Source organism: Erithacus rubecula, assembly GCF_903797595.1.
Source record: "Erithacus rubecula genome assembly, chromosome: 11".
NCBI lineage: Eukaryota > Metazoa > Chordata > Aves > Passeriformes > Muscicapidae > Erithacus > Erithacus rubecula.
Genome location: NC_136663.1, coordinates 15021393 through 15136270, shown reverse-complemented (window position 1 = coordinate 15136270; position 114878 = coordinate 15021393). Strand labels below are relative to the sequence as shown.

The 114878-nt window shown below is 41.1% G+C and overlaps 6 protein-coding genes across 24 annotated transcripts; 4 read left to right on the top strand and 2 right to left on the bottom strand.

Annotated features, from left to right (window-relative positions):
* The first annotated feature begins 1156 nt into the window (after positions 1-1156).
* Positions 1157-23143, top strand: MFF (mitochondrial fission factor). 10 transcript variants are annotated; one of them, XM_079315618.1, is made up of 10 exons: positions 1226-1384; positions 5320-5537; positions 6394-6566; positions 7454-7542; positions 10945-11019; positions 14141-14299; positions 16694-16711; positions 19887-19949; positions 22043-22130; positions 22477-23143. In XM_079315618.1, the coding sequence occupies exons 2-10, from the start codon at positions 5321-5323 to the stop codon at positions 22606-22608; spliced, it is 1014 nt and encodes a 337-aa protein (XP_079171744.1). In that variant the 5' UTR covers positions 1226-1384; position 5320; the 3' UTR covers positions 22609-23143. The 10 variants fall into 10 exon arrangements, with proteins under 10 accessions (XP_079171753.1, XP_079171745.1, XP_079171744.1 ...); XM_079315621.1 differs by lacking the exon at positions 10945-11019; XM_079315620.1 differs by lacking the exon at positions 16694-16711.
* Positions 23144-24959: 1816 nt separating this feature from the next.
* MRPL44 (mitochondrial ribosomal protein L44) lies at positions 24960-28502 on the top strand. The gene is made up of 4 exons (XM_079315628.1): positions 24960-25177; positions 25482-25950; positions 26782-26960; positions 28169-28502. Exons 1-4 carry the CDS (start codon positions 25002-25004, stop codon positions 28338-28340), a joined length of 996 nt encoding a protein of 331 aa, XP_079171754.1. The 5' UTR covers positions 24960-25001; the 3' UTR covers positions 28341-28502.
* Positions 28503-41479: 12977 nt separating this feature from the next.
* On the top strand, positions 41480-76288 carry AGFG1 (ArfGAP with FG repeats 1). 10 transcript variants are annotated; one of them, XM_079315605.1, is made up of 15 exons: positions 41483-41976; positions 50644-50737; positions 60384-60499; positions 60985-61147; positions 62151-62307; positions 67389-67508; positions 68133-68204; positions 69171-69380; positions 70219-70399; positions 71067-71146; positions 71440-71532; positions 72868-72915; positions 74289-74447; positions 75063-75154; positions 75528-76288. In XM_079315605.1, exons 1-15 carry the CDS (start codon positions 41810-41812, stop codon positions 75585-75587), a joined length of 1812 nt encoding a protein of 603 aa, XP_079171731.1. In that variant the 5' UTR covers positions 41483-41809; the 3' UTR covers positions 75588-76288. The 10 variants fall into 10 exon arrangements, with proteins under 10 accessions (XP_079171737.1, XP_079171731.1, XP_079171738.1 ...); XM_079315613.1 differs by having other exon boundaries at positions 41842-41980; XM_079315611.1 differs by lacking the exon at positions 67389-67508 and having other exon boundaries at positions 41480-41976.
* An 880-nt stretch (positions 76289-77168) lies between these two features.
* LOC306806320 (thiamine transporter 2-like) lies at positions 77169-87198 on the bottom strand. The gene is given in 10 exon segments (XM_079314930.1): positions 77169-78962; positions 79721-79862; positions 80364-80556; positions 81649-81667; positions 81669-81716; positions 81718-81848; positions 81851-81961; positions 81964-82441; positions 84325-84481; positions 86188-87198. Coding segments are annotated over 9 exon segments (1395 nt in total). The 5' UTR covers positions 84475-84481; positions 86188-87198; the 3' UTR covers positions 77169-78839.
* On the bottom strand, positions 87198-98505 carry LOC306806319 (thiamine transporter 2-like). Its single transcript, XM_079314929.1, has 6 exons — positions 98169-98505; positions 95464-95629; positions 94350-95142; positions 92711-92903; positions 91018-91159; positions 87198-89838 (listed from the first exon to the last, which is right to left on the bottom strand). The coding sequence occupies exons 2-6, from the start codon at positions 95611-95613 to the stop codon at positions 89662-89664; spliced, it is 1455 nt and encodes a 484-aa protein (XP_079171055.1). The 5' UTR covers positions 95614-95629; positions 98169-98505; the 3' UTR covers positions 87198-89661.
* A 12271-nt stretch (positions 98506-110776) lies between these two features.
* Positions 110777-112666, top strand: CCL20 (C-C motif chemokine ligand 20; the record flags this gene model as incomplete). The annotated part of the gene is given in 6 exon segments (XM_079315302.1): positions 110777-110938; positions 110941-110992; positions 110995-111114; positions 111318-111432; positions 112151-112228; positions 112501-112666. Coding segments are annotated over 6 exon segments (555 nt in total), but the record flags the coding sequence as incomplete, so codon positions are not given.
* Between the last annotated feature and the right edge of the window lie 2212 nt (positions 112667-114878).

Sequence of the window (114878 nt, the reverse complement as noted above, 5' to 3'; positions counted from 1 at the left end):
CTGGAGCTTTTCTGGAGGATTTCCCATTACTCAGAACAACTCAACTTGCCTATGACCACTGAATTTATTAACAACAGTCATGCTCAATGGAACACAAACAGTCATAAAACTGATCTCAACATAAAATTATATATGGGGAATCACAGTAGAGGAACTATATTTCTAGTGTGCTTGAAGAACCAGTTTTTAGACCACAATTGCTTTGAGGTTTTCTTGTTTGTTTTTATTTTAAAGACAAAATCCTTTTGATAATTTATAAAATGTTAAAGAAGAGGTAAAATTGAGGACTCCACATAGAGAACTATGAGTATTGCCTGGTAAGAATGCTTGGAGCACAGCTCGTGTTACAAGGCAGCCAAATATAAAAATCAAATGTAAGATCTTAAGGCAACTCCTGTATCATTCTCAATGTTGAACAACTTTCATTTAGTAGGAGATCATATTTCTGACCACTTGCCTCTGTAAAACAGTGCTGTTGATGTTTGTGAGAGAGCTGAATCAGGAAATTGCAAGCCCTTGATCAATACATGCTTCTCTGGTGGAACAGTTACACCCTCTGACCTCCAAAACATTGTAACCATAAATCCAAAGATAGGGAAAGCTCGGAGCCTGCTTTCTTATCTTTAAAAAAAAAAAAAAAATACCTCATATATATAATAGCATCTTCCATTGTATTTTCCTGTATGGAGTTGGAAAATGGAGTTACACCATGCAGCAGCAGCTGCTCTTCGGTTCTCTGAGGATCAGCCCCAGGAAGGGTCAGTTAAAGATGCCCTTGGAAGCGTTCCAGCTGCGCCGGGAGCGGGGCAGAGCTGGGTGTGCGGGGCAGGAGAGGGACGCGTGACCCGTTTGGTGACAATGTGCGCCGGTGACGGGCGGCGATGGGCTGAGCCAGCGGGGCTGCCCCGGAGCAGCGGCTCAGGGCACAGCGGGCTGCGGCCGCCAGACGCGAACCGCAGTGCCCCGGCTCCCGGCCGTGCCAGAGCTCAGAACACACACACGAGCACGCTCTCCACGCCCGGCGCACTCGCCACCCCTCCGTGTGCCGGCACAAAGCGCGGCCCCGGGCAGGGCAGGGCTGCCCCATCCCGCTCCGCAGCGCCCGCCGGGGCCGCGCCGCGGTCACCTTGCCGAGCACCCCAATGCGCCTGCGCGGCGTGCGCCTGCCCTCAGTAAAGATGGCTGCCCCCGGCTCCTCCACACTCAGGCACCGGCGAGAGCCGCTTCCGCCCGCCTGCACTCACGTGACGCGCGGCCCTTACGGAAGCCCGATGGGGACGCGCAGGCTGCGTTTGGCGGCTGACCCGCGGAGCGCGGCGCGGTGCCGCGGTGCCTGACGCGCTCCGGGCTGGCAGCGCTCCCCGGCTTCCTCTCGCCGCACCGGGTGAGTACGGACCGCCGAGGTCTGGCGGCAGCGGCCCCGGTTGCGCTCGGAGCGCTTGGCCTGCCCGCGGGGCCGCAGCCGGCCCTTGGCCGCGCTCGCAGCCGGAGCCCTTTCGGCTCGTGTGTCCCCCGCGGGCGCGTGTCCGCTCAGCCCCGGCCCGCCCCGGCTCCCGCTGCCAGCGCCGCCCCCGCCCGGCCCGGGCCCCTCGGGCTGTGCCCGCCGCCGGGTCGCTGCCGTGGGGCGTTGGGCAGCGGGACAGGGGCCGGTGCCGGGGCTGCGCCCGCCGGGGCCGGCGGGGCCCGAAGCGCCGAGGCCGCGAGCTGCCCAGTTCAGTCGGGCGCTATCGGCTGGGCCGCCGTGCCCACCCCCATAAAGGGAAGGAACACCTCCACCCCCTCTGTTCCCGAATGCTTTGAATGCCGCCACAGCGCAGCGAATAGTTGGGTGTTCCAGAAAAATGGTTGTCAGAGTGATGTTTTTCTTCTAACGTTCTCCGGTATTTTTTTCTTATTTAAAAAAAAAAAAAAATGTTAGAAGTATTTTGTCTCAAAGCATTCTGGTGGAGTAAAACAAACCTGAAAGAATGCAGCCTTTTTTGTGATCATATGGCCTTGCTCGTGTGTAATAGGTACATGTTGTTGGTGTCACGCCAGTGCTAAGGAGAGGCACCAGGGTATTGTATAAGTTCAGCACCATAACTGTACTTGGCAGAACAGCTTTCCACGTTCAGCCTACACCTGGTGCTCCTCTCCCTCAGATTGTTCACAGCCTCTCTGATCTGTATTCAGTTATAGGGTCCTTAATTCATAACCTTAGCTTCACTCTGAGTCTTCCTCTTCCCCTTTTTACTTGTCTAAGGGTATCTGGACGCTTGCCAAGGGAACACTTTGTAGCTTATGTGCACATGAACAGAGATCCGTGAAACAGCCACATCAGGAACAAACAGTAATGGAGCTGGAGCAGCTACAGTTTGGTGTGGCTTGTAAAACCTCCTCTGAGCTCTGTGCTGACAGAGCTATAATGTTACCAGAACTCATCTTCTTGTATCTCGGGCTCCACGCTGTGCAGAACATTCCAGGTTGCAGCACAGATATGGCCAATGTCTGATTATGGCCAAAATGCTGCCAAACAGTCATCCCTCACATTTGTATGTGTTGCTTCATCCTCACGTCTTCTGTTCTTGTTTAGGAAAGGGAGGTGTTCCTGTGTCGTTCTAAACATGTAACTCATTTTCTGTAACTTTTTTTTTTCTCTCTCTTCCCTTATCTTCCTCTGGATTTCCTCCTTGCTTCCTTTCTTTCATTAGATACTCATTTGCATGTCAGCTGTTCTCTGTCTATTTGTCCTGTAATTGTGATTGGATCTTTATTGTCTTCTAATTCCCAGACTTCTATTATCATGCCTCTTTAAGAGGTACTTAGTTCTGTAAATACAAATTTTAAAATGCTCATATTCCTGATATATTATTAATGCTTTCTGTAAAATGGTTTGTGTAACAAGGACATTGCAGAACACCTAACTTTGGTTTGTTCAGAAGCTTCGTTAAAATGTTTTATCTGTAGCTGAGGTCTCACTGTTTCTTGTTGTTCTCTTGTGTATCTCTTGAAAATACTTTGACAGCAAATCCAGTTCATAGTGACACAAAGAATAGGATGATATTGAGGTGTTACATCTGTAGGCCCTTGGCAAGTGCTGCTAAACCCACACAGTGCTGTTTAGTTCTTAAATACTTTCTACCTAATACTATATACTGGTATAAATACTTTCTGTCTGGTTTTGTGTAGATTTTGCCTTGCAGGTGGAAAGCAGTTATTGTACAAGCAGATTTGTGTCCAAAAGCCACACCAGGCTGTGGGGAAGCTGTGGTGCAAACACTGCTGCAGGGCAGAGATGCTTGATCCCTGAAATTGGAGCCAGCCAGGTGTTTCCAAATGGGAGTGAGCAAGCAGGGAAACACCTTTTTGTCACATGTGAGCAGTAAGTGTGCTTGAGGGTGTTGCCAGTCAATACTCTGGGTACTGTAAGCTCTTAAAATTTGGACTCTTTCTTGACATTATGATTTTTATGAGATTGGGAAATGCTTAAGTGATCACAGACAGTGTTTGAAATGAAAAGCACCTTTAAGGTTACACAGTGACTTTTTTGCCTGCTCCTTGATCACCTGTTCTCTAGTGTGCTACAGTGACACTTGGAGATTATTGAGATACTTTGTTTGATGTGTGGTGGTAGGAAGGCTTGTCTGTAACACTGAGGCTGGGAGGATGGGCTGCCAGGTGGTCCCATCTTGGGTACACTCGTGTGTGCATTCGTGTGTTACAGGATCCAGATCCTTTTCTGTGCCTCTGCCCATCATCTGAAGGTTATTCGAGGTTTTATTGATAAGCGTGGCAGTATTATTTATGTGAGATGGTGGGAAGCAGGGCTCCTGGGCTGCCTCACCTGCCTTGTGGCTGCTCTTTACTGAGGCCTTTTGCTCTCTGAGTTCTGCACGTTCAGCTCAGCAAAGTGCACGTGCAGCAACAGACCTTCCTGCTAAAAATAGCAAAGGAATGTAGTTGCAATTTTAGTGGCAAACCCTGCCTTTTTGCCAGGATGGGTTACTTCATTTAGGGACCTACTTAAGTAACACCACTCAACGATTTTGTGCTAGAGTAAGCCATGCTTCACATAGGCAGGTTTGCCAGGAAAGCTGTATTTACATCTATGTATGTATATATATGTGTGGAAACTTTATTTTCTTATTCTAACCCTAGAAAAACCCATCATCTCAGTGTGAGCTGTTGACAAGCCCCCCCAGCCATTTCCTGGATGAAAATTTTCCCACAACCAGTCCTTGCAGCTCAGTGTTTCCTCTGGGATCCCTTTCCAGCCCCTCTCCAAATGCAGCTCCGGGGTGTCCCTTAACCCAGCCCATTACCATTATCTGGTTCTGAGCCATCAGCAAGGCCCACTGGCCACTGCCAGGTGACCAGCTTCTCCCAGCTGTCTGAGGCCCCTTTCTAGCCACCCCCAGGCACAGCTCTAGGATTTCTTTTTCTCTTGACCCAAATCTAACTTCAAACTCCCAGCTACCTTGGTCTTTGACACAAGTCCCAGCTACTACATTAATAAGTTTCTCACAGCCCAGTTTCTAGGAAACTCCTCCACTGCTTCATTTGAAATCCCACTCCTTTTCTTGGAAAACGTACATATAAAGTATTAGCAAACCCTTTTAAGTTTAAATAAAATCTAGTTCTCTTTCCTCCTCATTTTGTATCACTTCTGCAAAAGCAGGATGTTAATTTACAGAAAAATATAGAAGTGAGAAGTTTAAAGAATTGCTGCACTTGGGAAAGGTTATGAATATTCCCAGTTTTCAAGCTGATTTGACAGGCTGTTGATAAGGAACTTTGTCCTTGTAAGATGGGGTAAGATCTGGGTGACTGACAGTGAGCAGGAGGCTGCTGCCCAGGCTGAGTCTTTTCTGTCATATCTCTGCCTCAATGTGCAGTTTTGTGAGACTTCAGCCATTTTCCCCACCACCAGTATACTGGATTTATGTAAATGCAAATCAATAATTTCGATTTCTCACCAATCCTGAATAGATTGCCTATCAATCCTCCCAATTCTTTGATGTGTTTGTTTGTTTATGTTTCTATTTCTGCCAGCCAGTGCAGGAATAGTACCTTTCCTGCAGAATTTCTAGGTCAGTTTGTTTTGTTTTATTTTGTCACGGCTCAATATGAGGATCCTCAATTTGAGCACTGTCTGCAGCATCACTTCATTCTTCTTTCATTGCCTCCACCTCTCAGCACTTTGTGACTACACTTCCTATGAATTTGTTCCTTTAAATAAGGCTCTTCAGCTAGGATCTCCCATTCCCAGGCAATCTGAACAAAGATCTCCTCTCCCTGTCCCGCGGGGTGCAGGGCTGTGAGCCGTGGGTTCCCTTGCAGGATGAGCGGGGCCGCGTTCCCGTCGCCCGCCGCCGAGATGGCAGAGATGAGCCGACTGCAGTACGAGATGGAATACACCGAGGGCATCAGCCAGCGCATGAGGGTCCCCGAGAAACTCAAAGTGGCTCCTCAGAACTCAGAGCTGGACAAGGGCGGCCAGGAAGGATTCCCAGCTGCCAGTGTAACTATGCAGGTTCCAGAGAGGATTGTAGTGGCAGGTACGTCTGTGTCACAGAGCAGGTGAAAGCTTCAATTAGTGCCCCAGATTGCTGGGTGGGAAAATATATATATTGAAGTGTCATTTTTAAAAGAAAAACCTGTAAAATGCTTTCTGGTGTTTAAACAGTTAAAGAACTTTAACTTGGGAAGTATTTTAATGTGAAACTGTTTCATGAATAGTTTTGGTCTAGCTTATAATGGAGATAGCTGATGAATTAATTATGAGCAGAAGGCTTAATTGCTGATGTTTCATCTTACTATGTTATTTTTGGAGAAAAAATACTGTTTATTGATTTACACCTGATTTTTAGTAATTAACTGTAAGCTAAAGTAACTATAGCAAATTTTGGGGGTGGACTTTATATTTGTCATGCAAAATGTGTTTGATTTTAATCAGAATGCTAATTTTGTTAATCTCTCTGTTGTGAGTGGAGTCTATCAATATTACTTTAGTATTTGAGATTATGGGTTTTACACTGACAGGTCCAGAAATGGTGAATGTCTAACAGTTTGCAAAATGTGTGACATGCATATATTTTATGTTTTGATATCCCCACTCAAAGACACCACTGATAGGACTGTGTCTTGAGTGCTCTCACTTGCATAACAGTTTGATGTGGTTCAGGGTTACTCAGGATCGTTGTCCTCAGAGAAACTGCTCAAATAAATGTCAGTGTGGTCTTTATGAGCACTTTAACTGTAGTTTTTAACATACAAGACCTGTTAAAAAAGGTTGTACTTCATTATTTGGCATAGGCAGGAGAAGTTATTGCTGTGATGCCCTTTTGAACATTAAGCACTGGCCTTCGGGCCTCAGAACATTTTGCTTTCTATTGACAACTGATGTTCTTGCAGGTAATAGTGAAGACATTCCATTTTCCAGACCAGCAGACCTTGACATTCTTCAGTCTACTCCATTCAAACCACTGGCATTGAAAACTCCTCCCCGTGTTATTTCTCTTAGTGATCGACCGCTAGATTTTTTGGACCTAGAAAAACCTCCACAGCAGACACCTCAAAGTGAAGAGGCCAGTACTTATTTTGCTTTTTCCTTAGATGAGAAGCATTCCACTAAAGGAAGTGAAATGACCAGTGATTTCTCCACTGTGGTGCACATCAGCTTGGTGCTGACATATGTTGGGAAAATATAAAAATATTTTTATTAGCACTATAGTAGTTCTGTTTAGACTTTGAAGTGGCAGATGGCCTGGGGTTGCCATGCTCAGCAAGCTTACTCACTACTTACAAAAATAATGTCATAATTAGAACCAATCAAAATACTTCTAAGAAAAAAATCCTTGTGATGAAGAGAAAGCTGCAAGGGTGGTTTTTTTTTTTTTTAATGTATGGAATATCACAAAAATGTAAGATTCTTGTAATGTGTGTAGTTCTACATTATAATGTGTGTGGCTAACTTCTGGACTTCATAGCCAGATGATATAACACCACACAGAATCTATGAGTTTTGTTAAAATTCTGAAGGAACCAGCTTCAAAGAATGGTGTAACATTGGCATCCAGGTGAATAATGGCAACTGACACTTTTAAAATGGAAAATTATTTATGAAGCTGCATATTCTATAGACTTAAAAATACAATAGAAATATATTTATCTCTGGTGATAAGAAGTAATCCCAGAATGGGTAATGCTGGAAGGGGCAACTGGAGTTAATCTAGTTCCATCCGTGTTACTCAGGATTGTGTCCAGAGGGCTTTGAGTACCTCCAGAGAACATTCAAAATTCTGTTGGTTCATGGTTTTGGCACCAGCTCACACCGATAGGTAACAGCAGGATTGCAGTAAGCTGGGAGTTTGATTTTACATGTAGCATTTGAGGTGAGCGTGGAAGGTGGTGCTGTGAGAGGGCGCGGTGCCGTCCCGCGCTCTGGCTGTGATGTGTCTCTGCCGTGCCGCAGGTGCGCTCGCTGGGAAGGCTGAAGAGAGAGCGCTCCATGAGCGAGAACGCCCCGCGCCACAACGGGCAGCTGGCCCGCAACGACTCCATGTGAGTGCGGCTCGGGGACACCCGCGCTTCCCCGCCTCCCCCTCCTTGCCTTCGCCCTACTAATGTTCTGTGCCTTGTGGCAAGAGTTCATTTGAACTATTGTAACACTGCCCTTTTGCTTCTTTTCTATGGGCTTTGTTTAGAGAGGTGACTTCTTGCAGTGGATGGGTGGAAGAGTTTGGGGCTGACATTCAATTTCACCAGTTACCAGGAATTGTTATTTCAGAAGATGTTTCAGTTTCTGAGTTTGATATAATATTTTTTCTCCCTGAATTTTCAGGAAATGAAGTTCTTTGTGCATCAAAATGTTCCCAATCCTCTCACTGTTAATATTACAATGATTTTCATTAATAGGAGAAGAAATACTTTTATTTCCTCATAAATATTAGAATAAGTAATTTTTCTATGGTGTCCTGTGCTTCGTGTATTGGAATCTGTGAGTATCTTAATCTTTTTCAACTAAAACAGCAAGAAGCATTTAGAATTGGAAACATCATCTATTGTTACCATACAAGGTGTAGCAGTTCTTAGGGTGCCTTCTGAAGACATACACATCTGTAAATTTTTATTAGATATGATAGTCTTGGATTAATCATGGCTTATTCTGTGTAACAGCATCTTACCACCTGGAAGTAACTGGGTTTGCAATATAACACATAGAAATCTTTTATATCTGAGTTTTAATACAGCTGCCATAAGGAATACTTGCCTTAGGAAGAGCTTTAGATTTAACATTTGAGAGATGGGATTCATCTGTCCCAATGCAGACTGTATAACACTATTGCTAAATCACCATCAAACTAAATTTTAGAGGGAAACAAGTCCATAACCTATTTAGAGTCTACCTATTTTTAATCTTAAGTAGATGAAGTGAATTATGCCCTAGAAATGCCTGATTCTTCTATTTACATCAGGGGCACTAGGAAGTACTATGTGTACTACCTGTTAATTTGGCCAAGATGAAACATACTCTGATGCATATTCCAGACATGTTATGCTTCTCCTTCTTTTCCAGATATTTAGGGAAATATTGTTTCATATCTTCCCCTTCTTATTTGATCAGACTTCTGGTTCGTACAGGTTTATGGATTGCACATGTCTAGGTGCTCAGGTCTGCAGAGTCACACACATTTACTGAGCTGGCAAAACTTAAGATTCCCATCTTTAAGCTCCTGATCAGCTCAGTCTCGGTGTTCTATCAGTCCAAGTTCCCTGTGGTGTCACAGCACTGGATACTGTGGTATCCAGTAATGTCCCATTGGACTGGACACACAATAAAGTCACTTCAGAATGGCTTTCTCCTGCCCATCTGGTAGTTTGGGCATAGTACTTGGTGGAGTAACATGGTCTTAATGTGATGGAAGCTTTCTGTGCAAGTATTTCTCCCTTTGATGCTGGCAGCTCTGCTTTTCCAATCTTTGATGTATTGCACTTAAATAAAAATGCAGTACATCACTTTTTTTAAAAAAGGAAAAAACAGATGGTAAAGAAATTCTTGCAATTTCTTGAGATTGCTTTACGCTTGATCCTTAATGTTAGTTTAATCTTCCAAATGTCATGGGCCATGCCAGCCATCTGAGAAAATAGTAAGATCAGCTCTGCCTGTAGTTGCTGTCAGATTTCTCACCCTTCTGGACTTCTTGAATCTGAAAACCCTAAATCTGTAAAATTCACCCCTATACTTTGCTGTCACTCAATACTTATATATAGTATCCTGGGTTTACATGGTCTGACTGTTATTTGCTGTCACAGTATTTTAATCTACTATCAATCCTTCAGAGGCTTAACAATACAACAAGCACCTGGAATCCTGTAAATTTAAAAAGGCTGTGATCAAGGAACATATAACTGTCAGCTGGCATGACTCAGATTATCATTTACAAAAGCCAGGAAATTATGACACACCTGGAAATTAGTTTTCCTCACTTGATGCCCATGCTAGTGCTTGATAAGGTCTGTCAAATAAATCACAATTCCAATGCCAAGCACCTTCTATTGTATCTTTTTGATTGATCCAGGATCTCTTCTCCTGCAAGATAAATAACAGCTAAATGATATTGAGCCTTCTGATCTGTATTCTCTAGTGCCTTTGTGGAAGATACCCTTCTTCATTGTGTATTCTATACACTTCTTCAAGTGTATTCTACACTTCTGACCTGCAGATAATGTATTTTAGTAGAACTTCATTTTTCTCTTGTCCTCCAAGGTGCTTGTTTTCTTATGACAGAAGTTATGCTGTGTCTAGAATTAGATCATGTGCTTTGAAATCAAAGAGGTTCCTAGAAATGGGTTCTTTCTCTGTCATAATTGCTTCTTCTGATTCAATATGATCCAAAGAAAGAAATCTTTGAATGTTGTGGCACTCTGATGCTGAGTCTGACATTTCTTCCTTATCTGGGTTTTGTCACTTTCCAAGTAGATAATGTGTCTTTGTACCTGGCTAACTCTCAGGAGAATGTTCTAGCAATTCAGATTGTGAAAACAACAGTCACAGTGGAACCTGTGTGGCTCCCACAAATGCAGGAAGGCCAGGCCTTCTGTACTTGGTGAAAAGTAAACTCTTGGTTCTTGTTTCCTTACAGTTTAAGCTCTCAGGACATATAGTGTAAACTGCAAAAAAATGGCAAGTTTCATGTAAATCTATTCTTTGAACTACAGAAAATTTAATTGTGCAGCTGTTGCCTCACATCGCCTTGAAATTCCTTTACCATGTGGAAATACTAATTTTCCAGTTAATTACAAAAAATACAAGAAACGAGCTGCTCCTAAAGTTCTTATATCCAATGTTGTTGGCTGAAAAAATAGTTTACTTCAGCACTAACAAGTGCTGTGATGCTCTACCTTGACAAAAATCAGTTCTTTGTTCTTGTGCTTTGGTTTGGTTCACATCTTCAAATAGAAAAGGAAGTCCACGTAGGCTGGCTGTGGTGAAGATTGAAGAGGTGCTTGGAGCACTGCCTTTGAAAACATTTGTTTTCAAAATATGGCTAAACTTCTCAAGTTTTAGTCTAGGACACTGTTGTCCTTCTTGAACAAAATATTCAGATGTACTGTGTGAAATTCCAGTGCTTGACTTGGAAAGTGACAAAATTAAACATTCTGGAATAGATTGTGCAAGTGAGAGTTGGCTGGGCTCCCTGTCACGGTGTCCTTGATATGTACAAGTAGTGGTTTCCCATCCATTGTCTTTCTCTTGTCATCCAGTTGCATGCAGAGAGAGTTCTGAGGGGTTTTTTGGCAGATGTCTAAAGTCAGTAATTCTCTAATGCTTTTAGAAATCCTGGGACTAACAAGTACCTGCTGGTACAATAACTGTCTGTATTGCAATAATGACAACTCTCTAAATTACAATCCCTCTATTTCTATGGATGCTTACTGAAGAGATTACAATTATTATTCAAGGTGGCACAGATCAGATACTGTCCCAAGAAATAAAATGCCACGGTTCCAGTCACCTCTTTCGACTAAGGATTGCACGTAAGCCTGAATGTTACCTGAATATATGAAAAGCAAGAGTGTGTCTAATTCTGTAGCTCTCTGCACTACTAATATTCTGACTAAGTACCTGTAGTTTAGAATATAAAATTTGAAACAGCTACACTGAATGTGTGGCTTCTAATTTTGCTCCAGAGTTTCTCAAACTTGGCCAAATTGTTTCCCTCTGTAAAGAGCATAGGGAAAAACACCTGACAAAGAAAGGGACAATTACATTTCAGAATAACTTTAATTTGTGTGGTGCTTTGCTCTTTGGCTGGTTTTGAATAGCTGGAGACACAAAGCTTTTTGTTGGTTATTGCCAGCCAACGCTGAATGCAAGGATTCCATCTGTACTGGAAATCACCAAACCACCAAGTCTGCATGGAAAAGTGAGCATCACTTAATTTTCTTTTTGCTCCAGCCTCTTCTATAGAATAACACATCTTTCTAGAGAGTTCAATTTCACAGTTTGAGAAATTCTGTTCTTCTTGCAAGTCATGGAGTAAAAGGTGATGATGTGCACGTCTGTCTATGTGCTTGAATTTAAAGTAACCTTAATTAGTTAAATCTGTTTACCTCTCATTTGATGCTACCAGAGCTGCAAGTCAGAGAAATACCTTAAATAAAGCCTGTGTACACCACAAATGCCTTGAGAAGGTTTAGGGGAATTACTGCTAAGCTGAAAACTGCATATAGCAAAATGCTACAGTGCTTTTTCATAGTAATGTCTGTCATTTCATCTTGTTTGTTTTGGTTCCAAGCTCTGAAATTGACTGGTGTCTGTAGCCAGGGAGGAATAAAATAAGTAGAGCTGTATATAAGAATTCTTTTCAGAGATGAGAAACAAATTATACCTACAACTAAGACTATTCCACTAGGAATGGAGGAGGGAAGGAGGGATAGCCACAATGTCTAATAAGTGCTCATTCTACATATTAGAAAATTTCCTTATGACAGATTTATTTTTCTTGTGTTATCTGGACTGATTTGTGTATCAGGTAATTGCTTCATAATATTTCTTCTCCATGATCTCTGACATAGTCCAAATAGGATTGCCAGATGTTTACAGGACAGCAATTTCAAATCCTGAGCAAGGAAAACAGAAGAAAAATTTTGCTTCTCTATCCACATTCTGTTGTGGCCTTTATGCCCTTCATAGAATTATTCTCTTTTTTTTAATTTTTCCTTATTATATAACTTTTAATTTAATCACACATATAACTTAATTCTAAAGAATTCTGTACAGTTTTAGTTAAAGGGTTTTTGTTTTGCTTTTTAATTTTTCAGAATTTTTTTAGTATGTACAGAAATCATTGTATGCAAATATCATTTGTAGTATTTATAGTAATACCATTCTGGACAACAGGAATTCCACAATGTTTTCTGTGTTGCAGTATGTTAGAATATTATTTGCTACCTTTTTTTTAAAGTTACCTTTCACACTATTCTGTACATCTCTGAAGTGATGTTCAGGAAAAATTAGCTTTAATGTAAAACATACTTTGAGTTCAAGCATTAACTCTTCCTTTGTTTGCCTCAATCCAACAAAACCACGAGGACTAAAAATTCTGATAAATTCGTTTTAGTTGTAATATTTTGAACTTGCCCTTGCTGCTTGATATTTTTCTGCTGAATATTGGCATTTCTATTGCAATTCTGTAGTAAAATGTGTAGTTGTGACCACTCCTATTGATTACAAAGTAGAAGTCATCATAAATATAGAAGACAGATAGATTCTACAAGTGTGGGAGAACAGTAAAAGCTGTAAGCAAGCAACCAGATGTTTATTGAAATGTAGTCTATGGCAGGCTGAAAAGATACCTGCCCTTGAGGTAGGTACCAAACAATGACCAGTACTAGTCAAGCCCCAGCTGCTGCTGTCTGTGAATGTCCCTTGAAGCCCAGGATGGCTGAGCTCAGCTGTGGGTGAGGTGACATTTGTGTAACATTCTTTGATTCAGTCTGTTCAATGCAACTTTGTCCCACTCAGTTTTGTGATCTTGCTGCCAGCCATGTGCAGAGCAGCTCTGCTCAAAGTAAGAGTAGCCACAGAATTTTGACCCAGCTAGAGATTATCCAAATATCAAACCAACTTCCAAGTACTCAGCATTAATGTTTTATTAAAATGACAAGGTCAAAAAGATTGACATTTTAAATCCAAAGCTGTTGTAGCAAAGCACAAGTGGCAAGGAAATGCATTGAATTATGAGTGCTAATCTAGGGATGAAAACTAACCCAAGATTTAAAGGGTACAGTGGCTTGCACTTGGCTTGCATGTGTGTTGCTATTTACAATTAAGTTAACACTAATTAATTCCTATTTAAAAAGCATCTCACCTCTAATAAAATTTCCAGATTAAAAAAAGTAAAAATAAAAGATCTTTCTGTGTGCAGGAAAAATGATTAGTCACTTTGAATGTAAGGAAACATAAGCAAATCATAGGCAGTTTATTTTCTATTTTCTCTCTGACAAACAAGTTTGGTATAATCCAAATGTCATGTTTGAAGTACAGTACTGCATATTTTAAATAATATTTTTTCATCATAGTCAACAAGTTGTATCATGTAATTTGTTGTCACTGGGATGTGAATTTTGTACTGTTTTTGGAATTTGTTGCAATTTGCCTTTAAACTTGTTCATGTGCAAATCAAAATAGTGTCTTGATCACAGCTTCCAAAACATTTTGTTGAAGAGATTCTGTGTGATATTCTCCTTACTGAAAAAGGCTTGTGTTTTGAAAAGAGATTGTGTAGGATTTTCTTAAAATGCCAGTGCTTGTAAAAACACTCCATTAATTGATGTCAGTGGGAACTTGAACACTGACTTCAGCAGGTACAGATTTAGCTGTACAAGCACTTTCTAGGACTAACCTGTATAACAGAGCAAAAGTGTGTCCTTGTTACTACCTGTGTTTGTTTCTGATGAACATATGTGAATGCAGCTCATAATCCCCACACAACTCGAATTTGGGAATGTCACCTTACGGTGGTGGGAGAAGGGTAAACCAAAAGCAAGCAATAAGCATTTTGGAATGGTGTCTATCTGAAAAGCTTTTTTTTTTTTTTCATTTCAAATCTGACTCTAGTATTTCTCTCTTCATTAACTGTGCTTGTACGAACAGTGTGACCCCATCACTGCAACAGGCTCGTGTCTGTCCTCCCAATATGTTACCTGAAGATGGAATTAATCTTTACTCTGCTCGTGGCATTTTGTCGTTTATCCAGTCTTCCACTCGTAGGGCTTACCAGCAGGTCTTGGATGTGCTGGATGAAAACCGCAGGTGATTGGTTGTCACTGGTTCTGCCAGCTTCTGCTGCTTTGTTTTTCTTTTCTCCTTTTTAGTGGAGTTTGGTTTTATGTTCACACAATGATGAGATGAAATTATTTGCTTTTGCTTTCCTTTGCTTTCACTATTCATAAGCAATTTAAATGTCCAAAATTCACATTTCAAAATGCTTCTGTTTCAAATATAGGTTTGTTTTGGTTTCCTTCCAAATAAAAATCTTAATAGGAAGGGTTAGCCTGTGGCTGCAAGGGGTTGTGCTGTTCTGAGATTATCAGTGTATTCTGCAATTAATACTCGACCCTGAGCCTGCAAATTTACAAGCCTTGTCTTCTGCTTTTCTGCTGGTGAGCAGTGGTGCAAATCAATAAGATTGGGTTGATGATGTCATAAAGCATTTAAAAATTGTGTAGAAACAGGGTAGAATATTACAAGGCATTGTAGACTACTTTGATGATGTGTCAAGACTTGAAACTGTAATGGTTTATATTTATATATATGTTATACATATGTTATTATGGTTTATGGAATAATTCTCTCTGGTGGCCACATCACTGATGGTGGCCACCCTGTATGCTGAGAACAAAAAAGGGCAGGGGACACTTACGAGTTGGTGCTCCTCTGATTGTTGCTGTCTCTGATTTTATGGATTGCTTTCCAAGTGTCAGGTTATGAGCCAGAGCAAGCCTCATGACAATCCCTGTATAGTTATTTCCATTCTCTTCAGTGGAATCTTGCTCACTTGGTGTTTCCTTGGACTGTCTGAATTTGGGATTTGGCAGCATTCCAAGACTGGCATGTTTAACACTATAGAAACATTCCTAAAGATTAATAATGGCAATATTCTTTTACCAAAAGCAATTTCCAGATTAGTTGTATGCCAGCACAGAAGTTCAGGTAACAATTGCACAGTCTCTAGTGTAGGGCTGGCTCAGACCTCTAGGAGGTCAGGAGGTTGAATTAGTGGAAATAATTGGTAAGAGCACTGGGAGGAACTGCTCATTTCTCCTGCATCCCTTCAGCATGGCCTGTGCCTGCAAGTTCTTTGAAATTTCCCATCTGCCTTTGCTAATATCTTAGCAACACACTTGCTATGTGTAGTGTGAAGTTTAAATAATTTGCTTTCTAGTTGTTTTGGTAATGAAATGTGACTATCAAGCCAATCTTACTGTGAATGTCTGTGTTTGCAGTCACTTTCCAAACTGGCACCTCCTGTAGCTCACCATGGTTGCTGACCTGACAATATATAAATGCCCATATTAACATTCCTGAATTGTAAAGAACTCCAGTCTTACTGGCCTTTGTGTTCTTGAACTGGGACTCAAAAAAACAAACAAAATTGGCTGCATAGAGTCCCTTGAAATACTGCGCGCTGGGTGCTGAACTAATGAATTATTTAATCCTGTGAAATGCTAGGCTGTAGCTGTTAAAATTTTGATGCCTATCTATCAACAGTTGGGCATCAATGCTTTTTTTTTTTTCCTTATCAATAATAAAATTATATAATTATAAGTTTCTTTTGCCAAATTAAAGCTCCCAGATAAGAAGAAATTTTCTTGTCTATGAATAGTAGCACTTAGGGATCTTGTGCCAGGAGTCCTTCTTAAAGTATAGATTTGAAGCTGTAACCCTTTTCCCAGCCTTCAGTGCAGCTAACAGGTTTTATTCCTGGCTTCTCTTATGCATGTTCTTGCCCATGTTTTCTTGGATTCTGGAAAACAAATCCATATACATACATACACTTTCAACTTAGTGCAATTATCAGAAAAAAATCTAGGATTCTGAATGCTTCAAAAGCTGCATTTATTCATCCTGGTTTGAGTTAATTTTTGAGGTGTTCTTACTAAGCTTCCTGGAAGGAATGGGAAACCTGTTTCTAGTCACCTATTAATAAATAGGTGCTAAAATAATGAACTTTTCAATAAGGTGAAAGTGTATTCTTTGTGGCTGGGTGTTTAGACACCCACCATTACAGCTGGCGTGGGAATGTGAAATTTGGATGATCCACTTGCATGATTGCAAAATACTGTTCATTTTAAATTGCTCCAAACCTGCACTCTGTTCTTTTGCTCTGTGTAATGTGCTTTCTTTCTCAAAGCCTTACCTATTTTAACATTTTATGCTTAATACTTGAAGAGAACTTTTAAAGCTAACAAGATCTGGCTGTGTGTTACTCACTGGAAATATTTTTAACTTGTTTTATAGCTTGTCTTTTTTTTTTTTTTTTTTTTCTCAAACATTTTCCAATCTACTAAAACTGCTAACGGTAGGTGCTGATGGTATTGCTGCAGATAATGAGTTATGCCTAGCTCAGCCAGTGCTGCTCACATAAAGGGTTATTTAAATGAGCAACAATTTAATGATCACTGTTTACTCTTGCATTTCCTTCAGCTTGGACAAGGACAATAGGTCAGTTTTGGTTTTTAGTTCTAACCATTTTTCTGTTTCAATTTCTGTGGAATGACTGTAGGGCCCACCCCTAGTGTCCTTTAAAGACTGATCTTTTATGCTCTAGGCAGCAGAAGAAAATATGAAAACAAACCAGCCAAACAAACAAGCTCCCAGAAAACTCAATGCATTTAAGGAGATTTTAGTGATGTCTTAAATGCAGGAAAAAGAGACAATTTCATATCTGTACAGACTTGTTTTGAAATCTGTACTTTATCTAAACTGTTCTTCATCTCTTGAGTCAGTACATTTTAATTAGGAGGAAAGAATAGGGCAATTTGTAATTTCCTTTCTTTAGGATAGCCCTTTCTAAAAAGACACTGTCCTTCTTAAATGCTAAACTTCACCCACATAATTATATCCTGAGGTTTTATGAGATCATTTTTTATATTGAACAAGTTAATGATATTTTTCATTGCAGAAATAAAATGAGAAGTGAGTTAAGACCATCAAAGAGGGCTACATTTGACTCTGGCCTGGGGTAATAGTAGTTCAGAAGGAAATAAGATGAGAGCAGGTGTGAAGGAGGCTGGTAGGGCAGCAGCTTTGCTGTGCTGGAGTAACTGCTGGCAGCACTGGGACAGGCAAGGGGAGCACTTTGAGCCAGCCTGTCCTGTTGGTACTTCAGGACTCACCCAGCTCATGGCCAGAGCACATCCCTTTATCCTTCTGCCCATTTTCTGGCCTTGCTGACACTTGCAGAGGTGTTTTAAAGTTCAGCCAGAGCTGAACACAGCTGCTGCCCCTGCAGAGCAGAAAGTGTGTGCTGGCCCCAGTCCTCCATTCACAGGCACAGCAATGAGGGAAGCTGGACCCAGGTTCTTGAATTATTCACCCTTTGTTTTCCTCCCAGATCATGTGTTTAGGGTTGCATCCTCACTGTGGAAGCAGTAGAAGACAGATTCACATAGTTGCTCCTTGCCTTACTGTTTTAATACCTGTTTTCCCACTGGTCTTAAATTGTATTCCTGAGCATTCCCTTCAAGTCTGAGGCTGCTGCTGTATTTGCAGGGAGTACACATGACCTTGGCATTATGGCTTCTTCTGGTCATGCACTCATGTTTAAGACAGAATTGACGGAAGTAGCCAAAAAATTCAAAGTTCTAATGAACACTTATTTTTTTAAAGAAGGCCATGCATTTAATGCCTTGCCTATATTATACTAGTACATTCTGTATTTACCAAAAACCTTGCTGCTGATTTTGGGGAAAGGTTCTCAGTTATGAGGTCATTGTGATCTATGTAATTAGTTCTCTGTTGACATAAAAAAAAAACCCAAGCAATTAGGAGAGGTGGGGCAATATTGTGGTATTCCTTTTGGGTCCACCTGTAATGAAGTAAAATGGGAACTATAAAGCAAAAGAAGATATTACCTGCAGCTTCTTAAGAGTCTGGCTGTGTTGGGAAGTGGGATAAGACTTTAGTTTAAGTTCCTGACTTGTGCAGGCCCCAGAGTGCTCTGGATTTGTGCCTTGCTGTAGCCCTCAGCTGTCTCCAAGCCTGTGGCTTTCCTTGGGTAATTGTGAATCAGGATTGATTAATTCTACAACAGCTGTAAAACTTTGCCAAAAGGTAGCAGAGAGGCTGGATTTAGAGAGCACTTGAGACTATTGTTCTCATTACACAGTATCCAAATGTTGTCCTGTGTCAGATGGTGTGGGAAGTGCCTGCTGGGTACTGGCACTGGCACTCACAGATCTGCCAGTCAGTTACAGGTGACCTAAGTTCTCAGAGAAATTCTGTGACCTTCTTCATAGCTACTGTTTGCTTGATTTCTGACACTGTCTCAAGGTCTTTAGTTGTAACATCTCTCAGAGAAGATTTTAGACAGGTGAATTATTTCTCTGGCTAGGAATAGTGCTTTTTTGATAACTTTCTGTGAGACCATGTACTTTTAGGTAAGAACATCCTTACATTGCATGTATCAGAATTGGGCTTTCTGTTTTGTAAAACACATCATGCTGGCCTAAGTGCTAGAGGGGAGAACATTGTGGTGTGCACTTGTAGTGCTAGCTAGACTAGGACCTGGTCCCAGTAAATAGTTAGCAAGTAGCTGAGTTTGCCAAGGCTCCTGGATCCTGATCTTTTGAAGTGAAGCTGGTGGCTGTGATATTTTTGCATGGTTCTGGCTGGTTTCAGGCCACAGTGTTCTCCCAGCCACCTTGGCACCAAAGCTCTGCCTCTTACACAGACCTGCTGGAAAGATTTTCACACAGAGATTCTGTTTGTCTTCAGTTTTGTAGCCTGCAGTATGTATGGGTTAAATGCATGTTGCAAGTATCTCCAGTTGGCATTCAGAAAATGGGAGAGATTGAAAAGAGATTTAGGCTCCTGCAGAGTTTGTTGCACAGCTGTGATGTGGAACCCTAATGCCTCATTACCAGAGGCACTGGAAACAGTTTGTCAGAGGCTACTGCTGCTGCTCACATCTGCTGTAAACTGCAGTACAGGAACTCCTCATTGCAAATTTAATGTATATTAGAAAGTTGCAGAAGTTAAAAAGCTCTACCTTTTCTTCCTCCCCGCCCAGAAAATAAAGGGAAAAGAGCAATACTTGTAAGGATGTTCAAGACATCTGCTTGAAGCCTGTAGTCACTTCTCACTGGAGAGATCTACCTCTCTTCAGACTATACCTGGCCCTTAGGATTTCTGAATTACATTTAGCATAAATGAATACAGGAAAGGCAAATCTCCTCTTTCCCTGCAGGAAGCAGAAGATGATTTAAAAGGGCTTTTATAAGTATGTGTAGTACATTTTTTGATTTCCTGTTATTGGTGGGTGAGGTTTTAGATTTGGAGGGTATTTTTTTTTTAAACCTGAAGCTTCCCATGTTTATAAGGCTGGTAGTATTCACTTTAGTTTCTATTCCAATAGCTTGTCTTCTGTAAATGAAGCTGCTTCATCAAAAATTTGCTTCCATGTCTTAGCTGCAAAAACATTCAGTGTTGATTAAATTTGAAGGAGAGAAATATGAAAGTGCAATTTACAGCATAATAAATTTTAGAAGTTATATTAAAACAGAGTATATCTGGAAATATTTTGATGTTCCTTTGTTCTTTGTGTTTCACCTCTTATCTCTTGTTTGTCATTTCCTGTTTCTGTCTTGTGCTTTCAATCTACAAAATCCTGCTGTAGGCCAATGTTACGTGGTGGGTCAGCTGCTACCACTTCCTCTAACCCTCACCATGACAACACCAGGTAAAGAGCATTTTTTTGTTAGTCATGATCCACTAATTCTGAAATTCAGATTCCTATTTCCTTCTTTCCAGTGATGTTATTTTAGAGCACTATGCTCATTTTTATGCTGCCTCTCAACTCTTGAGACATTTCAGGCCTTTATTCCTTCCTCATCCAAGTCACTTGCCCAGATCTCAGTTAGCTGGTCAATACAATGTGCTGCAGAACTCTGGCTCAGATTAATGCCTGAGGTGAGGCTCTTGCATGGCATGAGCTGTATAGTTCAAGTATTTGCTATTTAATAGGGAGCTTGCTAGAGAACTTGGCCTTGCCTCCCAGAATTTGGAGGTGCTCTCAGCTTTGTTTGTTGTAGCTGGAGGCCTTTTTATTGCCCTTGTCTTGGCAGATTGACATCATTTCAGTAGAACTGGGTAAAAGATGGACACATAATCCCATGGTCAGGATCATGGGGGAGAAAATAGACCTTTCAAATCCATTTTTCCCATTTTCCATTTAGACTTCAGTGTTTTCATGGAAATGGAGGTTAGATTTGTGTTTAAGTAGAAACTGGATTCTTCTCTAACTCAGGAATTCAGTTTCTGAAATGGTCCAACAGATACCTCAAAGGTTTTTTTTGCTGGCACCCTCTTGATGTAATACTTGAAATGGTTTGAAAATTGTGGAGCAGCAGTGATCCACTGTTACATGAGCTGGGAGGGAGGCGTGTGCATCTCACTGAAATGCTGACCCTCTCTGCCTTTCCCAGGAGGGGCTGAGGGACAGCTGTGCTGTAGATCTGGTGGAATTTTCTAATTTTTTTTTTTTAACCATGTACTACTAACAAAAAAAAACAAAAACAAAAAAACAAAAAAAAACACCAAAAAAGAAAAAAGAAAGCTACATGAAGACCCTAGTCATAAATCTCTTCAGTATTCAGAGGACCTGTAGAGTAAGGAAAACAGTCCAGACTAGGGCAACTCTCATGTAAAAATAGCTGTTCTTATTTAGAAACAAAGTATTGATGGCAGTGATACCTGCAAACACAACAATTTGTTGGGGGAGGAGAGTCTGCTTGAGCTGTGGGCATTCTAGAGAAGTTTCAGGGAAGTGATGGAAGAACCTACATTGCAAAAGTAGTTTCTGCACTTAAGAGCATTCTGCAAGCTCCAGGAATTCTACTCATGTTCTTGTTAGTTCAGGTTGATTGATTAACTGTCATTAATTGCTTAACATTCTTTTAGGTGTTTTTGCTCCATTTCAGCTGTTTGCAGCAGTTGTTCATGGGTCCTCATGAGAAAGGAAATCAAGGGGGCCTGATATTGGAAACTTTTTTTCTTTTTTGAAGGCAAAAAGTGAGAAGCTCAGGAGTAGGTGGAGGATCAGGAACTGCTTTACCTGTTAGTTGCTGGAAATTAATATGGTTAAGATTTAGCACTTGGATGATTGAAGTACAAACCTATATAGACTCTCTGCCTCTTTCAAACTGATAATAAATGTTCTGCATTTATTTAACTTGTCCTGGAGTTGGAATAATGCTCTTTCTGAATTGCTGCATCCAGAAAACTGACAATGCCCTGGGAACAAACTTTCTAATGCACACGAAGTTCAGCAAGCAGTGAGCAACTCTGCACTGGGCTTTGTTTTCCAGATTTTCTGCCTAAAATACAGATTGATGTGACTGAGGTTCATATTTTCAGTAAGTGTCCCCTTGGGATATTGCAGTAGGTACTGAGCATAAGACACTTTGCAAGTCTCTGGTTATTTCTGCTCTTGCCAGGTCTCTTGCAACTTTGGCACTTTAGCTCAGGCAGTGTTCAGGTTTCATGAATCAGTAAATTGGAAACAGTCTTTTGAGGAACTGTGTGTCAGCAGGAAGTTTGTCTGTGGGGAGAGCAATCAACCGGAATTTAGTCAAGCACTTACCCACTTCATATGTGTTTGTGCTTTACTCAGTTAGGGTCATATTCAAATGCAGCTCCTGTAACAGCTGCAAAAAAAAAATTATAATTCTTGTCTCCATCATCACCAAAATCTAATCTACTAGAATGTTGATAAAATCTGGTACTTGGTGATCTGCATGGCTGAGAAGCTGAGCCCTCTCCTTCATTTGATAGATATGGTCTCTCCAACTTGGATACGACGACACTCGAGGGAACACCAGATGACATGACAGTTGTAGATGCAGCCTCCTTAAGAAGACAGGTATGTAAAACAGTAAAAAACATTAGGACAAAGCTGTAGTGGTAAAAGAGGGAGGGGGTTTTCTCTGACTACCCTCAAGAGGCAAAGCAAAGGCTCCTCTCTGTGCCCCTGCAGAACTGCCCTCACATATCATGTATTGTTCTGGGATTCTGGAGAATCTCACTCACTTTCTGTTCCTAAATAATAGGGACTGCAGGATCTGATCACTACTGATTGAAGACAGAAAGTCAAATTATCAACTATAACATCCATCTGTTTGAGATACTAATTTTACATGGTTATTCGAAGCTTCTAGAAAGCCTAGCAACTTTTTAATGAAATATTAAAAGCCTTTATTTGTTTTTAGATAATCAAACTTAATCGCCGTCTCCAGCTCCTGGAAGAAGAGAACAAAGAGCGTGCTAAGAGGGAAATGATCATGTATTCCATTACTGTAGCTTTCTGGCTACTCAATAGCTGGCTTTGGTTTCGGCGCTAGACACAGCTCTCAGAAAGATTTACTAGTTGAAAACATAAACAATTTGCAAAATTCCTTGTTTCTGTTTCTGATTGTATGCTGTTTTTTAATGAATACACTGGAAACTTCCACCACAGATAAAGGCTCTAGAATTGCAGTGTTAAAGGGACACCTTGTTCAGTTATAATGTATTTAATAGATTTGCATTGCAAATGCTGCAGTATCCTCCTTTGCATGCTTCTGTGTAAACATGGACCAGCCCATGGGGAGCCTGCTTCATGCAGTGTGAATGGTCTCCAGGACTGACTGGGGGTTTTGTTGTGGAATGAAGAGAACAAATGGAATGGGTTTGGAAAAAAAACAAACAAAAAAACAAAGGAATAAAAAGTCATTTTTATTGTTCTGTTGTTAGATGCAATTAAACAATTGCACTAGTTTTCCTTTAGTCCAAGTAGTTTTGAGGTGTGCCATAATCAAGGAGTGTGTCCTGTTTCATGAGTATGTTCCTTGTTTGTGTTCAGGTTCAATAATAAAAGGAATTCTTTGCTAACATGCAGATTGTCCAGAGGTGTGTAATATGTATTTTTTTAGGTTAATTTTGAAGATGTTTTTCTATGAATTCCATTTTTAAGCAAGTTAGTCTGTGAGTGATCAAAATACTATGGAGTACAAGATTTTGGTGTAGTATCTTTAATAAAACTCTCAAAAAAATCCCAACCCCAAACCATTGCTTAATATAATTTTAAGAGAATTTATTTGAGATTTTATGTAAACTATTAGTCTTTGAAGCAAGTAGTAGCAGTGGCCTGAACAGCTCCAAAGCAGCAGGTGGGCATCTGCCAGCCCTGCAGGGTGTGGTGCTGGTCTCAGGCTGTGTGATGGAGATGGGAACCAGCCTGGGCTGCCCTGATCCCGGGCTCAGTTCAGACATCCCCTGCTCAGCCTCCTGCTCCACCTGTTTGCTCGATCTGGTCCCGGGGGTGCTGAGCGAGCTCCCTGCGGGCTGGCGGCTCCATGGCCCGGCACGGCTGCAGCAGCCGAGCTCCTGAGCCCCGGAGCGAGAACGGGAGCGACACGGCAGCGCTGCTCACGGAGCCTCCTGAGCACAGCGGGACCCGGGCCCGTGCGGGACCCTCTGAGGCTGTGGCGGGGCACGGCGGGTGCAGAGATGGAGAAGGAGCCGGGGGCTGTTTGAGCGCTGTGCTCGCTCCCCCCGCAGCACAGAGGCGCCAGGGCCGGGGCTGGGCTGCACACGGGGCACGGGCAGTGTCCTGGGAAGGACGGGGCATCCCGGGAGCAGCAGCATGAGAACGTCTGAGCATTTGGATACTAGTGCTGCAGGAATGCTGCTCTCATCCATGTCCTGCGCTGCCGGTCAGAGGGGCTCAGTGTGCGGCTGCTGCGCTGCTGAACAGGCTGCCTCACCTGCTTCCTTGGCTTCTCCCACGCGGCTGTGGCAGATGCGGCATATGTTCTTTCTGAGCTTTGTTTACTGTGTTCTGTGACTACATCGGGGCGTTTGCTGTGCATGTTTTCTTACCTTGAATGTTGAAGCGTGTGCCTTTGTCTTTTACTAAAGACGATAAAAAGGGCCAGGCCTGCTTTGCACATTTTCTGCATTTTCATGAGTTTTGTACCATGACCTTGGCACTGAAGGTGTACTGTATGAACTCAGATGGTGCAAATGAGGGCTGAGATGTAACTGTATAGGCGATAGTCAAAAATAAAGCTTTTAAGTGCACAAAACCGGACTTTGTCTTGCATGTCGGAATAGAACTCAAAAAAGGATTCTAGAACGCCACTACCTGAGGGGCCGCCCGTGGGGCACGTTCGGCGAGCGCCGCTGCCCCGGGACCCGCTGCGGGCTGCCCGGTCACACCGCGGGGCTGTCCCGGGACCCCTGAGAGCTCCCCGGTCACACCGCGGGGCTGTCCCGGGACCCGCTGACAGCTCCCCGGTCACACCGCGGGGCTGTACCCGGGACCCGCTGACAGCTCCCCGGTCATACCGCGGGGCTGTCCCGGGACCCGCTGACAGCTCCCCGGTCACACCGCGGGGCTGTCCCGGGACCCGCTGCGGGCTGCCCGGTCACACCGCGGGGCTGTCCCGGGACCCCTGAGAGCTCCCCGGTCACACCGCGGGGCTGTCCCGGGACCCCTGAGAGCTCCCCGGTCACACTGTGGGGCTGCCGCGGCCGGAGGGTGTCACCCGAAGCGCCCCGAGGGCCCAAGCCGGAGCCCGGCGCTTCAGCTGCCCGGCCCCTGCCCTATCCCTGTCCCCATCCCTGTCCCCATCCCTGTCCCCGGGGCCGGGATGCCGGCGGCGGCCGCAGAGCCCGGGCCCGGTTCCGCCGCCCGGCCGGCAGCGCTTCCGCCCGGAAGGCGCGGGGCGGAGCCGGCGCTGCCCGCACCGCCATGGCCGCGCGGCTGCTCCTGCGGGCGGCGCGGCCGCTCCTGGCCGGGGCCGGCCGGGCCACCGGGCTCGACACCGGGCTCCGCACCGCGCTCAGCACCGCGCCGCCCCCCGAGAAGAAGCGGTGGCTCCGGGCGTACCTGGAGCTGCAGCGGCTGCAGGCGCCTCCGCAGCGGCGGTGAGCGGCAGGAAGGGCGGGAGGGGCTCGTAGAAAGGGTGCGACGGGTCCCAGAAAGGGGGAAATCAGAACGGTTAGGCCCCGTGTGGTCGTGCTTTGGTGCAGAGGGGGTTGAGCTCCGCAGGTTGGCATAGCCCGGGTTGAGTGGGGCAGGCAGACGGGGATGCGGAACCGACACCGTCTGACCCCCGGAATTTAAATGCTGGGTTTGGTATTCAAGCTGTTTCATTTCTCGCGCCCTTTCGAAAGGCGCGGGGCAGGTAGCGCGCTCTGTTCCTGAGCTGGTTCCCTTTCGCGCCCGCAGGTCCGAGCAGCCCAACTGGGATTACCACGCGGAGATCCAGGCCTTCAGCCACCGTGTGCAGGAAAACTTCTCCCTGGACCTTCTAAAGACTGCGTTTGTTAACCCCTGCTACATCGAAAGCGAGGAGGCGAGGCGCCGGCAGCTGGGGCTGGACAAGGACGCGGTCGCCCTTCAGCTCCAGGACAACACGGCTCTGGCGGAGCGAGGGCTGCGCTTCGCCCGCGCTTACCTGGCGCAGTGCTTTGAAGGCGCCTACCCAGAGTTACCTGCAAAGGGCGTAGAAGCACTGGTCAGTTTTCTTACCAGTCAGGAACTTGTCTCTTATGTGGCTCAAAACCTGTCCATACAGGACCTGACGCTTTGCAGGGATTTTCCTGCCCCACCAGACGTGCTGCAGAGGACGTTCCTCGCCGTGATAGGAGCCCTGCTGGAAAGCAGCGGGCCCGAGAGAGCCGGCATCTTTGTCAGGGTAGGTTCATTAAATGATGGTTTGTCCCTGGATGGGGAGAGATCCAGGGACAATACCTGTAACAGGACAGTTTAACATTGAGATCTGTCAGTGATGGTGGGGTCAGGTGGGGTTTTGGTGGGATTTTTTTCATTAAGAATGCTGATCAAGTACATAAAATCATACACTTCGGTTTGTGATGGTGATATTAATATTTGCTGAAAGTTGCTAAGGGAAAGCATTGTGTTCCATGCACTATACCGTCAGATTAATGAAATTATTCCATCTGAGATTTCATATATCTACAATTTTAAAAAACTTCATTTTATATAAACAGGGATGAGTTCAGAGGTTTTGCATGTAGGAGTGCAAACCCCTGAAGATTGGAATTCAGTGTGACAAAGTGGTTTTAGCAGCTGTTGTTGTTTCAGTCATCCTTTTTACTTACTTTTCGTTTTGCAATGGAGAAGTGTTTGTTAAAATGTTCTTCCTGATACAAGACCATTGAGAGGTGTCTGTAAGAGCAGAGAGCTGTTTACAGAAAGAAGAGTGATCCAAACAGGTGAACAGCCCGTGGGTTTGCACATTCCCTTGCATTGTCACAGCTCCTCTGCTGTCACAGTTCAGGCTGGAGCTGTCCCTTCTCTGGGTCTGGGGCTGACTGCCTCGGGCACAAATCTGTCAGTGGCTAAACCACAGCCAGAGACTCTGAGCACTGGGATGGGGCACTGAGGCAGCTTTATCATTCATTTCAGCAATTCATCTTCAGTTATTTTCTCTTCATATTGTATTTTCATTAGGAACATCACAATTTCAAGGCATTAACTGTAACTTCTAAATATTCTTGTTTAGGACTTTTTTATTCCCCAGCTGATTGGAAAAGACCTGTTTGAGATCTGGAAAGTTGTAAATCCTATGGGCTTACTGCTGGAAGAACTGACAAAGAAGAATATCTCTGCTCCAGAACCAAGAATTACCAGGCAGCTGGGAGTCAACACAGTTCTGCCAGTCTACTTTGTTGGATTGTACTGGTTAGTGCAATATTGATTTGAAGTTAAATGGGTTTAATTGGAGGAGTGGGAAGGAGGGAAGATGGTCTTTTACTTTTCTACTCGTGCTTTTTGGTCAAGTTGTTCCAGAAAAGAAACCTGATAGTAACTTCCATATAAAATGAGCCATTTAAGCATTGGCCATAGCTTACTGTGGTGATACATAAATGGTCTCTGACTCAGGACTCCAAAGGCTAAATGGGGTGCACCAAAGAGCCTGGGTGTGTTGTGAGTGACCTGACACAGGAACTTTGGGAACAGCATAACTGCATGGCTTTGGATGGACCACAGCTGTATTCAGGGCTTAGGCAAGCATAAAGAGACATCAAAGGAGGTGGGATGAGAGAGACTCATTTTAAGTTCCAGAGAAGCTTTGAAGTTTTAAAATCAGCAGCACTGTAAAGTGTGCCATAGCAGTGTCTGTGTCCAGGCACAACTTGGGAAGTGCCAGTTGTCCCTGGTGCATCTGTGTCTGGTGTGGTCAGTGCTTGTCTCAGTCCCGTGCCCAGGAGTGGCATCATTGCTGTGGGGCAGGGCAGCATCCACATCACTGCTGCTTTCCTCAAGGAGCTGCAGATGAACACATGGGAAAGCTGTCTTAGCTTGCTCTGCTTTACCCTGCTTTGGACTCTGTACCTTCTGAGATGTAGCTTGTAAAAAAGAAAAGAATTTTGATTGTTTTTCTTCTGGAATCCCCGGTATCCCTTCATGAACTGCTCCTATTTAGTGCCCATAGGTGTTTGTTAAACAGACACGAGCACATAATTCATAACAGAGAGCTTTTCTGTCAGTCCTTTTGAAGCAGTTTGAAATGCTTCCTTACCAGGGAGGAGAAAAGACAAAAGCACTTCAGTTCCTGTTTAAGCTAACCAGAGTAACAAATTTGTGTATTTTTATAAGGGCTAACAAATTGAACGCTGTAAAGGATCAGTGCTGTGTTAGGAACCTAAATGAACAGAGTGATGTTCTTCCAGGAAATGGACACATTTCTGATCTGAGTTTCCATTACTGAGTATACAGTTACTTACCTTTGCAGGAAAGATCAACAGAAATGCTTCTATTGTGTGTATAAAGAAATCAGTGTTCACAGACATTGGAGAAAAACCATCTGTTTTATTCACAGAGCAGTACACATCAGTGCTTGGGGTTTCATGCTGGAAATGGTTGTAACTTTGGTTTTTTTCCCCAAGTGATAAGAAGATTTTAGCTGAAGGCCCTGGTGAAACACTGCTGGCTGCAGAGGAGGAGGCTGCACGTGTGGCACTTCGGAAGCTCTATGGATACACAGAGAACAGGAGACCTTGGGATTACTCGAAACCCAAAGAAGGATTGGCAGCTGAAAAGGCAATCAGCAGTAACTAGATGCTAAAAGACATTTCTGGTGTATCTATCTTAAAAATCAATGGCTTCCATGCTCAACATAGGTGTATTTGGAAAAGCAAAATAGTTTGTTTTTCTGGTGTTCAGTGCTTGAAGCTTCTGAATCATATATGGTGTTAAATAAAGTCTTTTCCTTTTGCACAATGTTTAATGTTTGATCATTTTCCTAAATATAACAGAAGTGCCCTTAATCTGAATTTTTGCCTTTTGGCTGAGAAGTTTTTCTGTACATCACAGGAGACCATTCTTAGTGATGTTTAATAACGTGTGACAGTCTCACTGTAAGAAACAGCTTCCTTGGAGATTGTTTGGAGAGGATTGTTAATAAGCTGAGTTGAATTAACATATGTAACATCAGTCTTTGGATTGCATCTGAATTGATATGTCCTTCACCTTGTGAAAACATCAGGTGTGATGATGATCCTGACACTGTTGGGGATTCAAACTTCAGAGGTCTCACTGCTTTCATCCAGATTTTATTTGCTACGCACATTGGTTTTCATTGTTGGAGTGCACTCTGAAAGATTTTTAAAATTTGTAAAAATACCTGTATTGCAAAATGAGAAATAAGTGAAAATAAGGATCATGAGGGCCCGACCCTAAAGAAATTGGAGAATATGATTTCGTAATAGGTGTAAGATAAGCTTTTTTTTCCTCTTTTCTCTCTTGGGTACTTTCCCTGTTTAGTCCATGTACTTTCATTTAATCTGTCCCATGACTGAAGTATTGGACGTGCTTGTTTTGTTTGCAGCATCTGTAGCTGTTTTAGTAGCTGTTTTCCATTCCAAATGAGTAGAAAGACACTTAATGGATAACTCGGGTACCTGCATGATATTTCTGTTAAATGTCATAGAAACTCAGCATATCTACCAGAGGGCAACAGATGTGTGAGAACTGTGGCTCTTTTGAAATATTTTTTTTAAAAAATGAGTGAGAGTCTATTCCAAACTTGTCTGAGCCCTGCAAGGAGGAAGCTGGATGTAGGACAGTTATTCAGGAAGTGTTTCCTGCTTTATCCCATTGTGAGCACTGATTGTAAAGGAAGATACCAGGTAAATGAATGTGCCTTCACTAATAGGAGGGGGAGAATCAGGCTGGTGGCCATTCTTCCCAGTTTGATTGTGCTGACATTGCAACACATCCTTTGCCTTTGGCCCACAAGATGGATTTAGGGAAGGACACTTGGTAAGCAAAGGTCCTGGCTGCAGCTGCTGGGCAGGTCTGTGCTGTGACAGTGAGTGCTGGCTCTGTCAACCCAGTGGAAACAGATTTATTGGTGTTCTCAGGCAGGAGGAGCCTGTGTCACCCTGAGTGTCTCCAGCATCTCACCCAGTGCCCAATGCTGATGTGGCTGGGGAGCAGTGAGCCCTTCCTGTTGCCTCTGGCTGAGAGAGCTCACCAGTGAGAGCTGGAATACAAAAAGGAGGGCAGGAAGATCAGCCCAGCATAAAACAGACATAAAATTGCTTGTATTAAATGAAAAATTCCAGCTAGGCAATCTATTACCTCTTACATAAGCAAAGCCAATAAGGTCACTGTATTCCAGGGGAATAAAAGCAAAATGTGAAAAGATGATAAAATTACACGTGCTAATTTTAGTTTCCAGATGAGGTTATTGCTCTTTACCTATTTTAAAAGGACAATAGTGAAGGTGGGTTTTTTACAGGCGAAGTTACCTACTGCTGTTATATACATATTTTGAGGTGGAGAAGCAAATTTCAGTTTACATTTAAAAACAATTAAGATCTGCTTCCTTTGTCTTTATAGTTTGGAATGTGGGCATAAGTCATAGGAGAAGTGGATTACTGAATTTTGTGCTGGTAAAACCCTGAACAAAAAAAAAAATGTCCAGGAATAACTATGGTGTTAATTGTTGCTGTGATTTAAAGGCAGGAGATGAAAACACAATAATTTCACAGTTATCTCTGTGTTAATTCAGAATTTGAAATTGCTGGTGAAAAGTCAAAGTTTCTACTGATTTATGACATTTATTTTTTATTTCTTATAACAATCTCTTGGGTTTTATGATAAATCAAAAATGTAAATGAGGTACTCTGCTGTTATGCTGCTATACAAAGCCATGAAGAATTCAAAACATCAAAAGATGTGTTGTTTTTTGCAGGGCAGAGGGAGGGGATGATGCAGTACAGGAACATAAGAGCCCTACTTTTCCTTGTCCTTAACTTTACTGAGTGCTGTGGTAACTTTAAAGAGGCTCTGAACTATTTGGGTTCTCTTACATCACTGCTTTGAAGTTTAATATTGAGAGATGCATTTAATGTTGAGAAGCAAACACTACTCAACAAGGACAGATGGGTTTTATCTTTCCAAATCAATTCCCCAGATGTAATGACACTAGTTTTGTATTTTTCCCATTTCAGCTTGCCTAAGAAACTAAAGATGCAGTGCTCACCAGTTGGTCAGTAAATAGCCCCTATCAGAGTTTGAGGCTGCAGAGTGGAAACAGCTGCTCCTTGTGACAGAATCAGAGCATTATTGAAGGCTCTTGGTGATTCCTAAATCACAGGCACACTGCAATGCAGCTCTTTGTGGTGCACATAAAAACTGGGCTGCTCTTCTTTGGGAAAAGGGTAGCTCTAGGGAGAAGGTAAACATCATCATCCCTTTCTATTTCTGTGCAATAAGTGTAATGTTTCTGCCAGTCTGTGGCAGCTGTGCTGGGGAGTGTGCTCTAGAACTTACAGGTTTATATCAAACATTTTAATTTTGGATACCTTGAATCTTTTACTACTGTTGCTCCATCTGGGGACAATTACAGAACCTCACTTTTCTAGTTTGGAAATTAAAATTTATTCTTTACCTCTGCAACTGCTCATTGCCAGTTGTGCTTGCTTATTCTTATACCAATGTTCTTTGTCAAAAGAAATCTTGAGTTTATTGATGTTGGAGGCATTTTGCATTTAATTCCAATGAGATTAAAATTTCATTGAGCTTTGAACGTGCTTGAGAACTCCCCTTTAAGGGGCATATCAGTAGCTGGGCAGCCCTGTGTTTTCCCTTAATTAGTTTGGGATGCTTATATAAATCAGAGCAACATTTGTTTTTCTAACTTTAGTAACATTTTTAGATTAGTTGTTACCTGACCTTTTTAGTTTCTACTCTTTGTCCTGAAGGCACCATTTTGGTTTAAAGCACCTAATTTTGTTACTTTATATAGGAAACCAAAATTAAAACCATCATAAGGTGGGTGTTTCTATTAAAAATGTTTTTTTCAATAGTAATTTAAATTACCTGGCGATTGTTTATGTAGCATTTCTGAATACTAAAATATGCAACTTGCAAAAAAAAGTTCTGAAACAATGTTTTGATATCTGCCTTCAAAGAAATTTAATACTGTTTAATGCAAGTTGTTTCAGTATTCAGTGGTGAGCTGTGGTCCTTTGCTCCTGGCAAGACGTTCCAGTTTCATGATTCCCACGTATTTAGCTAAATACTGAATCAAATCTTAAGTTTGTCAATGCCAGTGTACATGAGGCTTTTTGTAGGCTGTACCATGAACTTGGGTAGGGAGGAAAAGTGTCCCTGGCAAATTTTCAACCTTAGAGAATGGAAAAATTAAATGCTTGTGACTGGTACAGGAGATCAGTTTCTGAGGTTATGAAGTTTGGAAGTCTTAAAATGTTCTGCTCTGGCTTATTTGACCATTCCTAGAGAATGATGCTACATTGCAGGTGAGGACAGACCCACTGCCATGTTGAGGCAGCAAATGTGGGAGCACATCCAGATTTGGGATGAATATCTCTGAGGTAATGCAGGTGATATTGCCAGGTCGAACAATGAAGCCAAGTGGAATGAAAAAATCTGTGTTCTTTCCTCAAGGCTGAAGGAAACATGGGTGGAGCACCACTGCCTATATTAGACCTAAACCTATGAGAGAAAATTCAGAGTAATTGGAATTCAAAGCTAGCATTCTGGAACCTGTTTTCCACAGAGGCAGTTCTGCAAAATTAAGAAAATACTGTTGAAGCTGAGGACGTGTCACAGCGTTAGTGTCATAGGAGGATTAACCAGGGGAAGCATTCCCACCACCAGAGGGCAAGGATTTGTCTAAAAGTTCTGGTGGTTAAATAAAGGAATCCAGTTACTTTAGTCATTATTTCAGTAGCTCTAGGAGGTACAGCTTTATCCTCTAAGTTACTGGCAAAAATACCAGTGTTTAGGATGACAACAGAACCAAACCATTTGTGAAAATCAGTCCAACATTAGAGAATGTTTAAGAAAGAAAAGAGTTCAGAGAGAAAATGTCCTCATTACTTGAGCTAGTTGAATGTTAATGGAAATTATTCTCTTTCATTTCAAATGATGGGAACAGGAAATGTTTATAATTTTTTTTTATAGTCTATTGGGAAAAACACAGTTGCCTAATCTAAAAGCATGTCTGAAGGTTTCCTATTCCATTATCAGACCTTCTGATCCAACAGTGAATGTGGCAATGAGCTTGGGACAGCTACTTTTATAATTTGATAAGGTTTTCATTAATCATGGGTTTAGATTTGAATGATTCTGGTCATTTTCTGTTTATAATATCAGTGCACAGTTCAGTTTTCTTACATGTTTCTTTTGCAATTAAAGAATATGTTAAATATTTAATTTCCATCTCATGTGATGCTACTTCAGCATGTTTTCAGTCAGGCAGCAACCTGTGACCATCAGGCAGTGAGACAATTGTAGAAGGAAAAAAAGCATGACATTCATTTTGACACTTACCAGATTCCCCCATGGCAATTCCTTATTGCTTCTACTGCCGCTCTGATTACTTTAGAAGGAACTCAGATACCCACACCCACCCAGTTTCACTTCAAGACCCACAGCATTGCACTTTTCTTTCCCAGCTGCTGGGAAGGTGCTCTGACAGTGTCCTGTGACTGCAAGCATGATGTCCAAGTGAGGTTTGTGAAGATTTCCTTGATTTAGGCTCTGTGCTGTGTGACCAGCAGGCAGACTGCTGAAGTTTATGGAAAGTTAGACCAGTAGCAAACTCTTGATTATTCCCAGGTTTTAGAATTAGGTCATTTATTTCATAGTTTATTTCTTTGAAAGTTTCTTTTCAAACCAATTAGTTCCTAATTGATTATTTCAGCTGCCCCCGGCAAACTCAACTGTAAGGTCAAGTGTTTAGGAGATGATCATGGATCAGGTTGAATTTAGTTGATCTCATATATAAAAATAGGCTATTAAAATTATTTTGAACATTTTTAATTCTTGATTGGAGTATTATACTCATCATTTACTAGTAGCCAAAAACATCAGAGATTAAATGGTAACAATAAAAATAAAAAAGTTTCATAAAATTTGGAATAAGCTTCAAAATGTTCCTTTAGAGAAAAATTCCCCCTGTTGCAGAAAGGATTTCTTGCTAATGACAGTACACACTGCTGAGTTATCTGAGTTTCACTAGCTAATATTTGAAACCTGCAAGGAATAATTTTATGCCTAAAGATATTTTAGGCAGTTCTGAAGCATAACAATACATCATTTAACATGAAGATGTTATTCCAAAGAGCTGTGACAAATGGTTATTTGGATTTCATTCCACAAGGGGATGACACTGGCTGTCTAGAGGACTGAGGGCAATTGTGGGCATTGCCTGGCAATGCTGAGAGGCTGCAGCAAAGAAACAAAACACAGAGTGCTTCAGAGCAAGGCTGAGACTGCAGAGAGTACTCTGAACATTCACTGACTGTTTATAATGAGAAAATATAGAAGGAGCTAAACCTTTAGGCAGGTGGGTTTGGATAGTGATCTCTGCCCAGGAGAGTGAAATGCGTTTACCCTGGCAAATGCCTAGGTCAGCACTTTTGGAAACTACCACTTTTTGGAAACTTTTCAGTAATTACTATGAAACCTTTCTCTGTTAATTGTTCCTTTGCTTAAATTGGTTTAGTTTTGAGTGTTTACACTTCTAATCAGCAAAGCTGTAGTGTGCAGCAATGCACAAAGCTCCTCCATCTCCTCTATCTCCTGGCTGCATGTGTCCCCATGGCAGCTGGGCAGATATCTGTGGGCACAGAGGGACTTGCAGGGGGGACAAGGACCTGAAGGTTTCAGAGAAGTATTTATAAACTGGCTATGAATACATCAAAGTGAAACAATTGGACAGCTGGACCTTCATTAGTAAAGCACTGGGGTCTGAAACAACCACATTCAAAGAGGAGCAGGATGTAAAACCTCTGTGTATTCATAAAGTAGATCTTAAAAATTTAGGGAAGTCAGGGTAAACTGAGAAGAAAGACTAAAACAGTTATGCTAACAGGGTTACAAACTCTAACATTTACAAGAGAATATTAAAATCCCTACTTTGTAAGAAACACTATGCTTCTCTAACAGCTTCTGTAATCATTTTTGTTTCTGTATTTGTGATGATTTATTAATGGTCAGGTTCCTTCTCCCCACCAATTTTCCTCATCCATGGTAGCCTAGAGGACTTTGCTGGTGGATTTTTTTTTTTTTTTTTTTCATTTGTATAAAATCTCTTGGGCATCAGGGGTGTATTTCTCAAATTCTTCTGTTTATGTCAGTTAGGTACTGCTATTTCTTCTGCTGTTATCACAAAGTTTTCATTCACTGTGCTGTTTCAGAGTATTTATTCTCTTCCTTGTCCACAAACCAAACTAAGGTTTTGTTCTATTCAAGCTGTCATAATGTTCTGAACACTTATTCTTTTCCCATTTCCAAAACACAGTACATGGAATGTTACTATGCACAATATGCCATTGATTATTCATTTGTTTCTGGTGGTTGTTTAGTTGTTGGGGTTTTGTTGTGTTGTTTTTTGATTTTTAAAAATTTATTTAAACACATAACTAATAAATATTAAATATTCCTGTCATGTAATGAAAAACGCTTCTTTTTCATGTCATGACATTTTGCTTAAGTCACATGAAGATAAGCACTTCTCTTTTTTATTCCCTGGTTTAAAAAGAATTTTTCTAACTGACAAATGCTTCCAAAATCAACCTTCTCAGCTGAAATTCTCACACATTGTTTCCAAGAGACATGTCTGTCATTGCCACTTCACCAGAGAAGGCATTCTTGAAGGAAAGCTTAACTTTTTTACAGCTGTTTGTAACTACAAGTGTGGATTGCAGTGTTAAACACAGTTCAAGGCAAGACACTGCAGGTGCTCTTGCTGTACAGGAGAAGGTACAAGAGGCCTGAGCATCAGGGGATTATTTTCTCTCGTTAATCCAGTTATTCTAAACAACAATTTGAAGGTTTGTTTTTGTACTTCTGAAGAAAATGACATGGAGGAAAGTGCTAAACCATTTCTAGGTTTAGTATTATTTTTCCCATGTATGGATTGAGATTGGGCTTCTCCTGCAGAAAACCTTCCTAAGAGTGTTTGCAGCTACCAAGGATTATCCATATCCTCCATATCCACTCACTGCATGAGACTGTTCTACATTCTCTGTGGCATCTTTTTACCTGTTGTGCATCTTGTTAGTGCTTTTACTTTTATCTGGTTTTGCTACCAGTCCTAAAGCCCTTCTCTCTGCAATTCGAATGAGACAAATTCTCAAAGATTAATGGGAAACAATCTTGGTGACAGCATCTCAGATTTTAAAATTACAGTAGTGAGAAACACTACACTAAAATTCATAGAATTGGTTTTCTTTTTGTAGTTGTCCTCCAAGATATTTTCTTTCAGAAATGAGGGGACTGAAAAACTTAATTTTCCCATATTCAGATGGCATAGATTATTTTCTGTATTCTTCTAGTTGAATGTCTGACATCTAAAAGCTGTATTTCCTATATTTCCCTCTTTTGTTATGTCCATCTCCATTTTTTACTCAAAGATACTGTTCTTTTTCATCCCATTTCAAGTCCAAATGGATGTTTCCGTAATGTTCAGCTTTTCTGCCACTTGTTATATTGATTGATTTGTGCAGTGAAGTGTAAAAAACTTTGTTTATCAGGCAAGACTCAAACATTTCTATATTGGAGTCACTGATGTACAATCTCAGTGTTTCAGATCATGCAGTGCCTGACAGGTATTTTGTGACTTGTCTTGGGAACTGTGACTCTACACCTTTTTTCTTTGTTTTTGTCCTTTTTCATTCTTTATATAATCAGGTTCCTTAGAGAATTAGAAAGTTATGGACCTGTTTTCTAGATTCCAATTGTAGACACTGCTTCAGGGTCACTAAGAGCACTGAAAGATGTCTGCTCAGAACAGTTAGTTCTACTCTAGTGTTCTTTAAATCAGCCTCAAAGTAATGTTTATTAAAATAAATAAATTCTAGGGAAGTATGAAAGAGAACATGTGAGTTTTGTAAATTGTGGGCAAATAAAAGAACACTGGCTGGATATGCTGTTTCTCCTATCTATTTTAATATTCTTTCACTCACTGAAGATCTTGGTGAAATTACCTGTATTTCTTTTTGCCCAATCTAAGGCACTTCTAAGACAGCAATAACCAATAGCAGTTTCCACAAATTAGACTGACTAATCAATAATTTAGATTCATTAGTGGGAAGCAATAGTCCTCTCTTCACTCCCATGGGAGTTTTACAGAAAACAGCTAGGAAATGCTCATCAAGTGGAAAAGGTACTGAAGAACTGAACTTCAAAATACATTGGGCTTTAAATACAAATCTCATTTATAGGTCAAGAAATAACTTAAGTCTTTAAACTTTAATGTGAAAATTAAGCTGTTCCTGCTCAGAGAATTGGGAGAGCATTTCCTGGTTCTGTACTTTATGCACGCAAATACTACAGAAGCTGTTGGGGTTTAGATGTCTGTTTAAATTCAGTCTCTCCCTCTTCTAATTTAGAACCAAAAGAGTTGAAGAGTTGAACTATCTTATCACCATCAAGTTCTGCCTTTCCCACTGGTCTCCTAAAACTTTTTGTTTGGTTGGTTTGGTTTGTTTTTTGTTTGTTTGTTTTTTACAACCTTGTCATTTTATCCATATCAGGTTCACAACTTGTTTCTTCTACCCATAGACTCTGGGCTTCCTTGTGTATTGCCAACATTCCTGTGGGAAGTTCCAGCAAATGTATAATATTATATGACTTACCATTATATTTCTATTGCTGCTGCAGGATCAAATATGAATATACTCTGTGGGTTCCACTCTCCTCTGGCATGTTCCTCTGAAAGGATGCATGAAACAATAATTTTCCCAAAACCTCTGTGACAGCCTATAAAGCATCTTTCAACCACAGGGTTTCATAGATTAATGATAAACCAATACAAACAAAAACAGTAATAGAAACATTGGCACACACTCTAAAAATAAATGTACTGTAAAGATGAACTTAAAAATTAAATGCATTTGCCTTGCATATGAGATATTCCATGACAGATATTTTGCCTTCAGTGCAACTGTATATAGGCATGTTCTTTCCACTGCCTAGTCTGTGATTACAAACTGGAATATGATCTTGTGCACTTAAGGCACGATGGAAATTCAAGAACTGTGTCAAATAAAGGTGCAAGGTTGAAATATTGATAACCTTTCAACATCACTGGCCAGTCTAGAAAGCAGGGAGAATAATATGGTGACCGAATACCGTTTCCTACACCATATTACTCCAAATGAATTAGGTGTATGTCACACAAATAAAAGATGACATTAAAAAATACAGACCACTAACTTGTTCATTACAACAATCCCAAGGTGATGTAACTGTGCCTTTCTCTTTATTGTGATGCCAGTTTCTTATTCACAGCTGTTAAGGGTAAAGACAGAGCTTTCCATCATTTACCTTTTTATAGTATGTTAATATCATAGCAGTGGGTGGGAAATGTCCAAGGCAAATGGCATTGCAAGTAAAGATAATGCTGTAATTCAATCATATTTGTCTGTCCATTTTCTTGCAATTGTCCAGATTTAAATAACTGTCAACAGGCAGTATGATTTATATAACCATTACTATGACTTTCTCTTGTTCTGATCTCTTACCAAAATGTATCCATTAATAAAAAGCTACTGCTTGAATAAGGCCAGGCACAGACACACTAATTTATGCTCAGTAGACTGAACCTTGAATAGAGCATATGAGTGAACATTCTGGCTGTATTCTTTCCTAGCATTTTCAGAAAACCCTTCATATACAAATATTGAGGTAGCAGTTTACCACCGATCCGATATACCTAATCCCAGGATTAATTCTGTATGCCCATCAGTGGTGAAGCAAGATGGATTTAATAGCCCATTAGCCTTTCAGCATGATAATTTTCACGTCACTTATCCTGCTGGGTTAATTGCTTTAAAGTGGATATTATTGACCTCAATCCTAGTGGCAAACAGAGAACGTCTTATTCATCTCCCAAATGTACGTTCTGAGACTCTTGTTTCTTTTGGTCCTGACAATAAATCCCCTAGATTATGTGTTTGTATATTATAATTTATACCCTATTGGCCCATATTTAAGAGCTTACCGAAGGAACATCTTTCAGATATCATTACCCATGACTGGAATATTAAATTCTGTTTCTTATGTAAAGAGAAATGTTGCAAGCATAAAAAATAATTGTTTTACCTCTGGTTAAGAAATTAATTTTAATGCTAAAAGCTGTAGTGGGTGCAGCAGGGATTAAGCACTTTTGGAATAAACAGCTGGCCAGTATATTTCCAACTGCAGAAATCTGGTCATTAGAAGGAGAGAATGAAGAACAAATTTTGACAGAGAAGCTGCAGGAAAGGAAATTCGGGTTCTAGCATAGAGAAACAGAAAAATATGTAATGAAAAGGAAAATCAAGAAGTAGAATGGAAGAGTAGCATTTTTATTTGTGTGTATTATTTGTGGATATTTTCCTTTAGCGATTTAGAGAAAACACAGGCCAGCTGCTTTGAGGGAATTAATGCTAGCTAAAAGAAATAGAAAAAACAGGAGCAGAAGATGAGCATAATTTATGTTATTGCTTGTGGGCAGGTGAAACAGGGCTGGAAGTTACCACAGCCAGTTTTTAGATCCCTATGTGTCAACAGTATTATACACACAGTTATACATAGGGCCTTGTATTCCTTAGGCACGAGTTCCTATGGGAAACAGGAGGGTAAGGTTTAGGTACCTGATTGTAGGAACCCATGGTGTGCCCACAAGAACCTGAATCCCACATATCTCATTTGTAACAAGGTCTGTCCTCACACACCCCTAAAGTCTCATTCTGTAGTTTCCTGGGGTAAATTTGCTCCATAAGATACAGAATGGAGAGCTTTATATTTACAAAAAATGATTTCTAAACCACATTAATGTTAACGTAGGTTAATGCCAGAATGGCACCAGAATAACGGCAGAACTGTTTCTTCACAAAGCAAATTGGAGCCAGAAGATTCCTACTGAGCTATCTGATTGACTTAAACAGTGCTGGGATTTTCCCTGGGAGCTCAGTTGCACATTTTACTGACAATGTCAATGACAGGGATGTTGTTTTTATTAGCAGCTGTTCCTGTGTGACATCCGCGTGAGAACAGTCGTGACTCGAGCAGTCCAAGCTGCATGTTCCTGCTTCAGTTACAAACCACCTTTGACTCTGGTTGAAACAAAACCTGACTGCATGTAGCAACTCTCTGCTGCAGCAGGTGGGTGGCCAATCACTGCTCTCCAAAGGATTTTCCAGGAACAAAAAAACAACCTGTTTTTTAACCTTCAATTTTTTTTTTTTTTTTCTAAATTTAGGCCATCTGCTTTAGGTCATTGAGGTAACTGGCAAAGGTACAATGTTAGCATGTTTTGTAAAAGGCAAAATAAATGAAACCTTCTGAATAACAAGAATATTAGCATTTCATAGAGATGTGAAAAATTAGAGGAAGCAGTGAGAATTTGGTCCTTATAAAACTGGAAATATTTCCTGTTTACTCTTAAGAATGCTATTTAAGCATCGGACATTATTTAGGGTTTATTTTTCACTTTGAACAGCTCCTGCTATCCATACTAGGAGAAGAATTAGAGCATTGCCTTCTGTGTTTCAAACTTAGAACTTGTTGATCAGCTCATGCAAATTAGCACATCCAGAGGAATCAGAAGAGGAAGGACAGATTATTGATGCTGAACACCTAGTCCTAGATTTCTTAACTAAAACTATGAGGAAAATACAGTGGATCAGATCTTGCTCCTAGGTGTATTGACGTCAGGGACACAAAACTTGACCCTAAATACATTGTCTGGGAATCATTAAACCTTAAAAGATTTTAATCATACATAGTGTTGCTGGGGTATTTTGTAAATGAAATCACTGAAATATAAACATAATTTTTTTAATTTTTTTTTTTTTTTTTTTTTTTTTTTTTTTTTTTTTTTTTTTTTTTTTTTTTTTTACGTTGATTTCACACACTGTTGAAAAGTACTCCTTTAGGCACCTTTGTGTGGAACAAACACATTTTTGTGGATCAGGGGCTGACTGGGGTTTCCTCTCGGGTACCAGATGTACGTGACTGCCGGCTCTGCTCTGTCCTCTGATGAGGAACAGCCACCAGGGCACCAAACTCCCAAAGGCAAACTGTGCATTTCTCACCTCTGTCCCAAAAAAGCCAGACCCGCGGGGGTGTTCTCCCCACAAATCCGCTGCCTGCTGCAATCCGCACCGACGATCCGCACGAACTGCGCCACCGGCCCGGCCCGCGGGGCGCCCCCGCCGCCAGGAGCCCGGAGCGGGGCTGGGACCGGGAGCGCCTCCGCTCTCGCCACGCTCCTGACTGGATTTCCACACTTTTGGGACACTCAGAGGGGCAGCGGCAGGGCTGGGTGGGGACGAGCAGGTGGTCACTGTTTCGCCTCCCGCTCTCCCCAGCCGGTCTGAGCGCGCTGCCCACCAGGAGCTGTGGGCGGCGGGGACTGCCTGGCGCTCACCGCGTGCTATGAGGGGAACAGCCCACCGCGAGCACCCCGCTCAGCGAGGAGACGGTCCTCTCCTCCCCGAGAGGTCTAACCGCACTCACTTTTTATTGATGTTTTTCCATCGGGATTCCCCACAGCACTGACCCCCGCCCCGCCGGGTCACGCGGGGTGACTCGGCCTCGCGGGAGGCGCCGCCCCGGGCCGGGGTCGCGGCGCGAGGGGAGGGAGGGGATGCAGTGCGTCCTCCCCCGCGATAGGGGGCGCTGCAGCGGGCGGGCGCGCGGGGCTCCGCCGCCGCCGCCATCTCCTCGCTGAGCTCATAAAGGTGTCGCGCAGGTTCCGCCCGGGCTCGTCATTCCGCCGCCCCGGGCCCGGTGCCGCCGCCGCCGCTGCTTCCCCCGAGCCGCGGCCTCCGTCCGCTCTCTCCTTTTTGGGGCCGCCGCTCCGCGTCAGGGGCCACCGCGCTCCCGCACCGGCCCGCCGGCAGGCGCCGGTTGTGCCCTCCCCGCCCCTTCCTCCCGTCTTCCCCTCACCCCCCCGCCCGCCCGGCCCCACTCCCGCCGGCCGAGCCCCGGAGCGCCGCCGCCGCCGGGGTGTGAGCGGGGCCCGGCGCCGTGCCGGGCCGTCCCTCGCCGGCGGGGCCATGGCCGCGAGCGCCAAGCGGAAGCAGGAGGAGAAGCACCTGAAGCTGCTGCGGGAGATGAGCAGCCTCCCGCCCAACCGCAAGTGCTTCGATTGCGACCAGCGGGGCCCCACCTACACCGACATGACCGTGGGCAGCTTCGTGTGCACCTCCTGCTCCGGCATCCTGTGAGTGAGTGCGGGCGGGGACCGCCGGCTTCATCCCCCCGGCAGCGGTGACCTCCGCCCCCGGCCGCCGGGGGACGCGTCCGCAGGGCGGCGGCGGCCGGGCGGTGCAGCTCCGCCGCGGGTCTCGCCGCGCCGCCGCTCCCCGGCGCTCGCCCTTCCTGCTGCCGGCTGGGCCACGTCGGAGGGCAGCGGGCGGGGGGCTCGCCCGGGGAGGGAAGGGGAGGAGGCCACGGGAGGCTTTCCCGGCCGCGTTCGCTGGAAATCCCCGTCGGAGCCCCCGGTGCGGAGGTGGCGGCCGCCGGCGGGTGTGCGGGGCCGGGGCGATCCTGGGGAGGTTTCTCCGGCACGTAGGGGGAGCGCGCTCGGAGCGCCACCGCCCCACGGACGTGTCGGAGGGGTGGTTAATTAAACAAGTGTGCGACAATACTTGAGGAAAGGGAAGGGGCACGTGGGTGAGCAGTTCACTGTCATGACAGCCTTAAAGATGTGAGGATACTGACTCTGTCGTGAATACGTTTACAGATATTACTTTAAGTTAAACCACCAGCATAGCTTTATGTGCGTCGGGTTCTGCTTGGTGTAGTTTGTAAGATTAGTCCTTAAGCTCTGTCTCAGTCGATAAACTACAGCCCCAATGGTTTAAGAGACTTGATGAGAAAAGTAGAAGGTGGTTGGGTTTTTTTTTTTTCTTCTTACATCGACTGTTTCCTTCAAACTATATGTATAAACCTTGGAAAGGGATTGGCTCTGATAAAGTGATTGCATTTTTCCTGTTCCTCATTCCTGTATGGACCTCCCCACTACTCCTCCCTTTTCCACCCCAGAGATAGTGTGTATGAAACTATGAGTTGTGGTCAGTCAGTTGTGAATTTCAGTCACATATCCATAATTTGGGGGAAGAGACCCCGCTGTCTCCTTAGCTGTATCTGTTTGCTTTTATATGATTCTGTAGCTAATTGTGCTAATGGAATGGAACAGAATCAAAGAGTAACCAAAGAAGTAATAAATATATGTCAAAGGATACAGATTGGTGTTTCTTAGGGTTTGAGTTCATTAAAGGAGTTCAGGAGTCTGAACTAATTTCTGTCCCCTTACTACCTCAAACAACCCTTCCAGGTGAGGTTTGGTGTTGTAGAACAAAGTTGGTAATTATGTTGAAATGCAAAATAAAGCAAATATGTTAGTGCTTTGCTGAATTTCCATGGAACAAACTGCTTTTTATATTAAGAGACAACTAATTAGACTTGGGGTTCGTCCACTTTATGTAGGCTTCTGAACAGACTTGCAAGTACAGAAAATACATATAGGTTGTGAAATTGAAAAGAGTCTCTAGTTTTTCACACATACATGCCATTCAGTCAGCCATCTCTGGCTATTGTTTGTTCTCTTAGCAAACTTATTTGTGCCGGCATGTGAAACTATTTTAAGCTACTGCATTGAGCTTATTTAATGGTTGCACATGTTCTTACTGGGTTAAACTGACAGCATGATAAAGCTGTACCATGAGAGTGTTTGTCTTTATTTTTCAGGCTTCTTAGCCTTAAATAGACAACAAATATATTGTGAATGTTGCTGAGATGCTTAGTGTGGGTTCAGTATCTATCTGTTGGATGGGAGGTATGGACTACTAAAGTGCATAGTCCAATTTATAGCAACCAAAAGGATGTACAGCCAGCTCATAAGCAGGGGACAGCTGCCACTTGGTGTTAAGTTGACTATCATTTGTTAGTTACCATGCTTAAAGGAGGGCGGCTAGCTGCAAAAACATGGTTAATGTATTGGTATTCCAATAAAATGCAATTTTCATTCTAAATATGCGGTGTTTTTGTCTTGCTGTACAAAAGCAACCTCAAACATGTTTGGTTGTTACAGTTAGTAACACCTACACTTACAGCTGGAGTAAACGACTGGTAAGAGGGCTTAAAGCTTCCCTCTAAAATAAATTTAGATTTGCTCCTTTGTGTCAATTTGAAACAACTTCCATAAACTATGTGTGCAGGATCATATGCATTGTTTAACACCTAGCCAGTAGGATGCTTATTTTTAACACTTCTGTCAGAACAGTTCTTCAAACAACTTATTTCCAAATGCTTTTCACTGTAGAATTCCACAGTGTAGGGAAATTACTTGTGAACAAACCACATAATGGCAAATAGAGAAGTACTACTGCTTCTGTAGTTCTTAATGGCTGTTTGTGTTCTGCCTCACAGTACTTGCTTTACTGTAAGGCTTTAATAATCTTAGTACTTTATCTTGTTTATATGCTATGTGAAGGACTTGCATTGCTTCTTGTTTTAATTATTTTTTTTCTAATCTAGTACAGGAAGTATTCTTGGAGTCAGGTAGATTAGTTTTTTCAAGTATGAAGTGCCCAATGCTAGATTAAAATACTAGTAGATTAAAGTCTCTTTCTGAAAGGTTTCTCAATTAATTAAAAATGATTGCTAACATCAGTATCATCTTAAATAGGCATGTTATTCTGGATACAGTGAACTCTAAACTCCTCTTTGAAGTTTAAAACTGTAGGATAACTTTTTTTACTAGTTTTCTGAAGTGTTTATTAATTCTCCTGGCAAGGGCTGTCTATTCACATCCAAAATTTTAATCCTGGATCCATCCTAAATTTCCCTTAAGTATTTCGTGTGCATCAAAAGAGTGATGCTATGTATTACTAGATTTTGCTTTAAAAACCTACTATTCCATCTACTAGCTTGTTCATATGCTGCTTAGAACAATGACAGAACTAGTGTTTTGCTAAAAAAATCTGTTTCTGACTTAAATGTTAAAGGTGCCAAGTCAGAAGTGTGAATGACAGGAGGTTTTTTCCATAGTACCTGGGGTTTAAGTGGCCAGAAGTGATCAGGTTTACCGGAGCACAAGTTTTGCTGTGCAGAATAGTGCATGCAGGAGAAAGTTCATGCCCAGTGGTGTGAATTTGGTTCCTGTTAAATACTTCCCCGTGTTTAAATTCTTTGTGTAGGCAAAAGAAGTGTGCTGGCATCGCACAAGGTAATACAACTTTTTGGTATTGTACAAGAATATAGGCTATATGGAACTATCCACACAATCATTTCAGGTTGTTCTGGAGGAGCAGTGTTCTCAGGTCAAGGATTACAGTCATACACCACAGGAAGATTTCTCTTTATTACAGCGAACTCGCATCTTGGGAAATGTTGGCAGGGAGATTATTTTGGTTTAACAGAACTCCTTTGATTCAAAGGATTATGTTGGTAGCTATGACTATTGTTTTCCTGGATGCTCCCATGTGGCCTGCTGACAGTGACATCCTTCCCTTTGTCTTATCAAATGCCTCTCTGCCTTGTATCTCAGCTGTCTGTGCATCTCTGCTTTCAAGTACTTCTGTAGCACTTGCAGTCAGCTCGCTCCCAACTTTGATAAAATGAACATGTTTTTCAGTTCTCCAATGGAAAATATCCCTGTTTGAATTCACTTGCACATGTTTTGTATTATATTATTATTTTTTATTTAATCTTGACTCTTTTTTGTATCTGCTGATGTGATAATTAAGGCTTTCTCTCACTACTCTTAACTCCTTCCCAACTTACTTAGGAAGTCTCTTGTTCAGCAACAAGGAATGTCTAGAACATAATAGGTACTTTGAGAAATGCTAAAGCCCTTTTATGCTTTTTTTTTTTTATTTTTACAACTGTTGGCCTTCTTCTGGCTCCGTGTGATGCTCTTAGTTGAAATTTTAAATTTAAAATTTTCATGGGTAGGGGATTTCTATATCAGCCAGATAGAAGTATTTGATGGCAGATAGATTAGTAACAAACTATAACGTCTCTCTGCAGTGGTGATGAGTTATTGTTCTTTCTTTAGAGGAAGTTTAGCAGAAATTAAAATAGTGTAAATAAACAATGCTACAGTGAAGGTGATTGTGTTAGCATGACTTTTCAGTCCTTTCTTTTGGAGCGTGTTTGGAAAAGGACTCCATGTGTTCTGTGTCTCTGTGTGTGTGTGTATATATATAAAGGATATTTTCTGTGTTACTATATTTCTTGTTTTCAGTTGCAGGGCAGGAGAGAAAGGAAATATCTCTGTACCACAATGAACACTGTACAGTTCAGAAAGAATGTTTGGGTATTTTTAAAGAAAAAACCTAAATTAACCTTAACTCTGCTTCAAAATGTGTGTATGAGTCGTCTGCTATTAAAAATAAATGAGCTTGTGAGATGGCGGCGGGTCTCCAGGGAGGTCTACAAGTATCAGGAATGGCCAGTGCTGTTTATATTCTTTTTTGCTAATTGCAGTAGCACAGAAATAATAAAAAATGCTGTGACATTGGGGTTTTTTGACACCTGGGGGTGTGGGGTGCTGTATAATGGCTCAGTATTTGACTTGCCTGGTAAACTTCCTGCTTTTTAGGGGGTCAGATTTTGCTGACTTAAACTCGAGATGGTGTTAAAATCTGATCCAGGGGACATTGGCAGTGTTGGGCAGCCGTCTGCCCACCATTCCTCCCACGAAAAGGACCCTCTCTTCTGCCAGGCTTTTTCCTCCGTTCCCAGCCCTGGCCTTTGCAGACAGCTGCTCTGCCAACAATCACAAGTTCAACTATAATTTGCCACTAAATATGTTAGTAACAAATATCCACTGCTTGTTGACTGTGTTTTGAATGTTTAATATTTCAGTTGCCAGACTGCAGAATCCTGTGTCAGTGGCCTTAAAGCTTCCTTTGTTTGTGAGGGCACCAGTTGAACAATGCCCTCTGGAGAACAGAGGTCTCATGTTCTCTGAAGCTCCGTGAGGGTCAGTGGAGGAGAATCTCTGGGCTGGAAGCTCTGGTCACAGTGCTCTTCCACAGCAATGATCGCTGCTGAGCCTGAAGTTGGCAGTGATGAGTGGGATTTCTGTGTGGGATGTTCTAGCTGTGGTGTGCTGGATAAGTGCAGATGGCAGAATTGTCTTAGTCTGTCGTCTTTCCCCAGGGCCTCTTGGGAGGAGAGAGCTGCAGTTTGGTTGAAGTGCTGAGGTAGTGTTTGGTTCTGCCTTCCCCGGGAGCTCTGTTGTAGGGAAGGGAGTAACTGGTGCCTCTGCACAGGGGCAGCTTCTAAATACTTGTTCAGGGTCAATTTAAATTTAGGCATGGATAACTTGCACTAAGGGACTGTAATCCACTCTGTGCCCTGTTAAATAGGGAGTACTGTAAAGCATTAGAACTGGTGAAACACTTGTCAAATACAAGGAAAGAAGCATTTTTCCTATGAAAAAGGAGGTTTATTAGTTCCTCATAAGGGATAATTGCGCTTGGCTATCTACCAATAAGCTTCCCCCATATGTAGATGAGCTGTTTGTGAATCATTTGGGTCATTAAATAATATCTGTAAGTTAGGAAGGGTTGATCCTTGAATCCTATTTCAAAAATCTCATAACTGCTCTCTTTTAGGGAAATTCCAGGCAATTCAGTTAGTTAGAAATTTAGTTATAAATCATAAAAAAAAAGAAAAAATAGAGAGTTTGCTGTTCTAATGGTAGAATGAAAGTAATTTGTTTAAGGAACATAATGCATATGTTTGGGCTGTGTTGGTGTGCAGCTTATTGTCCCGAATTCCTTGTTCCGGGCTGATTTCTGAGGCTGCTTTAGTATAAGAGAAAGCTTTACATAGATTCCCTGCATCCTTTGCCGTATTCAGTGGACATAAATACTTGAATGTACATTATTGCAGCTTTATAATTTTCTTTAGATTATGGCTTTTAAAGTTTTGTTCAGAATTTCCAGTCCTCCAGGACCACTGACGTGGTGCTATGCTCTCTTTCATCCTGCCAGACATCTGACGATCTGATCTTTAAGGGGGGATGTCTTCCTTCTTTTAGCAGGATGGCACAAGACAAATGTGAATTCATCTTATCCCATGTGGATATAATGTGTATATCAGGGAACCTTTTAAAACCTTATGAAGTCTTATATATCTGAAGTCTTCACTGGAGAGAGGGGCATGGAGGAAGTCTCTGAGATTTAACAAAATCTTATCTAGGCTTCAACCACATTTAATATTTTTGCTTAATAGAGCTGAAGATATCAGTATTTGCTGATGTAAATGCTCTGAAGAGCTCTGGAAGATCAGTGTAGAATAGGTGCATCTTAAAGAACTCGTGCAGTGCCCTGAAATTGCAAACATGGGTACAACAGAGCACTGAAACTGTACTTACTGCAAAAGGGAATTTCCAGCAGGAGCTAGTGGGGAAGTTGAGATATACAGCCTGTGCTGGGAAACATGTGAATGTGTTACTGAATAGCTCTGGCTTTTAAATAGTCATTAAATAGTTTACAACTGCGTAACTGTGCTGCTATTGTAATTACTGGGAGGAGAGTAAATTGAACAGGCTAAGGCAGACAAAACTGCTTTTATACTTGCTGTAAAAGCAAGGGGCAGTAATTGTCATCTAACATTTGATGGAGCCAGATCCGTGTGAAATGTCAGGTGGATGTCAACTTTGTTTCTATGCTGTCACTCAATATGTGATGCTACAAGTGCCATTTAATGAAAGTAATTACTTGCAGGCACAGACCAAGAAGGTGTTTCTCTTAAAACCCAAAAATAAGTAAAACCTAATCCTAGCACCAGGTCTGAGACAATGAATGTCAACTGCATAGAACTCCTACAGATTTGCTTTAAATTGCATCATTTTAAAATACGTACTTAGTTCAAAAAATCTTAGATAATATTATAGTATTTTAATAAATGTGATTTGTGATGTAGATAATAATTTGTGATGTAGATAATACAGCTAGATGAAAGATGTTAAATTGGTAACTTTAATTAACCAAGAAATTTAAATATTTTGAGAGAAGATAGTTTAATCAACTATCTTAAAACCTCTTTCAGTGAAACTTCTTACCTTGTCAAGAACTGTGGAGTCCAATGTCCGCTGCTCCAAATTCAAAAATTTACTGAATCAAATAGTATTCTGTAAAACTCATTTTTATATTCCTGTAGGTTTGTAAATGACTTCTGCTTTTAATGTACTCAAAATCACTGCATTTCTTAGCAAAATACAATTAATGTTTATTCAAGTGTTAATCCAAGAGTGATTATCTTAAGTTTGTTTTCTCATGAAACTTAGGCTAAAATGTTACTGCTTAGTGTTTTAACCTGTATTCAACTTCTGATTAAAAATGTGGAAATCTTTTAACACAGGATCAGAATTGTCTTACAAGTACACTTGAATTTAGGTGTGAAGGTGAATTTGCAAGCTAAATGCACAGCATTTTTGTGCATTTAGTATTTTTCTAATTAGACTTACTTGGAAAACTTGAAGTGCTAAAATTTTTCTGTCAAAGTTGAATATAATGTTAATATTTGGAATATCAGATTTTTATCATGGGCTATTCTGATGGATAACAGTTTAATTTATAGTTAACGTTCTTCGGATAATCATGGAGTTTAAAGAAAACAACTGTTTGTCCTAAATTAGATGTCAGTGTTGTTTTGGTTTTTTTTTATTCTTGAAAGTAATCTAAACGAAATTTAGGATTCTAAGTGTAGGGATAAATACAAGCAATACAGCTATCAGTTGCTTTTCTTAGTGATTTGTTAGGCCCATATTACATCCATGGAATGCTTTTTGTGTGCTTTGATATCTCATGGTTAATGTGTATTGTTTTTTTGAGATTGTATTTCAGAAATCCAGGCCTGATTAACCTCTGTGTTAAACTGGCCCCATGGTATTACCTGAGTGTCTCCACTTTGCACATGTGGTATGGAATGTTCTTGCATCCATTGGGCAAAGCACAGCTTGGGTTTGATTGGCAGTTTTTGTGGGCAAAAGCAGTAGTTAGCATGTATTTAAGAAGGAGTTTGAGAAGAAAGCAAGCTTTTTGTTACCCTGGTGCTGATGCTCAGCAGGTTTTCTCTGTGCTTGCAGGTTGTGACTGTACTGGGTTTGGCAGTGTCAGACTGGCAGCACAGGTGCCTGGAGTTCTGCTGGCCCTGCTGCAGCAGCTTGGCGTGGATGTGAGTGAGAGTGGTGCCAGTCTGGGCTAAGGGCAGAGCTGCTCACGTTTGGAGCTGTGACATTAGCAATGGTATCTCTCGTTTGGGAGCATGCTAAAATCAGTGTATTTCTGCTTTTGTTGTGGTTACTTCTGTAGTGTTCAGGAAGAGGAGTAAGCCTCTGTGAGTGCTGGAACAAAAAGTAAACTAGAAAAAGATGCTGTAAGGAAACAGGAAATGTAGGTTAAAGCAAGAGAAAAAGACTGAGCTGGGCAGTTTAGCTTGAAGAAATCTACTTACTGTGTAGAAGTTGTAATAAGAGATCAAAATGAGGAAGGAGTTAGAGGGAAAGGAAACTACAATGAAGGAAGCCAAGAGTGAGATACAAAAGGTAGAGGCAAGAGTGAAGCAGATTAGGATTTAAGAAAGAAAGTCTAATTTTGTTTTCTTTAATTTGCATAGAAAGTGCTGGAGTGACTTTGAGTGATTGTGAATATTGGTCTCCCCTGAAGTTCTGCTATTCTGCTTTGTGTATTGAGTTACTTGGAGAAAAGCTTGCACAGCCTGAAGGTGTATGGCAGTACCAAGAATGAGTGTGCTTTACAGAGATGGCTCCTGATTTTAAAAACTGACTTGATTTCTAGTTGTAGCATTAAATGTGCTTGTAGGATGACAGATTTCCCAAATGCTGAATACTTCTTGCTTCTTTCAGGCGGGGCTTGAATCCACCCCACAGAGTGAAGTCGATTTCAATGACTACATTCACACAACAGGAAATAGAATTTCTGCAGAAACATGGAAATGAAGTAAGTATTATTTGGAGAATAAACTGAATTTGGCACTTCAGTATTAAAGTTGAAAATACTACTTTAAGATTTTTTTTTGGGGTGGTTTTTTTGTATTTTTTTTTCCAAAAGCTAGACAGAAGTGTTTTGAAGCCAGCATCATTTGAAATGAGGCTTCTGAAAAGCTTGTTTCATTGGGTAGCAGATCATCATAGTGTTATTGCCCAACCCAGACAGTCCACATTCACATGATCATTATTTCTGAATTGGGTTTTCTTTTGATTTTGCATAAGGCAATATGCAGCCGTCTTTTTTTCTTTCCTGTAAGCTCAGAACTGAAACTGACTGCATCAGTGTTTCCTGAAAGAATGTACTGTGACAAAAATAAATACAAAAATACAGCTTGTAGCTGTGTTTGTTCACACTTGGTGTCAGAAAGTCTTCTAGTAGTTTTAATAGCCTCTCTACTTAATAAAAGTATATCCATATTGAATGTTATTGAGAGAGGAAGGAAAGGGAGAAATTATTATCTAGTGAGTGGTTTGTGGCAGTTTTGAAGAGGAGAAGTTCTAGCATACTGACTTTTTGTTCTTTTTAATAGAAACAAAAATATGAGTTAACTGTTGGATTGGCTCTGTGGGAATACACAGAGCAATTAATAAGCCCTGGATGTGGCTATTGCTGACTTCAGTTTGAGGGTGAAGTTTGTGTTTAATACCATGCTATAGCCTTGAAGATTTTAGAGGCAGATTTTGCCTCTGTTAGAACTAGATAAGGTGCTGCTTCACAATGATTGTATCTGTATCTTGTTTAGTGGAACTATTGATTGTAGGCTAGGAGTGTTTTATTAGTGTGCTTTTGTGAAGCTTTGTGGGGATAAATCCCATCATTCAGTAAAATGCTGAACTTGTTTAAAGTTGGTCCATTCATAACTGTCAGGTTGAAGAATGAAAACAGGAGTAGTAATTTCTTTTTCTACCCTGCTAAATGTGCATTATTTGTTGAAATGACTGTTGGTGGATGATTCCTAGACAGAGCTAGAACAAGGCCTGAACTCTCCCAGACTTCATAAAATACTGTTGATGGCTTAGATTGATTGGGTTTTTAAAACTGTAGAGCATTGCATATGTGTGTGTATATGTATAGTGCATATTGCTGCCTTTTCGCATAGGGAAATTTAATAAATAGTCTTCTGTGGATTCACATAGAGTGTGTTGGAGGCTCTTTCCATAAGATTAGATTGTAAAGTCCAGCTTTGCTTTAAGCTTCACAAAGTGTGAAGGAAAATGTGTGTTTGTAGCTCTCTCCTGGCATTTGTTTTAATTTCATTTTTTGCTGAACTTGCAGAGTCTAGAGAGTGCTATGAGTTTGTTTTCAGTGATCTGGAACCTTAAGTGATCTCTTCTCAACTGATTAATGTGGTTGTCCTTCTCATTATAGCCATGACTAGTCTGCTAATCATAATGATTTAATTGATATGTAATTTATTATAGGCATAAAAAAATTGGCAGACCTCTGCAGTGCTGTTCTGTTTCAAAAGTGAAGGTCTTTGCACTTGTAATTCTCTAAGTAGAGAATTGTAATGATTTAAATGAACTGCCTCATAAATGAAGATGTCCTTCTGAATTTAGTTTTAGGTTGTTGATTATTGCTTTAATTCTTAAGTAGAACTGATTAGATACTTGTAAGTATTTGTGGTGGATTTAAGGAGTTCTCAGATACTGAACATCAGTGATTATTGCTTTAAACACTGTTGGAAGTTTAAAACTTAGTTAAATATGTTTTCACAGTGTTGTATTTTATATTGCATAGTTAAATAGGCATTTTGCTTTCTCTGGTTGGTATTGGACTTTGGAATACTTATCTGCAGATAAGATAATGTATTGGACAGAGGAAATTCATCTGACCTCACAAAAAATGTTTTTTTGCTTAGCTTGCTGTTCAGCATGGGAGGCTCTTTTGTGTGTAGGAAGAAAGAAAATTTCCTAAAATAAGACCTTTCAAACGTGGAATTGTCCAACGTTGTAATATCAACAGTTAAAACAATTGTACAGTGATACAGATTAAAAGAAGCTCAACTTTTTTGGTAATCTACCATGTTTAGCTTCCAGTTTTTTGTAACTTTTTAAATACTTTCATTCCAACTTTTTTGTTCTAGTCTTTCTCCGAGATGAACAAGGCCTCAATAACCTTTTTTGCTTCCAGATGAGTAGATCATGGTTGTACAATAGGGATCTTGTTCTGAATACAAAGTAAAATATCAAGAAAACTTCCATGAGATAAAGTAGTTGAGGTGCTGAGTTGTTCTTAGAGGAAGTAATTTTCCACTCTCCTTCAAAGGATATTTATAAGGTCGGTGTCTTGTGTGAGGTTCAAGTCCTTTAACAATACCAGAAAAGAACCCCAACCACTCAACCAAAGAAAGAAAAATACCCAAAACACTCCCTAATATTTAAAATGCCAACTTTTTCCCAGTTGTTGTAAATGACCCTCTTTGTGACACACATAGATAAAATACTCAGTTACTGAAAGGTTTCTGCAAAGTAACTGTTTCAGGGGGAGATTGTTCAGAGCAGCTCTTCCTTGGGTGGGGCACCATCTTCTCCATATATACAGATTCTAAGAAATGTGAATAGCATTTCTGGCACAGGTAGCTTGACCGTTACTTTAAATGAGTTTTTACTGCTTTAAACAGAGCTTTAAATCCTTATACAGATTAGAAGACACCTATATTTTGTCATCTGGAGGTATGAAAGCTGAACTCCTGTTCTGCTAATGCTAGGATTAGGTCACTGCAGCAAGAATGTAAGCATCTTCCAGCTGACATTCCTCAAGTGCCTTCTGAAGTCCTTTTGAAGGATCAAGACAGTTCTGACTGGGTAGTGTTGTTCATCTCCTTGCTCTCCTCATGAAGAGCAGTGTGAGGTGTTTTCACATTTTCTTGTTAGGAATAATGAGGAGAGCACTATGGAGGTGTGTCTGTCTGAATACTCATCCTCAAATGATGGTAGTGCTGGTTCTGCCCCTGATTCAGTTGTGCAGTGGTAGTAGGAAGTGAACTCGCTGTTTGAAGAAACTGGAGGTGGTGCTAAATCTCCTGTTGCCTTTATAGCTGTGAATATTTATTCAGAAACTTTTTCCCTAAGATAAAAAATAGTATTATGAACTGGTTAAGGGTTAGTTTTTCTTCTGCCCTTTTGAAAAATGACAGGTATTTTATAGGCTTTCCATATAACCTGTTCTAATATGCATGTGGTTGAAGAAAAAGATTTTGATGATCTTGTGTTTAGAAAATCTCTGTTACTCTGGGGCAAAGACCATGTTTACCTGAGCTAATGAGTAGAAGGTATGCTCAGCTGCTCTGACTTATTTTAATAGTGCTGAATTTTGGTTTGGTGCCAATTTTTCTGACTCTCAATAGCACCTGTGCAAGTCTCTGTTTCCTGTACTCTTGCAGGACTGGCAGCAGTCTGAGTCTGGTTCAGAGCTGGTGTTAGGCCAAACCAGAATGCTTCCCTAGAATCTCCTTCAGTGTGGAATGTGGCCTAGAAACCCTGGAGTGGAAGGAGCAGTCCTAAGCTGGAGCTGATGAGTGCTGACAGCATGAGCTGTGCAGTCAGGTGTCCTTGGAGTACATTGCTGGTTCTGCTAATACGATACAGAGATACATGAGCTGATTGTGTGTAGAACAATGTCTTTGTTAGCAGGATTTACTGGCTTGACTGTGCTTATGAAACCATTATAACTTCTGGACCCAAACTGCCTGTGAAATCAGTACTCCGGCGGTATAAAATTCTTTTAACCTACAGAGATTAATGAATAATATTGGCATCAGAAGTGCAGAATTGCTAAACAAAGCTATAACTTGCTTACACAAAGAAGTTGTTTCCAAATCTTTCTTTTTGTAGGGTGTTATGTTTTGGAACATAGTTTTGTTATGTGGTAATGTACAGTTCTTTGCACTGTCAGCATTATATTTGGTGCATAACTGGGGATATTGTATTGGTAGGGAAGGGGAGAACAAGAAATCTAATTTGGCATTTTCCTGCCTCCTGAAAGGTATTATCTTGTTAGAGCTTTTTAAACTAGACTGACACATGTAATCTTCCTATGCAGTGGTTTGTCTGGGTCTCAAGAAGTCTTGTAGGTCAGGTAGTGTGCTTTTTGCTAGTTGAAGTGCAGCTTCTGTCACCAGGAGGATGTCTCCTGTGAGAGCTTCTTCTTGCCTTGCTGCCTTCACCACATACTAGAGCAGGAGTTCTTAATGAGAAAGAACTTAACTCTGCTGGCCTGACTGAATTTTTATTCTTCCTAATTATGCTAACAGGAGTTTCTAAAGTGTGGTGGCTCAATGTGTTGTGTAAGCAGAAGGCCTTTGTCTCTCCTATATCCGCCTTCCCACACACACTGGCGATCTCTATCAGTGAAATAGTTATGACATGGCAAAGCTTTATTTGGTAGTTGAAATACATAGCTCTTGAATGGAAATAACTAAAATCTCAGATTCGCAGTGTTTCTGCAAAATTTGATGGATAATGCTGATTCTTTTCTTAATTAGCTGTTTTTTAGTGGGCCTATTCTTCCCCACTTGCCCAACTCTGTAAAAACACACGGGGGGAAAAAACCCCAAAACACATCAACAAACCTAAAAAGCAAAACACAAGTTTAATTTTTGTGGGAAACAGGTAAATGGATTTTTCTTTTAGTCTTTGAGCCCTGCTTGGAACTCCTGAAAGCATGAAATCCTACTGGAGGCTGGGTTTTAAACCAGAAACCTTTCTGATTAACTTTGTGTTGTGCCAGATGTGCACTGAATGGGATGTATTCTTTGTTGCTTTCTGCCAAAGCTGAAAACAAAGGTAATTTCTTGAAGTGTCAGACTACAAATGTAAATAGTGTATGGAAAACCTAATTTATGGTAAATATCATTACTTTGGGAAGAACAGTTCTCCCTTAGATGGAATGCTGGAAGTGCAGATTCAGGGAAACCAATGGTAGGAAGCGAAATATAGGTAAAGGCTTTATTATAACACACAATATGCACTTGGCCCATTTTCTCCTTTCAATGATATATTTAAATTACAGCAACTCACAGTTTCTGTCTTGCTACCTCCTGGGTTTTTTATCTAGGTCAGGGTGAGTAGGTTGGTGCTGGTTGTGATTCTCTTTCCCTCTTTACTTCGTGCTGTACTTGCTGATCTAATTCTGAACGTCCCAGTATCTGGTTGCCAAGTGTCTAATGACATCCCTTGCAGGACTGGAGCTTGTTGGCAGAGGACAGGTACTATCCTTCCCAAAGCAGTTGTAAAGGAATTCTTAGGAACTTTTAAATTCCATAAAGACAGCTGCTGAATCTTGCTATCTACTTATTGTTACCTGACAAGATAAAACTTTGCTTTGTCTTGATTTTTGCAGCCCCCAGAGTGTAGTAGGGGCAAAACTTCAAAGTATTGCTTCTGTCAACCCTTCAACAAAAGTAGACTTTGAAATGCTGCATACGCTTAGTCATTCTGACTTCAATGCTCTCCTTTTTTTCCCCCCTGCTCCGTTGGTGAACCAGTGGGACATGGACTAATTATACTTTTCAGGGACAGTGGACAATGATTATGGATTGTTGGATATGTTCCACTGTTTCTAGGGGCTTCCACATAACTCGAATGTTTACTCTTGGCTCCAGCTTGTCAGGCTCTTCTCTAAGCAGAGCATTTTGTTTGATAGAGCTGTGGTTATCAAAAGGAGGAGTATAGCAAAGCTTTTGGTGAATAAACAGAGCTTTTGAGCAAAGGCTTATTTGTGCTGCTGTTGCAGAAAGAACAGTATTAATATTAAATGGCTGAACCAGAGTATTCCCAAGGAGGTGGTGCAATGTAAAAGGATTTCAGAAAGCCACAGAATTTTTAGCCCAATACCTTAATAGTAGTGTTGTGTAATTGTGTGGTGAGTTGGGATGATGCTTCATATATTATCTGTAAAAGCAAAAGAATGAGTAATTCTGTTAAAATGGGGCTGAAGATGTGTCATGCAACTTGAGCAGTAGCATTTTCTGAATGAGGTCTGCAAGTGTGATTTATATATGGAGTATTTAGAGGGGTGGTTTCAAATACATGCTCCTTGGGGTATCAAATTCAAATTTCTCAAAACATGCATTTTCAAAATAACTGAAAATTGAGAATAGTTACTTCCTTGGATTCTTTTTCAAATAGTGGATTTGTGTTAAATAAGAAGAAAACTATGTTTAGTAGAGCAGCTGCTTGCTTAAGGCTTAGATTTGTGCAGGTTTACATTTCCTTTAATGCCTTTTTGCAGTTCCTCCCTGCTCCTGTGTCCTGCAAGTAATGCCCTGCAATAGTCAGCACATACTGTGGATATCTGTGCTGAATAACTGTGGGAGTAACTGTGCTGTTCAGGTGTCCTGCCTGGGCAGCTGTCGGGCCAGACAGAACATAGACTGAAGCTTAGGAGGAAGTGTTGGCAACTGAAGATGCCAGTCTGATCTTTGTATGGCATAAGTTGCCCTGATATTTATCACAACAGTAACTTTTGAATCGCTCTGAAACAAAAAAATGTGATGGCCTGATCAATAAAAATAAAGCAACAATTAAAATTTCTCACAGCAAACTTCTTTCTGTGCGTGAGATTCGGGACTGTTGGTGACTTCAAGAAAACACAATTACATGATGTGAGTTCTATCTCTGACAACAATATTTTTGAAATTTTATTTTTCATTTTTTATCCTGTGATATTGCATAGCTCTCTGTCGTTTGTGGTTTTTTTGGATGGCTGAAAATTGTATTTTGTGGCTCACTTGAAGCATAATCAATGCAGTGTTGTGGATCCCTGTCAAGTCAGATGATAGTAGCAGAAGTATAGCTAGACAGAGCACACAGGTCACCAGCAAACAAGGGAAGACAACGGGCCTTTTATTGGGCTTTGAATGCCTGCTTGGAACGACTGCTGATGTTGAAAGCATTGTGTGCTGCTTCAGACAGAAATATGTGCCTTTTCATGGTTTCTGGTGTGGTTCTAAAGCTTTATAAAATATGTCTTTCTAAAGGACTTAAGCAGAATTGTGTAGGTTGGAGAAAACCTTTAAGATCATCAAGCCCAGCTGTAGTAGGAAGACAAAACAGCCTTTTTTGGCATAAGCATGGTCTGAAATGCCCTTATAAGAATGTGATTTACCCTTCATATTCCAGTCATATTGTACACCCACGTAGTCTTACGGTTCCTTTCCATCATTCCTGCTATCCAAATCCAAACTACTCTTATCTATTGTGGATGTCTGGTTTTAGTTTAAGATTTCTTCATATTTAAGAACTTTTAAGAAATTGTACTTTCTCTGATAACTGTTCAGCTAAAGAAACTTGGGTGAAATTTGATTTGCATCCTGGTGTGGTAAATGTTTTATACTGCATTTGTACAACTCCTGCAGTCAGACTATGATACAATGAGAATGTCTTGCTGAAGTGTGTGTAATTAAGTAGGTTCTTTGACTTAGTGGTTGTCCATTAGTAGAACTGGTAGTAAAATTGGTTGCCCATTTAGTAAAACTGTTCTCTGTGCTACCAGCAGCAGAAGAACACAGAGTGCCTGGCAGTTTGTTTAAATTAATTACAGTAGTGACTTAAGGCATATTTCACTAGTTACTTCCTTTTGTGGTTAGGTATTTAGAAGGAATTAGTTGCTCCAGGAAACACTTTTGGAAGCCTGCTTTCTGAAGGTTTGCAAAAATTGCAATGCAATGGCAAGAGCTGATGCCTTTAAGAAGCTTACATCATTTTAAACTAACAGGTGTCTGTTCAGCACAGTCCTCCTCCATTCCTGTTTGCATATTCATAGAACTGTATCTACTATAGCTCTGTAGCTGGTAATGATCTAAAGTCACACAGCACCTTGTTTTCTGAGTCTTCACAGAAATCACCTGTAGTGGTCACAATGGAGCACTGGTGGGCTTTTTTGATTTGGATTGCTTGTTGTTGGAGGGTTTTATTTTGTTGTTTTTTTTTTTTTTTTTTTTTCTTTCCCTGTCACTCCAAATGCTTAGGCACTTCAGGGTGAAAATGAAGCAGAAAACTGGGAGGGAGAAATGTGAAAAACTGGGTTGTAGTTTCTTGCTTTGAGTTGATCTCCTCCAGGTTTCAATGGTACCAATGACATGGTAATTGTGATGAGTTTCTTTGATCTAACTTGTTTTGGGTGGCAGGAGAAGGAGGAGTAATTGGATGGTCTGATATGGGTGGGGAAGTGGCCCTCCTATGTCATTTGCACATCTCAGGCTGGATGCAAACTTACTATCGTGGTAGAGCTCCAAGTGTTACAGTGCTGGGTGCAGAATTGAGTAGGGGCTGTTGTAACATTTGCCTTTCTACTTGTCTGAAATTAAGCACAATTTTTCTTTTCTTCAGTATTTCCTGGTCTTTCCAATATTGAAGTTGGGGGTTGGGAGGGGACTGTGTGGATTTGAACACCACCAACTCCTGCTGCTAGAGATTCTGTAAATAGCCACAAGCAGGACTTCTCTTCCTCCTAGCAATCATATGATTGCTGCTTGTATAGTTATACTCACAAATCTAAGTATGGAAATACTACTGCTGGCTCATCTCAGGCTATTCAGTGCAAGTTTAAAGCTACACACATAAATTTTCTGATTTTATACTTTTTGCCACCAGAAAGTGGTGAAAACTTGGTACTGTTAAGACAGTGATTCTTGATATTAGCCTTTACTTTAAAACAGGCTTGTGACTTTTTTGTCTAAGTTTGTATAAAGAAGTAGTAAACACATCTATTAAGCTTCATTTTATCTATTACTATACTAAGTGACTTTAATTGTGGGAACTCAAATCACAGCGTTGAACTTCACCCTTTTGTGGAGTAAAATTGCGGAATGAATGCAGAATTGCTGAGTTTGAGTTAGAAATTACTGATGTTAGCTCTAAATTAGCTGTATAAATACTAATTTAAAAGTATCTTTTGATCATTAGATCTATTTCCTGTTATTGACTCTATCCAGTAGATAATAACAATGTTGGTAATAAGGACTATTAGGTGTTGAATATGCAATTGGCTATTTAGAACTGAAACATCAAGTATGAAATACATAGTTAGGATATCTGCCTGATCTTTCCAATACTGAGCAATCTTTGAAATGACCTATAAGATTTATCATGTTTGCCAGCTAGTTTGGGGAAGATGCTGAAGTGAGAGTATCACAGCTTCTACCTCAATTTGCCAGCTTTAAGAGCAGTCAGTTTTGCAGCTCTTAGTTGTTGGAGCCTGTTCATCTCCTGAAGGTCATTGGGGAGGCACAGTGTTGAAAATCTGAAGTCCAGTAAGGGAATGTTTAGAATTAGGTGAAGGAGAAGAATTTTAAAGATTATGAGTAGAAATCAGGTGCTTTGCATTTCATGAGTACATTCTACAAATGTTTTGTAAAAAGAGTGCTGGATTGTGAAATTGGATGCTGAGATCTGCTTGCCCGGCTCTGACAGGCAACTTTAAGTATTTAGATGAGTACATGGTGCACCAGTCAGTTGTTACAGCAGCTCAGTCTGGAATGTAAATTATACAGGCACACATTTTAATGGTTTAATGTATTAACAATAGTAAACTTAAATAGGTTTTAAGTTAAGGTATTTTCTCTGATCAGTCTGTCTTGTTTTTTATTCAGGTGTGCAAACAGATTTGGCTAGGCCTATTTGATGATAGATCATCAGCAATTCCAGACTTCAGGGATCCACAGAAAGTAAAGGAATTTCTACAAGAAAAATATGAAAAGAAAAGATGGTAAGATACCTTTACTGTTATAAAGATTGTCTATGATGGGAAGTGAAGATTTTGAATGTGCTCTTCAGACTAGATTACACAGCTCTGTGAAGTGAAATGATTTCTAAATTTTACGTAGAGCTCCTGTAGGAAGCAGAAGAACTAAACAATTTTCTCAGTGTTCATATTGGTGGAACAGAAATGGCTTAAGAGGATGTCAACAACTGTGTAAAGTAACAGTTTTGCACATTATTATTTCCGATCCTGTTTATTAGTATGGGAAAGACATGTTTTGTATTGAATAAGTGCTAAAAATATTGCTGACTTTAAATTATAGTCCATTTAAAAAAAAAGGACATGTTTAAAGAATGGGTACTTTACAAACTACTGATAGAATCTATTGCTGGATTGGGATTTCTGTAGCAAAGCTGGGATTTGCCAGTTTTCAACTTCAGACTTGCTTCTCACGTGAAAGTTGTAAAAACCATTGCTCTTTTTGAATGTAGGTATGTTCCTCCAGAGCAAGCAAAGGTGGTGGCATCAGTGCATGCATCCATATCGGGGTCTTCTGCCAGTAGTACAAGCAGCACACCTGAGGTGAAGCCACTCAAATCTCTCTTGGGAGAGGCTGCACCTGCACTGCACTTAAACAAGGGCACACCTAGCCAAGTGAGTAATGACTGCTGAGGTGCACAGAACTGTTCTGCAGTCTTTGTTTCTCTTTCAGTAGCACAAAAATTCTTGCAATAACAACTGCTGTGATCTATAGGAACTAATGTGGTCACTGTATTTTGTGTATTTTACTGAAGTACATACGTATTTGCAGATCTGGTGCTAAATGAAGTCTGTTTCTATTGACCAAATTGATTTTTCAGTGGTTATTTTCAGTACGCAGAGTTTTCCAGTGTGATAGGATTAATTGATTGTCTTTTGCATAAATACCACTACAGTTTGGACCTGATGTGTTGTATTTTCATTTTTTCTTTTTTTCGTTTTGAAAATAAGAAAATGACTGATGCTGTTAAACCACGAGATTAGCAGTGAATATGTGAATGAAAGCATGTCATATTTATTATTGCTTCCTTTGCATTCTCAAACTGTCTTAAGTGGCTTTCAAGGGGAGTCTCTATGCTGTAACGTCAACCAACACTGTGTACTCAGATTTTTGAAGGGAAGACTGTATGAAAACTGCCATCAGGATACAGGCAACTCTTGAATGGACCTCTTTCAACTCAAACAGTAGAAAATTGCAACTTCAATCCTTGCTATGAAATTATTAAATTTTTCTCTCCTTATACTGAATTCCAAAGATTTTTTCAGAATGTAGTGAATAACTGTTTTCCATCTTGTAAAATTAAGTTATATTGATTGTATTTGTACAGTATTTGCAATTTGAAATACAAAATCTGAAGTTTCTTATGATATATTGCTACTTTATTCTGGGTGCTATTAAACTCTGCAAATCTGCTGCAGAGTTCCTTTAAAAGCCAAAGTAATAGTATAAGTTGTCTTCCTCATACTATAGCAGGAAGGTGTGTGCTACATACAGCATCTTAAACTTCAGGAATAAATGCCTTGTTGAAGAAATAAGTCTTGCCTTCTTATGTTTTGTAAATGTCAGTTTGGTAAAACATCACCTTTTTGTACTAGCTAATTGAAATCTTGTTTGTAGTCTCCTGTTGTAGTTCGATCTCAAGGACAGCAGCAACAAGAAAAGAAACAATTTGACCTCCTCAGTGACCTTGGCTCAGATATCTTTGCTGCTGCTCCTCCTCAGTCCAATGCTACAGCGAATTTTGCTAATTTTGCACACTTCAACAGTCATACAGGTAGGTATTTGGACCACTCTATCTCTTTTAAATGTGCAAACTATAGTTTTAATTTTGATGGCTTTTGACTAAACTTCATGAGGTGTATGTAATCTCTGTGCCTTAGGAATGTTGTATTGCTCAAGATTTTTGAGGTCTTTATAAAGAAAGATTGAAGACATAAAGATTGACAATTCCACTTTTGGAAGTGGGAGTTGTTATAGCTATTCTCTAGGATATGTATGATTACACTGTTTCTGCCTACTACTAAGCTTCAGGTGTGTTTGAGGGAGAGAATGAGAGGATGAGTAATAAAATATTGGGAAAAGCTGATATTAGACCTTCAAGCTTCTTTCTGAAAATTATTAGGAAGAGCATTCATGAAGAGCAAGCAGATACAGAGACTTTAAAGGAGTTAAAATGTATTGATAATAGCTGCCAATTTCTCAAAAGAAAAACCAAGGCTTGCAGAGTTTAAAGAGTGATCTCTTTTGTGTGAGTGTCTGTTTGAAAGCTGAGTACTGCCCATGTGGGCAGTATTCTGTAGTTTCAGGAAGAATAAACAAGCCTTGAGCATATGTAGTGACTGAGGAAAGGGGATAGGCCTTGAATTCTTTGAGGATGACTTCAGTAAAGTATACTGAACCCTCAAGTTTTGTTTTTTTACAGCCAAAGACCAAGAGCCATAGAAGTGAATCCTAAAGACAAAGTCAGTTCTGTGGTCACTGAAGTTTGTTGTTGCTAGCTTGCCTTGTAGCTGTGGGAAAGTACCTTTGCCTGCCTGGTCTGAATGGGCTTTTCAGCTAGTTGTTCTGAGAGAAACTGTGATGCTGCTAAGCCACTCAGAATAAGAGATTTCTTGCAAATCAGTCCTGAAACTGTTAACAGCCAAGATAAAGTGTCATGGACAGGACTTAAGGTTCACACCTGAGGAACTGAGCAAAATACCAAGAATTTATCCAAATTAATGTTGTGAAGTAAATGGCTGAATTCAGTAACTTTTTTGCTGTAGTAAAATCCACGTTAAGCTTGTCTTGTGTGCAGTAAGTACCCGGTAGTGTTAGTAAAATGAATAACAAAATGTTGCAGACTCTTCCTTTGCAACACCAGGAGGGTTGATCAGTCTGCCAGCTTTGGCAAAAATGAGTTTGAAATGCTCATTAAGGAGCTGTATAAACATGTAATTTTTGTTAGCAATTACACACTGCAGTGGAGGATGGGGGAATTTGTGCTTTAGCCAGCACTACTTTCTCAAAGTTTATGGTCTGGTATTCTTGTTTTAGGGCTTGGGTTTAGCTGTGTGTATAAGGGATGGACTTTTTCCCTTTCCTGTACACGATACTAACTAAAGCAATCACTGAAGAGATCAGCAAACTTATGATCCTCCAGTATAACTTACTGAATGCAGCAGCTGCAACTTGTGCTGTAATCTGTGAAGTGTAGGTGTAGATCTTGAAAATTGTGCAGGAACTGTAATTTGTGATATATTTCTGCTTTCCAAGTTCTTTAATGCACTAAGCTGGTTCAGGATGTTGTTGCTTATTGAAGGGGAAACATAATGACCTTATGTTTACTGTCAGTATTTAATTTGCAAAGTTTTTTAATTTCTGCAAGGTCAAGATTTTGAAGATCTGATTTCAGATCAGATGACTGATCTGCCTGTAGCAATGACTGATTTGCCTGTAGTTTAGAGGTTGGTTATAGCAATAAGGATCCAACTTTTTGGCACATAGATTTCTTACAAACTAATGGAATAGATGATCTGCACAAAAGATTTTACAAAGGTGCAGTGACACAGCACAGCTCTATCACAGGTAACATGGAAGAAGAAGCTTTATCTGGAAAAAGCAAAATAGTATGAGAGTTATTTTATGGGGGGTTTTTTGTTGCTTTTTTTTTATTTTTACTTTGGATATATGTGGATTTTATTTTAGTTTTTTTCTGTTTTGCAGTGTTTCATGCCTTTATTGCATACCAGGTAGTGCAAACCTCACAGAAGAAACTGCAGATTGTAGGAGCAGCTGGCATTGCCATGACTGGTGTTGTCATCCCTGGCTGTAGCCAGCTGGCTTTTGTACTGCCTTGCTGGTCTGCAGTGTAAGGGCAGCTGTAAATCCATGGCAGTCTGCAAAGCCCTGCAGTTCCTAAACTTACTTTGGATTGTTCTTTTGGTTTTTTGTGTGGAGAACTGAATTGTGGAATTGGCAATCTATCTGTTGTCCTGATTCAGGAGAGTACAAGTCTTACCTGGTTTTTAACTTTGTGCCACATTTACAAAAGTTGAAACTTTACTGCATAAAATAAAACAAGGTTAATATCGGAATGCCCTGCTGAAGAGGCTTTGTAGCAATACTGTTTGAACATGGGCTTACTTGAAAGTCATCCTTTGTGTGTTAGCTGATGCTGTAAAATGAAGTGTTTTGTAAAGTAATACACTCCAGTTTTTAGTTTGGACCCAGAAGATATTTTATCTAAGATTCTTGACATAGTTTTCTGTTTGTGTGAGTGGTTAAAATGAATAATCTTGCCCTTATTCTAGGAGTGACATGTATATACTTAATCCTCTTTGGTCAACTAAACATCAGTCTCTTGTCTGTCCAATTGATGCATTAGGATCAATGTCTCCTAATTCTATCACTTCCATTTTAAGAGTAAATTTTTGATCTATTCCTATTGAAAAGCCACTGGTTTAAAAACCAAAACTACTGATTAGGGATTTGGAGTCTGTAAAATGCTATTTGAAGCAATACAGAGGATGCAATAGAAGTAATTTTTTCTCTTTGTCCACATTTTTTGCACATTTCAGAGGTGAAAGTTCTTTCTTTCACTTTGATTTTTTGATTTTTTTTTTTTTTTCCTCCTTGCTGACTCTCCTTCTGTGGTGGGTTGGCTTTGCCTGGTTCCAGGTGCCTACAGGGCTGTTTTCACTCTCCCATCAGCAGGGTTGGGGGAGAAGACAAAAAAGCTGATGAGTCAAGAGAAAGTAACTGGGCAAACCAGACTTGACTTAGTTTGACACTTAATAATAGAGTAGGATAGTATGAAAATAAAACCAGACACATCTTCATCCCTTCTTGTGAAGTGTAATTTCACTCCTGACCATTTTAGCTGCTCCTCATGAGGGGGCTGGGGAATGGGCCTTGAAGTTAAGTCGTAAGATTCCGTCTCTGTTGCTACTTCCTCCTGCTGTTCTCCTGCTCCATTGTGGGATCTCTCCCTTTTTCAAACTTCTCGGAGCATGTGAGCCCTTTCCATGGGTGTCAGTTCTTTGAGAACTGCTCCAGCATGGGCCCTGTCCATGGGGTGCTGTCCTTCAGGCAGGGTCATGACTCCTGTCAGAAAACCTGCTCCAGTGGGGCCTCGTCTCCAATAGCCACAGCTCCTGCCAGGAGCCTGCTCCAGCAGCAGCTTTCCATGAGCTCAAGCTTCCTCATGCCCTCCCTACCTGCTCTGGCATAGCTCTTCCACAGGCTGCAGTGTGAATGTGTTCCACCATGATCCTTCATGGGCTGCAGTGGGACAGCCTTCCTTACCATAGTCTTCTCCATGGGCTGGAGCATGTCCCTCCCTCCTTCTTAGCTGAACATGGTGTCTGCAGTGTTTTTTCTTGCATTTTCCTCACTCCTCTCTGCCACAGCTGCTGCACACTGGTTTTTAAACATCACAGTGCCCCAGCCAGCACTGCTGGTGGGCTTAGCTTTGGGCAGTGGTGGAGCAGTCTTGGTGCTGCAGCAGCTGTGCAGCCATGAGGGCAGTTTCTGTTCTCTCCTCACAGGGAGCACCATGGCTGCTCCCTGCTGCCAAAACCATGCTCTTTAGCCTGATGCTTATGCACACAGTTTATTAAATGTGGTATCGAGTCCAGCCAAACCTTGCCTCTCTCCCTGTGTAATGGACAGACATTTTCCTGCTAATTTAGGTTAGCAGCATTGTGGAGTACAGTAGTTTGTATTAAAATGTCCTTTTAGTTTGTAAATCTGTAGTGCAGATTCTCTTGAATAGAAATTAAGCAATAATAGAAATAATACAACTTTTAATTATCACTATCGGACTATTAAGTTACAGTACTTCAGGAATCAGCATAATTTACACTCTTGGTATATACTTAATCTGTAAAATCTCTCCAGAATAAACAAATTCTAACCTAAATATATAATGTATTGCCATCTGTTATTCCAGAAGGTGTTTTGTGAGCTTTCTTTAGATAGTAACTGAAGTTATCTTTATAAAAAGGTTTGGTTTGCATTTGATTAAAAACATTTTTTTCTTTCTTGCTTGTAATAGAGTTTAAGGGCTTTTGTGGATCTTACCAGTTAGGCATGCAATTCCTGTTGAATCTGTAGATGCTTGAATGTCCAGCTGGTCAAAATTAAATTAGAGTTAACTTCTATTTTCTCCTATATATGGCACGAATGGAGTGTGAAAAATGAAATTCTGTTAGAAATTTCCTTGTTTTTTATTTTGTAGATACACTCTATGAATGCTGTCTTCTTGCCATTAGTATTCATTTTCTGTATTTCTCTACTCTGATATAGTTGGTTTTTTTTTTAGAATTTTCCAATTAAATGAAATTTTTAAACCTAGCCAAAAGTATTCAAGTTTTGCCAACCAAAATTCACCTGAGGAAGAAGTACTTGGTATATGAGGAATTGGAATTTGCCAGTGTGTTACAAGAATACCTTCTAATTTTTATTCACAAATAAAAATTTCACAAAGAAATGTTTCATTAACCCACAAGTTCTAGTTTTGGAAACTAGGTATTTTCTACTTTATGGCTGTTTTTTCCTGAGCAGCCAGCACAGCAAACAATTAGGGTTAAGCTGAAGTGGATTCCACTGGGTTATGCAGTTGTGAGTAGGAGCTTGTGTGAGAAGGACAGTAGTAGCATGAACTGTGAACAGCTCTGTGAAGGTAATTTATGAAAGCTTGTTCAAAGACAACTTTCACTTGTAGAGTAATGTGTAATTTTCTTCATGTCAAAAGCAGCACATGGTAGGACATAACCCTTGGAGGCTGTCATGACCATGAATTCAGTTAATACGTCTGTTTTTGTGTTTATTTCCCATATCCATTAACATGTTTTGTTCCTTTGCGATTTACAGCGCAGAACTCTGCCAATGCAGGTTTTGCAAACTTTGATGCATTTGGACAGTCTAGTGGCTCGAGTAATTTTGGAGGTTTCCCCACAGCAAGTCAGTCTCCTTTTCAGCCCCAAAATACAGGTAGAACTCCTAGCACTTTTGATAAATACTTAATTGAAATAATCCTTACCTTTATGTTGGAAGGTACTGAAGTTGAGTTTTTCTTGCATCTGCCTGCTTTAATGCGATCAAGCCATCTGAAGCTCTGGGGAAACTCAAAATGAATTCCTTGTGTTTGGTGTTGATTTTTTTTTTTCCCCCCTAATGCTACTCAGAAGTCTGATTTATGGCACTGTGTTTGTTAGCTCTACACTTGAAATATGAAAATAATAAACTCTACTGCTTTTAATAAGTATTTAATTGACTCTGCCTTCTAAGAGAAGCACTTCAGTAGATCCAAAAGGATGTCACAGTACCAAACAAGTGTGTGTCTATGCAGATGTATAGCATATGCACACACTTCAGAATGTTTGACTTCATGTGTAGAGCCTATTGCTAAGATTTATTTTGCTTTCCTTTAATTTGATCATGCTTTAGAACTTCTGCTTGAGTTTACACTTGCTGTTTGTCTAGATCTTTGGCTGACTGACTTTCTTTTCCTTTTTTTTTTCTTTTGAGTGTGGTGTTGTTTTAAACTTTTTTTTCAAATTTTCTTTCTCCCTTCTTATGTTAACTTTAACCCACACACAATTTCTGGCTGTCCAGCGTTCAGAACGCTTTCATCTAGCTGCAGTTTTGGTGAATTTACTTCAGCTTTTCCTCTTCAGGCTGTACACAGTAAGTTCCACGCAGTGGAAAACTCAGCTTGCTTCATTTTATGCCATTGTAGTATAGCATTTCCATTCCTACTGTTGCATATGTTTCAACTTGTTGCTTATGCTTTTAGAAAATTGTGTTTCTGTTTTAGAAAGTTCTGTAGTATGAGTGGAATCATCAGCCAACTGTTATAAAATGTGATACACTTAATGAAACAACTCATTTAGATTTAAGTATGTGCCTAGATTAAATTTTCTGGACAATGAAGAGATGGAAGTTTATGGTGTCATACTTGATCTGAAGTTCAGTTGTGTGGACCCATATCAGATTTCTAAAATTTATTTACGTATCACTGATGTCAGTAGAGATTTGTTATAGAAGAGATGTGTTATGTCTTCCCCCAGCCTCTTTCCTGATTGGATGCAGTCTAAAACTCTTGAGAACAGAGAACCAAACTCTCTAAACTGGGCATGAAGTCATACAACTTTTGGACTTCCAGGCACCTTTTTTTTTGCTTAGGATGATGGCTGACATCTGAAATGACTAAACATTGAACCACTAAATAAGTGCAAATAGTAGCTGTTTGTTAGCCACATGTGGGAGGGAAATGAAGCTTCTGTATTTTGAATATTAAAGATTAAGACAAATACATTTTTTTCTAGGAAGCTTTTATTATTGAAATTACTCTTAACAGCTAAAAATAGCATATAGTTTTCAGGATCAGATTATAACAGTGATTTAAAGTGTATAAAGTTTGAAGTTTGGGGTGTTTATGCCTGATATGCAGTCCAAATAATATATTATACTTTTTTTTCTGATGGCCCACTGAACTTTAAGGAAATGGGAAAGAGCCTTAAATGTGTAGGATGGGCAGGCAGACACGTTGCCTCACACAACCACAAAGGGAGGGTTATTGTGCCATCAGTTACAGTTGGAGAGACTTTCTAACTTTAGAGGATTGATCATGTTTAACTTAATTTGTTACAGGTGGAAGTGCTGGATCAGTGAATGCTAATTTTGCTCACTTTGATAACTTCCCCAAATCCTCCAGTGCTGATTTTGGATCCTTCAATGCTTCTCAGAGCAACGCCACAGCAACTGCAGCCAGTAAAGCTGCAGTGAATAAACTGAATCTTCAGTCAGCTGACAAATATGCAGCTCTTGCTAATTTAGATAATATCTTCAGTGCAGGGCAAGGTATTAAACTTTATTGTTTACCATGGTTATTCTATATGTGTATAGTTACCATAAGGATGACTGTGATTGTCAAAGTACTGTAACTGTACTTCAAAATTTCTCTAAGTGATGAGTAGAATTTTTTATCTATGTACCCTTAATGTGCAAGATGTAAGTTTTAAAATGTTGTTCCAAAAGGATGCCATTAGAAGACTGCTTGTAGGGAACCCATTTCCCATCGAGATGACTAATTCTAAATTAAAATATCTAAATAATGATTACTTCAATAATGAAAACATATAAAAATACAACTATATATTTTATATTTTACTAAAACCTATAGCGGATGCTCTGGAATGGAGTGCTGCAGCTGTTGCAAAGGGCTGCCAGAGCAGCTTTCTTATCTCTCTGCCACAAAATCATTTGGCTTTAGTTTTCCATAAAATAGTAGCAGTGATATTTGGATTTAGTTGATAGTAAATCAGGGAGAAAAAGATAGTTATTCTGTTACTCAAATGTGGTTCTTCTTGAATGATGTGTTAAAACCTTCATTCGTTTGTACTGCAGAGGTTTGTTCTGAAATGGATTTTTTGAGGTTAGGTGTTCTGTTCATTTTCTAGTTGAGGATGAATGGATTATTTTTCTAGGAAAACAAAAGCTTTTTGGGCCTGCAGAGTACCTATAGAGGTAGGATGTTTTTCTAATAGCTAATGGCTTGTTAAACACTTTTTCCTCTTTGCCCTAGTGCATATATAATTTTTAAGTCTGCAACCATCTGTGAATTTTCATTCAGTTCTCAATATCAGCAGGACAGAAAGTGAAACCATCTTCAGTATGTTTAATCTTTCTTTCTTTCTAGGTGGGAGTGAGCAGGGAAGTGGCTTCAGCACAGCAGTGTCCTCAGCAGGCCCTGCACTGTCAGCCCCCAACCAGTCAAGTGCATCTTCAGACAAGTACGCGGCGCTGGCAGAGCTGGACAGCGTGTTCAGCTCCACAGCCACCTCCAGCAGCGCCTACACTGCCACCAGTAACGTCAGCAGGTACTGCCCAGGGCCACGCAGGGCCACTGCCTGCAGCACAGCACACAAGAGCTTCAGGTTGTTTCTCAGTTCTGGTTGTTCTTATGTAAGCAGGGAAGCATTGAATGAGGTTAGAGGTACTACTGGAACTGCATCTCTTGATTTAAATAATGGCAGTACTGAGGGGTAGCATGCTCTAGGAATATTGACAGTGGGCTGTTCTCTGTACCTTTCTAGTCATGACATGCTAAACCTGCTAGATGGTAGCATTTTGCTCTGCAGAGTACTTGCATATATACTCAAAATCACAGGATCATGCCTGAAAAAAGAAATCAGATATTTTTAATGTAAATGGTGCCACCCATTTATTTTCTAGATCACTGAAGTAATAAATACCAAACACCTGTTAGGGGCTTGGTATTGCAAGTGCTCTTAAGGCTTCTGCTTTGCAACCTTTATGCTGTTGGCCTTAGTTCAATATTCCTTTTCCTGCTGTTGGTGGAGACGACTGTCCATTGCTCAGCACTAGTGAGAGTGTCTGGCCCTGGCATCAGAGAGGTACATTGCAGTCTGCAAACTGCACAGAAGTGTTCATCCTCTTTCTTTTACATGCCAGCAGTAACTGTAAATTGTGTTTAATAATTAAACAATTCTGACTTCACTGAATGAATTGTATAATTTTTTCCAGCAATGCTTTTGGAACAGTACCTGTGGCTGCTACTGCTCAGACACAGCCTGCATCTTCAAGCGTGCCTGCTCCATTTGGAGGTATGGAAATGTTACTAACACCCTTTGGGGACTGTAAGCAAGCAATCTACTAATTTTTACTAGATAATGCTCTACTTTGGTACCACTAATACTGAAGCTAATGAAGGTACTGTTAAAGAGAAAGTACTCCTGTCAAAAAACCTGTATTTTTAATGTATCTTCTTATAAATTCCTAATTTTTCATCTAATTTTAGGTATTTATGTGTCTTTGTATAAAAGCTGCATAAACTTCCTGTGAATCAGGCTGGCTGTTAGAGAAACACTTACTTAATAGAATGTCTTTTGTCTTTCAGCAACACCTTCCACAAATCCATTTGTAGCTGCCCCTGTTGCCCCAGTGGCACCTTCAACAAATCCATTCCAGACCAATAGCCGAGGAGCAACAGGTTAGGAAAAAATACATTGAGTGTTTGAGAAACTTTCTTTAAAAAATTGCAGTGATTATTTTTTTTTTTTTCCCATAAACATATAATTTCTTTCTTAAAGATTTTCTGTATTACCTGTCCCTAGTCTATTTGACGTGTTTTGTGTTTGCTCAGTGTTGAGGTGCAATTCTAGGATTTCAAATGGTAGCCATGAAAAATCTGTTGGAGTCTACCTGTTTGTAGTCAATGTATCGCCAGCTGGATTCCTTCCAAGACTATAACCTTGGCTTTAGAGCATGCTTTATAGCAGGTAGCCCTGAAATCGGGGATCTTGAAAGTGCTTCTTTTTATTTTCTTTCTTTATTTCGAAGTATGGAAAGCTCTCAAAACCAAAGAGCTGGAGCCAGAGCCAGTGAAACCAAGGTTCTTGGGATTTTAGCTCCTCACCAGTCCAGTTATTCAGTACATTGGTGTCTCTTTTTAAAGCATATGTTTAATTTTTGCATTAATTTTTTATATTAATTTTCTGTGGGATGATTCTATAGAATCATAATTCCATGGGAAAAACTTAATCACTTTTTAAGAAAGCAAACTTGTACTCCTTTGAAACTATGAACTTGGATTTAGATGGCTGCTAGGTTATGCTGATTTTCCTCTCCAGAGCAACTGCTAAATTTTGACACTTTTATCTGTTAAGCTGGACTTCAGCAAGTTAAAATCTGTTGATGTGTGCATTTTGACATTGAGTTGTGGTTTGCTCAATGACTTAGGTAGGCTGAGTTAAAAACTGATTTGATAAATTTGTGTCCTCTGCTGAAATTAATTGTTTTCAGTCCTTTTTGAGATATTATGCAGCTAAAATTGTTCAGATATTTAATGCCCAATTTTATTTTGATCCCATTTCTAGATGGGCTGTTTTGGATCATTGTTAAGAATTTGTAGTCTCTTTAGATAAATTTCTTTGAATATGGCACCTCTATCCTTCTATTCAGCTGTCCCAGCTTGCTGAGGTTCCAAGCCTTTGGCAGCATCCTGATGTTCCATACTAGGTGACAGAGATAATGTCTATAAGTAAAGATAATCTTCAACCCTTTTCAGTGTAAGGTGTAAACTAAGGGCTTGTCCTTTTATGTATTCTTCCTGCATGAACTTTGCTATTTCGTACATTGGGGATCTGTTTTGTAGAGCTTATTTCTGATGGTTTTCTAATACTAATCTATTGCTGGTCATGCTATTGATGAACTGTTTGGTATACATATGTGTATCTATTTCTCTCTATATATATAACTAAGAAATGACTGTTCAAGAGTGTATAAATGATTTGACATTGTCTGGTCTCTTTGTGGCTTCCATAAGGCCTCTCAGGAGCAATGCACTCTCACATATTTCCTCAGGCTCATTTTGGTAGGTGGCCACATTTGGTATCAAGTTTCTTGTGGCTAATTGTTCTTGCTTGTAAAAGCTTATTGACAGCTATCTGGTTCTCTGCACAAAGAATTGTAGAAGACTTCTTAAAAATGGAGTGGGTGTGTATATTTGGCAACTGGGAGGGAGAGAAGAGTATACATAGATAACCTGTTGAGCAACCAAAACAAAACCATTATCAATACCCTCCATGGTCACCATATAGTGCTATTGAGTGATTGTTGAAGTTTCTGCCAACAGTAGTTTGATTCCTTTTGGGATATCCCGAGTCCCCTGCTGATTTGTTGTGCTTCTGTTTGCAGTTTTAGCCAAGTTTGCTAGAGTAGCTGCTCTGCTCACTGTAACTTGAAAACAGTGTTGGTACGTTAGTTTTGCGTGCACTTGTCAACAGTTTGTTTGTGTGATGTCTTGCCCTTGAATACTTTTGGAGTAAATATTTCAACTGATAATTAAGCTATATTCATTAAATTAATTTTAATAGCTTTTTTAAACAGTTGAGCTTGCATAAAATGTAGCTTGTAGTATTTCAAAAGAAAAGTCCTGTTTAACTAGCATAGAATACCTGGTGTCTGTATTTGTACCAAAAATCTTGCTGTACACTTATCTTTTCAAGAATAACTCCCAAAAGACTGAATAATGGTTTTGTTATTACAGTTTTGCACCTAATGTGCTCCTTTTTATTTGCTGAAGGCATGGGAAAATGCTTATGAGCTATGTGTTCTTTACTTGAAATGTTCAGCAGAGAATCAGATGAAAAGTTTTGGGCTCTTTTTGTTTTAAGTTCTACCTCAACAGTATGAGAGTTTGCAACAGGAACTTTGTGTGCAAATAATGTGCATGGTGAGAATTTCCTTAAAGACATTAAAGATGGGATGAAAAAAGGGGATGCATGTATCCCTTTGATTTGGCTGGTTGTTTTTTGTTTATAACCTCCTGTAGTGCAGCTTGAAGTAGGAAAATCCTTTCATGCTTTTCTCAGAAGGAGAAAACAGAGGGGCTTAGGCTGCCTGAATCTGCTTGCTTCTTACATGTATGGACTTCTCCCAGAAAAACTGTGGGGGAAATATATGGTAACACTAAGAACAAAAAATAATTTCCTCTTTAGAAAGTGTATCTGAATGTACTCGATCTACTAAATTTTAAATAATGCCATTCATAAATGTAAAAGCAAATTATGCACGCAGTTGGTGGTGATTGAAGGGAACAATCTGTTCAGTGGGTGTAGAACTTGACCAAATTTTTGTCCAGTCACAGAGAGCATTAGAAGATTTTTAACATGGCCTTATAGTGATTTGTTTCATAAAAAAAGGTGAATTCTTGCAAATAATTGTGTGTTATTTTTTGCCTACCAGCAGCAACATTTGGTACTGCATCCATGAGCATGCCGGCAGGATTTGGAACTCCTGCCTCCTACAGTCTTCCTACTAGTTATAGTGGCAACTTCCAGCAGCCCACGTTCCCAACCCAGGCAGCTTTCCCTCAACAGACTGCTTTTGCTCAGCAGCCAAATGGTAGGTCTGCATGTTTTAGATAACCTTGTCTAAATCAGAAACGTGGCGAAAATGGTCTGTCTATAAGTTGGCAATAATGGGTGGATATTTATTTCTACACGAACTTGATAGTAATGTTGATGAGGAGTTCCCACACTATTTTGGCTCTGTAATTGAGTCTTCTGACTTGGCTGTTTGCAGTTGTGCAATGATCAAACTGAAATTTTACCAAAATCTCATACTAAAATAGTAAGTATTTCAAGGCTTAAAGGGGTTTTAGGCAAAAAGGGCTGTTTTGGCATGTCTGCAACACATTATTACTCTTTCTCTAATTTCATAGAACATAGGCAAGAAAAAATTGGGAAGCATTTTCTCCCTGAATTTATATGATATCATGAGATTGAAAAACTTGCTTGTGTAGAAATTGGCAATTGATGAGTTATGAACAAATTGAAAATGAAGAAAAAGCTCAGGCACAGTGTTTTACACTTACATATCTGATCATGTTTTTAAGTAGGATGTGTCCTGCTGATTCTGCAGTTCAAACTTACACTTGATTTTGGCTGGGAGCAGCAACAAGGAACTGCTTGAACATTGTTTACTAGCATTAATTTATTTTTTACTTTTCTTTCCAAGGAGCAGGTTTTGCTACATTTGGGCAAGCAAAGCCTGTAGTAACTCCTTTTGGACAAGTTGCAGCTGTTGGAGTATCTAGTAATCCTTTTATGGTGAGTTGTTGCACGTCAATGACATCTGTATGTCCAAGGAAGAATAGTCTGTAACACTTGATTTAGAGATACACAAAGATTTGGGGGTTTTCTTGCCTTTTAATAAGGGAAGGCAGCATGTGACTCTCTGAACTACAGCTCACTATTCTGATGATATGCAGTTTGTAAGAATGTTCAGATCAAAACAGAGGTACTTTCATGTACATTCTCACAGTTGTGTAATTCCAGAGAAGCAGCAAAAAGCAGATTGCAATATAAAACAGAAGTATTCCCCAGCAGGTTATTTTTTTTAATATGTTCTGCATTTATGATTTACAATATGGGCAAAAATCTTAAATACTTGCCTTATTTTTCTTTGTTCCTTTTCCCCCAGGCTGGTGCACCAACAGGACAATTTCCAACAGGAAGCTCATCAACCAATCCTTTCTTATAGCCTTATAGACACTTTACCCAAAAGAACTCTTATGTGGTCACATAACATCTCTGCGCCTCTTGCACTGTTGTCTTGTTTCACTGATATTAGCTTTAAACACAAAAGAAGTCTTTAAGAAGTAAAAATAAAAGCCTGCATTGTGTACCTTTAAAAAATTTCAAAAAGACAAAAAAACACCCGACACAAAAAACAAGAAAACCAACCCCCCCACCAGGTAATAACGTGCAAAACAGAGGGCTGTGGTAACATCCTTGGACCTGTGAAGTGGCAGGTAAAAAGTAGCGGTATCATGTGTATTAAAATTGGCTAATAAGTTATTGCAGATACCACACTCATTATGCTGCAGTACTGTACATATTTTTCTTAGAAAATAGCTATTTGTGCATATCAGTATTTGTAACTTTAACACATTGTTATGTGAAAAATGTTACTGGGGAATAGATCAGCCACTTTAAGGTGCTGTTGTATCTCTTGGAATGAATGAGCTGCATCATTTTAACCATTGGTATTGGAAGTCACGAAGTTAAATTGAAGGTTTGTTCATTTCTCAAAATGTTTTCCTTTCCTAAGAGCTCTTCTATTTATACATGCCTAAATCTCTAATGTTAGAGGGATACCTGTCTGCATAATAAAGCTGATCATGTTTTGCTACAGTTTGCAGGTGAAAAAATAAATATTAGAAAAAAAACTGTGTAGCATTATTTCTGTGCAGTAACATTTACTGGATGAAAATGTACACACTGTCTTGTACACAGGTGAGGTGTCCAAAGCAATGTGTTTAAAGGTGAGTTAAGCTTAAAATTTTCACATTCCTCACTTGGATATGTTTGTGTCCTTATGATGAAGGTTGCTGTTCTAGTTCAAATGAAGTTCCATGGGAGAGTGTTGGGTGAGGTTTGGATTGTTTGCATAGGGTATCTGTCATGAAGCACACTGGAAGCACTGTGAAGGGTAGTTGTGGAGAGAAGATTTGCAGCAACAGACACCTTATTCTGGGTAACTAATGACAGCTCTGAACAAGCCGTAGTTGTGGTCTGAACAGAGTGCATAACAGCAGGGCAAGGGACCACAGATGTAATAGCTCTCTCTTTATTGAAAACTGATGCATATCAGTTAGAGCTCCTGTGGAATATTAAATTTGTCTTTTTTTTTTTTTTAATTTACAGAAATATTTCCTGCCATACTAGAGTGAAATTTGTAGCGGGAAAAATGTCTGGCTTGTCTTCCTCTGTAACAATGGGAAAGTTCAAGAAAAATATAACTGCATCAAAGTAGTTAGTGTTTTAAACAGAGATAATTTAGCTAAAGTTCAAGTGTAATACTGGAACTAAGCAAATAATGTAAGTATATTGTGAATACATAAACTGCAAGCTTAAAGGTTTCTGACCAGCTGGAGAATAAAATTTTAACTTTCAGGATAACAGAAATAAATAAGGTGAGATTGACTTTTTAAAAAGGATGTGCAAGTCAATTTGAGAGCAATATAAAAATTCTTCAAGGTAAGACATTTCACTTGTAATATACTCCCTGAATGTCAGATATGTTTTTTTTTTTTTAGGATATCTGGACTCATAATGCTTGTAAAAGCATTTATGCTAATGCTTTTGGCTTCTGTTGCCTTCTTAATGGGGGGGTTGTAATTACTTCTTGTTTGCTTTGTTTTTTAAACTTTGGAGATACCAAGCAGGAGACAGCTCATAAAACATGCTGCCTGTAAGTTTTTCATACTTAAATGTCTGGTTTTGTCCTGTTTGCTTATTTAAAATGGGCTTGAAGACTGTTTCTGATGGAGACTGCTGGACAGTGTGGTGTACAGTTCAGTTCTCAACATTATCTGGGGACTTCACTGAACAAATCCCATCAACTGAAGGTTTGCAGGGTATTAGTGACACCATTACTCTCACCACTGTATTTTGGCACAGTGTAAATAGTTGTAACTCTTCCCTATTCACCAGCCTTGACTGTTGTGGATAGTATGAGGTAAATGCATTAGAGAGTGGGGAGCTGCAAGGGTTCAGCAGGGCTTGTAGAATACTTAAAAATGTTTAGTGCAGAGAACTGGACTAAATCAAAAAGTTGTCTTTTCAATGAGATGAAAAGTGTTATGAAAAAGCAACAATTCTGTGCCCTCTTTGCTTAGAGTGTTGACAATTAGACTTTGGGCAAGGGCTAATGGGATCAGCAACTAGAGATTGTTCTAATCCAAATATTACTGCTGAGATACTGAAACTGATTGAAGTATGCAAGGCATGTAGTTTGGAATATGCTGTAGAAGTAATGGAATACCTTAGTTTTCATAACTTGAGTTAACTGCAGATGAAAGGTTTGCAACTTTTAACTATACACAACAAGCACTCCTCTTTAGTCTGTATTCACTGATTTTAGGTTTGTGAGATTCCAGATAAACTGAAGATCTTGTATTGTTTTGAGTCGTCCATATATTGAGCATAAACTGATACCATAGGTGTTTTGTTGATTAGATTTTAAAAATAGCTTTATTTTAAAAATTAATTCTTCACCTTGATTTTAAATGTTTTTGCCATGGAAATCTCTGCATTTGTTCCCACAATTGTTCATACAAATAGCATGGTTGCCTGAAAGCTGTGGTTTTGTGCTTTAGCATCAAAGCATTTCACTTGATAAATTTAGGCCCCTTATACAGAAATTAATATGGAGACCTACTACAGTCCTAAAATCAGCTGTTACAAGTGTAAGAAGATGCTACAATTGCAGGACCATCCTGAGTTCTGAAAGGCAGACACGATGTCCAGTTGAAATGTGTTAAGTTTTCCAAAGGCCCCTGTGAGAAATTTTCTGATATGTCATTGTCTTGTACAACTGCTTTAGATTCCCTGGTCGTATCTGATGGTCTTCTGTCAGTAATTAAATTGCCTTATACAAAAATACTCTGTAGGAGGGAAAGTCCCAAGGTTGTTCTTTGAGCTCCTCTGGTGTGAGGTTTAGGCATCTGTATGTGCTTTTGCTCACTGGGTCTTAATACAAGTTTGTATGTTGGATCACTGAACTTGAATTAGAAGACTGTTTGAGGAATATTTGTATTAAACTCCTGGTGAAGAAAATGGACCAAATGCATCATCCTGTTGACAAAGCTCTCTGTGCAATAGGCTCATAAACAGGCTTCTTCAATGTGGACCAGTTTTGCTTGATTGATCGTTCTATTTCTCCTGATTTGTTGTCCAGATGATGGAGCCTTCTGCATTGTTGCTTGTAACCATTGCTTTGTCTTGGTTGTTAAGGGGCAGTGCTTTCAGCGGCCACACTTGTATTTCTACATTTGATGGAAATTATGGTGTACATGCTTCTGATCAGGAAAATTCCAGTTATGACTGTGAAGTAGCTGCCGTAAATGAGAAACTGGGAAGTGGAGGTGAGGAAGGAGAAGAGTTATTATCTAACAGCAAAAAGGTTTTACTCTTAAGGGGTGTCCCTCCATTGCTGCCTTCCCTTCCCTTCCCTTCCTTGTCACCTGTGCCCAGAATGACCCCATCTTGAGAGGATTCAAATCTGGATTGATTGACATGACACTAGAAATTCTGTGATTGTAAAAGGGGGACAGAATGTTCTGTTATGTACTTCCCACCTCAGTAAGGGAGGACAGCTGTCCTTCGTCTCTTATCTAGAAATGTGAAAACTAGACTTGAACCCATTCAGTGTCTAAGTTTCAACTAATTTTAGATATTTAACGGGAATTGCAATGACTTGGTTTTCAGAATTACAGTAACTTTAAAGGTGTGTCAAATGGAACTATATAACTTAGAATTCCCCTAGTAAATAGTAATTGTCTTTCAGCTGGCTTCCTGCCTCTGGTTAGGGTATTTTGACTATAAACTTGTGTATAGTAAGCTTTTAATTTAAAGAATATGCAGAGTAATAGGTGGTCACCTTCTCCCTCTGTTCTGTGAACATTGAATATTTTCCAGTCATCTCAGTATTGGGAGGCCTAGAGGACAAGCTGGTTGTAGTAGTTCAAGCCAGTTCACTTTAAATGAACCTTTTTCCAGGTGAGTAACTGTGCTGAGCTTTCTCCTGAGCTTGCACATTACCACATCTTGGAGTAGAACTGCTTTTAAAAGGAGAGTAGGGGAACTAAGAAGTGGGACTCTGTGACTTACCTGAGTGCTGATATCCAGTCCCAGACCTTTTGAATCTACTACAACAACAGTTAAAATCGTCTGAATCACCAGTGCAACAAAGTTGTTGAAGCCAAACATCAAAGCATAACGCTCCATGCTGAGGTTGACAGCAATCTGAAACCTGACAGTGAATGCAGATTCACAAAACTGGAGAGCAAGGATGGGTGGATGCACTTTACTTATGGGAACAGTTTCATGTGGGCAGCACACTTTTCAAAGTACAAGGTCACTTCAGTCTTGGCTATTAAGCTTTATCAGCTTCATTTTGACAGAAATATCTTGGGTTTTTTCTGGCTTTGTGACTTTTGTGCATATTTTTTACCCTTGAGTGAATATTTTTGCTGAACACCTGTGTATGTTCATTGGATCACTTTGCAAATACTCATACATTGGTCAATGAACAGCCAAGTGCAGAAGCTTCCTTGTTCTGACTTGAAGTGTACTGTGGTAATGGTTAGGTCATATAATTTTACCTTTTTATACAGGCTAGAAGCAATATATACTGCTGTGATAACCTATCTAAATTTATATCTAGGGAAATTTCCAGTAAAATTTTGATAAATATAAAAATTTGATGCAGATTTAAATCAGTTTAGTTAGAACAGTTGTGTGTTGTACTTACGTTGCTATTGTTATAAGGAGCATATAGCAGGCTTTAAATACAAGGTAACCAGCATAACATGCCCAGATGTTGTCAGTGAAGTGCATAAGAAGCAGGGAACCAGCATCCAGTGCAGAGAAAATTCCCAAAGCCAGTTCTCCAGAGAAATCCCAGTTTACTTTAACATATCCAACTGCCATGGATGTTGCTGAACCTAAAAATTGAAAAAGTAATTAAAACTTCGAAATGTTGTCATTGAGAGCTGTTGTGTAATGGTCATTGCATCATGCCAGGAGCTCTTCAGTCTTGGTTACAGTGGGCTTTGGTAATGGTGTGGTTTATATTTCCTGTTAGGGGTGTGGGAGTCTTCCATCAGTTTAAATGTTTTCCTCCTTGCTTGGGCCCTTCATGGACTGAAGTGCTCTGGGAAAGTGCCTCATGCCTAAGGCTGGAGGCAGCAGTCCACAATCTACTGTTGTTCCTCCAGTTTTACACAACTATGAACAAGAGAAGAACAAGCACACAAAGTATTTTCTGCCAAAATAGGTGCAATGAGTTTAGTTACTTCATGTAAAGTTCTTTATGGAAAGAAAATATGTAGCGCCTCATGCTTGCTTTTTTTTAAAAATGGAAGTGCATTTTCAGTGTCTGGTGAAAAGCCTTATGCACTGCATTTGTTAATGCCTTTTTGGCCATCACAGGTAGCAGAACCCTTACTGGAGTCTATTACAGTGCAGCAATCCCCATGTTCTCAGGTGGGCTAACACAAAAACTGGACTTAGTTTGCTGGTTGTATGTGCTCTTCATCACAATTCAAAAATGGGAGCAAACCAATCCCTTTGGTACATCCCTGCCATGAGCACTTGTTCTCAGTGCTGTGATTGCCTTCTGTATTCTGAAATTTTGTCAGGTGCCAGAGAGTGTAAGTGCAAGAAAACCTTTGGGAACACTACGCAAAGCAGTAGTCAGAAGAAGAACCAGCCAGCTTAAAGTGTATTTGAGGGAGGAGTATGCAAGATATGTGATGTATTTACTTGGGCTTAAATACGTAGTATGAATAGCTGTAAACTTAAAGCTCTTAAAACATTTTGGCAGAATGAGCCTCCTCTAAGAAGGAAAAGCTTATTTGTATATGTTTTTAAGACTATTTTTAAGAGCCCACTGTAAAAGTTTATAGTAAAATCGTACTTTACACACTGTTTATTTCTGTTTACTTTAGTCCTTAAGGAGATGGAAAGACACCAATACATTGCTGAAGATCCCTCAGCCAAGGATGGGTTACAAGTACCTGCTAATAACTGCTTACCCAAAAAAGTTGCTATTGCTTTCGACAGCTCCGTTGTACACCGCAGAGCTGTGGGAGGGGGCTTCGCCAGTCCCACAGCACCTGGACATAATTCACCACCTGGTTAAAGCCGGCCGTGGCCAGATCCCACCACAGGGACCAGTAGAGGAGTTTGCGGGAGCCGTAGCAATCCCTCAGGTCCCTGGCCAGCTGCAGCAGCCGCTGAGCGTGTGTCCCTGGGGCCTGGCAGCGCCGGCCTGGGGCTGGGGGCTGGGGCCCCTGGCAGCAGCGCCGGGGCTCCTTTCCTGCGGGCAGCTCGAGGGCCCCTTGTCAGGCCTGGCACGGGCCCGGGGGCAGCTTTCCTGTGGAAGAACATGCTCCTCTGGGGCATGGGCAGGAAGAAGGCGCACAGGAACGCCAGGGACACGGAAGCCAAGGTCATGGCGTTGAGGTAGAAGTAGGAGACGTGCGCTAAGGACACCAGCAGCTGTCCCAGCACGGCGGCCACGGTGGCTGCCACCAGAGTGACGCTCCTGCAGTAGCTGGTGACCCTCTGGTAGTGCTGGGTGCTGACCACGCTGTAGATGTAGGCGTAATAGGCCACCTCGGTGGCTGTGACCATGCCGTAGAAGAATTCCACCACCTGCATGGCCAGCACTCCGTGTGCAAAGAGCAGCAGGAGCCAGGTGACGATGAGGCTGGTGCCCTGCAGGAGCAGCACGGGCTTGTAGCGCACGTAGTCCGTGAGCAGGAACACTGGGAAGAGGAGAGCGAGGTAGGAGTATGTCCAGACTGGCAGAATCTGGTTGGTAACCTAGAACAGGTTAAAAGAGGAAATGTTAAAAGAATTCAACAAAAAAGCTCCAAACCCCTTAACCATTTAAAATACCCTTTCAGATGGTTTTTGATGGTGTTAATGCTGAAGTGACATAGTTGTGATGATAGGGGACAGTGAATTTTGTGAACAGGGCAGGCTTAAACCTGGCTTTAAGTGACAAGACTGCTTTCACTGTGTAAGAACCAAAGACAGTGATGCTATGCTCTACTAAAGAAACAGATTGACTTAAAAATCAATTGCAGTAGAGGCCTATGAGGAGGGTGGATTTTGATGTGCAGCTCTTTAAAGCAATTGTAACTTTGTGTTGGAGGTAAATCTGTCTAGTTTCAAATCCTATTCCCTATAGTAGCTGAAAATGAAGGCCTGTTTTAGCTCTTTACGTGAGTCATTGTATATCCTTGGTCACCTCTTCCCCTTGGTAGGTATAGAAAAAGCATGTGCCTCTAAAAATGTGGAACTGGGACTGCACATAGCGTGTAACTGCTATTAGGGTACTGCACCTTCTATGTTTTTTCTGATTTAACGTGTAAGAAGTGAGGAAGTATTTCAGTAAGTTTAAATTGGACTTCAATACATTGATGCCCTGTGAAAAAATTCTTTCTCTTTTTTCTAAAACTGCTCTGAATTTAGGTTGGAAGGTGGTGTTTGTGGTTGCCACTAAAGCTCAGTGCTTGCCTGGGCAATTTGGGAACACCTGGAACAGGTATCCCTCTTAGATGGACATCACAAAGTGACCTTTTTCTCTGACTCTTAAGTTGCCTGTTTTAGGGAAGTCTTGATCCCCAAAATTGTGGGGCTTGCTGAGATATCCATTCCTGGTCTCTTATTTTCTGTTTAAGCAATTAGTCTGGAAAGGAACTGTATAAAATGCTGGAGGAATGCTTTTTACTTCTGAGCAGGTACTGTAGTGAGTTGCATGGTGAGCAGCAGGCTTACTGTGTCTTCTTTTGGTTTTCTGAACTTAGAGTTACCTCATGAAATTAACTCACTGGAGATGAGTTTGGCTGAAAGAGACAGTATCTGAACTATTCTTGTTTTTGAGTTAAGGAATCTTGCTGAAATCAGAATAAAGGCATTCTATGATGCTGTGTTGTTTATATAAGAAAAAATGCTTTCTTTTGTGGTTAAAAAAATAATAAAAATGGGGGAGAGAAAAAAATCTCCCTGACAACCTAAACCACAAATACCTTTTTTCAGCAGAAACATTGAGTTCACAGTGTGCTTGTAGATTCTGCCTTAACATTTGCTTCTGCACATCAGGAGTGACTGTTCTTCATATTAGCTGTATGTGGGTGTAGCAAGCCTCTGTTTTCTAATTATACTGTTAGCTCCATGACTCAACCACGTGTTAACCCTGTCCCCCTGTGATGGGAGGTGTACTCCTCAAGCAGCCCGTCCTGAGCACAGGAATGTAGCAAGGAAATCTGGAGTGCATGCTTTAGTCAAAACCCTATTGCTCTTAGTGTGAACCTAACCTCCACAGGTTAATGAATGCATGAAATATAGGGAATGTAGGAAATAAATTTGCAGCTCATAGGGTGAAGGCTGCTTAGCTTTCTTATGTTTTGAAATCAATGTTGTAATCAGTGTAATCAATTCCATGAAAAGTATAAATAAGTGTCTCCTCTTGGGTGGAGAGAGGAACTAGCCAACCTGATTTTGCAAAAAAAGTATCAACCACCAAAGGGGTTTCAAAGTCCTAGGAATGTAGGGACCTCCTGCCAAAGAGGTGACTCCTTACTCTTTTCCAGAAGCATCTTAAAAAGGGGTTCTAGATAAAATACACTTCATCTTCAGTTACTGCTGTAAGGCCTAATGCTTTAAGCATTTAGCTACTGCTTAAGAGAATAGTTACATACCTCTTCTATCGTGAGGTTTTTGTCTGGTCCTGTTAGATAGGGGGTGAGAAAAGATTCTGATGGCCTCATTGTGGTGAAAAATCCATTTGCACAGATGATCACCGTGGGATAAATCCAGCTGTGGCTTATGGGTCCCTTCCAGCAATCCATAGTCTACCTAAAAAAAAAAAGTGACAAAGGAGGAATAGATGTATAGATGTTCTTCACAGCTGGTAAAAATTAATTTTCAAGTTTGCTTGACTAAACCTACACTCACTTCTTGAAGCCATAACGACCAGTGAGGACTGTGGTGGTGGCATCCAGTGTAACTCAGATGTCTGGCAGGTGTGCCAGGTGTAACCAAACCACTGATCTCAAGCTCTCCTACACTGACCTGCACGCCTGGATCTCCTCTTAGGCAGGAACACCTCTTGCAGTTACTCCTGAGGCTGAGATTCTTTGCTGCAGCATATTCTTGGTGCTCAGTCTTGAAACCTTGACTAAGTCATATAAAGAACTTATAGCACATATTGCATAATCCTTTAGAAGGAAGCAGTTTTCTAAATCTGAGACTTGCAGTAGGTCTAAGCTGCACCCAGCCTTCTCTCTGAGAGGAGTTTGGAACCTAGTGACTTACCTGGGGGGGTCCCTCTGACAGTTTTACCTGGTCCTGTTGTCTCTGCAGTAACTCAAGCACACCTTCCTGTTGAGTCTTGTTAAACCACTGTCATATTTACCACTGGACTTTGCTATATTGATAAAGGGCATTGTCATTTGCCTTGTGTGTGAAGTGCATGGCTCCAGCTGTCCATGTACCTAAGCCAGCGTTCCCCTCACTGAACATGCATGGAATCACAGCTGCAGCTTGTAAATGAGCAACTGGGATCAAGGTGCATCAGCCCTGCTAAACTCTGTATTGTCTGTCAAAGGTTGTTCATAGTGATGTGCTCAGGACTGAGTGGCTGTGCTGTAGCAGAAGAATAAAGTTCCATTACAGTCTCATTTCTGAAAAAAAAAAAAAAATGAGTGGGTGAAGTGTGAGATTAAAGCTCACTCTGTGTGCTCAAGGAGGTTTTTTCTGTTTTGCAGCTTGAATACCCAGGACAAAATGACCATGCAAGCAGTCTTGATGGCAATAAAAGCCATCAGGCAGTTCAACCCGTTGCAACCTCAGTTTCTTCAAAATGCTTTAACACTCCCTGTGTTTATTGCACTCCAGTCACTGGAGAAGGTAAAGAAAGATGCAGAAACTATCTGCTCATGGTACCTGCTCAAACTTAGAATAGAGAACTGTTGACTTTCACTTTTGAAAGTGACAACCAAAAGGAAGGAAAGGCTTGTTTCTTCAGTGTAGTTGGCAGCAAGTTTATTTTACTTGTTTTCTGTTAAAAAATCAATTTCACTGATCCTGAAAGCAAGTGAAAGTATTTTCAATCACAAACAAATGAAAGTAAAGCACTAGCTGATATTTAATCATGCTGCTACAAGCTGTGTATCTTACTGTTGATTTCTACTCTATAGTAGGAACTTTTGAAAAAGTGCCTCTACTTGCACTGTGAGATAGTATTCATTAAAACTTAGTATGAATTGTATGTTATAAAGACAATATTTCTGTGACCTCAGAGGTACATTAGAAAAAGCAGCCATAACCTGGTAACTTGATTTTTAAAAATTGCCTCTGTCATCTTTCTCTTAAAAAATAATTGTAAATAAAATATAGTCTTTAATATTTTTATCTCAAGACCTTATTTGCAATGTGATAAAAATATAAAAATTAAGCCCTGGGCTGATCAGTATCATCTGCATAAATCTTGCATCACCTCCAAATGCACTGAGCAAGTAAGTAGGCAGCACACTCCCAAATAATTCCTGATGATGAATTACCTGTCAAGGCTCTGGCTGTGGTGTATTTGCTATGGATTCAGATGCAGTTCTTCCTAGGATGACTTTGTCTTCCAGAGAGGTCAGAAACCACCCTTTAAAGCTGTTGGTAGTCAGAAATTTCTGAAACTTTTTTTTTCTGAAAAGTTCTTTCAAAACTTGATAATATTTAAATAATAATAATAACGTGTCATAGCTGTTCTTTCTTGTAGAACTTGTCCATGACAATTGCAGGGAAAGCATTCTTTACGGGTTTTGTCTGCAAACTGAGTTCAATTTTTAAGATAAAACTTTAAGACTCAAAGTAGCTAATGATTAATAAAACCTGTTGTGACAAGAAAGCAATGATTGCATTCTTTCTGTTAATAAATACCTTTTAAAACTCTGGTCTCTGATTCATGGAAAGACAGAGCACCAGCTTTACAGTTGGGTCTAACAGTGTCCCTGTCGCATGCATAGCACAGAGACCTCTGGGCTTGTGGGGTCTGCTCTGACTGTCCTGGCTTTGCTGGGGCTTTGGGAGGTAGGACATCAAATGCTTCCTACTATTAGTTGGCCAGGAATTACTTCTGTGTAGGAGCAATGTGTCATTTAAGGACAAATGGATGAAATAAAACTGGTAAATCTAGGTTCTAAGGTAAAAAATTAACAGGCTTGCTTCAGAGAAATGCTGCTGCTTTGCTTTCCTTTATCCCCCCCCCTCTTTTTTTTTTTAAGACTGCACTGCTTATATCTTATGAGGCTCATCAGAGGCTGGAGTTCAACCTGAAGCCTGTTGGTAGGACATATATTGACCCTGGAAGCAGATGCCGAGACCCTGGCAGGAGGGGCCCTTTGTGAGCTTAACAGAGCCTGCCCTGGTCCTGCAGGCATGGAAGGTTCCCTCAGTGCTAAAGAGTGTGCTATAAGCAGGCAGGCAAGTGCTTGGGGGTGCTGGGCCTTCCTCTGCTCTTCATCCTCTTCCCTGGCCAAGGGCTTCTGAGGCAGGGAAAGAACCTTGGGAAGGGAAGGTGCTGCTGGCTCATGTTCCTCTGGTAGCCTACACAGTGCTTGGGCAATACCTGCATGCTTTGAATACAAACACACTATTTATTCCTTCCTTGTTTGCTCAAACTGGCCTTTATCAGCTTGCTGGACTGTATCTTCATGGAAGATTTGTGCCCAAACCCACTAATGTTTCAAAGGTAATTAGGTGTGTGTTTAGAGGGGGTTGCAGCTATGGGGAGGAAATGTGCCCAGCTCTGGAGTTCCATGTTTGCATGGAAACCTTTAACATACTGGAAGAAAGGCAAACAATATTAAAAGCTGCTAGGAGAAGTGGATGTGATGAGAATTTCCTTCTCCCACAGAACTAGACAGCCTGTGGTTCCAGTCTCCTTGTAACCTGTCAAGTCTCAACTATTTTCCTCTCTAGATTGGTTGTGTGTATGCAGGTACACAAACAGGTACACGTGTACATCTTACTCTTTTAGAAATCTCTGATTGCTGGGTGAGTTCTGATTTGAAGCTGGAAATCCAAGATAACACAAGGCCTTGTCTTTTTTCTCTTACACTCCTAAGAGCTGCCTTGTTCCTCCCCTATTTTCCCCATAATGCTTCCTGACAACTTCCAACCTTAGAATAATTATTTTGGAGATTAGAGAGAATAGGAATGGATTCTTTTTTTCTTTAAAGTTTTATCTGTTTCCTGAAGATGTTTTTTTCTAAAGCTGCAAGCCAAATACATAGTGTCTGCTTGTTCTTTGCTTTTCAGTGGCATCCTACAGACAGAGCAGTCAGCTCTAGCCAGAACATAAGAAATGGAGCTGAAAATATGAATCTTTTAATTAAAACACAAACTCTTCCTAACTTCTAGTGGGGGACTGACATCTAGTTCTAAACTGAGTGCCTCAAAGGAAGAGTGCTACTCACAAGGAAGAATGAAAAAAAAAATAGTCCTTGCTGTCCTGGATTCTATCCCTGTTTGTTCAGGCAGGAGCATCATGCCCTTAGTTCTGCACTAAGAATGTCACTGGAGACTAAGTACATCTCTCACTTTTATGACTGCATTGGTTAAACTGTTCTGCTTAGAGCCAGTTTACAACAATGTCCTCACATTGCACAGCAGCACAAATGTACAAAAAGCCAAAAAAATTAGCCAGGTTCATTTTGTCAGATCCTTCTACTTCTTCTTGTGACTTGAAAAAAATTGCTTCTGTCCTGCCTGCCCTTGCCTCTGGGCACTTTATCTAGTTGCAGTGTGTGACAATGGTATGAAGAGCTGGTATGTCTGTACAAATGATAGCTTGTGTCTTTACAGGAAAAATACAATTCTGTAAATGCTAACTGTTTTTTATTAGTTAGATGTAGATATTGGAAGCTAGAAGCAAACAGCAGTACAGAAATAACTTCAGCATATGGATATAGTTCATATTAAATTAGACATTTACTATGCAAACTCATTTCTAGTCTCTTTTTTCTTTTCCTGGACTGTCTTTTGGACTAAATTAGCTGTAGGATTTGAAGCTTCTTGACAAACTCTGAGATGCTGATCCTGTCAAATTCTTGGCCAAGATCAGAGGCACTCAAAAGTACACATGATGCTCACTGTTTGTTTCAGTTATAAATCTTCTTGGATATTTCTGTTATTCTGGAATTCTCCTGTGTGGAATCAGCTAAATTTCTCCACAATGTCCTTCTCTGGTTTTAGTCTGTGCTACATAATCCCCTTCACATTATTTCTTTTCCTGCTGAGAGGAAGATAGTCAGTCCTGAATTTAATTTTACTGGAAGCACAAGCAAAGGAGTTGTGCTCTTGCATTTTGCTTGGACTCTGAAATTATTTCTCAGCAGAGGTTGCTGTGAAGTCAGCACAGGGTTTGTAGCTCTCAAATGTGGGCCAAGCAACAACTGTGATGTAGCAGTGCTGCAGTGCAGCTCCTGGGATGGGTTGTGCAAGCCCTGCTTTTTGCAGCCTGTGTGGGATGAGACAGGAGGAGCTGGTTCCCCATCTGCCTGTACTGGGTGTGAAAGAATAGAAGGATGCACACATGATCTTTTCTTCCTTGGTTCAGAACAAAGGTTGTGCAAAGGGGAGTCAGATCTTCAGCCACTACATCAGCAAATGTGAGAAGCAGCTTTGGCAGCACCATATTGAGGAGCTACAATGAGCAATGCAGGGTGAACTCTGCTCTCTGCCATCATGCATGGGAAAATGCAGAGGTGGTTGCTCAGATTCTGTGTATAAATTATTGCCCTTGAGCTCTTTATACACGTGTAAATAAGAATATAAAGCAACTTATCTTTTATTCTTGGCACAGTGCCATTCTGGAGAGTTCTCTGCTGGCATATGTTATGCTGAAATGCTGGAATGATTCAGCGTAGCTGTTCAGGGCTGAGTTGAACGTTCTTCTTGCACTGCTCTTCCCTGCATGCTGCTCTTCTTCCCTGCTGGGAGCCCTTCTCCTTGGAGAAGCCCTTCTCCAGCCTGCCTGCCTCCTACAGCCGTGTCCTGTAGCTTGTGACAATCTGCTCTCTTGACTCGTGCTCAGCCTGGTTCAGCTGCTCTGTGCAAGACCTCACTATCCTTTGGCATTTGTATGAGATCAGCACACAAATGCTTCTGATCATGAAAATCCCATGTATGACTGCGAAGTAGCTGCCATAAATTAAAAACTGGGAGAGGAGGAGAAAAAGGCAGAAAAATTAATGAAAAACACATTAGAGAAATGCTGCCTCTTCTGAAGATGACAGTCACTCTGATTTTCTTTACTTGTGTTCTGGCAGTTTCTCTACACTTGAGTTTTTGCTTTGTGATTAAGCAAAATCTCAGCTTTTCCAGTATACAGCAAATAAGTGTGAAATGAAGAACTGCCCCTTTCTTGCATTCCTTATTTCTTTGAATAAATGTCAGAGGAGAGAGAGATGAAAACAGGATTTTTTTTTTTTCCTATTAGTGCAAAATGTAGAAGTAGCTTCATTACCCATGTGGTCATGAATAATCTGTGTGAAGACCCTGAGTTCATCCTTGTTTTGCTTTTGCACTTTTCAGTAACTGTCAGCACAATGGCTTCAGTGAATACACTGTGATTTTATATCAGTATTTCCAACAACAGTGACAAAGCTATTTATGAAGTCCTACATATTCCTGTCTTTAATTTTAAAGATTTAATGTTTGCTTCAATCTTTACTCTTTCAAAGTCACTTTTGCCTTCTCTATGTAGAGTGCAATAAGCTTTAGTCTTCTTCAGACCCATTAGAATAGAAAGCTGCCCCAGCTGAGAGCCCATCTGAGACAATGCAGAAGTCAGTAAGTTTGGGTTGACTGAAGTTATGGACACAGTTGTGAGATAGGATATCCCATCCCAAATGAAGTGCCCAAGCTATGGGTAGAAGACTCCATTGTGCATGTTGAGAAACAGACCAACAGTTTGCTTCCAGTTGAGCTGGAATTAAAAGTTACTTGAGCTGAAATAACTCAAATAATCCAGACTGTGCCTCATAGTCCTGAACTCCCATTCTGCATCTGACAAAACCAGTCTGAGCTTTTCGGAAGAGAGGATGTTGTTTGGTGTCCCATTACTACTGAAACTGGTTGGATGGCAGGGCCTGGTTAGTAATGTTCTGGTGTATCTCCCTGTAAAGTCACAGACCAGCATCTCTAATCTTAAATGCATGAAAAGGCAAAAGGGAAGAATGACAACAAATAATGATGAATGATGATGAAGGATGACAAGGGAAGAACAAGATGTCTGGATTTCTATAGAGGAAAGATAATTAAGTTTTCCTTTGGCATAGGAATGTTGAAGATGGCTTGGCTGAGCAGCAAATAGGAAGTAAGGTACCTGCACTTACTTGAGTCACTATGTCCAGTCCCAGGCCTCTTGAATCTACAACAAGTATTGTGAGAATGGTCTGAATCAGCAGGGCAATGAAGTTGTTGAATCCAAAAATCAGAGCATAGCGTTCCATGCTCAGATTGACAGCGATCTGGAACCTAATGGGAAACTGGCAGGTCAGTCACTTCCCACTGGGAAAGCTATTGCTGTCTATCAGTCAATGAAGAGAAAATGATTCATGGAGATGGTGAATCAAGGACAGAGTTTGTTTATTTGCTTCCCTGCTTTCTCTAAAAAAAGCAAAACGTCTGGAGTACCATAGTGTATTTTAATGTTTTTTTTGAGCTTCATGGGCTGCTTTTCTAACCCCTTCTTTCAGACAATCAGGTAGAATGTCAGTTCTCTGTCCCCTTTCCATTTGTTCCTTCTCTGCCTGCACAGACTGTGCCAGACAGGCTGTAAAGGGTCCAGGCTGGAAACTTTCAGAAACCTGCCAGGCAAATCTGTGACCTGCTCTGGTACTGGAAGCAGTTCTGCCCTGTCTGGAAGGTCACTGTGTATCTCTTGTAACTGAGCTTTCTGTGGTGACAAGTCACGTTTTACTTTGTGATTTGACAGTGGAGGTAACACGCTGCTTGTTTCTGTCAAGAGCCTGTAGATTTTTACTTGCATTATCTTTTTTGAAAATAATCAGAACATCTTTCCTTGCAATATATATCTGCAAACTTTCTGTACAAACAAAAGGGTGTTATTCCTTCAGGACTAATTTTCAATGATTTTAGCTTGGAAGATTTTTGCAAGATTTTACTTTGTTGGGGAGATTTTAGAATGTGTTGAAATAGTTCAGGTATAATTCACTATAATGTAGTAACAATCTACGAAAATGACAAGAGCTCACTTGGCTTTGTTCAAGATGGGCATAACCTTACCATACATTATAATGGTAGCAATTTTTTAAAATGGTATCTGATTAATTTTGGAATTTGACACAAAATGCAGCCAGTATTTTTGTTAATGAAATTTTGTGGTGTGTCTAAAGACATTCCAAACCAGAAAATAACTGAAGCATTAACATTTTATATTTATTACACAGGATAAAATATTTGTTATTAATATTATTTATACATTTGTATTTCTGACATCAGAATAGCTTGGTTTCCTGTGGGATCTCATTTCAGTTTATATGTCTGATGTTCCCTTTTATTCCTTCTTTAAATCTTAAGATCATTAATGATTATATGTATAAAATTATGTTGGGGAGCACTTTATGTGGAGTCTTTTCCTGCATTCATGCAGTTCATGGTATGCTAAAAGGTTTGTCAGTAGAGGGTTTAGGTATATGGTTATCCTAAAGGAGGGCTGTCAAGGTATGCTTCTCCCTATTGTGCACTTTGCATCTTTCATGCCAGGAAGGAAGAAAATGGCTTCTACATTTTGCTGTTACCATTGCCTTTAGTAATAACATTACCTTGTACCTTGTTTAATTTCTGCTTTGGTAAATGTTTGATGTTCTTTCGACAATTTTTCTTTCCTGGTTGTTTGGAAGAATGAAAACAACATAGCCAGACATTTAAATGTCCTTGTCCTTACCTAAACAGTTATGTCTAGAGTTATGTCAGCTACCTCTGAGGAAAAGGATGCACAAAGAAAACTCAAAGTAGGGTCAGTATTCTGTGCATGATGGCAGCATGGTGATGTTTTGTACTTACGTTGCAATTGTCAGAAGGAGCACATAGCATGCCTTGAAAATGAGATATCCAGCATAACATGCCCAGATGTTGGTAGAGAAGTGCATGAGAAACAGACAGCCTGCATCTATTGCAGAGAAGAACCCTAAGGCCAGTTCTCCAAAATGGTCCCAGTTAATCTTCATATATTGTACTAGGAAAGATGTTACTGAGCCTAGAAAAAGAGAAAAAATATGAGTAAATATTGTATCTGTTCCACAGCCTGCATGACCAAGCCTTGCCACATTCACATGCCAAAAGGCAATGCTGAATAATGAAGTGATCTGAATTTTGAAAGCATTTCTGATGACTTCTGCAGCTGTGCAGATGGATGATCATCTTAAGACAACTGCATATATCAAGTCTCTGCCATTCTGTTCTTAGTGTTTTATTCCACTTCACAGGATAAACTGTAATGTAGAAGGATTCATTATTTAGGTGTCTGTACATAGCATGTGTCTCTGGGGAGAGAATTAGGAACATGGTTTGGAGTTCAAGAAGGAAATTCTTTTCACCTTCTCCTAGCTCACTGCACAGCTAGGCTAGTAATCCTTCTTTTGTGACAGTTTAGCTCTGTGCACCTCATAGAGGGGGTAAATTGTCAAAAAAAGTGAGTTTCGAGGCATCAAGGAGGTATATACAAGGAATGAGAAAGGAGAGGTTTGCTTTTAGTGGGTACCCCAAAAGATGCATCTGTTGCAAAGATAAGTCACGTGACTGCCCATCTTGGGGGTCCCAGACAATTAAAAAACTTCTATGCTTATACACTGAGACACAGGCAAGTGCACAAGAGAGAAAAATTCATCAAGGAGTAGATGGGAGGGCTTCTAGTTCATTATTCACCTGGTCTATTTAGCTGCCTACTGCAAGAATAGTATCTGTTTCTTCTTAATGACTTAAGGGTGACTTGAATGACCAGGCGTGGTGCAGGCATGTTTATTTTTCCTGATAGAACACACCCCCACGTCTTGTGCAAGTTCTTTGCAATAGCACAATGTGAGGCAAGCAGGGTGGTATCCTCTGATGTTACCTTTTGATAACCTCACTTTGCTTGTGTGGTACGAGCATCTGCTCCTGGTACAAAAGTGGAATGGTTCACATCAGTATTGCAAGGATTCATGGGGTCTTTTTTCCCATGAAAATCTTTGTATCTAGCAATGACTAAAATTTTTCCATTTTGTCTGTTTGCACAAGGGTATTTCACTAGAAAAACATATTAACAGGAGGATTATGTTCTTTTTGGGCAAAATTTTATGGAAAATTCTCTCATCTGTGTGAGCTGATAGCATTGCTATGGGAAAAGTGCAATATTGTTTTGAGGAAAAAAACCACCCAAAAGCCTCATACAGAGAAACAGCGGTGCTTCTGAATGGATTTACCAGCTAGATGTGATGTCTGTGTGACTTGCACGCTTTCTGCATACTGGTAAGATACAGTTATTTCTCTGGTACTAAAGAAAAACCAACATAACTCACATTTGAACTGTTGAACATCAAAGACCTAGTTCTGGACTGCACAGGGTGTGCACTGGCTCCCTGGAGCGCCTGCACTGGAATAGCACTTTGAAAGTTTACTCAAGTGAAACTTCAGAGGCTCTCAGTGTGATCCACGTTTGACTTACTCAGGAAGGTTGCTATTGCTTCGACAGCTCCGTTGTACACCGCAGAGCTGTGGGAGGGGGCTCGCCAGTCCCACAGCACCTGGACATAATTCACCACCTGGTTAAAGCCGGCCGTGGCCAGAGCCCACCACAGGGACCAGTAGAGGAGTTTGCGGGAGCCGTAGCAATCCCTCAGGTCCCTGGCCAGCTGCAGCAGCACGCTGAGCGTGTGTCCCTGGGGCCTGGCAGCGCCAGCCTGGGGCTGGGGGCTGGGGCCCCTGGCAGCAGCGCCGGGGCTCCTTTCCTGCGGGCAGCTCGAGGGCCCCTTGTCAGGCCCTGGCACGGGCCCGGGGGCAGCTTTCCTGTGGAAGAACATGCTCCTCTGGGGCATGGGCAGGAAGAAGGCGCACAGGAACGCCAGGGACACGGAAGCCAAGGTCATGGCGTTGAGGTAGAAGTAGGAGACGTGCGCTAAGGACACCAGCAGCTGTCCCAGCACGGCGGCCACGGTGGCTGCCACCAGAGTGACGCTCCTGCAGTAGCTGGTGACCCTCTGGTAGTGCTGGGTGCTGACCACGCTGTAGATGTAGGCGTAATAGGCCACCTCGGTGGCTGTGACCATGCCGTAGAAGAATTCCACCACCTGCATGGCCAGCACTCCGTGTGCAAAGAGCAGCAGGAGCCAGGTGACGATGAGGCTGGTGCCCTGCAGGAGCAGCACGGGCTTGTAGCGCACGTAGTCCGTGAGCAGGAACACTGGGAAGAGGAGAGCGAGGTAGGAGTATGTCCAGACTGGCAGAATCTGGTTGGTAACCTAGAACAGAAATGTCAGTGTTTTTGTTGTTGAGGGAAGCAAGTTCATGTATTTTAAATGGAGCTGTAGAGTTTTCTCTGAAGGAATTCATGAAATATATAACCACATTCAATCAGCATGGGACTGTTGGGCAGGCAAATGGATCTTGGATCCATTAAATGGATCTTTTATTTATACAGTCTGCTGCAAATTGTAACCTGCCAGAACTGGTTAAAGTTGTGCTTTTTTTTTTATTTTTATCTTTTAAAAAAACTTTAAATATTGTTTTCCCTTTCTATTTTCACTGCTTCAGTTAAAAGAAATAATAGAATAAATTTATACCTCATCCGTGGTCAGGTTTTTATCTGGTCCTGTTAGATAGGGTGTTAGGAAAGGTTCTGATGGTTTCATCATGTAGAAGAATCCATAGAGGCAGAGGATCAGGGTGGGAAAAGCCCAGGTGTTGGTTTTCTCTTGCTTCCAGCAGCTCATGGCCTCTGCAGCAAAGCTGAGGAGAAAGTTTGTTAAATAATGATACTGCCCATGCAAGTGAAAAGAGATCTTGTAATTCATTTATACTTCGTGGTTTCTCATACCAAGGAGTGCTCTTTAGAGGTTGACAGTTCAAAATCATTTTTTATTTATAATGTTAAAATGAACAGCTATTCCTTACATTTGTCTGCTGCTCTTTTTGTAGACAGTGCATAAAAAATGAATTGGAAGATCCTTAACTCAGAGACAAACGACCCTGTCATTCCATCTGCACTGACCAAGATAAACACAGGAAAATCCTTTCTAGATGTGGCCGAAGACAGCTGAGCACTGAGATTTCCCCTGACACTGTTACTGATCACAGCCAAGCACCTTGTTGAATGACAAGGGTAACTATGGAGCCTAGCAGATATGAGCTGCTAATAAATACAAAAAAGATGTCAAGCCAGACTTCCATCTGGAATTATCAGCATGAGAAGTCCATTTTGGATACAGGCATCTTATTTTCCATTTATAAAAGTGGTCACAGAAGGTAAACAGTCCATGCTAAAATGAAATGAAGCTGATATGTTTGTTCTTGTCTCTAGATGAGGTGATGGAATAAATTAAAATTTGCAACTCTGCTGGACAGAGCCCAAACAGAAGTCAAAATGGGTATAATGGGGGCATGCAAAGGAAATAGGCAGTAAGTTAATATCCATATTCATGTTAGTATAGGCAATGTCAAGAATCTTAATGTGTGCAGTTTATATTTTGGAACCCTTTGGAGTTTGCTTATTAGCAGATGGGATTTCTATTACTCTGCTTTTGGCTTTTATCTATTTCCCTCCTGATAACTCTTTCTTTTTTTTTAGAAAAAAAACCTGAATCTTATGAAAACCTTTAAGTACTGTTTTTTCACAAACTTTTTTTTTTAAAAGGTGAAGGAAGGTCTATTCAGCCCAAACCAGTTGTGTTCTGATGAGTGCATTACTCCAGGTTGGATGGGCAGAGGATCCTTTTTCATATAGGATGTGATATGTTTACAGCAGCAGGCATTATGCATCTTTTTTTCTTTTCTAACTTAATGTTCTGACAGACATTTTACTGCCAGCCTGACGCACTAAGAAATGGGTGCAGATCAAAGGGAATTTGAATTACTTCCTTTGCTGCATAAGGGCTGAAAGCATGGGCATGACAGGATTTCCACAGAAAGGAGCCCAGCTCTGTGTCAGCTCTGCAGTGTGAACCACTAGATGGCAAGGTGACCCCAGCAAGGCAAAAGGAGCTGGCCATGGCTGAGAGACACTGAGTGCTGCAGAAAGGAAGCATTCCTGCCCCTCCTTCCTCCCTAGGTGTTGTAACATCAGTCTGCTGCAAACGTGGCTTTGGCAGGACCAGTTTGGGCCCTGCCCAGGATCATGATCACTGAGTCACCATAACATCCCCTGGCTCTCCTCTCACGTGTAATCATTAAAGCCATCCAGCACCCCAGTGCCATGGGAATGCTTTGAGTGATTCTGAGAAAGGCATCGGCAAGAGTGGGCTGGAGAGGTCTCTGTGACATTTGTACAAGTCAGCTCTGGGGCGTAGCCAGGGCATATTTTTCCCTTCCCAGCCTAGATTCTCTGCTTTGATCTGTTTCAGTCCTGCCCTGTTTGCTCAGCCCCCCAGCAGGCTGTGTGACACAAGGGCAGCAAGTCCCATGTAGCCTGTCAACGTGTCCTGCACCTTGGGAGGTGAGTGGGGCAAGCTGCTGCCTCTGCAGGGCTCACAGGGTGCCTGTGCTGCCCCTCGGCTGCTGCCCAGGGGAGCAGGAATTCATGGCTTCACCCCTACACAGAAGAACTTCAGGTGTGCCTGTGGTCACTGCATCCCTACAGTGCCAGCACATGCACTCTTTAGGGCTTTGGGCTAGACCTGTACCTCTAATCTGCACTTTTGTTCTTTGAGGTGCCAGTGTTAGGCTGGTAGGGAAAGTTGAGTGACAAGTCTCCTACTTGATATAAGGACCTGTGCAGGAAAAAAAAACAACCTGTCACTGGTGCTGAGCTGGGAAGGGCAGTGGGCTGAGAGCTCTGAGGGACAGCCCACTCTGCCCTTGGGGAGTGGGAGATGGTGTCACCTCACCAGCCCTGGAGTTTGTGTTGCACTCACACCCCAGCCCTTGGCCAGCAGTGAGCCCCCTCCAGCTCTGCAGCTGCTGTACAAGCCCTCCTTTCTGCATTCCTAATCATAAACCTCTGACAACCAGAACTCTGCCTTGGTGCTTGAGGGGGAAGGATCCAATTTGCTCCCAGTTCAGTCATCCCATGTGGTCAATTTGTCTTTTATAAATCTATGTTTTTGTTCACTTTGGAAGAGATTTTAGGATGCCTTGATGTTGTTCTGCAACAAAACAATCCTCAGTTTCTTTTTTCCTTCAGCAATTCTTGGTGTAAGAGCTGTCAGCTCTTCTACACACAGCCTAACAGAGCCCCCCAGCTCCCCATTGAATTGTTCTCTTCTTTCCTTTCCTCCCACTTTCCCTTGTCATTGTAGGATTTCATATTTCTAAAGTTCATATATGATCATACCTTCTGTGCAGGAGCTCTTCCTTTCTTATTTCCAAGGGAAAAGCCTCCTTTTAGTGTTCCCAATCTTACTTCTGGTTGTCCCATGTGTATTGCAGCTACCGGACTCTGTTTAGCTTTTGTGCTTTTCCTGTTCTTCTGGTATTACAGTTTGCTCTGACACCTCCTTTGGAATGGCTGGAAAGCCAGCCTCCAGCTGGCTTTCTTTCAGCACCCTTAAAGGAACAGCCAAACAATCTTGGCTTGTTTTTGCCCCAAGGCAGCAGTGAATCAAGACCCAAACTACAGTTTAGTGCCTGACTGGCACTAAATCAATAGAGGTAGTTCTGTTCCCAAAGAATTTTGGGCCTATTTGACAGAATGTGTGGCTTGGGAGTCATCTGTGCCTCAAAGTGTCCCATATTAAAGAGGGAGCAGTAGCTGTGCGTGGGTAGTTACAGAGGTGAGGGTGAGCAAATACCACTGCTGTAAGGTTGCAATGTATCCACACCACCTACATGGGGTTTCAAGCTATTCTGAAAAATTTAAAAGTTAAAATTAAAATACCCTGCTCTGCTTCCTCTTGACTTATTTGCTGGCAAATTTGTCAGATCTTTTGCTTAGGCAGGTTCTCACAGTGCTGCTGAAGATGGGGATAGCTGCCCTATAGCCAGCTTCAGAAGATTCTGTGGGACTCACAACAGCAAAGTATACTCTGTGAAATGTACAGATTTTCACAAAAAATATGTATACAAATCTAGATCCACTCCCACCCTGGTCCCACAGCATGTAAGTCTGGAGTAAGAGGAATGTAATAATTATTCAGGAATATGACCAGTAGAGTAGGAAAAATTGTAAATATTTGTAAATAACAGTGAATTATTCAACCAGAGTAAGGCAGCATCTTGGTTCAAACACAGTAAAATGGAACAGTAACTTTATGTACATGAATATGCAAAAGGTATGACATTCCTTGCTGGGTCAAAGGAGTGTCTCAGGTCAGCCACCTTTGTCTAGAATCTTGATCAGATTTTGCAGCCTTTGCCTTCTACCCCTCAACAGTCAATATTACAGGATTAGTGATGTTAGAGGGGCCATCCCTGCCTCTTGCCTTTATAACTTGTTTGTTGGCCTTTCTCCATGAAACTGATGCCTTAAGTTTTAGCTTTCATATTTTCCAGATTCTGTACTGTATTAGTAAATAACTCTGAACTTCATATAAAGTGTCAGCAAGTTCTCTTCACAGTTTAACTAGACAAAACAATCCTTATCCAGCCTGAGAACCAAGGACACCCTTGCAGCTTTGGGCCCAAAAAGTGTAAACAACAGTGAATTGAGGAGAGCAATCTGGGAGGATGGGACTGCATAACCTGAAGCTGTAATTGGACAATCAACCCCAATATGTAAATGGATCAAAACTTATAAAAGTGTGAAAATTTGTGACATGCCATCCATCTTGGGTGTAGCCATGGCTGGGCTCTTGTACTGCCCAAGGTGTATCCTTTTTAAAAAATACCTACTTTATTCCTCTAACATTGTCTAGCCTCTGCTCTAGGTGGCCTCTCACAGGCATCAAAACCATCTCCTCCTGCCTGGGACAGTGCTGTACACTGATGGAGTCATAGAACATCTTGAACTGGGAGGAATCCATGGGAATCATCATGTCCCATTTCTTCCTCCTCACAGGACTATCCCAAACTGAACCATGTGACTCATGGTGCATCATCCAGACACTCCTCAAATGCTGGCAGCTTGTTTAATGTATGTAAAACTAATGCATGGAAGGAGTGTAATAACTCCTTTGGGCACTTTCCCAGCCATCACTCATTGTCTGACACTGATACCAGAGATATCTTGGTTCTGCCTGTTCTATTGACCCTGTAGCTATAGGAGGTGGCAGCACCTCGGAGAGAACACTGAATATACCTGCATTTGGTTTTATTCTGACAACCTCTTGCTAAAATTCAGAGAACTCTTGAGGGAAACTGTGTTGTTTGGGGTTTTCATTTACTTACTGAAGAATCCAACTCAAATTTCTTGACACTGAGAAAAAATGCAAAATTTTGTTTTTCCTGTAATTCAATAATGAAAAAGAATGATTTAAGCAACTTCTAGGCACTGATGTTTATATTATCTTCTTTCAGATCCTCTTCTTTCTTTTATTATCTCTTCTTTCCCATGGTCTTCAGTCCATCTTGTTTGTAGTTAAAATTTCAAGTTTTTTTACTGATTCACTTCTGAATGCCACATGGAAGACTGTAAAACTGTGATGAGCTTATGCATCTTTTTGGTCAACTTGAGGCCTATACCATAAGCTGCCTGCAGCAGTGCTTGGCTGCTGAGTTTCACAAAGCGTAGTTAGATGCAGAAGTGTTGTTCTGCTTGGATGGTGGGCTGGGGGATCTGTTTCTAGCTGACATCTCAATTCTGTTCAGTTGGGAAAGGGAAAATTCTGAAAGAGTGGACGAAAGGTGAGTTTGTATGGTAGTAGTGTATCCTGAAGAGTTAATCTAACATGGTCTGTAATGAATTAAGGAGATAGGAAAATTCAGAGACGGGAAGGAAGACAGTAAAAGAGCAAGTGAAAACCTTTGTCATCCTGATACTGTCTCCTGCCTCTGCTGCCTCTTGGACTCAATCTGGATATTACCTGCTTCACAGGATGGCACCAAGGCTGAAAGACTCATGTTGGCAGCATGAGGTAGCTCTCTGTCTGGTTGGGCACTGACTTTCAGCTCACAAATTCACTTTCTGATTTTTGGATAAGGTGATCTTTATCTTTTCTCATGTACAGCATTCTCACTTTGGCAATGAGCTGCTTTCTGTAGTCTGGCACAGAATCCCACGGTGTGTGAGAATTTCCACGACTTGCTTTCCAACTGAATCTTGCCCTGGGTTCCTAAGGTGGCAAGACATTCACATCCTGGGCTCAGCTGCTTTTCATCTGAGACACGAAACTGAATATGGAAAGTTTAGCTTGGGATATGTACTTGGTTTAAATGTACACTTACAGCTGCTTCCTTACTAAAAAGTAATGCTGTAAGGCTATTTTTCACTATGCTGTGCCTCACCTAAGGATAATGCCCACCCTTTTTATCTATTCACCCTTAACTTTTGTCACTGGAGTGCCCATTGCCACTGGCACTATGTAGGGTAGTGGCTGCTGGTAGCAGTGCAGGAGCTGGAACAAACAGCTGTGCCATTAATCATCACCCTGAGACATTTTGAAGGGGTGTTAATTCTTACAGGCAGCATTTTTGTGGTGGCATACTTGGGCACAAGCAAGTCTTGGACCTCTTGCTATAATGTGCTACCAACATGATATAGAACCCATAGGAGTCCTGTGTGAGTTTATAAAGACTGGTTGAACCTAGTCTGGCCCACAAGCCATGCTTTATGTCCCTTTTGTACACAGTGAAGCCAGGGCAAGTGCTGGTTTGAAGGGAGTGATTTACCCTCTTAATCTCCTCTTACTGTCCAGGGAAAGTTAAGTTGCATTACCTTTCTGCAATATGTCACTGGCTTGTTTGTTTCCTTTTGGTTACGGTTTCATTGCTGAATTCATTGTAGGTGATCACTGATGCAGCTGTAAGAGGCTGGGCAAGGAGCACCCAATTACAATGGGTAATTGGTCCCTTTGGATGCATTGCCAAGGCTTTACAGGCAATCTGATTTGCACGGCAGTGACCCGCATTGCAGCCCTCTGATTTGCTCTCTGCCTCTTGCAAAAATCTCTCAGAGACTTTGGGAGGTTTCCAAATCAAGGTGTTTCCTACCATCTGAGGACAGGGTTTGGTTATCTGAGAACTGGATTGGTTAAAAGCTTTTACTTTCTCACTCTTACTGGCACAAAGCACACTCTGCTCTCCCATCCGAGGAGAGCAAAGCAGGGGGATGTTGGAAGGTGGAGGAAATCTTCCTGTTGCATTCAATGAACATAACAGAAGAACAGAGAAAGACTTATAAAATAACAGGTTATACCTTAAGTAGGTCCTTATATTTTTCTTCCAGATCAATGGAGAACAGGAACTATTCCTTTGTCAGTGAAATTCTCTGAGGATTTTCCTTTCTAATAAAATATTATGAGATAATGAGCTGTAGGTTTGCAGCTGACTTTTGTGCAAGTGCTGACTGTGGCTGGGTGTCTCTCAGTTCCCTACACTGTCTGTCAGCTCTTCTAATGGCATAGAAGCCATCAGTGTTTAAAGGAAGAACAGCAGTATTTTGTTTCTTAGTGAAGTGGGGAAAGATGATTCTGGTGAGAAAAAATGGCACATGGTAACAAAAAATGAACAAAAAAAGCATTGCTTTTAGGAGATGATGACGAATATAAAATACTCCATTATGCTTCACCTTTGGAATTTCTAACACAGTTAGAAATAGATGTATGTAGGATGCTTATCCCAGCACCAACAAACCCCTCCTCTATCTCCAAATTTGCTACTTGATGATTGGCCTGGAGACTTTAACATCCTATTTGTAATTTTTGCCATTTTTGTAATATTTGTAATAATGCCATACAATCCAATTCAATACCTATGCTGTAGTCTTTCTTGGATTGCATACTTTTATAATCTCCAGTTAATTAATGAAAAGGAAGTGATATATAGGTCAAGGAAATCTCATCTGAATTGGTTAATACTTGTAGTGACTAATGCTCACTTAACAGTGGTTTGCCAAAGAGAAATGAGAGGAAAAACCTGAAGGGATTTCTAAGGCACTTTCCATGTTGAAAGATCACTTTCCAGGGCGTGTTCCCCTGTAGACTTATTCCATAGACCTCCCACTAGTGGCAGATATTGTCGTGTTGTCACAGAAGGACATCTCATTTCAGAGATGCAAATTTACAATTGCACAACCTGTGTGTGTAGGGAGTTTCAGCCCAGCACCTCCTCTCTACATTTTTTTTATCCTCAAGGTGCATCTCATTACAGACGTCATGGGAGACTGAATCATTGCAACAGCCAAGTAGTGTAAAGTTCTTCTGGAAGAGCACTTGACACATTTTCACAAGTGCTCATAACAAGCTGGCTGCTTGATTTAATGCTAAACCTCTAATGACAACTGGAACAGACTGAAAATAAATCCACTGTGCTGCTAGTGTTTGCTTAAATGTAAGAATTCTTGCACTTAAAATGTCCTGAGTTCTTCTAATACCCTGTTTTCTTGTCAGCTCCAAAGAGATTTGATCATAGAGTTATTAAAATTCTTACAGGTTTTGGTTTTGTTTGGTTGTTTTTTTCATCAACAGCATGTTGGGTTTTATTCCTTTCATGGAGAATTTATTTTAAAATGTGGTCCAAGTTTTTCTTCATGTGCCTTCCCCTTCCTTCTTTCAAAGGCAGAGTAGTTACAGTGTATGTGTTGTACCCTGGAGCTCTGCCCCTGGTTCCCATATTTCTCAATGTCCTAGGTCGGGTACAAACAGAAATAGAAAAAGGATGAGTCTTTGATCTGAGGAAGGCTGAGCCTAATTACTTGAGATGTTCTTGTAAAACACAGGTCACTTTGGAATAGCAGATTTCTGTCAAATTCAAATTGCTTTTCTGGCTTTAAAACACTTTTTCTGTCTCTGGTTCTTGTCTGGTTTTAGGAGCCCCTGATGGCTGTGAGCAGGCTTGAGTGGTTGGAAACAGCACCCTTCTCAAAGTGCTAGCCAAAAGCCCAACCAACAGAGCACTCCTGAGGCTCGCTGGAGTTGTCTGGACTAGCAATAAGCAAGAAAGACTCTGAAAATGGGAACAAGCAAGAGAAGCATCCAAGGGAACCCTGCAGAAAGACAGGAAAAACTACCCTGGCAGATGGCTTCCTTAACAGGAGCTAGGGCAAGGCTGCCCTTCCTAGGGCCTCCATGGTCTCTTGGAGAAATCTAGAGGTGATAACCAAGGTCCAGAGAAGGACCTTGGAGGGTATAGGAGGGTAAGAAAGTCAGTGATCTCAGCTGTGTTATGCAAAAGAACCTGTAAGAGTCAGGATGGAAGGGATGTGGTGGTGTGGTTTCCTTGGGAAAAGAGCAGCCCTATTGGAAAGAAGGAAGTCCAGGGCAGCTGGTTTGGGCAATAGTGGTTTAAAGCTCCTCACAGGGAAGTCCCTATAACGTAACCCTGGAGTGCTGAAAAGCTGCAGTGATTGCAGCTCTTGCCTTGAGAGGCCCTGTGTCCACAGCTGCTCTGCCAGGCTTCATGGCACAGTCACTCCACAGTGTTAACTAACAGCTACTTCAAACAGTCTTGGCTGGCTTTTGTTTGGCAATCACAAATAAGCAGGTATTGCTGGGTATTTTAAGCTGGTCTTCCAGTAACATGACAAAACTCTGGCTGTGTTAATAATGTACTAAGTAGTCCAAGTAACCACATGTTCTGTATGTCAAGTATGATTTAGTAAAACCTTCATGAATTCTCTTGGTCAACTTAAAACTTTACCACTTCATGTTATTTAGCTCTTTTTCCTCTTTTCCTTATAAGGTTTGAATTATTTGTTTAAGGTCTTCCTGAGGAAGCAAACAAAACAAACAAAACAAAAAAGTAGCTTCCCATTTTCTAAATAGTTCTCTTCTAATTTTATACAAAACCACATTTAAATTAAATTAATGAATAGTTTCAGCCAACCTAAAACTGCATTTTAATGAAAATTTTAAGTCGTGGATTTTTTCCTCCCTACTTTAATTCTTGTCTTTTACTTTCAAGATTCAGAAAATATCACATATTTCTTTTTCATAGTTGGCAAGCATAGTATCTTTTTCTCCTCTTTCTGAATTAAATATTTTGAAAGTGCAAGTTCTCATTTTTTTTTTTTAATACTGGAAGGCATTTTCATGTTCAGGCTGTGGATTTTGGCTCCAGCAATTTTCCCTTTCCAAGTCTTCTTTGGGATCTATGCATCTTGGGAAATTCTCAGCCAAACCAAAGTAGTGGAGAAGCACTGACATGTGTAGAAGTGATGAGGGTCAGGCTCAGTTTCAGCTCAGTGGTTGTATGATCACTCTAGGGCTTAAAAGTTGTTGATTTTTTTTTTTTGTTGAAGATTTTGGGATGATAAACACATCTGTGTCTAACCTGTTCAACATCCTTGCATTACTGACATTAATTACATCAATTTATTAATCAATCACATTGCTACGTTTTGTAATCAGGTTTCTTTTGTCTGCAAATGACATTTGGTGGTCTCTGTCCCTTGCAGGAGACAGTGTAAAATCCTGTCTAGTGATTCCTTCCTCTCTTCCTATCTTTGTAGAAGTTTTTCAAAAAATCTGCACTTCTGGACTACTTTAAGGATCAGAAATGTATTAGTGAAAATTAGTACAAACATGCTGTTGTGTTTACTATGCCTAAAGGCAAATACAAATTTAAACTGGAAGAGAAATAGGGCTGTAACAAAGCAAATGTAACTTAGACCCCTTAGCAGACAGTTTTTAACTTTTTTAAAAGTTTCTGTGTTGACCCTGTCTGGGTGCCAGGTGCCCACCAAAGCTTCTCTATCACTCTAGTCCTCAGCTGGGCAGAGGAGAGGAAAATAAGAAAAGGCTCAGAGATCAAAATAATGGCATGGAGAGATTACTCACCCATTCCCAACACAGGCAAAGCAGATTTATTGAGGAAATTCCTTACATTCTTTATCAATCAAAACAAGGTAAGATAATACAGGTAAGATCAATTCTTAAAACATCTTCCCCCCACACCTCCCTTCTTCCTGGGCTTAACTTTACTCCTGATTTTCTATACCTCCCTCCCCCAGCAGTTCAGGGGTATGAAAATGGAGTTTTAATCAGTTCATCACATGTAACCCCTGCTGCTCCTTCCTCCTCAGGGAGAGAACTCCTCACACTATCTCCTTCCTCAGCATGGGCTCCTCTCCCCATGTGGCCACAGGTCCTGCCAGGATCCTGCTGCAGTGTGGGCTTCCCAAGGGGTCACAGCCTCTCCTGGGCATCCCCCTGCTCTGACCTGGGCTCCTCCAGGGCTGCAGGTGGGTCTCTGCTCCCCCAGGGGCTGCAGGGCCACGGCTGCCTCACCACGGGCTGCACTTTGGGCTGCAGGGCAATCTCTGCTCTGGCACCTGGAGCAGGTCCTGCCCCCCTCCTGCACTGACCTTGGGGTCTGCAGAGTGGATTCATATATCCATCCTCCATATACTCATTCTTCTCACTGGCTGCAGTTGCACTGGGTATTTTCCCTCTTCTTAAATACATTTTTCCAGAGATGACACCACTGTCAGTGATGGGCTTAGCCTTGTCCACTGAGTCCTTCCTTGGAGCGAGCTGGCATTGGCTCTGTCAGACATGGGAGAAGGCTCTAGCAGAGAATCCACCACTGGTGCCTACCCACTACCAAAACCCTGCCACACAAATTCTGTGAAGACTGTTTTTTTAATTCTTTCCAACTATAGGTTTTGCCATCACATTTGCAAAGTCCATTTCTGTGAAAAGGTGGTTGGCTACCCCAAGGAACTGTAGATAGAGTAGAGTAAACTTTGCAGAGAGAAATCTGCCTTCAGAACACTAGATATTTAGTTTCTATATGTAGGTAGCAGGAAGCAATCAGCAGTGCTGGGATGGCTGCCAGCTCTTCATGGCAGGTGCACCAGGTCTCCTCATAACCTGCACTTTCGATAGATGGGAAGTTAATTTCTCCCAAGAGGCACATGTCTTGTCCATAATTGCATCAAAGCAATGTCATTCAATGGTATTTCTAGATCTGTAACTTATGAAGTGTAACCTATAATCAGTGAAAATTGTCTTCTTCCTCAGATAATAATTTTTGTCACGCAAGTAGTGAATTGCCTGAAATCACTGGATTGCATCACAGCCTCTAAAGCTCCAGAGCTATTGAGCAAGTTACCTCTGGAACTTTTGTGTTTGGGACTTATTATGAATTTACTCATCAGAGATTATGCAATTACTAAATCCCCGTATTTGGCCATGCTCCTTTCAGCTACTGCCTTCTCATGCACTTTGCTTTATGAAAGGAGTCCTAAACCTTTGGAAATTACAGAAGGGAATTTCCCCCATCTGGTTCTGTGTTTCCTGGATGATCAGCTGTATTGCTGTGAGGCTTTATTTACATCCATTCAGAAAAGGTACAAATATGCAATAAAACAATATCTCTTTGTGAGGATGTTAAACATGAAAGCTATTGTTAACTGCCAGTTGATTAACAACTGTCAGTATGTTCCTCATCTTATTGTAGGGCACAGGTAAAAATACTGGCAGTGTCTGACATTCAAGTTCTTTATTTTAATCTTTCATTTTACACTTAAACATGTAAAGGGACAATAATCAAATGGTTGATGATCATAAAATTCCTTCTCCATCTTTCTCTTCAAAAGCCCTTGAAGTATTTTAACCCTTGCATGGAAACCAGGAAGACTGCTCCTGTGCTTTCCGTGATGGGGAGAATGATGTAGTAAGCCCACCCCTCTCCTAAATTTTTTGCCCTGTGAGTGTTTATCAAGGTTGAACTATTGAGTCCTCTTCAGCACTTCAGACTTTCAGCAGGTATTTCTGTGAGTAAAAGTCCTTTGGGATATAACAGAGGAAGTGTATTATCAGGACGCAGCATTTGGTGACCAGAGAAAGTTGCCTCTGGCTGTAGCTTTGCAGATGGTGTCTGAGAGCAGTTTGATTCCCCACCTCTCCTCTTTAATATCCCCAAACTGCTCAGAGCTGTCAGTTCCCCAGTATTATTCGGGAAAAGGCTCAGTTTCCTCTGATGCATTTCTTCTTCTTCCACAGGTCTGACTGGATAGCTCTGCAGCACTGGCATGCAGGCTGTCTTTGCCTCATCTTTTGTTATAAACACAGGAGAGGTTTGAGCCTGTTTTCTCTGGCCCCTGGAGCAATGGCAGAGGAAGCTTAGGAGAGGATGAGAGGATGAACACTTTGTTAATCTGTGCTTAGCTGCTCTGCCTTACTGTGACTGCAGTTGTTGTGTTGAGAAGCTTACAGCAATGTCAAGTCAGGAAGACTAATAAGTCAGGAAACTAAAATAAGAAACAAACAGCTAAATGAGAAAAACACACACACAAAAAAAATCAGGGTTGTGTGGGGCTTGGGGAGTTCAAGATTATGCTCAGAAAGGACCACATCCAACTCAAGTTTGAGTACCTGCAAGGGTGTTCAAACTGGGCTTTCACATCCCATCCTGGGCAACCTGTCCCAGTTCCTCACCCCCTTGCTATGGAGAGGGGCTTCCCTATGTCTTATGGGAATTTCCCTTTTCACAGCTTGTGGCTGATACCTCTCATGCTTTGGCTGTAGCCTCTGAGGAGACTCTGGGCACAGCCTTCCCCAGGCAGGCCCAGGGCAGGCAAATGATGGCCACCCTTGTCCTAGTGGCCCCCTCAGTGTGTAGCCTTTGCACTGCAGTAGTGTCAAGACACTAAACACATTTATATGGCACCTGCAACTGACCCAGGAGCAGGTCTGGAGTCACTGGCCACCCTGGGGCCTGGCAGCCTCACCCCCTGGCTGTGTGCCAGTCCCTGCCAGCCCACATGGCCCCACTTGGTCACACAGTGCCAAAGGAAACCAGGTAGGAAGTTTGGTTGAGTCAGGGTGGATAACAGTCACTGTCCTCTCATTCCCAAGGAGTGATGAACACTTCCCTGGAACATATAAGAACCTCCCTGTTTTTATATATTTTTTTGCCTTCTGTTTGCATTGGGGGTTTGTGGAAGTAAAGACTGATAAGATACAGTTATGTGTCATATCACAGCTAGCAGAGTTTTCTTCAGCTATTTGCATGAAACATATTTTTATTGTTTTAACTACTTTGTACTAATAAACTGAAGGTACTTTGTACACACCAAGTACAAACAAAGTGACAACACTTGAAATTGGGGTCTTGCTTGTCCCTGTTATTCTAAATCTAAGTCTTAACCTAGTTTCCTAAATCAAACAAACCAGGAGATAAAAGGAGCACTATGAGCATGAGTCCAGCTGTGACAAGGCACATTGCCAGCCATGGTCAGGTGTGGGAACCACTGGTGTGATGAGAACTGCCTGAGGGCAGGACCATGGGGTGAGCACTGCCTGAGTAGTGTCATCACTCTGATATCCAAACTGCTGGTACTTAGGTAGAAGGGTCAAAGCTCAGATAAGATTCTGTCCAAGAAGCACTGAATGGAGAAGAAATAGAGCTGTAGAGTCACAAGGAGGACTTGAGGTGGAAGGCCACCTCCATCTGGATAACAGTATGGAAATGGCATATGAAATGCCAGAATTCGGTATAGGTGTAAATAGATTTGGAATCCATGAAACCTATGTTAAAGAGAAAACTGCTATTCTAGTCAACTAGTTTGAGGCATTGCCTAATGCTGACAGATAATCCTTAAAGAAGTGCAGAAATAGCTGCATACTGAGAGCATTGATATTTTTGTAATCTTTTATGGCATTTCACTATGATCCATAAAACAGTTACAAAAAGATGCATACATTAGTACATGGGTTCTTTATTGCCTCCTCCCCATCCTTTGGCCAGTAGCTGTGGCTCTGCAGAGGACCAAGTCCAGCCAGTATTTGTGGTGCCATGGACACTGCAAGGGTGCTCATGTATATCTTAGCCATATGAAATTACCTCAATTCTTGCAATTACACAGAGAAATTAATTTCTCTGAATAACAATCTATTCTAGAGTTTAAGACGTTTCCATTACTACAAAGAAATAATAGGAACTCACCCTTTGAGAGAGGTACTGTCACTCTGTGAAGGATAGAAGGCATGTAATTATGCACTATCTGTCCATGAGCTCTGCCTTAAGAGGAGTCACTTAAAGCTCAGGTTACTCTGTAAGCAGCTGGAGCTGGCAGCAGCTCCTCTGTACACTGGCTGGCCAGGACATGGCCTGCAGCATCTCAGTAGTTTCACACAGATCCCTAAACAGCATGGGAAAGTGCCATGCTGCAGTGTCAGCTCAAGCAATGTACTTGGAGTGGTGACAGAGCCTCTCCCTGGTGGTTTCTCTAGAGCTGTGCAAGGCGATTTTAAGATAGTGTGTATTTTTGTTGAATGTTCAGATGTCATAATACTTTGGTACAGTTTGGGAAAGCAATAAATTACAGTTATTGTTCATGAAGTGCATTGATCCATTCTAGAAAGCACAGATTTGGAGAATATAGGCCTCATTTCAAGTTTCTTTTAAGTCACTGTTTCAGATTAAATAGTTCAGACGTGTAAAAAACTGACAGGAAGTCATGGCAGGGAATATATGATTAAGGAAACTAAATAAACCCATTTCCATGAATACTCAGTGGGTATTCAGTGGGTATTGCCCACGTGTCCTTGCCAATTCTACAGTCCAGGGCTCGGAAAGCAGCAATGTGGAAATCCCGATGTTACTGTGTTGGCCAGCCAGGAATATTCATTAGTACTTTGGTGTTGGTGCAGCTTGTGACCCAGCTCCTGTGAGCTTGCCACATTGAAATGAATCTGGATGGCTCAGCCCACCTCCCTCTGCCCCCAGGTTGGGTTTATTAAATTGGAGCACAGCAAACGCAGAGTTTCTGTAGCTAACAAAATTTACCTACATTTGACTTTCCTCATTTCACAACCCACACTCCTACCCCAAAAACTACATATGCTTCACCCACAGAATCATTACCTCATAGCCCTTTTATTTCCTTTTCTTTTAGACTGAATCTTTTATGTGACTTTAAAAAAGCAGAAACTATTCCCCAGCACACTGTTATCTCCGGTCGTAGTACCCGGAAAGAGTGCTGGGGCCAAATCGGGCACGAAGGAATTTGTTGTGGGGAAACCCGCTGATGACAGTGGAACCCGCCCGTGTGTGAATTCCCGTGGCTGCTGGCAGCCCTTTATAAGCAGGTGGAGGTGCGGCAGGGCTGGCAGGAGCAGCAGGCACTGGCTGGAGTACGGCTGTGTGTGCAGAGGGAATGTCTGGCTGCAGCAGCAAGAGCATGGTCCTGCTGTCCCTGCTGGGGCTCCTGGCGCTGCTCCTGTGGGGCTCCTCGGAAGGTGAGTGACCTCCCGGTGCTGCTCACAGCTGGCAGCAGCACGGGGCTGGGCTGGGGGGGAATGGTTTCAGCAAAATGCAGTTTCATCCCCCTCTGCTGTCACGAGGGAGCTGGATGGCTGGGGTTGGACAGTGAGTGCCCCAGACAGCAGGGCAGCGTGGGCCAAATGGGGTTTATTTACTTGGTTGTTGTCCTTCGCTCCAGCACAAAGCAACCAGGATTGCTGCCTGTCCTACACCAAGGTGCGTCTGCCGCGCTGGGCGCTGAAGGGCTACACCGAACAGCTCTCCAGCGAGGTCTGCGACATCCCTGCCATCATGTAAGCTCCCTTCTCAATTTCTGCTGCTTTTTCTGGCACGTGTTAACCTTGAGATGTCTGTTTGGGCTAAAACAAGGGTTTGAATGGTATAAGCATGGTTTTTCCTGCCCTTTCAAAAAGTTAAATTAACTGAATAAATTATATATTACACCTGTAAACAAACCACTTAACCTCTAGTTGATAGGGACTGCTAATCCAAGGGACATTTATACAATGTCAATAATAAATCTGACTCTTTAGGAATCAGTTGTGCAAACAAAGAAAGGTTTTGTCTCCAGCTAAGGGCCACTCTGGCTGACACAAAGTGCTTCCTTGCCAAAACCTGTAAACAGACACGTAAGTGACAAGGCTTCTTCTAATACACAGGAATCAGACTTTTTTCTTACAAGGTTTTGGCCTAGATGTTGATCTGTTCCCTTAGCTTGACAACAGCTATTCTCTTTAATTTTACAATTTTTTTCTGGCATCCAGCAAAGGTCTTTGCCTAAACAGATCAAATAAATTGAATACAGTTTTATGGTGCAAAAAATGATCCCTGAGACTGAAGTAGCTATTATCTTTAATTTTCTTCATAAAATGTTGGAAGAATTTGAAGCATTCTATGTCTAACTGGTGTTTACAAAAGCAGTTTCTATTGGTCATTATAGAGAGTAACTGTACTCTCCACAGCACTTATTGGCAGGGATTTCTGATTTCTTTATCATTATTTCTTTTCCAGTTTCCACACTGCCAGTGGGCTGAAGGCTTGTGTAAATCCTAAGGAAGGCTGGGTGAAGAAACATCTCCTTTTCCTGAGGTAGGAATTGAAACTTCTAATTAACACCAGGCTGATGAAAACAGGGCATGTATGAAAGGCTGTCTCTTACACCTCCTGAATGCCACTTTTGACAGCATTGGCAAACACATTTGTCTTTCCATCTCCTGTCAGACCCAGCTACTCCTTTCTGGTGTCTTCTCAGGGACAGCCATGGCACATGTCCCTTCTTCCACCTGAGCTATTCTCTCAGGGAAGAAGAGAAACCTGTAATTGAGGCCATTACTTATGCATGCTCTCTCTTCCTTTAACAGCCACAGGCTCAGGAAGATGTCATCCTGACATGGTTTCCAGCAAGGAGCTAAGCACAGACATGGCTGAAGAGCCCTGGGCAGAGACTCTCAGCTGGGATGGTTTGTGCACTGATGTGTGCTCACTCCCCTCCACCTCCTTCTTTGGAACCAATGAACTCTTGAGTTGATTCACTCTTCTGCCTGAGCTAAGCATTATTAAAGTTCTATTTTTACAAAATGTGTGTGTTACTGATAGGACATGGGTACTGTTTTGTAAAGTCTACCTTGAGTTGTTGTACAGAGTGTGAATTTTATTAAGTTTATTTCATGTTGGTTTTGTTTTCTTAAGCATGTGTAAAGCAGGTTATTTATTCTGTTTATTTTGTTATTGTCTTGTACCAAAATGTTTTCTTTAAACTGTAGTTAGCATTATAATACCTCTTGAACTATGGTTAAACACGTTTGTAGAAGAAAAAGGTAACTGGAGATTTAAAAAATAAATATTAAAATCAGCACTTTCTGTGATATGTTTATTTCTTTTTAATTGAGAATGTGACTTGCCCGTGAAATTAATTACTTTTTTAAGAGCCTCCAGCTGAAGCAATGGCACAGGTGTGTAAATACCTGTTAAAGCCATTTCCACCTTGCTCACTTTGTTTGCCCTAGGGGTAGCTATGACCTCCATAGGATATAATTCCTTCCTCATCCCAAGACAGCTGCTATAGATCAAGTTTTTATCTAGCATGAAGACTTAGCTTAATCTTAATCAGACTTGAGAGAACACCTTTTGCCAGTTTTTGTTATTTATTCAGGAGGAACCTTGCACATTGTTACTGGGCAAGCTTCTAACTTATCCACCAAGGAGCATTCATTGAGGTAACACAGTCTGCTCTCAGCTTAAAGGACTTTCTCCAGAGGAGAAACTTGCAGTGCTTTCCTCCCCTTTTTGTGTTTGCCTATGGTATCCTATGGCTTCCAGCATAATGAGGTTTTCCTGATGCAGGAGCTCTTGATGGAGGTCAGGGATGCCTAATAAAATAATGAGACCTCATGGAAGAGATGGGTGCAGGTGGGCTGGGGAAGGCTGTTCAGCTTTTTATGCACTATTACATTGAAATCCCATGTGGACTTCAGGGATGCAACTATGTAGGGTGTGCAGGTGAAGTCTTCTCACTGTCAGCATCAGAGTCTTATGGCAAAATTTACACCTTGCCTTTCAGTCATAGAAATGAAGTACTAATTTTAATTTAATTTAAACTTAAATGCAAAGTATTTTTGGTGCCTTTGAGAGAGGAGCTGAGAGCTACTGGGTTTTTAAAATGGTGTTCATGAGTGTAAGGCTGTTATTTTCTGGTTTCAACACCTGCTAGAACTTGAAAAATCTCTTTGTGGCTCCAAAAATCTTGGAACTGTCAGTTCCCTGTGGGTGAAGCTCTCAAGGAGCAAGGTATCTAAAGGAGCAAAAGCAATTAGCTTTAATTTCCTTTAGGTGGATTCCTGATATTGAGATCATAATGTATTCTCCAGGGAGAAGTAATTAGCCAGCTTGTTTCCTGGGCATTCCCCTAAATTCTAGGCAGAAATGCAGCTCTGTCTCACACCTGCTAGGACTAGTATGGGCTGTTTGGGCTCAAAGAATTCATAGGCTAAATCAGGTACCAAAAACCACTACAGACATGGTGAACAGGTTTGTGTTAAAAGTGCTGGAGGGTGAGGTTCTCCAGGCCTACCTGGGAACTGATGTTAGGAACCAGAGCTGTAAAAAACTTGGTGCAGAAAAGCCTGGAGTCCAGTGGTTGAATTCAAAGCAAGGGAGAAAAATAAGGAAGTGAAGACCAGTGTGTGGAACTCTGTGGGTGGCTCTTTACTCCCAGTTCAGGCCTCTTTAAACTTTTGTATTGCTTCTGTAACTCTCACTTCCTCTGGTCATCCATGGTTCCATTGCTACAAAACCCCACGTGCTTCATCCACAGACCTATGACTTGAGGGATTTCTGTTTAGTTCCTCTTAATCTGGTTGAATTTTTTATAACCAACCCCTTGGGATGAAAAAGGTTTTGAAAATATTGGTTTCTATGCTCAATATCAGAAATTGCTAAGGTTGTTATGTTACTGGTAGGAAAGTCTGTGCAGGAATAGCATGTTCCTCCATGCCTTCCTGAGGATTCAAACAGGTATTATAACTGAGTGCTGTGACTCCAAAATCATCAGGCACATTTTTGTATGTGACCTTAAGTAGTCAGTTAGAAGTTTTAATAGCTCTGTAAATCATGACCCTTTCAAGAAAAACCTGAATCTTGATTTTGTGTCCCACTTTGGTGGGACTGTTCTGCATGTGAGTAGGTGAGTTTCTGTCTCGTCTCTATCTTTGGTCTTCATCTCCTAATTCAATTGAATAAT

Excerpts from the sequence above, each read along its gene's own strand:
- MFF (XM_079315618.1), top strand. The coding sequence starts at position 5,321 with ATGAGCGGGGCCGCGTTCCCGTCGCCCGCCGCCGAGATGGCAGAGATG. Across the intron at positions 7,543-10,944 it reads CTGGCCCGCAACGACTCCAT|GTGGCACAGATCAGATACTG; the intron begins GTGAGTGCGGCT and ends TTATTATTCAAG. Across the intron at positions 19,950-22,042 it reads CCTCACCATGACAACACCAG|ATATGGTCTCTCCAACTTGG; the intron begins GTAAAGAGCATT and ends TTCATTTGATAG.
- MRPL44 (XM_079315628.1), top strand. The coding sequence starts at position 25,002 with ATGGCCGCGCGGCTGCTCCTGCGGGCGGCGCGGCCGCTCCTGGCCGGG. Across the intron at positions 25,951-26,781 it reads GAGCCGGCATCTTTGTCAGG|GACTTTTTTATTCCCCAGCT; the intron begins GTAGGTTCATTA and ends ATTCTTGTTTAG. Across the intron at positions 26,961-28,168 it reads TACTTTGTTGGATTGTACTG|TGATAAGAAGATTTTAGCTG; the intron begins GTTAGTGCAATA and ends TTTTTCCCCAAG.
- AGFG1 (XM_079315605.1), top strand. The coding sequence starts at position 41,810 with ATGGCCGCGAGCGCCAAGCGGAAGCAGGAGGAGAAGCACCTGAAGCTG. Across the intron at positions 41,977-50,643 it reads ACCTCCTGCTCCGGCATCCT|GCGGGGCTTGAATCCACCCC; the intron begins GTGAGTGAGTGC and ends TGCTTCTTTCAG. Across the intron at positions 74,448-75,062 it reads TTTTGCTCAGCAGCCAAATG|GAGCAGGTTTTGCTACATTT; the intron begins GTAGGTCTGCAT and ends TTTCTTTCCAAG.
- LOC306806319 (XM_079314929.1), bottom strand. The coding sequence starts at position 95,613 with ATGAGCTGCTGGAAGCAAGAGAAAACCAACACCTGGGCTTTTCCCACC. Across the intron at positions 92,904-94,349 it reads AGCAATAGCAACCTTCCTGA|GCTCAGTAACATCTTTCCTA; the intron begins GTAAGTCAAACG and ends CTCTTTTTCTAG. Across the intron at positions 91,160-92,710 it reads CTCCTTCTGACAATTGCAAC|GTTCCAGATCGCTGTCAATC; the intron begins GTAAGTACAAAA and ends GTTTCCCATTAG.